Source organism: Pinus tabuliformis, chromosome 1_1 (assembly GCF_031772625.1).
Source record: "Pinus tabuliformis cultivar Carrire ecotype Pingquan chromosome 1_1, CPIR1, whole genome shotgun sequence".
In the NCBI taxonomy this organism is placed as follows: Eukaryota; Viridiplantae; Streptophyta; class Pinopsida; order Pinales; family Pinaceae; genus Pinus; species Pinus tabuliformis.
Genome location: NC_142297.1, coordinates 531,482,516 through 531,621,669, shown reverse-complemented (window position 1 = coordinate 531,621,669; position 139,154 = coordinate 531,482,516). Strand labels below are relative to the sequence as shown.

Here is a 139,154-nt window from a genome sequence, read left to right as displayed (position 1 = left end):
AAAGTTTTTGGCAGCATCACCTCCCCTCACATCCTCTCATACTATGTTCCAGATAAATTGGTGGCTAGGGAGATAGCCTATCAGACAGCTAGTGAGGGAGGAATGATCCATACACTAAAAGAGTCAAAGAATGCCATTTGGCCTGCATTCCCTTATACAGTGCGAAGCATTTGCACTACACGACCTAGAACATGCGTTTAAAGAGGCAGAGAACATGCTATCTCTGCAATTACCCAAATTCCTTGGACAACGGTATGACCCGTTTGGCACAATCAAGAATTTCACCACCATGGTGAAAATAAAAGTATGCACCAATGAGGAGGATGCTTTTGATGATATATTTTTGCAGAGGTGAAAAATATGGCACAACTACTTTTTGACCAAGAATATATGGAAAAGTTTTACAGTTACAGAGAAAGAAGGCTGGCAATGGTCCCATTGGACCAATTGTTAATTGAACCAATAAGGGAGCCTACTCCTAGTGTGACTATAGAAGTTGACTCCAAAGAAAACTCCAAATCTGATTCTGGAGCAGAGTCTCAAGAAAAATCTATCGGTGAATCACGAAATTCATCACAGAATGGCAAAAGCAGAAGCATTGAGGATACAACCCAATCTACACAAAATATAGCTTAACAAGCTTCAGCTAGCAAGAAGGTTGAAATCCCTACTACCTCTGTGCAACCAATAAAACCCACGGTAATTGACTTATAAGAAGAGTGGGATTATTTTACTAGGAGTCTCAATATAGAGGAACATGTGCCAAAGCTACACAACATAAGGCCGTGGTGAAAATGCAAAGAAAGAAAAGAAAATTGGACTCTATAGCTGCTACTACCCCCAAAAACGAATTAATGGATGTTCTATGGAAGGACTCACCTGTTGATCCATCCGCCAACTTAACTAGAATCTCGCATTTTGCAGGCTTATGCTACAACGACCATAGACAAAGCAACAGAAGTCCAAACGTTGCTTAGAGAAAAGGAAAATAAAATAACATCGCTCAAGCAATAGTTACAGCAAGTCAAATCCGACCAGCAGGTAGAGATACAGTTGGCCAAGCTTCAATAGGAATTTGAAAAGATGCAAATAGAACATCGAATTAGCTTAGCCGAGAAGGAAGCACAGGTGCAGGCAATAACTGATCTTCATAAAGACGATCCAAAAATCGATTAGTTTATTACCGAAGCACTCAGACTTAATTCCCAGTTGACACATCAGGTAGAATTACTGTGCCAGAAGATTTCACACTGGAAATCTTATTGTGAAACAAGTGATAAACTGACAAGTCAAGTCATAGAAATGCGACTTGAATATGATGAGATCTTTAAAAAGGTCTCTGATCACATCGCCTGGAAAAATACAGAGGAGGGGAGAAAAGCCGACCTGCCCAAGCTAGAAGAATCACATAAGGAAATTCTATTTGCAAGCTAGGATTCTCGACTAAAAGAAGCAGAAAAGGCAACAACGGACGCGACGGCAGCAGCAAACATTATCGTAGAAAATATCAATGAGAATTTGCATGGTGCCAATCTAGTAGCAGAGTCCATTCTAGGTTCCTTCCAAATGCGAAATAGCTCGAACAACAATGGAAACAGGCAGCGAAGGAAAAAGTAGAAGTGATAAGGCAAACAACTAGGCTAGACTGGGAGGCATATCAGCAACATTTGGTCAAGCCTCACAGCCAATGGATGACCCTGCGATGCCTAACCACTTCTGCCGAGAAAATGGCGCCAGCATTGACCGATGTCGTATTCGATGGACAGTTGAAAGCTGAAGTCGGTCGGCCTACACAGTTGAAGCCTATGGTGGATAGTTGCGATCTGAAGGATCGAATGTAACATAGTTAGTCACCCTATTTACTTTAATTTTAATTTTATTTTTGCATAAATTGAGGCAGGTCATTTAAACCTCCTCAACTATTTTTGTAATAATCTATTATTAGTTTTATAGTTTTAGTATTTAAACCCCTCTCATGCATTTAGAGAGGGGTCCAAAATTTTATTAGAAACTCTCTTCAAAACATGCACTTCTGTCCCTTTGAGGAAGTTCTGGTGAAATATATGGAAAAAGATTTATTTTTATTTGACTTAGCATCTTCTACTGAAATTGCACTTTTGTACTCTTATATGATGTTGAATGGATTGAAGATAGATCAATATTGCTAAAACACATGAGTAGGACATATTATAAATGGTACTTTTATTCGTAATCCATTTTTCTTGTGTATTAAGCAATCATTTTTTTTTTGAATTATTTATGTATGAAAGTCTAAATTTCAATTATCGTTACTGCACTTCTGTATGATGATGATCTTTATTTTATGTTGAATATATGAATACTTCTTTATGCGATATATTTCTCACAATCGTTTCGACTAACTTTTTATACGAAACGATTATTGTTAAAACGGATTCACTTCTAATCGTAATTGAATGATATTTATTACCAATTGTTTTTAGAAATTATTATAGATCGCATACATCAAGTTATCCCGAGTATATTATGATTAGATAGATTTTAGAAATTAGAAGTTAAATGCATTTTTGATTGATTAGTTTAGATTAGATTATCGTTAGCTTAAAATGTTACTCTAAACACATCACACATCACCCAATTTAGCATAAGCATTAAACAAATTGGGAAACTAGTCCCATTATCCCCAGTCGGAGCCACTACTCCAAACAGAAAAGGAGTTGCTTTAAGGTCCGGACCAGGTGTTTTTCCCCCATGTTGAGGCAACGATTTTCGAGGCCCTCAACAGGAGGAAACATTCACATATATCAGGGTTTTTGGGAGCATCACCTCACCTCATGTCCTCCCATACTATGTTCCAGACAAATTGATGGCTAGAGAGATAGCCTATCAAACAGCTAGTGAGGGTGGGCTGAGCAAAGGATTAAAGGAAGCGAAAAAGGCCATTTGGCCTACATTTCTGTTACAGTGTGGAGCATTTGCACTGCACGATCTAGGCCATGCATTCAAAGAAGTAGAGATCATGCAATCTCTAAAATTACCTAAATTCCCAGGAAGGCAGTATGACCCAAATGACACTGCCAAAGACTTCACTACCATGGTAAAAGTGAAGGTATTCAGTCATGAGGAAGACACATTTGATGACATCTTCCTACAGAAAGAGACATTCACAGAGGTGAAGCACATGTCATCACTACTTTTTGACCCAGAAGAGCTTGAATCCTTTCATGAATACAAAGAAAGGAGATTGTTAGAAGTCCCATTGGACCAATTACTGATTGAACCAATAAGGGAGCCAACTCCCAGTGTAAGCCTAGAAGGAAGTTCCAGAGAAAATTCTAAAGATGATTCCCAAGCAGAGTCCCAAGAGAGGTCTACGAGGGAGTCAGAGAAATCAAAGCAACAGTCATAGAATGGGAGAAGCAAAAGAAAGGAGTCAGAAAAGGATACAACCCAATCTACAAAAAAGACAGCTGAGCAAACCTCAGCTAGAAAACAGGCTGAAATTCATTCCACCTCCACCCAGTCAACAAAACCCCCAGTGATTGATTTAGAGAAAGAATGGGAGCATTTTAATAAAAAGCTCCATACAGAGAAACAAGCACCTGAGCCACAGACTCCGCAACACAAAACAACTCAAGAAATTACAATAGAGAAAACTGTAAGTACTCAAGAGGTAGAGCACATTCCTGCCACTCCTACCTCTGAAATTGTTTTGAGAATTGAGGAGATTCCTCCTTTAGATGTGTTCTATAGCCCAACCCACAAAGTTGTTGTCAAAAGGTAGAGAAAAAAGAGGAAGTTGGATGCTACAGCTGCTACTACTCCTGATAATGAACCGATGGATATTGTCTGGAAAGACTCACCCATCGACCCATCTAACAACCTTACTAGACTGTCTCAGTTTGCAGGAGCCTATGCTACAATGACTATTGAAAAAGAAACAGAAGTACAAATGTTGCTAAGAGAAAAGGAAAATAAAATTTGTTGTTGGAACAACAGTTAGAGCAAGAAAAATCTAACCAACAAGCAGAATTGCAAATAGCCAAGCTCCAGCAAGAATTCGAGCAGATGCAAATAAAACATCAAGCCAGTTTAGCAAAAAAGGAAGCGCAGATACAAGCATTAACAGATAAGTATAAGGACAACCCAAATATTGATCAGTTTATAATCAAAGCGCTCAGCCTGAACTCCCAATTAATGCATCAAAAAGAAATTCTATGCGAGAAGGTCTTGCATTTGAGTCTTTATTGCGATACTAGTGACAAGTTAACGAGTCAAGTCGTTGACATGGGACTTGAATATGATGAAGTATTGAAAAGAGTTTCCAACTTCATCACCTGGCAGAATTTAGAGGATGGAAAGAAGGTCGATTTTCCTATATTGGAGGAGTCACATAAAAAAAAATTATTTGCAGACTGGGATTCTTGGCTTAGGTAAGCAAAAAAGGCAACAACGCTCACAGCAGCAGCAACAAACTGTGTTATTGAAAACATCAATGAAAATCTAAACAGTGCAAACCTGGTGGCAAAGTCTGTACCAGGTTTTCTTCCAAATGTCAAACAACTCGAACAATAGTGGAGGCAGGCAACAGGAGAAAAAGAGGAAGCAATTAGGCAAATGACCAGGTTAAACTGGGAAGTGTACTGGCAATATTTAGTTAAACCTTATAGCTAGTGGATGACCCTGCGATGCCTAACCTCTTCCATGCAGAAAATGGTGCCAGCACTGACCGATGTCGTGTTCACTGGGCAGTTGAAATCTGCGATCAACCGACCTACACAGCTCAAACTCATGACGGACATCTGCGATCTCAAAGATCAAATGCAAAGGAGTTAGTCACCATGTTTTAATTTCTATTTTTGTTTTGTTTTGCACAATTTGAGGAAGGTCGTTTAAACCTCCTCAACTATTTTTGTAATAATCTATTATTAGGATTTATAGTTTAGTATTTAAACCCCTCTCATGCATTTAGAGAGGGGTCCAGAAATTTTATCAGAAACAATCTTCAAAACATGCACTTCTATCCCTTTGAGGAAGTTCTGGTGAAATGAATGGAACATGATTTATTTTTATCTTATCTGGCATCTTCTACTGAAATTGCACTTTTGTACTCTTAGATGGTGTTGGATTGATTGGAAGTAGGTCGATATTGCTGAAACACATGAGCAGAACTTATTACAAATGGTACTTTTATCTCGTAATTTTATTTTGTTTACGTATTAAGCAATAATTTTTTCTTCAAACTGTTTATGTATGAAAATTTAAAGCTTGGTTAGCATTATTGCACTTTTGTGTGGTGATGACCTAAATTTTACGCTGAATATATGAATAATTTCTTATGCGATATATCTTTCACAATCGTTTCGGCTAACTATTTATCCGAAAAGATTATTGTTAAAATGATTTAACTTCCTATTGCAGTTGAATGATATTTATTACCAATTCCTTTAAGACATTATTGTAGATTGCATGTTTCAATTTTTTTCCCGGGTATAGTCATAGCTAGATAGTGTTTAAATTAGGATATATGCATGTGATTATTAGTTTAGATTAGATTACTTTTAGCTTAAACATTTCGCCGAACTATCATATATCACCCCATCAGCACTATCATAATTTATATTGGGAAACTGATCCCATTACCCCCAATCGGAGCCACTACTCCAAACAGAAAAAGGAGTTGCCAAACAAAGTTTGGACCGGGTGGTTTTCCCCCAATGTTGTAAGCAATGATTTTCGAGGCTTCATCAGGTGGAAAGTTTATTTATCAACAATTGATTTCCTTAGACCAACTTGTTTCAAAGGTAAGTGTTCGATCTATTTAATGAAATGTTATATAATTCTATTGATTAAGTTTGAATGTTGTTTATGTATGAAGTTGCATACATAGTTGTCGCATGGTTTTACATACTTTTTTAAATTTGGAATTCGTGTAGAGTGTATTTCGTCTGGACATATGTTATGCATTTAAAGTTGGATAGTGATGGGCACATCCAATTTGATTTATTTATGCATATTCAATGGCTACATGTTACCAATATGAAGTAGGGTCTTTTAAATAAACCATCAAACTTTTTAATTTTGAATGTTGATCAAAGCCTTTGACCAACTTTAAGTCCTTTTGTTCATGTTCAAAGTGTTCAAGGATCGTAAACCCTCATATGTTGAAATTTGAAGTATTTACTTTGAATAAGGCTAGCGATCTTTTTTTAATTTTGAATGTTGATCAAAGCCTTTGACCAACTTTAAGTCCTTTTGTTCATGTTCAAAGTGTTCAAGGATCGTAAGCCTCATATGTTGAAATTTGAAGTATTTACTTTGAATAAGGCTAGCGATCTTTGTTTAGAATGGGTTAATTTCTTTATTTAACCAATTGAGAGATACTTTGAAACTGATTGATGAGTTTTCTCAAAGTAGGCTTGATGGTCATGTTCTATTTTTCAAAGCGGCTTGACTTCACATTTTCAAAAGAGGCCCAATGAATAGGGCCAAGCTTTTGAAAGTGTTCACTGGAAAGTTTATTGAAATGACTCAATAACCTATTTCCTTGCATTGGGTAGGTATTTTCGAAGCACCCATCGATCAATCTTTTGAAATGGCCTAATGATCTATTTATTCACATTGTGTGGATCTTTTAAAGAACTTAAGAGATAATATTTCAAAATAGCTTAATGGTCTAATTCCTCACAGTGAGCAAAATTTTGATAACACCCAATAAGCAATCTTTTGAAGTAGCTTGATCACATATTTGCTTGCATTACACAGATAGTATAAATTCCCTTAATGAAATCTTTTAAAATGGTCTAATGATGTATTTCCTTGCATTAGGTAGATCATTCAAAAACACCTATTAGGAAATCATTCAAAATGACATAATGGTCAATTTTCTTGCATCAAAGAAATGTTTGGAGGCATTGAATGGGTGATCCTTATGATTGGCCCAATGGCCTATTTCCTTTATATCGTGTCAAACTCTTGAAAGGGCTAGTTGGGTCAATAATTCAAGAAAATGATTGGTTGTTTTATGCTATTAAGGTGATTCCTTTAAAAGGTCTTAATGGAAACATAAAAAAGGTGTTTGTGCATGGTCTTCTGCCCACATAAAGAGTATTAGTTCAAATGTGAATGAATTCACAACCTTCATAAAGAGTATTAGTTCAAATGTGAATGGATTCACAACCTTCATTGGAAAAAGACAAACATTGCACCCCTCCTCAAGTGTGGTGATAGAGAGATAGTTACATGGCAATTTTGATGTATGCATTGTTATTATGGTGAATAAAATACTAAATTAATTTTTAAGGATGATACTATTATTATTCATTCTGTTAATTACTTGCATCTACCTATTTATAAATTTGAAAATTGTATATATTATTCATTCAACTAATTACTCACAGATTTGAAATTTTGAAATATATATATATATAAAGAATAAGAAACTCAAATATGTATTATGAATTCCGAATATTTAAAATAGAAAATTCGAGGAAAGATACAGGCGTAGGCGACTACCGCTACCCCTACAAGCAATTTTTATAATTCGACGAAAAAATGTAAATGTAATTAACATGACTACGTGAGATTCATGTTGCTGGAGTGTTTCTAAATCCTCCCCTTGTATCTATAACGCATTTAAATTTCTTATTAGAATCGGTAAACATAAGGAGGGGATCGGACTGTGGGAGCACCTGCAGGCCGGAGCACTGGCCTAAGTAGAGACTGTGGAGGCCCATCAGATTCCCCACGCTGTCCGGGAGCACCTGCAGACTGGAGCACCCACCTAAGTCGAGACTCTGGAGGCCCGTCCGCTTCCCCATCGAGGCCGGGAGAGATTGCAGGGTGGGGCACCGGCCCAAGTCAAGACACTGAAGCTCGTCAGCGCCCCCACCGAGTCCGGGAGCGTCTGCAGTCTGGAGCACCCGCCCAAGTCGACACACTGAAGGCTCGTCAGCTCCCCCACCGACCCTCATTCCTTTCCTACTCTTCGGTCTCAGCCTGATTCGGCTCCCCTGACCTGCACAACGGTCATACCACTTTCCTCGCACGCTGCCTCAGGTACCCATTCCCGCCCCCTCGATTTCTCTTCCCGTATTGGCGACCCCTCACCCAACTCCGTCCTCAGCCCTCCCTCACCCAACTCCGTATCCTCCTCCGTTGCTTCCGGTACCCATTCCCACCCCCTCAATCTCTCTTTCCGTGCTGACGGCCCCTCACCCAACTCCGTTTCTACCCTGAATCCCTGTTTTGATCTCTTAAACCCCTCCGCTCCCTCCATCCTGCGTTCATGCCAACCCGTTCCACGAGATCTGGCCAGCCCTCTTCGTGATAGCGTTTCTTCCTTATCTCCCGGTCCAATTAGTAATTTATCTCTACCACATCTCTACCCGTTACCGTTCTCTTTTTAATTGGCTCTTTTAATTTTTTTTTATTTCTCTTTTTTTTCTCTTGGAAAATTGTAATTTTATTAAAAATAACAAAATTTCATTTTGTAGATGCAGAAGTGCGTATGCAACAAGCAGCACAAAAGTCTGCAGTCAAAAACAGAAAAAAACGGGGGAGGAAATATGTCTTTTTTCTTCTCAACTTTTCGCCACTCCCCCACACTCTGTGAGGATGAAAAAAGTACGAGAGAAGAGTCCTCCACGATGCAAGGATTATCCTTGTCTGTATCAGAGTGATCTAGAGAACGCTGTCTTTTAGCTCCGCTAGTATCCTCTATATCTGGTATCTTCTCTAGCAAAGAGTCCATCAATTCCCGTGCTGCAATTTTCTCAGAGTCTGGGGACTTGTGTATCTAATTGTTAGCTATGGGGATGGATGTCGTGGCTTCTTCCCCAATAGGATCATCATCATGTTCAGGTGGAGGGTTCACTGCCTCCTCGTCCTCTGTTTCTTCTTCTAGAATTACTGTGCATTGCCAGCGTCTTGCTTTTTGTGCTTGTTTCTTGTTTCTTCTGTTTTCTCTTTTGACTTGTGGACAGTTATTACGGAGGTGACCGATTTGTTGACAGCCTCGACATCTGAAGGCCGTGTTTTCATAATCTAGTGGCTATTTCCACTGTGTGTTGTTATGGATCAGAATTATGTTGTCAGGTAGCCCTTGACTAAGATCAACCTCCACACAGATTCTGGCAAAAGTATGTATGCATCTAGCAAGTCTTTCCACATCTTGCTTGATGTATTTACCTATTGCATTCCCCATTGTTTCAAAAACTTTGGGAAGCCAGAAGTGTAATGGGAGGTTGTGTAGCCTAACCCATATCGGAATTTTGGAAACCACCATAGAGGAGGGGTCAAAACCCGGAACCAGGGTGTCATGAAGAGTCATGCATTGCCCCAGAACCATGGCCCCTCATGGAGGACATGTTCTTTTTCCTTGACCATGTCGAATTTGACAATAAAAAACCCTTAGAGCACAAATGGATGTCACAGTTTGTTGTCCATGTGGAGAAGATCCATTGTCTTAATGCATCTGTTTTGGGCCAAAAGCCATTCAATCTGCATATGACAACCATGGATGAGAAATCAGTGTAAAAATTGTTTACCTCAGGCAAATCGATTGTCAATATTGGATTTTGCGATCTTTGCTCCACAATATAGGGTCCAAGTATATCTTCTACTGGTGTTGGCTTGTTGGTGGCTTCCCCCTTCCCTTTGACGGCATCCTTAAAAGAACCTGTGCCCTTTGAGCAAGATCCAAAGCTTCCACCTCTCAGTCTCGTGCTTAGTATGATGGTTGAGTCTCGCACAATGCTATAGTGCCGCACTGTATATTTATCCTGTAGAATTTGTCTTGCATATACCAAGCTTAGCAGGTTTGCTGAGATGCCTAAATCTTCTTGTATTTCATCCTTTATATTTTTTATCAGCATCCCTGTCTAGATTTGCTTGCAAATCGTTTTCTCTGACAGGGTTTTGAAGAAAATTTGTGTTTGTTCCTGGCCGGGGTCCTTGATGGCTAGTTTTGTTTTGTTTTTTTTTCCCGGAATCTTCTTCTATTTGGGTCACTGATGCAATAAGGGGTGCAGGCTCACCGAGGTCATTTTTCCCCTGCGCATATAAAATACCCACAGGTCCTGTGTGTATCAGGGAAACCCTGACCACTCGACGAATGGCATTTTTGATGGGGAGGGCCCAATTCTTGTATTTCTTCTCTGCCTTGAAATCATGCTCCCACGTCTATTCCTAGGTGTACAAGGGTGCATCGAAGCGCTTGTACCACGACCCTATGCTCCCGCCCCTTTCTTGTTTGTCGACCTTTCCTTTAAAAATTTCTCTGAGAACGGCAGTTCGGTCTTCCCTCTCCAAAAAGGTTCTCGAAACAACGTCCAAATGAATATAAACCCCATCACAATGATGCACCAGAAGGAACATACATTCATATTTCTCCATGGCTAAGAGGAATCCCACCCGGGGAACCCTAAAAAATAAACTATAGCAAAGGAAAAAACATGGAGAGAGGATTACCCACGCAACAGTGGCCTCTCCATCTCGCTTCGCCCGCAACAATAGATAAAAAACATCCGCATCTATGGGCTCAGATCTTTGAGCATCAAAATGTATGCCATTAACGGTCTTTTGTCTGTCCACCAAGCAAGATGCATCTGTATAATCACGCTCCCCTGTTTCATGTGAAACCCTCGAAACAATATGCCATATTTCCAAAAGAGTCTCTGCCAGAGAAGTCGTTCTATGACCGCTACTACGGTTTTTTTTTGTTGAATATCTTTGAGCCCAAAAGCCCCCTGCCGCCATAGTCTCCAGCAATGGATTGAGCCCAGACGTTCAGGCCGAACTGCAAAGAGTAGAGACGCGAAAACCTAACGAGAGCTAGAGCCATATTTTCCTCCAATTTCACCTTTTATTCCTCTTAAGCAAACTTCGCTTTCTTTTGATAATGGTATTATTAATAATACAGCGTATACTAATAATGCTAATAATAACATTGTAATTATTAATAACAATAATAAGAATGATAAAAGTAATAAGATTAATAATTTAGAAGTAGACAAAAATAATAATATGAATAATAAAAATAATAGAATTGTTAACAATAATAATAATACAGAAGTACCTAATAATAAAAATTATAACAATATAGAAACTATTAATAATAATGATAAGAGTAGTAATAGAATAGGAGGAGTTAATATTAATAATTATAACTTCTATATTAATAATAATGATAACGCAACCCCAAGGGATAGCTCAATTGGTCGAGTTCCCTTTGCTAAAAGTATTTTTCCAGTTGGGAGGTCACGGGGTCAAATCTCCTCGATGCCCTCGGGGTTAGGCCTGTTAAGATTGGCCGACGGGCAGATCCCTTCGGGTGGAACTGCCCCGATATTTTCCTGTGGATGTAGCGACCACTCAGTGATCGTGAACCACAGTTTAAAAAAAAAATGATAAGAGTAATAACAAGAATAATATAGAAGTAGATGAGAATGAAATTATGAATAATAAGAATAAGATTATTCTTATGTGTAGTAAAAAGAATAATAATAATAATTTTGAAGAAAATTATTATAATAATCTTGAAGAAGAAGATTATGATGATGATGGTGGTTAACGTCCGCTGAGACCAAACAATGATCTATCGGACCTAAATAAACAAATTATTTATTTTGATTTAAGATTTTATTCCTATGCTCAAAAAGCTTGGAGAGAAGCCTCCCGAGCTCACTATAATTTTGACATTGTAAAAGGCTAGGAAGGTCAGTATTGTAACAAAGATTGTGAAATTGAGATCTAATGTGGTTGTACGCAGGGCACTCCAAGAGGAAGTGGTTTTCATCCTCGATGCTCCTATTCTCACAAATATGGCAGATCCTTTCCATCCATGGCGTTTTAGGAACTGCCCAGCGACCTGTTTCACTATGGAGCTCATGAGGATTTGTTTTAATCTTTGCTATATTAATTTTCTTCTTTGAGCTAGTTAAAATAGAGAGATATTTTTGATCTTCAAGGGTGGGGCTGATGACCTTCTTATAATAACTTAATTTTCTTTTAGATGCTAAATCTTTCTCACACCACAATTTTTCTTTGAACTTAGAAGTAACAATATCTTTAATGTTATTTATGTTTTGCAATGCATCATTCTCGTTGATCTCCCAATAGGTTAACCAGGCCCTTGTGTCTTTATGCCATCCTCGATTGAGACTTAGGTGGTTTTGGCTGGAATTTAAAGCTAGCTTAGGAAGTCTATGATCGTCTATGTTGTTGAGCTTGTGCTTGTACAACAGAAACCTAAGCATAGCTAGGCTCTCAATAGGGGAAAGACCTGCTTCTATAAGGAGAATAGGATAGGGTGTATTACTTTTAATTTTCAGGTTATAAGTTAAAAAACGCTTTTGGATTTGCTCAATCTTTCTTCATGATTCTCTGGAGATGCTGCAACCCCAAACCTCACAGCCATATAAGATAACAGGAGTGACTAAAGTTTTAAGAGGAACTTCATTTTATCCCACATTACGAGGTTTGTTGTTTTACAATTATTTTCAAGACCAAAATAAGCTTTCCAGCCCCCATTAATCCTTTTCTCAATGCTATGGTTCCAGTTGAGCTTGTGATGGATATCAATTCCTAGGTACTTGTAAGAATACAATTCCTCCAAGTTATTATTGTCATACATAAAATTAGCATAAGTGTCCTTCTTGGATTTGATAATCATAACTTTTGTTTTGTTAGTGTTAACAGTCATACCCATGGTAGAGCAGAAATCCTTAAGAAGCTTGAGTTGCTTATCAAGATCAGAAGGGCACCTTGCCAAAAGAACAATATCGTCAGCATAGAGAAGAAGGATAACAATTATCCCAGCTAAGATCGTGCCATCACATCCTGCTTCCTCTAAATAGCCTTCGAGCTTATCGATGTAAATGCCAAATAGGGTAGGGGAGAGGGGACAACCTTGTTTAACTCTGATATTACACTTAATATCTTTCGACCACCCCTCATTGCTCTTTAGCTTGGCAATTACATTCTCGTATAACCTTATAGCAGCATCGCACAACTCAAGAGGAACCTTTAGCTCTTCTAACCTATTCCAAAGGTTGTATCTAGGAACCGTATCGAAAGCCTTTCTAAAATCCACAAAGCAACAAAATAAATTGGATTTATCCTTACGACATTCCTCCGCAATGATCCTAAGCGTAACAAGGTGGTCTGTTGTTGAGTGATGCCTTCTGAAACCTGCTTGGCCTTTAGCCCGCTTACCTTCACTCTCAAGCCATATGCTTAACTTCTTTTCCAGAATACTACCATACAACTTAACTAAGAGAAGGTTGATCATAATTGTCCGATAATTAGAGGGGTTATTTGTATCCCCACTTTTAAAAATAGGGATAATGAGGCTCTCAGTCCAAGGTTTAGGGAACCCTTGCTTGACTGCTTGATTGAAAAGCTTGTGGATGTGGGGGATGAGGACAGGACCTCCAATTTTTAATATTTCCGCCTGGTAACCTTCGATGTCCTTAGCTTTCCCATTAGCGAGGCGATTAACCCTAAACTTAATGTCTTCTAAAGAGAAAACTTCTTTCGTTGTGAGCAGGGTTTCTAAATTATCTGTGACATTTGGAGATTCATAAAACTTATAATAATAGTAATAATATTAATAATAATAATATTGCTGGTAATATTATGGATAATCTAGTAAATATTAATGATGTTTATCTTCATTTTAATAATAAAGTTGTTAATTTATCTAGTTTTTTTTTCTCTTCCGGTCTTTAAACTTTTAGAGAAGGGATTAAATTTTGCTTTTGTTCTTAGAAAAATTTCGGTAAACAATATTATGTGCAATATTGAATTTGGGATAAAAGACTTACCGGATAATGCTAAAGAGATTATTACGCAAGACTGCATTGTTATTCTTGAGAAAGTTAAACCCCCTAAGAATAACATCAGCAAGGAAGAGTTTGATGCCCTCAAGTCTTTGAACAGGAACCAAGACATTGTTGTTTTGAACGCTGATAAAGGTGGGGCCGTTGTTATCCTGGACAAGGTTGGTTATCGTAAGAAGATATTGGATCACCTTGAGAATCGTGGTTGCTACAGAAAACTTGGCAAGAACCCTTTGAAAAGGATCTCTAGAGCAGTTGCTCTTGCCATAAAATCTAGTAGTTCGGTTGGCTCTTTTAGCCACAAGATTATTGAGAGCAGCCCCATCTCTCCTAGGATCTATGGACTTCCAAAAATCCATAAGAAGCGAGTCCCCCTTAGACCCATTGTCAACACCATAGGTGGGCTAACATATCTTCTAGCTAAATATTTAGCCTTGAAGCTTAAACCCCTTGTTAGCCTCACGGAATCTTTTGTCAAAGACTCCTCATCTTTTGTCAAAGAGTTAAGGGACATAAAATTTGAACCCGAAGATAGTCTGGTTAACTTTGATGTAATATCCCTATACACCAACATCCCTATCAAGGAAGCCATGGATGTCATCTTCCGCCTCACTGATCCCGACACTGCGAGATTAGTTGAGATCTACCTCACTTCAACCTTTGTCTGTTTCGAATGTGAGTTCTATGAACAAGCATGTGGTGTGGCCATGGGGTCCCCCCTATCCCCCATTGTTGCTAACATGTTTATGGAAGACTTTGAATCCAAAGCTTTAGCCTTAGCTATTTTTAAACCTAAGCTTTGGAAAAGATTTGTAGACGACACCTGTGCCATTTGGCAGCACGGTCAGGATCAATTAGATCTCTTCTTTGAGCATCTTAATAATCAATCAAACTCCATAAAGTTCACCATGGAGAAGGAAGTTAATGGATGCCTTCCTTTCCTTGATGTCCTCATTTCTAATAAATACGATGGCTCGTTCTCCCATCAGCTATTTCGGAAGAAAACTCATACCGAGCAGTATCTTCATGCGAGTTCTCATCATTTCCCTGCTCAGAAGTTAGGTGCTCTCTACACTTTAGCTATTCGTGCTCAGAGGGTTTCTGATGGAGATCATTTTCCTAAGGAGAAATCCCATCTCCTAGAGGTTTTCACCAATAATGGTTATAGTAGGCAGCAGGGTCTTAAAGCTTTTCTCAAAGCTAGCGAGAGTCCTAAAGTTAAAAAAGACCCTAATGATCGTATTTCTGGAGTCCACCTCCCCTTCATCTAAGGGGCGACTGACAGGATTACGAGAGTCCTTAAGAAGCATAATATTTTGTCAACCTTTAGACCCCTTAACACCATCAGGGGTTCCCTAAAATCGATAAAAGACCCTGACCCGAAGGATATGAAAGGTTTTTATATCATTCTGTGTTCTTATGGAACATCTTACATTGGTGAAACAAGGAGGTCCATTAATCAAAGGATTAAGGAACACGTGACTGATATTAAGCACAATAGGACTCGCTCTTCAGCCTTAGCAGAGCACGCAAAGAAGACAAAACCTCATATTTGCATTAGGAGGCTAAGGTCATTGCGAAAGTTTCTCATTTCCATCACCGTAAATTTAGGGAAGCCATAGAAATTGAGAAGAGGCCTAGAAATCTTAATAGGGATGATGGTTGGAAGATTAGTAATTGTTGGGTTCTTGCCCCTCTCCTCCTAGTTTCTTTTTCTTCTTCCTGTCAGGATTCCTCTGTGGATCCTCTGTTATCCTCTTTTTTCTATCTTGTCATTCCCATTTCTATTTTTATAGTCTCTTAGTTTCCTTCCCCTTAGGTTAAAGTTTTTCCTGAATTCCGTATATATATATATATATATATATATATATATATATTATTTTTATATTGTTTTAGTTAGAAATATTGGAAATGTGGTTTTTTCCGAAAATCTTCATAAATTAACATGTTATTTATTTTATTTTTTTCTCCTTTCCTCCTAAATTAAATAACAATAATATATAAATTAATTAATTAAAAAATAAATAAATAAATTGTTTATTTGACAACTAAGTTAGTTTTCAATTAGTTATTTGATTTATATATACCTATTAATTCCCTTTGACCATTAGTTTAAATTAAATAATAATAAAATAAAAATAACTAAATTAGTTTTCAGTTAGGTATTTGATTGATAATATACCTTTTGACAACTAAATTAGTTTTTGATTGATAATATACCTTTTGACAACTAAGTTAGTTTTCAATTAGTTATTTGATTGATAATATACCTATTAATTCCCTTTGACCATTAGCTTAAATTAAATTACAATAAAATATGAATAATAAAAAATGTTTATTTGACAACTAAGATATTTTTTAATTAGTTACTCGATTGATAATATACCTATTAATTCCCTTTGACCATTCATTTGAATAGAATATTCAATTAGTTTACTTATACTCTTAATTAAAGAAGAAAATTAAAATAATAATAATAATAATAATAATAAAATTCAAATCAAAGTAATTTAAATATTTTAAATTAATTAAAAGTGGTTTCTCAAATTAATATTCTTTCTCTAGTCTTCCTAACCTAGTCAAATATAGTCGTTTTTATAGTCGTTTCCTTTTAGGTGTTAGAAGGCCCATCTTGTTACACAATAATTTGTCACCATTGGTCACCGTCCCTGTTACCCCTTTCCCGTACTTTGGAGGACTCATTTCGGGACCTGTGAGCAGTGACATAACTTAAAAACACTTGCATTATGCTCCCCTCAGTACAGACTTCATGTGCCCTGAAGACACCTCCTGCAAAATATCCCTGAAAAGTGTCATTTTTCCATTAGCGCGGGTCCACAATGTACTACCCGCGCCAATGAAAGAGATCCTCAAAAGAAGGCGCGCCCATTGGCGCTCTGTCTTAGAGTAACACCCGCGCCAACCAAGTTTGGAAAAGATTTTTAACAAACGCGCGCCCGAATGTTTTTTCCCTTCAAGTCATGAAGTCTTTTGAGGATAAAGCTGATCTTCTAGATGTCGAGACTCATCATCTATCCCTTACATCTATCCACAACGGCTTTTTGGCGATAATGTCAATCCATAATGGGTGTCTTGATTCATCGTATCTTCTTCCCCTTCTCCATCTATAAAAGTCTGTCATCGTGCATTTGACAAGCTAGTTTTTGAGTAGTGGTGATAGTGCTAGTAATGATAACGCTTGTCTTGAGTGATAGTAAGAGTCTTGGAGCATAGGGAGGTTATGCTGCCAGAAGTCTGAGCTGTGTATCCATAAGCAAAGAGAGAGAAAGGTCTATTGCAAGGCATATGTAGCTGCTCGCCCAGCCAGAGGAGAGATTCAACGTCAGAACATTGGTTGTATTTTTCTCTGTTGATTATTCATTAATAAACGACTATCATTATGGTTCCGATCTTATTGTTCATCATGATAATGTTTGATCTATATCTTTTCTGACCGATATATAGTTGTATTTAGTGGATTTTATGCTGGTATTCGCTTCGTTCTTTGCATGTGCAGGTGTCCATTCGCGGAGATCGTGAGGATCGTGACCTGCCGGAGCAAGGGAACGGGAATATCAACTCGTCTACGACATTAGCGTTGGACTCCAGGTTGGTTCTCATAATCCACTTTCAATTTGCAACTAGGAACTTGCATGGTAGCGTTGATTGATTGTTGCTAGACCCATTTTGGGCTAGTGGGATCGCCTCTGTCCGCAGAGGGGATTTACCTCTCCAACAATTTGGCGACTCCACTGGGGAAGCTATTTGTTGTTTGACTCATAAACCTTGGACGGAGCCTGAAGTACAGCCAGGCAGCCTTCGAAACGTTATTGCTTTGCATTAGCGAAGTAGATCAACGCCACTTCAGTCAATCTCCGGTTTGGTTTACGAACCTAACAACTTGGAGTTTGTCTTGCATTTTGGTTTTCTCTTGCTTGCTTGCGTAAATGAGCTTTCTAGGTTGGTTTTAAAGTTGTTTATTGCTGTTTGATCTGTTTGAATACTGTCGACCGGACCCTGGACTGCTTGATTTATTTTTTAAACCAGCAAACTTTATTACCGTGTTTTTCTACCTGACAGTCGCGCCAGTTTGCGCAGGTTGCACAAAAGCAACTTGCGCTAATTCCTTAATAGCGCGAGTTACACGCTGATAGTCGCGCCAGTCCTGTGAACTTTGCCAGTTTGTTTGTTGGAAGCTTTTTAAACTCAGATTTCTGTAGTTTTACATCCTTTTCAGCTACTGGAGTTGTCAGAACTCTGTTTGACTGGTTTGTTACCTTTATCCTTCGGTTGTTTGCCTTTTTCCATCGATCTTATATCCCAGACCTAGAGCATCTAGTGGCTTGGCACTTCGAGCCTTCCGTGGGAGTTTTGGTTCTTTGATTGTCCAGTCAACTCTTTGGTTGTTTTCTGCACTTGTCTAGTGGTTGACAAAACCTTTTATTGTGTGCTTCGAGCAATCCACTTGTTGATCGTTTGGATTTCACTTGACTTCGTTTTGGGCTTAGATTACATAGTTCATTGAGGTCTTTGTGAGGCTTTTTGACAGATTGTCTTGATTTTTCAGACTTGGTTCTACTTGCATTGAGTGAAGTTGTCTGTTTACTTTTGTGATCATCTCTCGAAATTTGTTTAAGTGCATTATGCCATTTTAAAAAGAAAAAAACAAATGATGTTTTTTGCATTACATTAGTTAGTATTTTTTCGTTGTTATTGGCAATTAGTCACTTTTTAAGAAAAGAAAAGAAAAAAAGTTTCATTTATTGCTATTAGCTGCATTAGGATCTTTGTTGATTTCTTGGTGATCATTTTGTTTCTTTGAAAATCTCAACTCTTCTGTAGATAGCATTCATTGAACGAAATGATATATTTTGGCATATAGTTTGCATTTAGGAAATTCTGAGAGATCACATACTGTAGGACCTAAAAACTGAAACATAATTGAAGATAAACTGTAAAATGAACTGAATGAATCTAACAACGCATTGGAACTTAATGCATACATTCTAGAGGTTTAGGCTAGAGATGTGTTCCGGCATCGTTAAACCTAGCCACTATTGTTTCACATTACGGTTGGGTGATTCCTCCTTTTGTGACTCGGTAGTGGTCTAGCACGGATTTGTGCTCGCACGTACCGTCGAGTATATGTGGAAACCCCACTAGGTTATTATCCTTTATCCACAGGAAGCCGTGTCTGCCGCCTTACAAGCCGTAATGCACTGAACACAACATTCGGGAAGATTGATTGTCGTACGGGAAGTCCTTGGTTTTCATCTGATTGCCAAGGTGTATAAGCAGTTTTACGGATTTTTGGGTAAACCTCTTGCCTAGTTCTCCAGAGTAGTCACTTTTGACCCTTTTCGGACTCCTTAAAAGAAAGGTTCACCTGAGCATTTGTCACTTTGGGCTCACTAAATATTCGAAGGAGACTAGAGTCATCTTTTTGTCATTTTCTCGACTCTTAAAACATGAAAAGGTCAAGTTCAGTTCCTGTGTCTTAAAATTTATTCGGCCACGATACACATTACCCGGTTAGATTTTGTTTGCGTTAGTTTGAGTAGGGTCTTGTCTCGTTAGATTCCCTAGGATTTTGTGAAGTTCCATCCTGGCGGAATTACCAATTTCGTCTTCCGAGATACCGGTTGTGAGTGAAACTCTTTCTGTTGTTCCGAGTATACAACCGCTTAATTCTCGTGCTCCAGGCGACGAGACTTACGAGTTTCATTGGAACCCTGTTTGGGAACCTTCTGAGGACGGTATCCCTTTTTGGGAATACACTTCTCCTCGTGTTCCAGCCCCACCATTTTCTTCCGACATGGAGGACATATCCCCTACTTCGACTGACGAATCCGTTGCGACGAGCGGTGAAATTCCCACCGCAACGGAATCTACACTTGTTAGTAGCACTCCTACTACTGGGAGACTACCTCCGGGCTATAAAGCAATAAGCAATGTTATGTCCTCTGGAACTCCCTTCACGAATTCTATTTGGTCACAACTCACTTTTTCCACCACGGAGCCTTTTACTCCACAAAGTCGCAGTACGTCTGTTACCTCAATCACAACCGCTCCAACGGTATGTGTGGCTTCTTCGACTCCTATTTTTAGTCGACCTTCGGCTTCTTTATTCGGAGTCTTTGATCCGACATCAAACGTCCCACCTGAGGGCCCATACGATCAGTATGTACCACATCTTGGTGGGCCTTGGTCGTCTCAACCGATTGTTGAGATTTCAGTTCCGCTGTCAATTGATTGGGGTCCCACCTCTTATCATGGTGGCCAATCATTTGTTAACCCAAACCAACCCAATGTCCAGTATGGTCCAATATCTGGACAAGCTGCTCAACCACTTGGTCAGCCCACCGTCCAGTATAATCAACCTTTTGGGCAAGTCGGTCAGCCTCAAACCCAATTAGGCCAACCAACTGCCCAGCCCACTCAGCCATCTGGTCCGTTAGGACAACCTTCAGCTGTGCAACAACAACTCCACTCCCAGCAGGTACAACCTTCTGGGCAGGTAGGCCAACCTCAGTATCAGCAAGGTCATCCTTCTGGCCAGATAGCCCAACCGACAGGACATCCTTCTGGCATTGCTCAATCTGGTTTTTTGCCCCAAGCTGGACCCCAAACCCCATCCGGTCCTCAAATGCAAGTTGGAGTTCAATCCCAACCAGTCTATCAAACTCAGCCTGTTTCTCAAACCCAGTTTGGAGTCCAGCCACTGTATGGTTACCAACAACCTCAAGGGCAACCTTTGTTTGCCCCATATCAAAATTATCAACAATTGCAGGCGAACCCTTTTCAGAATTATCCGCAACCATATGGCGCTCCTGCAGGACCATTTGGTAATCCATGGAACGCTGGGGGGCAGAACCCAAATCCCTACGGAAAAAACCCTATGGGGCCAAATCCGTCTAGACTGAGTCCTTGGGGGCAACCGCCAGTTGGTTGGAACCCTGGTGCTTCATCCTACCAGCAACCCCAGATGTCCTTCAATCCTCAGTTACCTTTCTTAGCGACTTTAGAATTACCGGATGTGTCCAAACTAACCAATGATCCTATTCTCCATAATCCATATTGGCCTCCGGTTCCAACGAAAATTCCCGGTGACTGTCCAAAATTCGATGGTAAAGCTAATGAAGATCCACAAGCTCATGTCATGACTTATCACCTGTGGTGTTCATCCAATTCATGGCTTGATGATTCAATTCGGCTTCGCCTTTTTCAAAGAACTCTCACTGGCTCTGTAGCTAAGTGGTATATTGAGCTCAATCGCGGATCCTTCTAGGATTTCAACTCGTTGGCTATGGCATTCCTCACTCATTTTCAGTTGCCCATTCGATATGAAATGGGTACACACCTCCTCACATCCTTAAGACAGACAACGGCTACGCATATCTCTGATCACATCCATGAATGGAGACGGCGTAGACGTATGATCAAATTTTGGATTCCCGACCAACTTCTTACCGATTGGTTTACGACTTCGTTCGTTCCTCCAATAGCTCGGGACATTGCCATGGGGGCGTGTGTCACTGAAGAGCAAGCTATCGCGCGCGCTCAGTACCTTGACTTGGTTTATTCTCAGTCAGGTACATTGTATGATTATCTGCTTGACGCCCCGAGACCAGGAACATCCAAAGCCCCGCCAACACCAACTGTTGACGGTATTATTGGTTCTGTTAATTCGTCCTCGAAGAAAAATTTCGCGAACCCTGGGAAGCAAAAATCAAATCTTTCGAATGAACACACTTCTCAGGTGACACCCACTTCGAATATTGCTTCTGAGGTCAATGTCGTCCAGTCCACCACGGCAGACAAAGCCTCGAAAGGAAAGAAAAAAGGGAAAGCGAAGAATAAGCCGGATCAACCTAAACAAGACTCCCCTAAACCTCCACCCGAGGAAGGTGCCAAGCGCAAACCCAAATATCCTTGTCTTATCTGTGATGAAGATCACTATACTAAAGACTGCCCTCGGCGGTCCGAAGTTAGTCGTTTGTTGAAAGGCGCTCCCGGTATTCCTACGGTGCTCAAAGAACCCTTTCCCTAACAACAAACTCAAATGGTGGTTGACCCCTCTCAACCTCCCTCTTCCTTCGGTTCTCAAGTGTTTATGGCTGGGACGATACCTGTCAATATCAGTACTCGAACAAAAGATTATCCGTCATCTGCCGGGAAAGAGCCTGAGGGTCCCCCCAGTGCTCCTCCGTTCAGTTCGGGCCCGCTCCACATCGAGAGACCTAGTACTGAGACGCCTATTCGACCCCCTCCAAAAGGAGTACTCCGGAAATCTTCTTACAACCCAAATGCCCGTGCTACACAGCACTACAATATCATTGAGGACTTAGCTCAGACTCCATCGGCTATGTCCGCTTTAGAAGTTCTCCAAAGTTGCCCTTCTCAGAGGAAGTCCTTGCTATCCGCCATCGGTGGCATAGATCCGGCTGACTCGGATTTAATTACTTTTGACTTGGAAAGCCATACACAGAGACTGCCTCCCCAAATCGCATTCCTCATACAGGTTATTATTGATTCCAAAATGATTCATCGTACAGTCATTGATGAAGGTGCTTCAACTTGCATCATGTCTGTTGCCTGTTGGAAAGCTATTGGATCTCCGACGCTGAGCCAGTCTCCTACAACCTTGGAAGCTTTTGATGGAAGAGCATCCCGTCCTTATGGTATACTCCAACATTTGCCCATCTCTTTGGAAGGGAATACGATCGAAATGGAAGTTGAAGTTGTTGATGCTACTCTTACCTACAACCTCCTTCTCGGACGTAGCTGGATATACGCGATGCAAGCTATAGCTTCATCTTTCTTTCGTATCATTTGTTTCCCTCATTAAGGGAAGATCGTTACTGTAGACCAGCTATCATTCTTCGCTTCCTCTTCTGAAGGCAACATCCCTTTTGTGGAGCATACCTCCAAATCATCTGAGAGTTTGGGTCACGGGCTTTTCAAAGATCCCGCCCTCATGGATGTTTTTCCGCTCCCACATCCTAATGTCGCTTCCATCAATATGATTACTACTTGTTCTGATTCGTGGATCCTCCCTCCCACTGACCAAGTAGATTCTTGGGGCGACCAGATGCCGTTGAGTCCTGCCGAGCTCAACTATATCGAAATCATTGCTGCATCGGCTCCTTCTTCTAAACTTGCTCCTTCGAGCAAGGTTCTCCACTCGTTCGCTCCATCCTCAAGGATTGTAGATGAGACTTCTTCGGACCCTTTAAAAGAAACATTTCCTTCCGACGAAGCCATTATTGAGACTATGTCTCTCGAGGAACCTCCTTGGCATGATTCTCACCATCGTTCCTCGTTTTTACCTGCCCATCAGGATATGCTTACTTGTGTTGAGCGGTTTGCTCCTTGTCTCCCATTTCCAATCCTTCAAACACCTATCCAAGTTTATCAAGTGTCCTCTGAAGGAAATATGGCGAACATTACGCAAACCCAGCCCATCGACATCTCTGTGAAACCAGGGATTGTCAAACATCTTCACATTGGAGTCACTTGTACTCCGGAGGAGATTCAACTTTATTCCAATCTTTTTCGCGAATTTCGTGACGTCTTTGCATGGTCCTATGAAGAAATGCCCGACATTGATCCTAGCATAGTGGTGCATGAGATAATCACGTACCTAGGTGCCAAGCCTGTTCGTCAACGTTTACGCCCTGTACACCCCCGAAAGGCTGCAGCGATTAAGGCCGAAGTAGAGAAGCTTCTTAAAGCCGATTTTATTTATCCTATCCCGCTCACAGATTGGGTTTCCAATATCGTACCTGTGACTAAAAAACAGGGTACAATTCGTGTTTGTGTCGATTATCGTGATATTAATCGGGCATGTCCTAAAGATAATTTCCCCACACCATTCATTGATCAAATTATTGACGAGTGTGCCGGAAGCGAAATGTACTCTTTTATGGACGGTTTTTCTGGATATAACCAGATCAATATTGCTCCCGCTGATCAACACAAGACCGCCTTTATCTGTCCATGGGGCACTTTTGCCTATAAGAAGCTCCCTTTCGGTCTCAAAAATGCCGGTGCTACCTTCCAACGTGCAATGTCCTATGCTTTTCATGACATTCGACACATTGTACAGCCATACCTGGATGATCTTCCAGCTCATTCAGCTAAACGTCAGGACCACCCTACTCACCTTCGCGAGATCTTTCTTCGTTGTCGACACTACCGAATTAGACTTAATCCTCACAAGTGTGTCTTCTGCGTTGAATCCGGCCGACTTCTCGGGTTTGTCGTCTCCCGAGAGGGCATCCGTTTGGATCCCCTCAAAGTCGAGGCTATAGTGAATCTTCCTCCCCCTGCTTCTTTACACCAATTGCAAAGCTTGCAGTGTAAAGCAAATTTTCTACGACGTTTCGTTCCAAACTATGCCGAGGTGGCTAAAGGTTTCACATGATTACTAAAGCGAGATGTCCCTTTTCATTGGGATACCATTGCTCAGGAATCTTTTGAGCGTCTCAAGGGTCTACTTGTTATTGCTCCATTGCTCCGTCCTCCGAACTATCATCGTGACTACACCCTGTATTTGGCTGCCGCCGACACCACTATCGGCATGGTTCTCGTTCAAACTGACGATGATGACACTGAGCATGTTATATATTATCTCAGCCGCAATCTTTTAGATACGGAAACTCGATATGCTTATGTCAAGAAGTTGGATTTGGTCGTCATTTGTGTTGTCCAACGCTTCCGTCATTATATTCTGTTGCACACTACTACCGTGATTTCTAATTGCAACCCCATGACGTATATTTTGTCACGCCAGTTGCTGGGGGGCAAGTACTCAAAGTGGATTGTCATCCTCCAAGAGTTCGACTTGGAATTTACCACTGCCAAGTCCAAGAAATCACTTGTTTTTGCTGAGTTAATTTGCTCTTTGCCATCTTCTTCCCCGCCCTCTCATACAGAGGATCAAATTCCGGATGAGACTTTATTTCTCATCAGCACCCTTGATCCCTGGTACGGAGATATCATTATATATCTGCAAACATCCTCCTTTCGCCCTAGCATGTCCAAAGACGCTCGGCGAAGGATTCGTCATCAGTCTCAACCATACCGTATCATTGGGGATACACTATATCGCCTCGGCGCCGACTCTGTTCACCGCCATTGTCTGACTCTCGAGGAAGCTGAGCGTGTCTTGAATGACTGCCACTCTGGTGCCTGTGGTGGTCACATGTCCGGATATGCTACTGCCCAAAAAATCCTCCGTGCTGGCTACTTTTGGCCCTCTATCTTTAAGGATTACATTCTTGTCGTCCGTTCTTGTCATGAGTGCCAGATATACCAGCGGAAGATGCGAGCGCCTCCTGCTCCATTGCACCCTGTTGTTACCTTCGGCCCTTTTGCAAAATGGGGCATTGATTATATGACATGTAACCCTCGCTCGGCCGGGGGGCATGGGTTTATTATCGTTGCCGTCGATTACTTTACTAAATGGGCCGAGGCGATGCCTACATTAACTGAAGACGGTCACACAGCGGCGCAATTTTTATTCAACCATGTTATTTCGCGATTCGGCGTCCCTCAAGCCATCGTCACTGATCACGGGAAGCATTTCCGTAATCATATGATGACGGAACTAACAACCCAGCTAGGCTTATAGCACGATAGTTCGACTCCATACTACCCTCAGTCCAATGGCCAAGTTGAAGCTATCAATAAGATTTTGGTTACAATGCTTCAGCGTACCGTTGGCATGCATAAGTCTAACTGGCATTTAATGTTGTTCCCTGCCTTGTGGGCCTACCGAACCTCCGTGAAGGATGCCACTGGTTTTACTCCATTTCAACTAGTCTATGGACTAGAGGCTACCCTTCCAATCGAGTGCGAAATCCCTTCATTAAAATTGGTTGTTGAGCTACTTCCTAACACTACTCCATTAGAAGAACGCCTTCTTTACCTGGAACGGCTAGATGAGACTCGTCGCCTAGCCTCTTTGGCCATCGAAACACAGAAGAAACGAGTCAAGACTCACTTCGATCAGACTGTACATCCACGTTCTTTTGTTGCGGGAGATTTAGTCCTGCTATACGATCAGGCAAATGATAAGCTGGGAGTAGGAAATATCGAGCCTATGTGGCTAGGCCCTTACATTGTCAAGAAAGTTTTGCAAAAAGGGGCCTACGAGTTAATTGATTATGAAGGGAACCCTCTCGGAAAGCCCCGAAACGGGCTGTACTTGAAAAAGTACTATGCATGATGCTTGTACACTTTATTTTGTACATACATGTACTTTAGCAGGTGTGTTGTGTGTATGTGTGTCAGTTTTAAAGGCGTGACTGCCGCTTATTGTGTCTTTCGCTTCTTGTGCAGATGTCTGTTGCACCTTATGTTGGTTTCGCTGATGGTGCCTACCGCAGTACTCGCAACTTGTCCTCTGCAGCGTGGGTGATCTATGATCCTCATGGCGAGCTGATAGATTTTCAAGGTGTGTGTTTGGGTCGTACCACTAACAATGTCGCCGAATATTGTGCTGTAATCGAGCTACTTGCTGAAGCAATTAATCTCGGCATTCGTGCATTGGTAGTGAACCTCGACTTTCAACTTGTCGTCCACCAGCTCAACGGGCAATATTCCGTCAGAGACCATCGCATTCTAAGGTTGTATTTACGTGTGAGATTGTTAGAAAGGAATTTTGATTTTATCACATATCAGCATATTCCACGACAATTAAACACATTATCTGATGCATTGGCTAATCATGTATTAGATAGACATTTGCGTAATTTGTAAACAAAGCATTATACAAGCAAGCACATGAAAGCACAATAATAAACCATAGGCATATGTATATATATACGTGTGTGTCATAATGTTTGCACCCTGCGCGTTACATAATCCAAAAAATAATGCATGTTCATCCTGATAGATCCTGGGACGACATGTCCCTCAAAAATATGCATGAAAAAGCCTAGAGGTCTAGTTGTGGTGGTGCTCATGATAGCATGTCACCGCACGCACCAATCGTCTCAACAAACGATGGATACGAGACAGAACTCCTACTGTATGTCTTTGGTATTCAAAGGGCACGTCCGCCAGCCTAGCATAGCCCGGAATCCCTTAGGTAAGACCCTCGAGATTCTGCACCAACAGCTCCTCCCCCCGGGCACCCCTTGCCTACTTAGGGTCGGCTGCAGGTTGATCTCTACGAGCTATAGGAGAGACGCCGGCTGGTTGCTATGGGCCTAAATCTGCATGTACATATGACTGTTATCAGAAATGTATTAACAAAAAAAATAAAAATACATAAAACATCAAAAAATGAAGAAATCATACCCAGCTCCTCTTCCCATTCCTCTTCCTCTGGCAGTGGGAGGTCTGGGTCTCCCATGAAGTTAGTTCCCGCGTATGGCCAATCCTCCACTACGATCAGCTGACGACGGAGCCAGATGAAGAACTCGGGCCGCCAAGACATCTGCTGGCCCCCTCCTCCTCTGGGCATCAATGCTGCCCAGCGTGCCATCCTAGGCTCCCGTGGCAATGGATCAACCACTACAACTCCCTGCATCTGAAAGAGGGGTAATCGTTCCAAGAAGAATGACACCACTATCGAGCCATACCCGAACTGTTTCACTTCTCCCCGCTTACACTTGGTAAGCTGCCTTTTGATGTTCATGGTCACCGTTGTAGCCCAGTCAAAGATGGTGGGGCTAAGGCACTTTGTCGCTAATAACAGATGATTCTTGCTTGCCTCATGGGGCGCCTGTACCCCAGCTGCACGCGTGATGGTGAACAATATCACCTTCAGAGCCAAATCCTGGATGGTGGCAATATCCACCTTAGCACTGTTTCTCCCAAATTGTGCCTCTGGACAAACTCGATCCTTCACCTCACCCATCTTCTCTCTAGAAGGCCTGCTTCCGGTCAAAATAGGGCTCGCCCCTCTCCGTGATAGCCCAGTGATGAAATACACGTCAGAGACATCCAGCTCTAAGGTTTGGTCCCGTAAACAAAATACTTGGTCATCCACATCCCAAGCATCTACTATGAACTGCAATAACTCAGGTTGAGCTCGCAGATAAGGCGTGAGGAAAAACTTCTTGAGTCCACAATCCCTCAGAGCATTCATGCATCCCTCATCCTCGATGGCCAAGGCATCTACAACATCATGTTCACGTTCTTTCCATTCCACCACCATTTTTTCTTGTTTCCTGCACCCACAAGGATGAATAAACCATTACTAGAACACTGGCAAGCTTACAAACCGAGCAAATTTAAAAAATAATGGTAAAATTTAGGGTAAAATTTAGTCCGCGCAGTTGGCGCGACTGTTTCTAAAACAGTCGCGCCAATGGTGCGGCACCTTTGGGTAAATAACCCCATTGGCGCAGATCCGTGCCGGATACCCGCGCCAATGGGGTGCGGCTCTAAATTTCAAATTCCTCCTTGTGGAGGCTCAATCAGCGAACAAAATGCATAAAAAAGGAATGGAAATAAAGCCAAAGGAAGCGCCTCTTACCTGGAACTGACGAAATCTCGAATGGCTGCACGGATCGGCTACAATCACCAACTGAAGTTTGCTCCCAAACGGACCACCACTACTATTCAAGAGGTAAAAAGTAAAAAGTAATTCTATTTTTACATTTTCACCATATTTATAGACTTTTTGAATCATTTTTAGGTTTAAAAAGTTATTTTTTGGATATTTTAATATATTTGTGGTCGAAAATGGGTTTTACGATTGCTTCTTGTACAGTGACAGGTCTTTTACGCAACTTCGAGGGTGAAATGAGTTATATTTTATACTTTTTCGGACTCTGTAAATACACGAAAAAGTCACTATGGAGTTATCTTTCAGCTCTTTTCTGACTCGCTAAACATGAAAAGATCGCCGAGTTATCCCTCTTGACTCGTTAAACGTAAATAAGAGGCGGTCGTTTTAAGTTCTTTTTGTTGACCATTAAAACATAAAAATATTACCGGGTTTTTGTCGTTTCAAACTCGTTAATGGTTACGAAACGACGTGGTTTTGATTGCTTTTTTACTTTTACAGGTCGAAATCACTACTTATGAAAAGTACTCCTCGATCGTAATGATCGGGCGGTTCTTTCGAGCATTGTGTTATACTTTTTCGGGCTCGAGAGACACAACTTTATGAAAAAGGACACCCTGGAGTTTCCTTTTCTGCTGTCTTTTCAAACTCTCTAAACATGAAAAGACGCCGAGTTCTTCCTTTGTTAGACTCGTTAAAACCTGATGACATCGGATTCTGTCGAAATGACACACCACAAGCATATGCTATCCCCATCAAGCTTGTTAAAAATAATTGGGGTACTCGCCAGAAATGGCGGGGGAAAAAATGGAACCATAATTATTGTCGTGTCGGCAGTATGTCGCTCTTGAACATGGCACTTGTCTGCTTTCGTGTCTGGGTGGGGATATCTCATCTCATTTTTCACTTGCCTCCGTGGATTTGGGTAATCCTATTTGACCTCTCATCTACTCATTGCCTCGTCACCATGACCCCTGATCCATTGATGTCAAATACTGCCAATTCCACTGTCGTGCCGCCGATATGTTCAAGAGAAGTTGACCTCTGCAGAAAAACAACCTCCCTCTGATAGCTCACATAATCCTGATTCACAACATTATCTCTCTGTCTCGTGTCGATGATGTGGGAAACATTATGGCCCACCTTCGATCAAGGTCACTTCCTGTCGACTTCAGCTCATTATCCAGGAAGCTGATCTAGAGACTCCCTTCTGGTGCCTTGGAGCCTGCATGCCTCAATGGCAGGTTCTTCGTGTTCGACGTGAGGTTTTCATCATTGGCCTCCGATCGAATGATTCTACGGGTGTTCGACGCCAGATCACTAATTCGGACGCCGTAGATTGTACCTATAGTACCTTGAGGGCCATTGTCATTATTGGTGGTGCCTCTCGCGTCTGTTAACAGTTTTCATTATTGACTGGTAATCATACGATGTTCATGCATGTTCGACTTCAGCTCATATATTCACATGCTTGAACTTGTACTTTTGTTCGGGTCGAGATGGAGCGCAAGACCCTAAATTTTGTCTGTTATAATCCAGCCGTGATTCTTGTTACATGACTCATTCACTGGATGGCTACGACCATACCTGAGTCTATTCATTGATCCTAACCAGATGGCTGCACCCATACTATGGATCTAGATTATTATGTACTCTCTCATGGATGGCTGCGACCATACCACATACATCATGTACTTGAGCTATCAGTTGTATCTCTCGATGTAGATTCTCCGCGGCAGCTACATGTGTTCTTGTAAAGCATTTCACCCCTCTCTCTCTCTCGGGCCTCATGCTTTAGGGGGCATCTGTTACACAGTAATTTGTCACCATTGGTCACCGTCCCTGTTACCCCTTTCCCGTACTTTGGAGGACTCATTGCGGGACCTGTGAGCAGTGACATAACTTAAAAACACTTGCATTATGTTCCCCTCAGTACAGACTTCATGTGCCCTGAAGACACCTCCTGCAAAATATCCCTGAAAAGTGCCCTTTTTCCATTAGCGCGGGTCCACAATGTACTACGCGCGCCAATGAAGGAGATCCTCAAAAGAAGGCGCGCCCATTGGCGCACTGCCTTAGAGTAACACCTGCACCAACCAAGTTTGGAAAAGATTTTCAACAAACGCGCGCCCAGATGTTTTTTCCCTTCAATTCATGAAGTCTTTTGAGGATAAAGCTGATCTTCTAGATGTCGAGACTCATCATCTATCCCTTACATCTATCCACAACGGCTTTTTGGAGATAATGTCAATCCATAATGGGTGTCTTGATTCATCGTATCGTCTTCCCCTTCTCCATCTATAAAAGTCTGTCCTCATGCATTTGACAAGCTAGTTTTTGAGTAGTGGTGATAGTGCTAGTAATGATAACGCTTGTCTTGAGTGATAGTAAGAGTCTTGGAGCATAGGGAGGTTATGCTGCCAGAAGTCTGAGCTGTGTATCCATAAGCAAAGAGAGAGAAAGGTCTATTGCAAGGCATATGTAGCTGCTCGCCCAGCCAGAGGAGAGATTCAACGTCAGAACATTGGTTGTATTTTTCTCTGTTGATTATTCATTAATAAACGACTATCATTATGGTTCCGATCTTATTGTTCATCATGATAATGTTTGATCTATATCTTTTCTGACCGATATATAGTTGTATTTAGTGGATTTTATGCTGGTATTCGCTTCGTTCTTTTCATGTGCAGGTGTCCATTTGCGGAGATCGTGAGGATCGTGACCTGCCGGAGCAAGGGAACGGGAGTATCAACTCGTCTACGACATTAGCGTTGGACTCCAGGTTGGTTCTCATAATCCACTTTCAATTTGCAACTAGGAACTTGCATGGTAGCGTTGATTGATTGTTGCTAGACCCATTTTGGGCTAGTGGGATCGCCTTTGTCCGCAGAGGGGATTTACCTCTCCATCACATCTCCCTATTTAACTTACAACTATGATCTAATTCTTCATCTTGTCCCAATGATGAACCACACAGGTTGGTTCGAAACACGTCGACCAAATTCTTGATGTGATTTCTTCCGAAAATGTTTCTATTACTCAGGTTAAAAATGTATTTTAAATAAAATTTTATATTAGTTAATATTATTTTTAATAATAATATTTTAATCTCATATAGGACAATGGCACATTTTTAATGGATAAATAATATTAATTTTGAAATTTTATAAACTAAATAAATTAATTGTAAATTTCATATTGAAATTAGATGTGAATCTCAAATTGTCTCTACCATTGTCTTGGGTTTTACTCATATTCATATAAATTAATTGAGCATCTCATACTCAAAATAATTGTGAACCTCGTATTGAAATTAGTTGTGAATATCAAATGATTGCTACCATTATCTTGGCTTTTACTTCTATATAAAGATTTCTTTGATTGGAATAACACACATTCTCTCCTTTTTACAACAAATCCATTTGTCTATTTTAGGAAGATTTAATCCTTAAGTTCATTGCTAGGAAATGTTTTCTTCCTTAAGTTCATTGTTAAGAAATGCTTTCTTCACATCTATTTTGTTTTCTTCCGAGTCATCCGCAACTATTAGCGCTAAAAACAACTCTTCTAAACCATCAACAATTATTAGCACTAAAAATAACATAATAGAGGTATCCTTGGCCAGTAGATATAATGTCTCGTCATAATCATCTACCTTCTCTTGAAAGTATTAGTGTGCTATCAAATAAGCTCTATAATGCTCCGCATAAATATTTGCATTATACGTCCTCTTGAATTCCCATTCGAATCCAATTTCCCACCTTCATTTAAGAAAATCTTGTAATGGTGATGTTCCAAGGCCTTCATTCTTCCTCCATGGTTTTCTTCTTATGAAGGGGCCCATCACCATTAAGAGCCTCTTTGGTATTGCTTTAGCTCATCAACCATGAAAGATAAAATAACTAAAATATTTTGGCTCATACTCATATATGTTAGTGTACTTTTGGTCATGTAGAGTCCTCCTCAAACATTTCCCTTAATTAAGTTATTTATGTTTAAGGTGAATTTTTTCTTAAAATACCACTGAAATATTATTTTTACACTAATTTCCAACGAGCTCAAATGCTCAATGTTGGGCAGCATCTATAATTTGGAACACTTGTTCAAGTAAAGATTTCGGAGGTTTGTTATGTTCCTAATGGACTCTCGGAGCGCCCACAGAGTAGAGCACCCTCACAGTTTGAGTCTGTGGAGGCCAGTTAGGTTTCCAACAAATTCTGCAGAGTGGAGCACCACTATAATTCGATACTACGAAGGTTCAATGTATTTGTGAAAAATAGCAAGCCAGACACCGTTGCGAAAGTAAGTCAAGCTATGCATTTCAAATTTTTGAAAGATAATAATGCAGATTTTTGAAAATTCCATACTATGCCCCCTCCCATATTTCTTGTCAATTTTTTAAAAATTTTGGCGTGCCTGGCTGAGTTTGAAATAATATGGGAAGGTGACATTCAATGCAGGTCTAATACCCTACATATAGTTAGGGCATTAACTTCGAGTCTCACTTACTCAGAAAGATTAAGTGATCAAAAAAATGGTGACGAAGTTACATGCATGCTCATGGTAGCCATGCAGTAATCCATGTGCTTCGTCCTTATGGAGAAATGTAGAGGATGTACTTAGGGGCATTAAATAACACACAACATTGGAAATAGATGTAGATAGTACTAGTATAGGACATAGCTCTAACATTTCTAATTGTTGGACTTTATATTTTGACTATTCGAAAACGTAGGAGGGGTCTGGAGCTGGTTGTGTTTTAGTTGACCCGAAGCGGAGAAAATATATGATCTCTTTCCAATTGGAATTTGAGTGCACCAACAACATCACAGAATACAAAGCACTCATATTGGATTTGAAGAAAGTCATCGACCTCAAAGTTCAAGTACCCAAAGCAATAAGTGACTCTGAGATCATCGTATGGAAGATACATAATATGATACACTATGTGTCACCTAATCTTAAAGGTTATCAACAAGAGGTATGTCAATTAATTTCGCAATTTCAAGCTTTCAATATTGTTTATGTTCCTAAGATTTGTATTGTCGTTGCTGATGCATTAGAAAATTATGTTGTCAGGTTGTCACCGCTAAGGGATGTATTTTCTATAGAAATTATTTATAAGCCATCTGTACCCAATAATATCACCAACTTTCATGTTTTTAATGATGACCAGCAAATACTAGACTTCACGGTGAACATTAATGTATTTAAGGATGCATCCATTGATAAGGACAAGCACGATAAAGCACTGAGGATGCAGCACACACGAGCAAAGAGAACCCCATGCCCACAGGTGTGGTGTCACTTGAAAAGTTGTATGATTTGCAAAATCGCTTTAACGGACCGGTGAACATGACTCATAGTTCAACTATGTTACATGAAAAGATTATTCTTAGTATGGAACAAGATCTGAAGTATGTCAATCTCGGTACTTGCTGCACACATCAGGAGAAGCAAGTTTTATACGCCTTTTTAAGAAGTACCAGGATGTTTTTGCATGGACATATGATGATCTCAAAACTTATGACATGCGAATTATGCGAAGTTTTAAGCATTGTTGCACTAGTTTCATCACTATCATCGCATGAGGAAAGTATGGTGTTCATGTGTTCTAGGTGGTCTGTGATGTGTCATCATGTATTCTAAGTGTGGATCAAACCAATTCTTATCACTATTCACCTCAGTTTCACTCATCCCACACGTGTCGGATCTGAATAACTTCCCAACCGAGCAACTTGACATCACCCAGCCCTCCTAAACAGTGCGCTGCACAATCTTACTCCTCAAGCCTTAACCTTGCCTCTTAGCATTGCGTAATGTGCATTCCCTACCTCCCAGAACTTCACACTACGTAGTCATAGTGCTCAGTCCCGACCCTTGAGCTCCAAAACTACGCAATCCTTGCTCTCAACCAGTATCTTCTGCACACTGTGCAATCTCAAGCATCAAGCCTCAGCCTTGAGCCCTTGAACTGTGCAACTACGTAGTACTTTATAAATTGTATTGATTTTTTTTCAAAATGAAATAATACATTCCATTCCCAAAAGAAAGGGGTACTTAGTGTTTTTTCCCATAATGTTCCCTATATTTCTAACTATTGTCCTTAAACCATATATCCTAAATCTACATGTATCTCCAATTGTTGTCCTTAAACCATCTATCCTAAATCTATATTACTTAACAAATGTGTCCCAAAAACTTAAATGACCACTTAATCAGCGAAGGTGATCTTCTCTATCAAGGTAAACACTTTTGATTTATACATTTTGTTTTCAATTTCCTTTTGAGACCTACCTGGGTTATAAGACCTTCCCTGGCATAATCTAAATTGAACATCCAGTTAAAAAAAAAAAAAAAATTGGTTGAAAACTTTAACCTTTTTTCTCTCAAAGATGTGGATTCTATATCTCAACGGTTTTCTTATGAAACCTTCTATCTTCACTTTAATTTAATGGGAAATAATATATCCAAAGAAACTTATAGCCATTTATGTCTCTACTTTTATTTCTAATGGGTTATAGATTGGAGAGCTTAGGAAGAAGTGTCTTTTATCTTTTGTAGTTTGTATCACAGGTACCCAGCTTATGGTATCCATTAAATCTTTGCATGTCCCATGTTCTCGGTACTTTTAAGAGATTTGACTATCGATATTGGACTTGATTTTTGATATTTATTCTCTTTATATATTTCAAATATGAATGTTAAATTTCCTTTAGAATTGCGAGATATTGAGCATGACTATTTTCAAATTGATACTAGATCTTGAACACTATTATTTTGAAATTGATGCATTTCCATTTGAAAGGGTATTAACATGGAGCTAAATCCTGAAAGGAAGATGCTGAAAGAATAAAATTATAATTTTCATATTAAAAAAAAAGGGAAATCCAATTTCTAAATTTCAACTTTTATTGGTAACTTCGTGCCATGGTATAAACCCTTGGAGCACAAATGGATGTCACAGTTTGTTGTCCATGTGGAGAAGATCCATTGTCTTAATGCATCTGTTTTGGGCCAAAAGCCATTCAATCTGCATATGACAGCCATGGATGAGAAATCAGTGTAAAAATTGTTTACCTCAGGCAAATCGATTGTCAATACTGGAGTCTGCGATCTTTGCTCCACAATATAGGGTCCAAGTATATCTTCTATTGGTGTTGGCTTGTTGGTGGCTTCCCCCTTCCCTTTGACGGCATCCTTGAAAGAACCTGTGCCCTTTGAGCAAGATCCAAAGCTTCCACCTCTCAGCCTCGTGCTTAGTATGATGGTTGAGTCTCGCACATTGCTATAGTGCCGCACTGTATATTTATCCTGTAGAATTTGTCCTGCATATACCAAGCTTAGCAGGTTTGCTGAGATGCCTAAATCTTCTTGTATTTCATCCTTTATATTTTTTTTCAGCATCCCTGTCTAGATTTTCTTGCAAATCGTTTTCTCTGACAGGGTTCTGATGAAAATTTGTGTTTGTTCCTGGCCGGGGTCCTTGATGGCTAGTTTTGTTTTGTTTTTTTTCCCGGAATCTTCTGCTATTTGGGTCACTGATGCAATATGGGGTGCAGGCTCACCGAGGTCATTTTTCCCCTGCTCATATAAAATACCCACAGGTCGTGTGTGTATCAGGGAAACCCTGACCACTCGACGAATGGCATTTTTGATGGGGAGGGCCCGAGTCTTGTATTTCTTCTCTGCCTTGAAATCATGCTCCCACGTCTGTTCGGAGGTGTACAAGGGTGCATCGAAGCGCTTGTACCACGACCCTATGCTCCCGCCCCTTTCTTGTTTGTCGACCTTTCCTTTAAAAATTTCTCTGAGAACGGCGGTTCGGTCTTCCCTCTCCAAAAAGGTTCTCGAAACAACGTCCAAATGAATATAAACCCCATCACAATGATGCACCAGAAGGAACATACATTCATATTTCTCCATGGCTAAGAGGAATCCCACCCGGGGAACCCTAAAAAATAAACTATAGCAAAGGAAAAAACATGGAGAGAGGATTACCCACGCAACAGTGGCCTCTCCATCTCGCTTCGCCCGCAACAATAGATAAAAAAACATCCGCATCTATGGGCTCATATCTTTGAGCATCAAAATGTATGCCATTAACGATCTTTTGTCTGTCCACCAAGCAAGATGCATCTGTATAATCACGCTCCCCTGTTTCATGTGAAACCCTCGAAACAATATGCCATATTTCCAAAAGAGTTTCTGCTAGAGAAGTCGTTCTATGACCGCTACTACGGTTTTTTTTGTTGAATATCTTTGAGCCCAAAAGCCCCCTGCCGCCATAGTCTCCAGCAGTGGATTGAACCCAGACGTTCAGGCCGAACTGGAAAGAGTAGAGACGCGAAAACCTAACAAGAGCGAGAGCCATATTTTCCTCCAATTTCACCTTTTATTCCTCTTAAGCAAACCTCGCTTTCTTTTGATAATGGTATTATTAATAATACAGCGTATACTAATAACGCTAATAATAACATTGTGATTATTAATAGCAATAATAAGAATGATAAAACTAATAAGATTAATAATTTAGAAGTAGACAAAAATAATAATATGAATAATAAAAATAATAGAATTGTTAACAATAATAATAATACAGAAGTACCTAATAATAAAAATTATAACAATATAGAAACTATTAATAATAATGATAAGAGTAGTAATAGAATAGGAGGAGTTAATATTAATAATTATAACTTCTATATTAATAATAATGATATGACAGCCCCAAGGGATAGCTCAATTGGTCGAGTTTCCGTTGCTAAAAGTACTTTCCCAGTTGGGAGGTCGAGGTTAGGGCTGTTAAGATTGGCCGACGGGCAGATCCATTCGGGTGGAACTACCCCGATATTTTCCTGTGGATGTAGCGACCACTCAGTGATCGTGAACCACAGTTGAAAAAAAAAATGATAAGAGTAATAACAAGAATAATATAGAAGTAGATGAGAATGAAATTATGAATAATAAGAATAAGATTATTCTTATGGGTAGTAAAAAGAATAATAATAATAGTTTTGAAGAAAATTATTATAAAAATCTTGAAGAAGAAGATTATGATGATGATGGTGGTTAACGTCCGCTGAGACCAAACAATGATCTATCGGACCTAAATAAACAGATTATTTATTTTGATTTAAGATTTTATTCCTATGCTTAAAAAGCTTGGAGAGAAGCCTCCCGAGCTCACTATAATTTTGACATTGTAAAAGGCTAGGAAGGTCAGTATTGTAACAAAGATTGTGAATTGAGATCTAATGTGGTTGTACGCAAGGCACTCTAAGAGGAAGTGGTTTTCATCCTCGATGCTCCTATTCTCACAAATATGGCAGATCCTTTCCATCCATGGCGTTTTAGGAACTGCCCAACGACCTGTTTCACTATGGAGCTCATGAGGATTCGTTCTAATCTTTGCTATATTAATTTTCTTCTTTGAGCTAGTTAAAATAGAGAGATACTTTTGATCTTCAAGGGTGGGGTTGATGACCTTCTTATAATAACTTAATTTTCTTTTAGAGCTAGTTAAAATAGAGAGATACTTTTGATCTTCAAGGGTGGGGTTGATGACCTTCTTATAATAACTTAATTTTCTTTTAGACGCTAAATCTTTCTCACACCACAATTTTTCTTTGAACTTAGAAGTAACAATATCTTTAATGTTATTGATGTTTTTAAATGCATCATTCTCGTTGATCTCCCAATAGTTTAACCAGGCCCTTGTGTCTTTATGCCATCCTCGATTGAGCCTTAGGTGGTTTTGGTTGGAATTTAAAGCTAGCTTAGGAAGTCTATGATCATCTATGTTGTTGAGCTTGTGCTTGTAAAACAGAAACCTAAGGATAGCTAGGCTCTCAATAGGGGAAAGACCTGCTTCTATAAGGAGAATAGGATAGGGTGTATTACTTTTAATTTTCAGGTTATAAGTTATAAAACGCTTCTAGATTTGCTCAATCTTTCTTCATGATTCTCTGGAGATGCTGCAACCCCAAACCTCACAGCCATATAAGATAACAGGAGTGACTAAAGTTTCAAAGAGGAACTTATTTTTATCCCACATTACGAGGTTTGTTGTTTTACAATTATTTTCAAGACCAAAATAATCTTTCCAACCCCCATTAATCCTTTTCTCAATGCTATGGTTCCAGTTGAGCTTGTGATGGATATCAATTCCTAGGTACTTGTAAGAATACACTTCCTCCAAGTTATTATTGTCATACATAAAATTAGCATAAGTGTCCTTCTTGGATTTGATAATCATAACTTTTGTTTTGTTAGTGTTAACAGTCATACCCATGGTAGAGCAGAAATCCTTAAGAAGCTTGAGTTGCTTATCAAGATCAGAAGGGCACCTTGCCAAAAGAACAATATCGTCAGCATAGAGAAGAAGGATAACGACTATCCCAGCTAAGATCGTGCCATCACATCCTGCTTCCTCTATATAGCCTTCGAGCTTATCGATGTAAATTCCAAATAGGGTAGGGGAGAGGGGACAACCTTGTTTAACTCCGATATTACACTTAATATCTTTCGACCACCCCTCATTGCTCTTTAGCTTGGGAATTACATTCTCGTATAACCTTATAGCAGCAGCGCTCAACTCAAGAGGAACCTTTAGCTCTTCTAACCTATTCCAAAGGTTTTATCTAGGAACCGTATCGAAAGCCTTTCTAAAATCCACAAAGCAACAAAATAAATTGGATTTATCATTACGACATTCCTCCGCAATGATCCTAAGCGTAACAAGGTGGTATGTTGTTGAGTGATGCCTTCTAAAACCTGCTTGGCCTTTAGCCCACTTACCTTCACTCTCAAGCCATATGCTTAACTTCTTTTCCAGAATACTACCATACAACTTAACTAAGAGAAGGTTGATCATAATTTTCCGATAATTAGAGGGGTTATTTGTATCCCCATTTTTAAAAATAGGGATAATGAGGCTCTCAGTCCAAGGTTTAGGGAACCCTTGCTTGACTGCTTGATTGAAAAGCTTGTGGATGTGGGGGATGAGGACAGGACCTCCAATATTTAAGATTTCCGCCTGGTAACCTTCGATGTCCTTAGCTTTCCCATTAGCGAGGCGTTTAACCCTAAACTTAATGTCTTCTAAAGAGAAAACTTCTTTCGTTGTGAGCAGGGTTTCCAAATTATCCATGACATTTGGAGATTCATAAAGCTTATAATAATAGTAATAATATTAATAATAATAATATTGGTGGTAATATTATGGATAATCTAGTAAATATTAATGATGTTTATCTTCATTTTAATAATAAAGTTGTTAATTTATCTAGTTTTTTTTTCTCTTCCGTTCTTTAAACTTTTAGAGAAGGGATTAAATTTTTCTTTTGTTCTTAGAAAAATTTCGGTAAACAATATTATGTGCAATATTGAATTTGGGATAAAAGACTTACCGGATAATGCTAAAGAGATTATTACGCAAGACTGCATTGTTAGTCTTAAGAAAGTTAAACCCCCTAAGAATAACATCAGCAAGGAAGATTTTGATGCCCTCAAGTCTTTGAACAGGAACCAAGACATTGTTGTTTTGAACGCTGATAAAGGTGGGGCCGTTGTTATCCTGGACAAGGTTGGTTATCGTAAGAAGATATTGGATCACCTTGAGAATCGTGGTTGCTACAGAAAACTTGGCAAGAACCCTTTGAAAAGGATCTCTAGAGCAGTTGCTCTTGCCATAAAATCTAGTAGCTCGGTTGGCTCTTTTAGCCACAAGATTATTGAGAGCAGCCCCATCTCTCATAGGATCTATGGACTTCCAAAAATCCATAAGAAGCGAGTCCCCCTTAGACCCATTGTCAACACCATAGGTGGGCTAACATATCTTCTAGCTAAAGATTTAGCCTTGAAGCTTAAACCCCTTGTTAGCCTCACGGAATCTTTTGTCAAAGACTCCTCATCTTTTGTCAAAGAGTTAAGGGACATAAAATTTGAACCCGAAGATAGTCTGGTTAACTTTGATGTAATATCCCTATACACCAACATCGCTATCAAGGAAGCCATGGATGTCATCTTCCGCCTCACTGATCCCGACACTGCGAGATTAGTTGAGATCTACCTCACTTCAACCTTTGTCTATTTCGAATGTGAGTTGTATGAACAAGCATGTGGTGTGGCCATGGGGTCCCCCCTATCCCCCATTGTTGCTAACATGTTTATGGAAGATTTTGAATCCAAAGCTTTAGCCTTAGCTATTTTTAAACCTAAGCTTTGGAAAAGATTTGTAGACGACACCAGCGCCATTTGGTAGCACGGTCAGGATCAATTAGATCTCTTCTTTGAGCATCTTAATAATCAATCAAACTCCATAAAGTTCACCATTGAGAAGGAAGTTAATGGATGCCTTCCTTTCCTTGATGTCCTCATTTCTAATAAAGACGATGACTTGTTCTCCCATCAGGTATTTCAGAAGAAAACTCACACTGAGCAGTATCTTCATGCCAGTTCTCATCATTTCCCTGCTCAGAAGTTAGGTGTTCTCTACACTTTAGCTATTCGTGCTCAGAGGGTTTCTGATGGAGATCATTTTCCCAAGGAGAAATCCCATCTCCTAGAGGTTTTCACCAATAATGGTTATAGTAGGCAGCAGGGTCTTAAAGCTTTTCTCAAAGCTAGCGAGAGTCCTAAAGTTAAAAAAGACCCTAATGATCGTATTTCTGGAGTCCACCTCCCCTTCATCTAAGGGACGACTGAGAGGATTGCGAGAGTCCTTAAGAAGCATAATATTCTGTCAACCTTTAGACCCCTTAACACCATCAGGGGTTCCCTAAAATCGATAAAAGACCCTGACCCAAAGGATATGAAAGGTTTTTATATCATTCTACGTTCTTATGGAACATCTTACATTGGTGAAACAAGGAGGTCCATTAATCAAAGGATTAAGGAACACGCGACTGATATTAAGCACAATAGGACTCGCTCTTCAGCCTTAGCAGAGCACGCAAAGAAGACAAAACCTCATATTTGCATTAGGAGGCTAAGGTCATTGCGAAAGTTTCTCATTTCCATCACCGTAAATTTAGGCAAGCCATAGAAATTGAGAAGAGGCCTAGAAATCTTAATAGGGATGATGGTTGGAAGATTAGTAATTGTTGGGTTCTTGCCCTCTCCTCCTAGTTTCTTTTTCTTTTTCCTGTTAGGATTCCTCCGTGGATCCTCTGTTATCCTCTTTTTTCTATCTTGTCATTCCCATTTCTGTTTTTATAGTCTCTTAGTTTCCTTCCCCTTAGGTTAAAGTTTTTCCTGTATTCCGTATATATATATATATATATATATATATATATATATATATATATATATTGTTTTAGTTAGAAATATTGGAAATGTGGTTTTTTCCGAAAATCTTCATAAATTAACATGTTATTTATTTTATTTTTTTCTCCTTTCCTCCTAAATTAAATAACAATAATATATAAATTAATTAATTAAAAAATAAATAAATAAATTGTTTATTTGACAACTAAGTTAGTTTTCAATTAGTTATTTGATTGATAATATACCTATTAATTCCCTTTGACCATTAGCTTAAATTAAATTACAATAAAATATAAATAAAATGTGAATAATAAAAAATGTTTATTTGACAACTAAGATATTTTTTAATTAGTTACTCGATTGATAATATACCTTTTAATTCCCTTTGACCATTCATTTGAATAGAATATTCAATTAGTTTACTTATACTCTTAATTAAAGAAGAAAATTAAAATAATAATAATAAAAATAAAGATTCAAATCAAAGTAATTTAAATATTTTAAATTAATTAAAAGTGGTTTCTCAAATTAATATTCTTTCTCTAGTCTTCCTAACCTAGTCAAATATAGTCGTTTCCTTTTTGCTGTTAGAAGGCCCATCTCCCTATTTAACTTACAACTATGATCTAATTCTTCACTTTGTCCTGATGATGAACCACACAGTTTGGTTCGAAACATGTCGACCAAATTCTTCTGATGTGATTTCTTCTGAAAATGTTTCTATTACTCAGGTTAAAAATGTATTTTAAGTAAAATTTTATATTAGTTAATATTATTTTTAATAATAATATTTTAATCTCATATAGGACAATGGCACATTTTTAATGGATAAATAATATTAATTTTGAAATTTTATAAACTAAATAAATTAATTGTAAATTTCATATTGAAATTAGATGTGAATCTCAAATTGTCTCTACCATTGTCTTGGGTTTTACTCATATTCATATAAATTAATTGAGAATCTCATACTCAAAATAATTGTGAACCTCATATTGAAATTAGTTGTGAATATCAAATGATTGCTACCATTATCTTGGGTTTTATTTCTATCCATATAAAGATTTCTTTGATTGGAATAACACACATTCTCTCCTTTTTACAACAAATCCATCTGTCTATTTTAGGAAGATTTAATCCTTAAGTTCATTGCTAGGAAATGTTTTCTTCCTTAAGTTCATTGTTAAGAAATTCTTTCTTCACATCTATTTTGTTTTCTTCCGAGTCATCCGCAACTATTAGCGCTAAAAACAACTCTTCTAAACCATCAACAATTATTAGCACTAAAAATAACATAATAGAGGTATCCTTGGCCACTAGATATAATGTCTCGTCATAATCATCTACCTTCTCTTGAAAGTATTAGTGTGCTATCAAATAAGCTCTATAATGCTTCGCATAAATATTTGCATTATATGTCCTCTTGAATTCCCATTCGAATCCAATTTCCCACCTTCATTTAAGAAAATCTTGTAATGGTGATGTTCCAAGGCCTTCATTCTTCCTCCATGGTTTTCTTCTTATGAAGGGGCCCATCACCATTAAGAGCCTCTTTGTTATTGCTTTAGCTCATCAACCATGAAAGATAAAATAACTAAAATATTTTGGCTCATACTCATATATGTTAGTGTTCTTTTGGTCATGTAGAGTCCTCCTCAAACATTTCCCTTAATTAAGTTATTTATGTTTAAGGTGAGTTTTTTCTTAAAATACCACTGAAATATTATTTTTACACTAATTTCCAACGAGCTCAAATGCTCAATGTTGGGCAGCATCTATAATTTGGAACACTTGTTCAAGTAAAGATTTCGGAGGTTTCTTATGTTCCTAATGGACTCTGGGAGCGCCCACAGAGTAGAGCACCCTCACAGTTTGAGTCTGTGGAGGCCAGTTAGGTTTCCAACAAATTCTGCAGAGTGGAGCACCATTATAATTCGATACTGCGGAGGTTCAATGTATTTGTGAAAAATAGCAAGCCAGACACCGTTGTGAAAGTAAGTCAAGCTACGCATTTCAAATTTTTGAAAGATAATAATGCAGATTTTTGAAAATTCCATACTATGCCCCCTCCCATATTTCTTGTCAATTTTTGAAATTTTCGGCGTGCCTGGCTGAGTTTGAAATAAGATGGGAAGGTGACATTCAATGCAGGTCTAATACCCTACATATAGTTAGGGCATTAACTTCGAGTCTCACTTACTCAGAAAGATTGAGTGATCAGAAAAATGGTGACGAAGTTACATGCATGCTCATGGTAGCCATGCAGTAATCCATGTGCTTCGTCCTTATGGAGAAATGCAGAGGATGTACTTAGGGGAATTAAATAACACACAACATTGGAAATAGATGTAGGTAGTACTAGTATAGGACATAGCTCTAACATTTCTAATTGTTGGACTTTATATTTTGACTGTTCGAAAACGTAGGAGGGCTCTGGAGCTGGTTGTGTTTTAGTTGACCCGAAGCGGAGAAAATATATGATCTCTTTCCAATTGGAATTTGAGTGCACCAACAACATCACAGAATACAAAGCACTCATAGCGGATTTGAAGAAAGTCATCGACCTCAAAGTTCAAGTACTCAAAGCGATAAGTGACTCTGAGATCATCGTATGGAAGATACATAATATGATACACTATGTGTCACCTAATCTTAAAGGTTATCAACAAGAGGTATGTCAATTAATTTCGCAATTTCAAGCTTTCAATATTGTTTATGTTCCTAAGATTTGTATTGTCATTGCTAATGCATTAGAAAATTATGTTGTCAGGTTGTCACCGCTAAGGGATGTATTTTCTATAGAAATTATTTATAAGCCATCTATACCCAATAATATCACCAACTTTCGTGTTTTTAATGATGACCAGCAGATACTAAACTTCATGGTGAACATTAATGTATTTAAGGATGCATCTATTGATAAGGACAAGCACGATAAAGCATTGAGGATGCAGCACACACGAGCAAAGAGAACCCCATGCCCAAAGGTGTGGTGTCACTTGAAAAGTTGTATGACTTGCAAAATCGCTTTAACGGACCGGTGAACATGACTCACAGTTCAACTATGTTACATGAAAAGATTATTCTTAGTATGGAACAAGATTTGAAGTATGTCAATCTCGGTACTTGTTGCACACATCAGGAGATGCAAGTTTTATACGCCTTTTTAAGAAGTACCAGGATGTTTTTGCATGGACATATGATGATCTCAAAACTTATGACATGCGAATTATGCGAAGTTTTAAGCATTGTTGCACTAGTTTCATCATTGTCATCGCATGCGGAAAGTATGGTGTTCATGTGTTCTAGGTGGTCTGTGTTGTGTCATCATGTATCCTAAGTGTGGATCAAACCAATTCTTATCACTATTCACCTCAGTTTCACTCATCCCACACTTGTCGGATCTGAATAACTTCCCAACCGAGCAACTTGACATCACCCAGCCCTCCTAAACAGTGCGCTGCACAATCTTACTCCTCAGGCCTCAACCTTGCCTCTTAGCATTACGTAATGTGCATTCCCTACCTCCCAGAACTTCACACTACTTAGTCATAGTGCTCAGTCCCGACCCTTGAGCTCCAGAACTACGCAATCCTTGCTCTCAACCAGTATCTTCTGCGCACTGTGCAATCTCAAGCATCAAGCCTCAACCTTGAGCCCTTGAACTGTGCAACTATGTAGTACTTTATAAATTGTATTAATTTTTTTTCAAAATGAAATAATACATTCCATTCCCAAAAGAAAGGGGTACTTAGTGTTTTTTCCCATAATGTTCCCTATATTTCTAACTATTGTCCTTAAACCATCTATCCTAAATCTACATGTATCTCCAACTGTTGTCCTTAAACCATCTATCCTAAATCTATATTACTTAACAAATGTGTCCCAAAAACTTAAATGACCACTTAATCAGCGAAGGTGATCTTCTCTATCAAGGTAAACACTTTTGATTTATACATTTTGTTTTCAATTTCCTTTTGAGACCTACCTGGGTTATAAGACCTTCCCTGGCATAATCTAAATTGAACATCCAGTTTAAACAAAAAATTTGGTTGAAAACTTTAACCTTTTTTCTTTCAAAGATGTGGATTCTATATCTCAATGGTTTTCTTATGAAACCTTCTATCTTCATTTTAATTTAATGGGAAATAATATATCCAAAGAAAATTATAGCCATTTATGTCTCTAATTTTATTTCTAATGGGTTATAGATTGGAGAGCTTAGGAGGAAGTGTCTTTTATCTTTTGTAGTTTTTATCGCAGGTACCCAGCTTATGGTATCCATTAAATCTTTGCATGTCCCATGTTCTTGGTACTTTTAAGAGATTTGACTATCAATATTGGACTTGATTTTTGATATATATTCTCTTTATATATTTCAAATATGAATGTTAAATTTCCTTTAGAACTGCGAGATATTGAGCATGACTATTTTCAAATTGATACTAGATCTTGAACACTATTATTTTGAAATTGATGCATTTCCATTTGAAAGGGTATTAACATGGAGCTAAATCCTTAAAGGAAGATGCTAAAAGAATAAAATTATAATTTTCATATTAAAAAAAAAGGGAAATCCAATTTCTAAATTTCAAGTTTTATTGGTAACTTCGTGCCATGGTATAAAGGCTAACTTAAACACCCCACGTTCAGATGGTTTTTTTTTCTACAAGGACCCTTTTTTTCCTATCATTTTTTGTTGGAATTCAATCGTGTAATTTGACCACAACAATATTGCATTTTCATCCATTCCCAAGTATGACTAGAAAATTTTCTAGCCTCCAAATTAACCTAGAATATCAAAATTGTAATCCCAATAACCACTTGTTCAAATTTAATGTTTTTTTATTAGTCAAATTCTGACAAGGACTAGCTAGCATGGGCGTTTAATATAGCATGTGAGAACAACAATATTGTAGTTTCATCCATTCCCGGGTATGACTAGAAATTTTTCTAGCCTCCAAATTAACCCAGAATATCAAAATTGCAATCCCAATAACCAATTGTTCAATGAACATGTTTTTTTATTAGTCAAATTATGACAAGGATAGGGTGTTTTAGCTAGCATGTTGACGACACCCTTTCAGAGACTATGTTAATGTTTCCAATATTTTGGACCCTTTCAGTACCTATTTCCAACAGTTTCCAATTACCGATTTCTAGTAAAGGGATGGATTGGGATTATCAAAACATTCATATACATCCAATAAATACCTCAGAATTTGCGATGAGAAAGTGGATATCAATTAAGCATGAAGTTATATTTGAGCACTGAGCTTTGCTAGTTCAAAATAAAAGAAAAATAAAATAAAATTTAGACAATCACAACTTAGAAGTCTCATGCTCAATTTATAAAGAGATACTATGTGATAGGCAGCATTGGAAAACAATGAATTCAAGGATTTCGTAGAGGAATCCATGTAATTGAATAAACAAACCCTAGTTGCACAACCTCCAAGCAAATCAAGCATGTTTTATAGATAAATAAATGATAAGCACATATTACAAGTCAAATGACTAGGATTTAAACTCTTGAGATTTACCTAGACAATGATTGGCGTCAAATGCAGTAACGATGAAGGGCTCGTCTGAATCATCAATAAGCAGAGACTCTCTTATTTCCAATTCGACAAGCATTCCCTCATCTAGCTATGAAACAAAGAATATGATCCCTGTGAGGAAATATACATTCCATGAATATATATATCTATATATATATATATATATATATATATAAGCGTCAGTTCCCATGTTGTTCATGCCTGTTGCTCGGCCTTTAATAACAGTATTTCAATTCAATTCCCAATTCAATTCACTATCTGGTTTGGAACCTTGAGGCTCATTCTACAAGGCCTTTTTCTCTGTTACAACAAACCACTCATCTCATCCTTTCTAGGTTGTGCCTTGCATTTAAGAAAATGGAAAGTTGACCATGGTTGTCTCTGATTCTGATACTGATGGTTGCGATGGTCGTGGGATTCACAGAGGCCAAAGAAATGATTTATGATGTGATGAAGAAGAATGGCCTTCCCGAGGGGCTGCTCCTTATGGGGTGAAATCTTATACCCTGAACAATAACGGTTAACTGGAGGTTTACCTAGAGAAGCCCTTTTATGCCAAGTTCAAGAATTAAGTCTACTTTAAGAGAATGATAATAGGGAATCTTAGCTATGGGTGGGAGAATGGGTAGTGTGGAGAAGTAGGAGTTCTTCCTCTAGTTCCTTGTTTATATATATGTATCATCGTCAGACTATATATATATCATATATATAAATATAAATATTGGGAATCAATGATGATGGCTAACAATGTTTTTAGTGAGAGAGGTACAGTTGACTGGGTACAAGCATGCGCTTCCATGCCCCAAGTTACAGGCAAGCCATATTTACCATGCTATAAGATATTTAATACCCCTAAGAGTACATTTGGTCTCTGCATGGTCAGCCTAAAGTACACCTTTTCATCCGCGGATCATCATGCGTGAGCATGAGCATGGGGCAAGCAATATTGAGCATTTAATACACCACGATGTGACATTGTAGAGATATCATACATATCATGGCATATGTTAGGTCCCTATAATACTAGTGATTCCCCTATTACTATTGTCATTTTAGCCCTTATTGTTATTGTTGTGCCCCTATTGTCCCCATATTGTTATTATTGTGACCCATAGAAGCCAACTATTGTTATTTTTGTGCCCTTATATTATTATTGTTATGTCGGCTTGATTATATTATGACCCCTTAGACTACTATATATAGAAATGAGGTTTTGTCATTTCTATCATCCAAGAATTGTTCATTTGTGTAATGTAAAAGAGGTTTCCCCTCGAAGACGCTGATTTTGAAGTCGTTGATCTATCTTTTCTTATATTTTGTGAGTTGGTTGCGTAACATTTGGTATCAAAGCTTGAATTCTAGGGTTTCACTGCTCCAAACAGGTCATCGTGGAATTTTCGCTATAACTTGTTTTCTACAACGTTTCAAAAGCTGAAATTAAAAACAATTAAGCAGAAATATCGATGAATCTCATGTCCAAATTTCAGATCTTTCCTCGCTATATTTTAGGAGATATGATTCAAGGAAGTTAGGCTTTTTGCAGACTCCCGAATTATATCTCAAACAGGTGACCTAGGGAAAATCATCATAACTTTCTCTCTGAGCATCATATTGAAATTTCATAAAAAGGTACAGAAAGAGAACAGACTGTAGTTTTATGTGTATCTGTTTCAGATTTGAAGGTCGAAACAGTGTCACGTAGAACTTCGTACAAGTTCACTCTACTGAACCAGTCTATAATCAGGTCATCGTGGGCGATTTGGCATAACTCTTTCTTTGAGAATCTAATATTGATCAGACTTATGGGGTTGGAACGAGGACGCAAAGGGTTACCATAATACGAAATTTCAAACCTAGGAGATCTACAATTACAAAGATACAATAGATTCAATATCGAGCTCCTACAAATCCAAAAAAGGTGTGTAGTCTTTTTAAACTTTTGCATAAGTTTGGTTTGAAAAATTAGTTTGAAGGAATTCAAAGGACATACTGAAGCACAATTATCATTAATTGATGCCCCGAAGAAAGAAAATGGAAACACCTAGTAAGAAACCTAAAATCTCTAGCATGACTCATGAAGAAAAGCCGGAAGAAATGCAACATGATATATCAAAATTACGAGACCAAGTGCAATGAATTTCACTCTCACAAAAAGTAACAAAAGATAAGATGGATGGTTTAAAGAAAGGCGTGGAAGCTAAGATGAATGTCGTGGAATCTAAGATGGATGGCATGGAAGCCAATATAGAAGAAAAACTTAAAGGCAACATGGAAGATTTGAAGAAATATTTGACAAAGTTGCTACAAGAAATGCTTACTAATGGTGAAAGGGTAGTAAAGGAAACTCATGATGAGAACAAAAGAAATGCTAATCATGATTTTATAGACTCTAACATTGGATTGAAGACCCACCATGTCCAAATATTGATATGAGGAAGTTTGATAGCAAGGATCTCGTAACATGGATACTACAGATGGAACAATATTTTGATCTCCATAAGGTGCAAAACACACAAAAGGTATGCATTGCAACTTTATATTTGGAACCCAATCAGTTTGTATGGTATCGATGGCTTTGCTCTCGTAAACAAATTGTCACTTGGGAAATTTTTACGAAAGAAATGATAGCACATTATGAGGATACAAAAAGAAACACCTTTTTTAGCCAATTGATAAATCTCAAACAAAAGGGTTCAATGATGGAGGGTAAAAGATATTCCAGAGGAGCATAGGATTGATGTGTTCATAGGGACTGTAAAGGATAACATCCAACACGAGGTTAGCCTTTGGGAACTTGATTCATTGGAGAAGGCATTCAGGTTAGCAAGAAAAATGGAAAGCAAAATTATCGCAACAAGGAAGCCTACCACTCACAACTATAAAGATGGAAGTGTTGTTTCCCCTAGCCTTTCATAACCTACAAGGCTGACACCACAACAATTAGAAGAAAAAAAGAGAAAAAGGGCTTTGTTACAGTTGTGATAGCAAATACATTAAAGGTCATAAGTGTGCTGAGAAGAAATTATTTTACATAGATTGTGAAGAGGAGGAAGAAAAGGAACGAGAAACGTCAAAAGAAGAGGATATACACCAGGAACAAACCCTAGAGAAAGAAGAAATGAATCCGACCATATCTTGTAATCCATTGGCTGGAATTATTACTCCTCTAATGATCAAGATAGAAGGACATATCAAGAAGAAAAAGGTAATAGTGTTGATTGATTCAGGCAATACCCATAATTTTATTCATTGTAAGATATCCAAGGAATTGAATTGCTTCCTATATCCAACACCATAGTGTCAAGTGATGGTTGCAAGTGGAGGAACCATAAATTTCTCTGGAAAGTACCATAATATCAAGCTATCCATGGGAGAATATGTATTGAATAGCCCAATGCTTTCAATTCCAATGGGTGGTGTTGATGTTGTACTAGGAGTCCAATGGCTACAATATTTGGGTACGATAGCTTTTAATTTTCAAGAACTTTTCATGAATTTTTTTCAGAAGGAAAGGAAGTTGAATTAAGGGGTATCACAAGGAAACCGAGAAAGATAATCAGATCTAATGGAATGACAAAGCTTCTAAAGAAAGAACAACAAGGCATAATTGCACAATTATGTTCGCTAGAGGTTCCCACATTGAAATCATCTATTTCTCCAGATCTCCAAAAATTCTTGGACAATCATTCCAAGGTATTTGAGACTCCCAAAGGCCTCCCACCTATTCGTGATCATGATCATGTTATTCATTTGATTCCAGGAAGTGTTCCTCCAAACATCAGGCCTTATAGATATCCCTATACCCAAAAGAGTGAAATTGAACGTATGGTTGCAGAAATGTTAGAGGCTGGTATAATTCAACCTAGTCAAAGTTATTTCTCTACTCTAGTAGTATTGGTGCACAAGAAGGATGGATCATGGCGCATGTGTCCGGATAATAGGGAGCTCAACAAGCTCACTATTAATGATAAATTTCCCATTCCTGTATTGATGAATTATTGGATGAATTGCATGGATCAATTTACTTCACCAAGTTGGATCTTCATTTAGGATATCATCAAACCATAATGAAGGCTGAAGACATTCTGAAAACAACATTTGGAACTCATGAGGGTCATTATGAATTTTTGGTCATGCCTTTTGGCCTTACCAATGCACCTTCTATTTCAAGGTTTGATGAGTTCCATTTTCAAACCCTTCCTTAGAAAATTTGTGTTAGTATTTTTTGATGATATACTAATCTACAACAAGTCTTGGAAGGATCATGTTCAACATGTTGACAGGACGCTCAAACTATTGGAGGAGAAACAATTATATGCAAAAAGCTCCAAATTTTTCTTTGGAGTACAAGAAGTGGGATATCTAGGTCATATTGTATCTCATGAAGGTATTACAGTAAACCCTACAAAAATTAAAGCCATTAAGGAATGGAAAATCCCCACATCCATAAAGCATATGCGAGGATTGCTCGGGTTGACAGGGTATTATCACAAGTTTGTTAAGAATTACAGGAGAATAGTAGCACCTCTAACAATATTATTGAAGAAAGATGCATTTTCATGGACTCTAGAAGCAATGAAGGCCTTTGAACATCTTAAAGAGGCAATGTGCCAAGCACCTGCCTTAGCTATGTCGGACTTCACAAAAACCTTTATTGTGGAATGTGATGCGGCCTCAGGAAATGGAATTAGTGTTGTTTTAATGCAAGAAGAAAGACCCATTTCTTTTGAAAGTCGTCCAATCAAAGGAAAGTATTTACACAAAGCTATTTATGAGAAGGAAATGTTGGCAATACTACATTCACTTAAGAAACGGAGACCCTACCTAATGGGAAGACACTTCAAGGTAAAAACGGATCATGATAGTCTTAAATACTTTTTAGAACAAAGATTATCTTCAGAAGAGCAGCAAAAATGGGTCACGAAGATGTTGGCTTATGACTTTGAAATCATCTACAAAAAAGGGAAGCAAAATAATGTGGCAGATGCACTCTCAAGAAAGGATGAGGATGTGGAAGAATTGCTTTACACCATTTCTATTATCCAACTAGATTAGATAAATGAAGCAAGGGATGAATGGAAGAATGACAAAGAAGTGTGGGAACTCATTCAAAAGTTACAACAAGTTCCTCGTACAGTTGATACATTTAGTTGGAAAAATGATTCGTTATGGTACAAAGATCGCTTATACCTATGTAAGAATTCCCAACTCAAACAAAATATTCTTATGGAATTGCACACCTCTCCCTTAGGAGGGCACTCGGGATTTTTAAAAACTTACCACAGGGTTAAGAAGGATTTTTTTTGGGATGGCCTTAAATCTGATATTCAAAAGTTTGTGGTGGAATGTTTGGTTTTCCAACAAAATAAAGTTGAAACAATTAAGACCCCAGGTATATTACAACCTTTATCCATTCCAAGCCAACGTGGGGAGGAGGTTTCAATGGATTTTGTCACAAGTTTACCCAAGTCCAAAGGAAACAGTGTCATCATGGTGGTAGTTGACAGACTTACCAAGTATGCACACTTTTGTGCATTATCTCATCCATTTAAATCCTATACAATTTCTATTGCATTTATGGAAACAATTCAAAAGCTACATGGAAACCCAAAGATTATTGTAAGCAATAGAGATCCCATTTTCACTGGAAATTTTTGGACAGAATTGTTTTCTAGTATTGGTACTCAATTAGCTCATAGCTCATCTTATCATCCTTAATCTAATGGACAAACTGAGATACTAAACAAATGTTTGGAAGGATATCTTTGTTTCTTTGTATCTAATAAATAGACACAATGGATAAAATGATTGCCTCTGGCTGAATGGTGGTATAACACTTCCTTCCATACTGCAGCAAAAATGACCCCATTTATGGCACTTTATGGATATCATCCATCGTCGATCACATCATATTTAAGAGAAAATTCTAAAGTTCAGGCAATGGAAGATCACATCGAGCATCAACAACAAGTACTCCAACTCTTAAAGGATAACCTCACTTTGGCACAGAATAGAATGAAACAACATGCAAATCAACATCGCACTGAAAGAAGTTTTGATGTAGGTGACTGGGTATTTATACGGCTACAATCATATAAACAAATTTCCCTCGAGCAAGCTAAGAAGGATGATAAATTATCACCAAAGTATTATGGTCTGTATAAGGTGTTGCAAAACATTGGTACTATGGAATACAAATTGGAGCTTCATGATGCTTCCCAAGTGCACCCAGTTTTCCATGTTTCATGCTTAAAGAAGGTTACAGGTGACAAGATCCCAGTTCAAACAATATTGCCAGAACTTGATGAGGAAGTAAAAATCATATTGGAACCTGAAGCAGTCACAGAAACAAGAACTCGATGGCTACGAAATCGATCAATTTCGGAGTATCTCATCAAGTGGAAGAACTTACCCACCGAAGATTCCACATGGGAGGATGAGAATTTTATACAGAAGCATCCAGAACTCAAGCTTTGAGGACAACATTTTTTTGAATGAGAGGGGCATGTTAGGTCCCTATAATACTAGTGATTCCCCCATTACTATTGTCATTTTAGCCCTTATTGTTATTGTTTTGCCCCCATTGTCCCCATATTGTTATTATTGTGCCCCATAGAAGCCCACTATTGTTATTTTTGTGCCCTTATATTATTATTGTAATGTCGACTTGATTATATTGTGACCCCTTCGACTCCTATATATAGAAAGGAGGTTTTGTCATTTCTATCATCCAAGAATTGTTCATTTGTGTAATGTAAAGGACATTTTCCCCTCGAAGAGGTTGATTTTGAAGTTGTTGATCTATATTTTCTTCTATTTTGTGAGATGGTTGCATAACAACATATGATTATTATAGTTTCTGGCAGCTTATTAAAATTGGCAACTAGGGCCAAACTCCATGTGGGTCATATTATTCATGGTTGATAATATTTTTATTAGATTCCTCTCGTCGAGAGGTATAGGATTGATCTAAAGATCATCTGATTCCAATAAGTATTTATGGAGATGAATTTATTTTGATTATGGAATAATTATCAAGCCGACCAGCAAATCATGTAGGCTCAGAAGCCCAACAGACGCACATATTCATCATCAACATTTGTATATAAATATAGGAGGTCTTTTCCTCATTTGGACACTCACACTCATCACATCTCTCTCTCTCTCTTGCGCAGAAAAGAGGCTCTTCTCCTACTGCGCAGAAAGAGACTCTTCTCTCACACGTGTGGAAGGAAGACGCAGAATTTAGGGTTGCAACTGCAGATTGGAAGTTTGACCAACGTTGACCATCAGACTCTCTCTCAGAACTGTGATGTAGGTGGAACTGACTCTCCTCAGAAGGCCGCATTTTTTGGTGAAGGAATCAAGCCGATCCGACGGTCGGTTTGCAATATATTGTCTGCCCTAGTTTAGAATTGATCTAGGGTTTGCTGCTGCTGATGTAAATCAGATTTATGTACTATTTCTCTCTACTAAATTTTTGAAGATAAAGGAAGATTTGATCAAAGGGTTTACCCATATTGGGGTTTGTCCCTGGCTATCCGCCACATCTTGTGTCTCTTGTCTTGGCTTGTTTTTATGTCGATCGTTTAATGTTCTATCTGCACTTTACTAAATGTACATGTGATTGCTAATTTGTGGATAATAATAAGAAAAATAAGTAAACTTCTCTAAGCATAGAACATACCATAAATTAACTTGGTATCAGAGTTGAGGTGAAGACAAAGCCCAAGCAAGAGCAAGAGCAGTCACCAAAGAGAAGATTGGCAAAGTTGTCCTAAAAGAACTATGGGGTCCTCAACACTTTTTCCTACCGAAGACAAGCTCTGTGAAAAGTCTGACTATCACGGATGGAAGATGTCTCTCGATCTAACCTTAGAAGATCAAGGAGTGTTGGACCATGTGAGAGGCAATATTGTTGAGCCTCCATCAAATGCACCCGTTGTTGCAAGGAACAAATGGAAAACCGGTGAAGTCAAAACAAAGAAGATCATCCGGGACTCTATTGACAAGCGCTTGGTGGCCTACATCTCTGACATGAACACCTCCAAGGAAATCTACGATAGACCGGTGAGTTTATTTAAAGTTAATGATGCAAATCAAGTTTTGTTTCTTAGAAATAAGCTGAAGGAAATTAAAAAAGGAAAATATGAGAGCATGCAAGCATATTTCTTAAGAATCACTTAGATCAAGAACGATCGCCTTTCTATTGGAGAAATTATTACTGGTAGGGAAATGGCACTCTCAACCCTTGGAGGATTACCATCCGAATGGTACGTGTTCAGGACTACTCTTCTAAACAATAACATAATTCCTGGTTTCGAGGAATTAATGGCAAGATGCATTCAAGAAGAAACAAGGACAGAAGAGAAAGAAATGCCCATGCCTAAAGGTCCTCCTGCTACATTTTCTTCTCATGCTACGAAAAGAAATAATTCCGGGACTAAATCAAAAAGAAAGGTTGGACCCAAGGGTGGAACAAAAGGACAATGTTACATTTGCGATAAAGCAGGTCACTATGCAAGGGAGTGCCCTGATAAAAGGGACTCAAACCGGGACGATGATCAAAATCCCTCTCATGGCAATCAAAGGAATGGAAAATCTAATAACGGAGGTAAAAGGAGTGCTGGAAATCAAGGAAGAGGACAACCATTCAAGAAGGCTAGAAATTCCAGGTATGAACCTAACGCTGTTGACAATAAGCAGGATGATTAATATCTACCAGCTGTTCTATCTACCTCTGCTCCTTCGGACTCGCTGGGAATTTGGCTTATTGATAGTGGTGCCTCAAGGCACTTCACTGGTTACAAAGAAGTTCTCCATAATTTGATAGAGAAAGAAACTAACCTGGAAATTGTCCTTGGAAATAATATGAAATATCCTGTGAAAGGTGTAGGCAATGTCTCTCTTAAATTGAATCAAGGTAATACAATCCACTTACCGGATGTATTATATGTACCTGACCTCAAAAAGAACCTGATGTCCATCTCAGCAATGGAAGACAAAGGCTACAAGGTGACCTTCAGCGATGGCAAGGTACGTGTAAGGAAAAACAATGTTAAAGATGCCTTCACTCTTGGGTTTTGAGTTGATTCATTATATCAGGTCGATGGAAGTCCGCTAGGTGTCATGTCTTGTGACACATCTCTTCAGTCTGAACTTTCGCATCGGAGGTTTGCCCACCTTCATTATAAAGCTCTACCTGATGTAAGACAAATGGTGATAGGGATGCCCGAATTCCGAGTAGAGAAAGAAGGTGCATGTCTGGGATGTGCCGAAGGAAATCTCAAAAGAGGACCATTCCCCTCAAGCCAAAGCAAGACCTCCGATATATTACAGTTGGTTCACTCAGACATATCTAGTATGATGCATGTGAACTCCTTGTGAGGATATTCATATTACCTCACTTTTACAGATGACTATTCTCGAAAGACTTGGATATACTTCTTGAAAAAGAAGGATGAAGTGTTCTCTTGGTTTTGACACTTCAAAGCCTTGATCGAGAATCAAACCTAAAAGAAGATCAAGACCTTAAGGACTTATAATGGGATTGAATATGAATCTAACGAGTTTCATGACTTTTGCAAAGAGGTTGGCATTAAGAGGGAGACTACTACACCACATACTCCTGAACAGAATGGTGTGGCGGAAAGGAAGAACAGTATGATTGTGGAAGTTGTCCATGCCATGCTCCATGATCAAAGACTTCCAAAGTTTCTATGTGTTGAAGCTGCAAACACCGTCGTATATGTACAAAACCGATGCCCTCATCAAGCACTGGGTTCTAAGTCTCTTGAAGAAATGTTCACCAGTAAGAAACCTGACGTATCTCATTTTAGAAGTTTTGGAATCCCTGTATATTTTAATGTACCGAATGAGAAAATGAATAAATTGGGTGCATATGGAAAGAAAGGAATCTTCATGGGCTATGGTGAAAATACTAAGGGATATAGAATCTATGTAGCCGGTCAAAGGGAAGTCGTGATTAATCATGATGTCACCTTTGACGAAGATATGGCTCTTAGCAAGGTGAACAATCTTCCTACTTTAAGGAGCTCTCAAGAAGCTGACACTAGGGAACCAAAAGAAAAAGGTGATGAAACAATGCCTGATGTGGATGAATTCATGGATCCTATTGATCCACCTGAGCCTTCCTCTTCTAGGAAGAGGCCCTCTTGGCTTAGGGGGCTACTCGATGATGCTAAAGGACACACTACACCCCGAGGAACCTTTTGTGAAAGTAAGAAACCTAACAGGTATCAGGGATACCTGACCATCATGAGCACGATCATACAAAATGAGCCTTCATCATTCTCAGATGTCGTCAAGCATCAAGTATGGAAGGATGCTATGACCAAAGAATATGAGTCTATTATGAAGAATGATGTCTGGGAAGTAGTTCCCAGACCCCAGGACAAGACAGTTGTCACTTCTAAATGGCTTTACAAGATAAAGCATGCAGCTGATGGAAGTACGGAAATGTATCAAGCTCATTTTTTCACTCGTGGTTTCTCCCAGAAGGAAGGTAGAGACTATGACGAGATATTTGCACATGTTGCTAGATATACCACCATCCGCTCGATCATAACCCTTGCGGCTTCACAAGGATGGAACCTACATCAGATGGATGTCAAGACCGCGTTCTTGCATGGTTCGATCAAAGAAAAGGTTTACGTGGAGCAACCCGAAGGATTTGAGATTTATGATCGAAAATCTCATGTGTGCAAGTTGAGGAAGGCACTTTATGGGCTGAAGCAAGCACCCTGAGCATGGTATGAGAGGATCGATAGCTACTTGATGAAGCTGGGATTCACTAGGAGTGAAGCCGATCCTAACCTTTACTTTAAGGTTGAAGATGACAAACCTCTCATACTGGTGTTGTATGTTGACGACCTCTTCCTAACAGGTGCAGACCCTCTCATTCACAAATGTAAGAGGGAGTTGGCTTCTAAATTTGAAATGAAGGACCTAGGACTGATGCACTATTTCCTAGGACTTGAAGTCTGGCAGAAGCCAAGGGAAATTTTCCTATCTCAAGGAAAATATGTGGTGAAGATATTGAAAAGATTCGGTATGGTGGACTGCAAGCCCATAACTACCCCAATGGAGCTTGACTTCAAGAAGTTAAGCGGTAGTGCTGCTGGACCTGTTTTACGGAATGCCACCGAGTATCGTCAACTCGTCGGAGCATTAATGTTCTTAGTGAACTCCCGTCCAGACATATGCTTTGCAGTCAACACGTTGAGTCAACATATGGTTGAACCTCACCACATACATTGGATTTGTGCCAAGAATCTGTTGAGATATCTTCGTGGCACAACTACATATGGGTTAAGATACACTGTCGGGGATGTGAGACTACTTGGATACATTGATGCTGATTGGGCAGGCAGTGTGGTGGACCGTAAGAGCACTTCAGGGTGTTGTTTCTCCTTGGGATCTGCTTCGATATCCTGGATGAGCAGGAAGCAGAAGTCGGTGGCTTTGAGCACCACCGAGGCAGAGTATATTGCTGCTAGCATGGCCACCTGTGAGGCAGTCTAGTTGCTAAAGCTCTTTAGTGAGTTGTTTGGATTTACATTTGATACCACCGTGATCCTATGTGACAACCAGAGTGGGATTCATTTATCAGAGAATCTTGTATTTCATGATTGCTCCAAGCATATTGATATCAGGTACCACTATATTCGAGATATGGTGCAGCGGGGAGCTATAAGGCTCCAACATATCGACACAGATGAACAGGTCGCCAACATTCTGACAAAGCCCCTAGGGAAGGTCAAATTCCTGACTTTCCGAGAACGACTTGGTGTTGTTCAAAGACCCTCTGATGAGGGTCCTGTATGATGCATTGAGCTCTGGGAGCTCCGAGGGGGCGCGGGGTACTTCTTGGAGCGACATATGACCATAGGGTGACTCACCATCCCCTGGTGGTGCACGTGTACAAGGTAAAAGAATCAAAACTTTCCCTGTGACACCCCATGGTGACAGTGTAGCAGGATGATTAGTTCTCCTGTGAGGTCTGGATGATGTGTTCTCCATGACAGTTGTGTAGCAGGATGATTAGTTCTCCTCTAAGGTCTGGATGATGTGTTCTCCATGACAATTGTGTAGCAGGATGATTAGTTCTCCTGTGAGGTCTGGATGATGTGTTCTCCATGACGATTGTGTAGCAAGATGATTAGTTCTCCTATGAGGCCTGGATGATGTGTTCTCCATGGCGATTGTGGACAAGATGATTCGCTCTCTTGTGGGACAGGATGATTCGCTCTCCTATGGATAGGATTGATTAGTTCTCCTGTCGAGGCATCCTACCCATGCAGTCTGGGACTCATGGGAAGTACCTCTCATCTGATCAATGAGCAGGGAAATGAGGATAGGGACCATAATATTACCAATGGACGCATCATTGTATCTACCGTACTCCCTATGCTAGGGTGACCTTCATTGATCTGGGATCAATGATACTGGTTTGGGACCAGTGGTAGGAGTTGTACCCACTATGACACTGACTTCGTGTTGGTTTAGGATTGGTCTGGGACTAGTGGTACACTCTCTGAGACTGACTTTGAGTCAGTGGAGGATGGTATGATACATCCTCGATCATTTCTTCTTCTTCATAATTTGGACAAAGCAGAGTAAAGAAAAACAGAGTAGAGTAGATAAGGGCAGAAAAAAACAGAGAGTAGGAAGAATAGAGCAGAGCAGAGCAGGGGTCAAGCTATACAGGGCAATGCATTTGATGGATGAATAGTATCAACCGATAGACGGATTGCAGATGGAGTTCTCCCTAGTTGAGAGGGAGTGTTAAAATTGGAAACTAGGGCCAAACTCCCTGTGGGTCATCTTATTCATGGCTGATAATATTTTTATTAGATTCCTCTCGTCGAGAGGTGTAGGATTGATCTAAAGATCATCTAATTCCAATAAGTATTTATGGAGATTATTTTGATTATGGAATAATTATCAAGCCGACCAGCAACTCATGTAGGCTTAGAAGCCCAACAGACGCACCTATTCATCATCAACATTTGGATATAAATACAGGAGGTATCTTCTTCATTTGGACACTCACACTCATCACATCTCTCTCTCTCTCTCTCCTGCGCAGAAAAGAGGCTCTTCTCCTACTGCGCAAAAAGAGACTCTTCTCTCACACGTGTGGAAGGAAAACGCAGAATTTAGGGCTGCAACTGCAGATCGAAATTTTGACCATCATTGACCATCAGACTCTCTCTCAGAACTACATTGTAGGTGGAACTAACTCTCCTCAAAAGGCCGCATTTTTTGGTGAAGGAATCAATCCCATCTGACGGTCGGTTTGCAAGATATTATTTGCCCTAGTTTAGGGTTGATCTAGGGTTTGTTGCTGCTGATGTAAATCAAATTTATGTACTATTTGCCTTTGCTGAATTATTGAAGATAAAGGAAGATTTGATCAAAGGGTTTCCCCATATTGGGGTTTGTACCTGGCTAGCCGCCACATCTTGTGTCTCTTGTCTTCGCTTGTTTTCTTGTCGATCGTTTAATGTTCTATCTACACTTTACTAAATGTACATGTGATTGCTAATCTGTGGATAATAATAAGAAAAAGAAGTAAACTGCTCTAAGCATAGAACATACCATAAATTAACTTGGTATCATAGCTGAGGTGAAGACAAAGCCTGAGCAAGAGCAAGAGCAATCACCGAAGAGAAGATTGGCAAGGCTATCCTAAAAGAATTATGGGGTGCTCAACACTTTTCCCTGCTGAAGACAAGCTCCGTGAGAAGTCTGACTATCACGGATGGAAGATGTCTCTCAATCTAACCTTAGAAGATCAAGGAGTGTTGGACCATGTGAGAGGCAATATTGTTGAGCCTCCATCAAATGCACCCGCTGCTGCAAGGAACAAATGGAAAACCGGTGAAGTCAAAACAAAGAAGATCATCCAGGACTCTATCAACAAGCACTTGGTGGCCTACATCTCCGACCTGAACACCTCCAAGGAAATCTACGATAGACTGGTGAGTTTATTTAAATTTAATGATGCAAATCAAGTTTTGTTTCTTAGAAATACGCCGAAGGAAATTAAAAAGGGCAAAGATGAGAGCATGCAAGCATATTTCTTAAGAATCACCGAGATTAAGAATGATCTCCTATCTATTGGAGAAATTATTACTGATAGGGAAATGGCACTCTCAACCCTTGGAGGATTACCATCCGAATGGTACGTGTTCAGGACTATTCTTCTAAACAATAACGTAATTCATGGTTTCGAGGAATTAATGGCAAGATGCATTCAAGAAGAAACGAGGATAGAAGAGCAAGAAATGCCCATGCCTAAAGGTCCTCCTATTGCTTTTTCTTCTCGTGTTAAGAAAAGAAATAATTCTGGGACTAAATCAAAAAGAAAGGTTGGACCTAAGGGTGGAAGAAAATGACAATGCTACATTTGTGATAAAGTAGGTCACTATGCAAGGGAGTGCCCTGATAGAAGGGACTCACACCGGGACGATGATCAAAATCCCTCTCATGGCAATCAAAGGAATGGAAAATCTAATAACACAGGTAAAAGGAGTGCTCGAAATCAAGGAAGAGGACAACCATTCAATAAGGCTAGAAATTCTAGGTATGAATCTAACATTGTTGACAATAAGCAGGATGAATATTATCTACCAACTGCTCTATCTACCTCTGCTCCTTCGGACTCGCTGGGAGTTTGGCTTATTGATAGTGGTGCCTCAAGGCACTTCAATGGTCAGTCATTTGCCTTCGACTTGACCACCACCACTACACGCCACCACCAAACCATGCACTCATTTGAATTTGGAAACTTGTCGAAACAAGAACTTGAACCATGACCACTCATATATTCTAAGTTGGTTTAAAATTTGAAATTGAAACCATGCACCATTTCGAAGAATTCAGCGGTACATTTCCATTCACGAAAGTTGAAGCTTCAGTCCAAGATGCCTTCGCCGAGCACATCGGGGGCCTGCCAAGCATCGTCGAGCAGGACATGCAGTTGAAGCTTTCTTTCTCCTTGGCTCTCGACATGGTACTACAAAACATACACGTTGGAAGCTGCCAAACCAAGGTTTTGGATGAATTTTTCACCGTCAACTTGGGGGATCTTTACACCGAAGAATACAAAGACATCATTGTTGAGCTAAAAATCTCATCCATCAAATATCGTTGAGCTAAAATTCTCCTTCATGGAAACTCACACAGATGACAGATCATAGTGTAGCAGGTCAGTAGCAAAGAATTGATAATCAAACTACAAAGAATGAAGAAAGAAAAGTATATACGCAGGTTCACTATATACCAAGTCGTGTACACAAGCAGTTTCACTATATACCAAGTCGCATATATACGCAGGTTCGCTATATACCAAGTAGTGTATACACACAGGTTATACATGCAAGTTCACTACATACAAAGGCATGTATACACACGAGATTGCTGATCAAAATTCGCATATGCGTATACACGCACTTTCATGCACAAAAAAGCGTGTACATGTGGGAAAGCTTATTTTTGGGTCTGTGGTATTTATACCTATGGTTTTGGACCTTGGTATTGCATCCCAAGTGTTGAACCCAGGTAATGGGTCCCTAGTATTGGTTCTAAATGGTTTTGGACCATGGCATTGAGTAAGGCCTAAGACTATAAAAAGAGAAGAAGAACATTAGGCAAGGGTATTCATAAAGTCCTGAATATCTGATAATGTATGAGATCTAGTATGCAGGTTATGGGTTCATGATGCTTTGCTTGATCTGAGCTAAGGAGGAATCTCAACAGTTGTTGGAGAACAAGATCTAAGGATAGATCAGGATCTAATGGTTTGGAATGAATCATCTCTATATAGTTTGATCATGCTTGTTCTAGATCTGTATACTGACGTATGTAATGTTCTGATCTAGGTATAACTTAAGATTGAAATAGTTGCAAAACATGAATGAATATTTGCAGATGTATACGCTGGTTGACTTTGATAAAAGCGCGTACATACGCAGGTTAGATACATCTAAGTAGCGTATACAATATGAACTATGATGTTTGAAGTTACAGGTGGTTCTGGTTGATGCAAAGTCTGAGTTCTAGTGACTGTTTACTGGTGTCAGTATTCTTCATATTCAGTTTGGTTGATTGTGTTTAGCTTCAGTGTTGATGGATGAGATCTATAATGGATCAAGATCATAATGACTTATCTTTATGTGATCTAATGGACTAGATCTGGTTGCTAACACATGTATTATCCTTGTATATGTAATGATCTGGGTATGTTTGAAGTCAGGAAGTGTAGCAAAGTTATCAGTAAGTAATGTTGACATATATGCTGATTCACTTTAGTGAAGTTGCGTATACACGCTAGTTCGGCTCTTACAAGTAGCATATGCATGTTTTCTAATGATACAGTCGGTTGTGAATATTGTTGCAGAGTTCTGTGTTCTGGTGATTGCAGTTTGTTGACTGGGTTTCAGTGATTCAGTATTGGGTGATTCAGAGATTGATGATGCTAGTGTTGATTGATTTTGTGCTTCAATGATATTGATGGGTCTAGTATGAAAATTGGATGAAACATGACCTTTCAGATTATGGTGTTGTGCTTCAGGAGAATCCAGTCTGAAAATTTATGAAACGTGGTACCTGGAGGATGAAAGAGAAGATTGTAGCCTTCTGTAAGTTGGCACCTACATAATAGTACATCAGCTAGTACAAGAGCTAAGGGGGTGGTAGCTCCCTTCCAGTAGCAGCTGGAAAACAAGTGAAGGTTGGAGCATTCAGTAGGCTGACACCTATGTACTAGTACATCGGCTAGCACAAGAGCTAAGGGGGTTGTAGCTCCCTTCCAGGAGAAACTGAAGAACGAGAGAAGGTTGTAGCCTTCTGCAGGTAGAAGCCTGTGTACTGGTATAAGACTGCACTAGTACAGAAATATTGTAAAAAGAAGTTTCTTATTTAAAGAAGATAGAGATGACTTGCAAAAGGTGGTTTTCACCCACATTGGGTTTCCACCTTACATCATGGTGTTCATGTGTGCTTCTAGTGTGTGATGATCTGTTCTGTTTTGCTACACCTGTTTACTGTTCATATGGTTAATAAAAGTTCTAATGCACTAACTAAAGATCAACATTTAATGGATTAACTGAATCATAAGTTTACTGGATATACGCTAGTTGCATTAGACATAGTTGCGTGTACACGCAGGTTCCCTTCACTGAAGTAGCGTATATGAATCTGAGTATGGAAATTAAAAAGTTATATTGATTTGATAATATTGATTCACCCCCCCCCCCCCCTCTAAGTATTATTTCCAACAATTTGATGGTGGATTGTTTAGTTAATATATTAACTATTTAATATCAAAACAAAGGGTAAAGGAGTAATTACCAAAAAGGTGTGATTATCAATTGTCTTGCAAGGTGTAAATATAGAGTATAAAATTAATAAATTAGAAAAAAACCTGCAAATGACAGGTGACTAGCTTCCGTAGTACTCAACTCATGTATAAGCCTACTCCTCGGTTAGGCTTGATGTGGACAGTATATGTTTAAAACCTCAAGTCAAACCGAATATCTTGATTTGTCGTCTCCTACAAGCCAAAGCAAAACTTCTTGCAGTGCAAGCCAAATCAAAACTTCTTGCAAGGTTTCTTTAACCGAAAAAACATGCGATAGCATATCATTCAACAACTTCTCTGTTTTGTAGCAAATCCACCACCGGATTTTCGTCGACATTTTGAGTACTTTAGCACAATGAAATGACAAAAAACTAGTACTATCAAGTTGATTTTGACAAACGATTTGGAATCATTACCTACAATGGAGTATTAATATTATGGGTAAGAACACTCTACAAAGGTGCAATTATAATAATCTATCGAACATCAATAGGGTTGGCTATTGTCTCCCATTCAACACACATCATAAGAAAATGTTAATGTATTATGGTATCAAAATTTCGAAATGAAACTATGTCATGTATGACTTGAACAAATTGCTTCAAATCTGCAACATGGCTAGTTACATTGCTTTGAGTATAGGATGGCATCATGATAGGCATATACCGAAGGTGGCATGGCTTAGCACAGAGAATGTAGATAATTACCTCACGTAGAGCTTGGCCCCTAGGCCAAAAACATCAAACGTGTCCACAACCTCTCCATGGTCATAACATCTACAAAGCCCAAATTCTTCTTTACCAAACACAAAAATATATATTGTAATCCATCTCAACTCATAGAGAACTCATTTTTGAAAGCTCGAATCACACTTTTAATAAACAAAATGAATTTGTAGCATCATAACCTAGAACCATATATTATTAGTCTTTGTGAGCATTTTGAAAACAAACTATGCTAGGTAGATATCTGCTTTACCAATCTGAACATATACAGTGTTCTTTTGGTGCTTCCTATTGTGTAGAGATGTTATTGTCTAATATCTAATACTTACTTTTTATGTAAAGTTCATAGCTTTACTAATAATGGTCAATGTCACGTGTATTTTTTTACTAAGCAGCATGCACAAGCTACTATGTAACACTTATTAACTATTGAAATGTGTATTGATGATTCATTTTCCAATTATTGTTTCTCTTTTGGTTGATACTTTATGGCAATTTGAATTGGTAATTTAATGTAAGAAGTGACTTAACATTGTTTTTCTTTAAATTAATTTACAAGGCATTTGAAACAATAACTTATAATATGGAGTATTTTAAGACTGCATCCATTTACCACTCATCCAAAATCTCATAAGGGTTTTTTCATTAATTTTACAAAACATCAATTTTTTTCTTACATATAAATTATATAATACAGTGCCTAAGTTTTGTTTTGTTTCTTTCCTCTGGTATAAAGTTCTGTATTATTTTTAACAATATCTTAATACATATCAGTTTCTTTTTCTTTCCCTCATGTATAATAACCAGCCTAGATCTATCTAAAATCTCATGGGATCTGCCTCTCCTTTGAATATTTGGATGGAGAGTGGCTCAGACATCAATCCTAATAGCAGATGATAACCCCAAGGGACTCAACTAGTTTTGAACTTGCAACATATGGCATCCCATCAGCAACATGCCTTGGGTAGATGATTCGGCAAATTGAGCCAATCCTTATGCTAAATGAAGTTGGCAGAGTTATATTAACAATTTCCAAAAAACTGCTTTGCTTCCTTCTGGTTTCTAGTTTCACATATATATATTTTTTTCTACATTTAGCATATCTAAAAGATTCTTGGGCACTCCCACATTGTCCCTGAGGATTGCACTAGATGTACTATCTTAATCCCACTGACCTACCTTTGCAGTTCTTTGTTGGACATATATAAAATTAGCTCATCTTATATATCCTTTCTTTTGTCAGGGTAGAAAGGAAAAATACAGTGTTTTTTTGTCCAAAGAAATTTTCCTTTCTTCATTTGTCGAGGTCAAAAGGAAAAAAATAGTGTGTAGGAGCTGGAAAATAATATATTATCCTTCAAAGACTATTAAAAGGTTTGAAACCTAAACGAATACCTGACAACAATATATAAATGTAAATTTAAGTTTACTCAAGTAAATGTTGTTGTGGTTATTCAGTTTTACAAACTAAAATACACTTAACAAAACTATTGTAACGGAGTCTAATTCATATATGTTCCCACAGATGAGGAGGTTGTATTGTAAGCCTGAATGCAATTACTCTGCTGAAGAATAAAACTTAATTGTCTTGCCCCTGAATATTTCCTTGACATGTTGTCAGGGTTTTACTACATAAATCCTGTGTATTAATCTATATAATTTTGTGTGGGACTTTATTGTGAATAATCTAATTTGCAGACTCTGAACAACATACCTGAGCTATTCACAACTCCTGGGGTTATGTGGTGAAATAGTTTATATCTTTTATAATTACGTGACCTCCTTGCCCCACAACATGCAGCATTTAACAATCAAAAAATTGTCTGTCTCCCAGAAATTGAACTGATTTACTTCCTCTGTTGCAGGTGACTGAACAACATGTCTAGAAATGGTCCTTGTCAAGGTCATTATCACCGACAGAGATATTTTGACAAAGGAAATTTGACACTGCACGCAATCTACAATCACAAACAAATAAGGGATGGATTAAAAATAAACTTCCTATTTCCCACAGCCAAAGTGATGATCAAAGATTTTAGTCGATATTTTCAATACAGCATAACAACACTAAACATTGATAAATCATAAACAAAAAGAGGCATACCTTCATTGCAAGTTCCTGATCGATGTTGCAACGATACCTAGCAGCACCTTCTAGGGGACAGCTTGTTCCTTTATACAAAAGATTGATATTACAAAGAGTTGAGAGCTGCATAAGAGCATCAGCCATAGGCCCCAAACCATTTTCATCAGCTGCAGATATATTGTCAGATTGTAGATTTTCCAATTCTTCATCTGCCACTGCTGTGATGCATTGGAAGATTGCAAGCAGCCTCTCTAGAGGGAAACTCCCTGGACCTTTAAGGAACTTTTCTTGCTCCTCATGTTCCTTTCTCTCTGTGGATTTTACACTCCTATTCACAAACCAACAAAAGAGAGTATACAATAATTACTCCCAAAGTGATGCTTGGGATTGCATAATTATATGGAGGAAACGTTAACTTCTTGCTGCCATGAAATGGGAAAGAGGGCATAGTATTCAGATGAGCTGGAACTTCTAGATAAAAGAAATCAGATCCTTCCTTATGTGAAATCAACTAAATTTATTTTTAAGAATCTAATGAAAAGAAAAGAAAAAAAAAAGGAGAAAAACAAAGGGTCAAAGGAACTAAAGTTCTTACTTTTTCCTTCGCTTACGATTATCTAATCCCCCAGACGAATCAAACAACATGGCATCAAGAGTCGCAGGGTTCCTTGATGCAATGAAGGCAGAGATGAGCAAGTACTTGCCACAAACAGAAAGATGAAAATCTAGATCTTCATGTATTTCATCAAAACCTCGTCTTCTTGTCATGATTTTCCTTCTAACCTTGTCTCCAGAAGTAGGGACATTGAATATTTGGTTCAAGGCCGGTGCAATGTGTGGCTCAAGATAAGAAAACAGCCTCCGCTTTCCGTTTTCATCGGGAACCACAGCTTCTTTGCTAATCGGTTCAGAGTATTTTTGAAACAAAGGTTCCAATGCTGTAGAGAGTTCTGTAACTCGCCTGCAAGCTCTACTGAAGGGCTTCAAAATAGCACTGTTCAATATCAGAAACAAAAAGAAAACAAGTTTAAATCAAGCAGCAACATATTTCATTGAAACTTTTAAAAACTTCGAAAGCCCCTTAACTTGACAGCAAAGAGAACCGTGGCAAGGTTCGGACACCTGAGATCAGAGAAGCCCAACTTTCTTGCTGCTGGGTGGATCTTCCCATACAAAATAAGCAAGTGTATAGTGTGCAGAAGTGACAGAACTTTCAGCAAACCAAACTAATAAGTTTAGCAGCTTCAATACGATTTGCGATTTCCAGAGTGTGGTGTTCAGATGACAAATCTAGGCAATCAAGAAGACAATCTGGGGAGAACTGTTCTGCCGTTATGTAACGGTAGATGATATCCCCAAGACTGCTTTTTCCATTCTGAAATAGAGCAAACAGAAAAGCTCAGACATTATCCAGGCATTGATATCAGCAGTGTGCATTTGACAGACAATAGAGACCACATGCTTACCTTTGGAAGAGCTTCCAAATAAATTTCAGGAACCTCCATCTCAGACAAGACATTGCTGTTAATTGCCATGGCAGCTTTAAGAATCTGATTCGTACACTCTCGTTGATGATGTAAACGCTTCCTTGCATTATCAGAGAGACCACATGGAGGAACACGAGGAATAGGTAACCACCATTTTTCTTCTTGACGTTGAGGAGGGCGCTGAAGTGGACCACAGCCATCTGTATCTGGTACTAATATCCCCTGTTCCACATACCAAAACTCGGTATCCCTGAAACTCTCCAAAGCATCCTGCAAACCAATATCATGGAAATTTGAAATGCTATGCACAAATATTCAGCAACAGATTATATATTTGAAATCATAAAAGATGCACAATATCAGGATCAAGTGGAGGAAAGTAATAAACCATACAAGCAGCATTGTATCAAGCTTACGCAAGGCTGGAAGATTGATCTGCACATCTGATCGAGGCCTACTTACCATAACCTGAAACAAGACCAATATCTACTTGTTTGTAAGAAACGAGTACATTATCTGTAGAGAATTGCTTACCATAACCTGAAACAAGAACAAAAACAATTTCTACTTGTTCGTAAGAAACAAGTGCATTCTCTGTAGAGAATTGCCTAGGTTAAATTTTAAAGTTTGAATACCATGACACCATTTATGTGCAAGTAAAAAATATTTAAATAGTAGATTTATCAAGCTCCTACCTCTAAGCTACTACCATCTGGAAAGTTCTGGAAAGCTGGGATGAGTTCAACAATGTAATCACTAACGGATAGTAGCCACTCCATCTCTTCGCCACATTGATTTCTTCTCCTGCACCAGAGGTTCCAATCTCCAAAGCTGTCCAAAAACAGTAGCTGCCACAAGAGATCCCCATGTTAGGAGTTAGTATCTTGAAATTAAGTGAAAATTTATGTCTTAAGATTAAGTAAAAAATTGTGTCTTAAGACTTGCATAAAATCCTGTGTGATTCCAGAACAGAATTAAAAATGTTATACCTGAGAGGTTTGTAATAGCATTAGATATTGCCAGGGCTGTACATACTCCTTTACCACCACCTGACATGTCTTCACCCAGCAACAACTTTGAAAATCTTTCTTTCATCATTTCAACTTCTGCAAACATAAAGCAGTAGACTCATTAAGGCAAACAAGTTTACTTGCCTGAAATTAGACATACCATCAGGCCAAACAATATCCAGTAACTCATTTGTCACCAAAAATTCAGTGCCTCTGGTTGGTATAGAAAATGGTCAAAATAAAGGGACAGCAGTTCATGGTTAAGCGGTCAAAGCAACCAGACAGCTAAAATTCCACACAAGACATATCAATACTATCCAAATACACCTCAAAGTGACAAACTTGAAAACGTATTGTCCATCCCAAGGGACTTGATGAGCAAAGGTGAAGAGTTAATATTTACCAACCAAATAAAAATATAAAATGAGCCAATCTTTGATGAAAAACTGACCACACAGCATACGGAGTAAAGACATAATTAAAACTTAGAGCAAATCTCCGAGACACGTAATTTTCTCGAACGTTTAACTAAAGCCAATATTTTAATTTCCCATTCTTAAATGGATGCCCACTTTAAGTCATTCATTCTTTCTGAAGCGCCAAAATGTACTTGCAAAAGCCTAGATTACTAATGAGAATCGTCGTGGAAAGATACAGAGATTTTTTTTCTTTATTTTCAATTTTTTTTTTTAAGAAAACATATAGAGACTTATCTAGACTGGGTTTAGAATTAGAAAAAATTCCAGGAGTAATGAGGTCACCTCATCAAGCACATATAGATGCTCTTGATACTATAATATTTAGCCAAAATAGATGCAGGCTTCTGAGCTTATATGCTGAAGAAACCAAAATTGTACCTGATAAATCTGTCTCCCGCTTCTCTCTTTTCTCCTCCCATATTACAGACTCCTGGCCACCTGCTATTGCCAGAGGAATTGTGGATACTTCGCAACTTGTGGGTTTTGTGCTTCCTATAGGCCATCCCAATGGTGATGATCCTGCAGAACTGGTTGGAATATCGTCTCCATGACCGTGAGAGTAATGCATTTCTCCTGTACCAAGGCTTAATGTCTCTGAGCCCGTGCCATCACCAGAAGCGTCTACGCTCACAGTAGAGCTTCCGCAATCAACACTCTCTCGTGCAGATCGATCTTCAGAGGCAACGCTGTCCATTGCAGCTCCCTGGACGCCTAGAGAATGCACACATAGACCTCTAGACCAAGAAACCAGACCTACAATTTGACCAAAGAAACAAGGTCACAAACCCTCAGAAGCAAATTCCTGCCAAAAACCTAAGCCAACGAAATAGCACAAAACTACATGCATGTAGTGACATTTGAATCAATATCTGCATAAAGTACCATAAGTTTAGATATCCCGAATTAGGAAGCAGTAGCTATTGTATTCTTCATTCGCCGCTTATATCACAAAATTTGGCAGGGGATATATACAAAATATCTTAATATCGGAAACATAAATCCCATGCTTCTCTGAAGCACAGATATTGACAAAGAAATCTTATATACTGCTATTGCTCAAATTACACATCTAATATTCTCGTGAGTACAACATGGGGCCTGAACTCGAGATGCAGAAATCAGAAAAGAAAAAGAATGCTATCACTTTAGCATACATTTTGAGAATATATACCATATGCCTGTGCTACTAAAAATTCCAAGATTCTTCCCACAAAGTAGTCAGAGGTATTAAATATTCTGGTTGAAATAAAGATTTTGGTATAAATGCGAAACAGCTGACGAGAAAAGTCGCAATATTAGCAATACCAAGAGCAGTGAAACATACCGAACGAAGAACAGCACTTGATAGCATCACTCTTGAATTGGTTGCTGGCAGAGCTCAAGATCCCTTCCCACAACGGATTTTTGTGAAGGAAACGAGAAGCCTCATCATTATTGCCGCTGTTATAAACACTAACATCAACAGACTTGCGAGGAAAAGCTTCGTTAGTTTTTAGAAAACAGCCCTGGCAAGTAAGGCTTTTAAGCAGCCTCGATAGGCAGTAATTGATCAAAGAATGCCGGTTAAAAAAAGTCCTGCACCTCACCACGGAGCAACTTACTGGAACTTCCTCTGTTTCATCGTCTTCTTGCAAATGAAGAGTTCTATCCATAAGCCTAAGGATTTACCAAGGCTTCATCGGTCTCATTTTGTTAGCATCTAGCTTACAAAATGAGCTCAAAAGAAGGCTTAATGGCGTTCAAGATTCACAGAAGTTGCCAAAAACTGCTTAAACAGGGCATAGTTCCTCGACTCTAGCCTCGTATTCTTTCAAGCCGCCATTTTGTTTCGAACAGTAGAGGTATCCAGCCGGTTAAATACCCTGGCCAAAGAAACAGGTTCAGACATCGAATATGCTAAATAAAAGCTTCTTCTTTTTCTGTGCGACGAATCGAACTTTAGCATGCAGTTTAAGGGCTATAATGCAGGACATAAAAGATATTGAAAACTTAGATTTACATAAATGCGTCGATCTCTCGATTTACAGCACAGGAAAGTGAAACAGTATTGCAACGAATATTTTCGGTTCAAAGACCAGGGAATTGAAATTTACAGCAATGCCTGGAATCTTCTCACTTTACAGCACAGAAAACTGAAAATTTTATCATTTCTGACAAGCATGTACTAGCCTGCAAAAGTTAGAACAACGATGGAAACAATTTCAGAAAACAAAGAAGCTCTTTTCTTTCAAAATTTAGCTAAAATTTGATCACTCTTTCCCTCTCTTATAACTAACGCCGAGCCCAATGTCAAATAACTTGACGCCGAGCAGATTTTCTCCAAATTTTCAAAAATGACCGTTTTCCTCAACCGTTGGTTTAGTAAAGTCCTAAAAAACTCAGTCAACATAAGAGTTTTTTTCTCAGCTTTTAATGTACTCACCTCTTAACAGTGGCGTCGGCAAAGTCGGCGTTCTGAAGCATATTTTGGGGGACATTTCTGACGTTTTCTTAAGATCGCTATACCGTCGTTCTCTTTACATCGCCATTCCATCCAATAACATAGGGACTTCTGAATCCTGACGCTTCTGCTCATTCAGGCCTGTATTCGCTTGCTTCTCAAGGCTGCATGCCATTTTGTGTCTGCGTACTAAAATATGACTGGAGGGTATTCAGTTTGAAAACTTTGTACGAATATACGTATAGACGTGGCGTATGTACATAGGATGGTCAGTTGGGCGTATGAAAATCGATAGTGGAGGAATTGTACGAATAAAGGATTTGTTGAGAGTATGTAACTAACATTAATAATGAAAAATCCAAAAAATCAAAAACAATTTATTATAGCAGTTGTCTATAAGAGACTTTTTGAAAGTCTTTCCGGTGGGTTTTTCGGTCAAAATTCGGCAGCAATTTATTGGAATCACAAGTTTGATAGCTAGTTTCTGCACAATCAAAGCGTCCCAGGGGTTTTTCAGGGCGCTGAATCAAAATTTACAGTTAAAAAACCATTTTCACTGTAAAAAATCAAGATTTAACCTCAATTTCCTCCGCCGGATTCCGTCACCGGAATCTCCAAAAAATCGATAACTCCCTTATTATAGGTCTTGCAATGCATTGCTCGTAGCGAAAGTGATCATGACACACTAAAGCCCAGAGTCAACATTCGTCGAACAAATAGCCCATGCCATAAAAAATATGATACGTAAGATATACATGAAATATTAAAATAATTTTAATTTTCATATAAAATAAATATTTAACCAAATAAAGCCTTTACATTAAAATATAACCCTTCAATTTGATCCCTTTAAATGGCATAAAACTCCTAAATTTTAAAATTGAAAATCAAAATAGTTCGTTATAAAAAAATGGCGAGCGTCCATAACTTATTCGAGTCCGTTATGAAATGATTATTTTAATGGCGTCTCAGCCTTTTCCCGCCATTTTTGGGTTTCTCTGACCATATCAGTGTAACTCTGAAGCGGCCTGGCTGGGAGGGAAAACCTTAGTTATCTGAGATGAGGCATCTATTTCTGTCTCGACTCTGGATCTTAGCGACCAAAGTCTGTCATTAAGTCTGTTGGCGTAACCTTACATGCATTTTGTAGAAATCAAAGTAGGTGTAACGTAGTGAGGATGCACAGGTAAGAAGGAAAGGGTTTACCAGGACCAGACAGAGCTCGAAGACTCTACAGGACCAGGCAGAGAAGCAGCTCGAAGACTCTACAGGACCAGGCAGAGAAGCAGCTGATGATGAGGCAGCAGAATCCGGTCAGACATGGGGCTATAAGATTCATTCCAGAAAACCAAGGGACTGATTGAAGGGCCCAAACAATTCGTTGGATCCTTTTTCATTATCAACTAATACACAACCAGCCTATACGGATTGTACATGTATACAGACAACACCAGCACACAGAAAAATATCAGCTCAAGCTGTAGACATTATTTGCAATCATTTGATAAATAGGTATTGTCATCTTTGCAGCGAAATGGATCCAACTTTAGACCACCATTCTAATCCTAAAACCCCCACAAAACCCCGTCTCAATTCACTGCAGCAACCCAACACAGATGCTTCAACCCCATCAAGGCGGATCACCAGGCGCACAGCAGCCAACAATGCAGGAAATCCCTCTTCATCAGTCAAGCAAGTAAACGATACCATATTAAATTCTTATTCCTCTCCACTGGAATCCGTTGAAATTCGCGACGAACCCCAAAAAATAATGAACAGAGAAGAGCTTTTGAAATGCCTCTGCAATGCATTTCCCGGGCGACAAACACAGATTAAAGAGCTCATATCGCTCGTTGGGGGTCCAAGGGATTTTATGACCCCATTGCTTGTTTATGGGGGCCCTTCCACTGGCAAAACCAGTGTAGTTTTAGATATATTTAAGCGTTTGAACCGCCCTTTTGCCTATGCGAGCTGTAGATCTTGTTTTAGCCCTCGTCTGCTGTTTGAATCCATTCTGAACCAGCTGATATCCCACAGAAGAACGAAAGCTAATAACTATAGCAGTGCGAAGCGCTGCGAGAAAATTGCAGATTTTGTTGTGTATTTGAAAGAAGCCTGTATTCAGGCCATTGAGAAAAAATATGAAAAGAAATTGGTAGGTGGGTCTATAGAATCTCGGAAAGATGGGGAACCAGGGTTTACGGGCTCTCCTCCCAGGGATTCCCAAAAAATCCCAGATAAAGGGCTGAAGGAATCAGTGTTTAAGGGATCTCCCCACGAGGATACCCAAATAAGTCCAGAGAAAGGGTTTCAGGAATCAGGGTTTAAGGGCTCCCCTCGCAAGAATACCCAAAAAAGTCCAGAAAAGGGGCTTAAGGGTTCCTCCAAAAAAAATACAGGAAGGGGGCTTCAGGCTTCTGGTTGCGTTGATCCTTCACAGAAAGACAAAGGGAAGAGCGACAATGATTCTTTTACTAAAGAAGTCAGGAGATTGGATTTTCCAGAGGTGGTGTACTTGATATTCGACAATATTGAACTTCTGCATGAGTGGAACAATGGTTTCAACCTCATCTCGGCATTGTTCAAGCTATCTGATTTGACAAGAATGCCCAATTTGGGTTTGATTTTTATCAACAATATCACTCCAGATTCCTTCTATTCCCATACTGGTGCTCTGGAGCCATTGACAGTCTACTTTCGGGACTATACTGATGATGAGTTGTATCAAATCCTTATCAAAGGGCAGCCTAATACTGAGCTGTATGCGTCATTTCTCAAGTAAGTACCTGTGCCTACTTTTTCTTCAAATATGCTTATAGATTTCTGTTCATGAAACAATAATGCTCAAATCTTATTAGAAAAACACGTGGCAAATTTGGGTTCATGTGTCTACTATTTCTCTGCGTCTATAGGAGTATGTCGCAATGTGTAAATCTTGTTGATTGGCTCCTGTCAATGAGGTTATTAGTTTGGTTTGCTGAAAGTTCTGTCACTTCTGCACACTATACACTTGCTTATTTTGTATGGGAAGATCCACCCAGCAGCAAGAAAGTTGGGCTTCTCTGATCTCAGGTGTCCAAACCTTGCCACGGTTCTCTTTGCTGTTCAAGTTAAGGGGCTTTCGAAGTTTTTAAAAGTTTCAATGAAATATGTGGCTGCTTGATTTAAACTTGTTTTCTTTTTGTTTCTGATATTGAACAGTGCTATTTTGAAGCCCTTCAGTAGAGCTTGCAGGCGAGTTACAGAACTCTCTACAGCATTGGAACCTTTGTTTCAAAAATACTGTGAACCGATTAGCAAAGAAGCTCTGGTTCCCGATGAAAACGGAAAGCGGAGGCTGTTTTCTTATCTTGAGCCACACATTGCACCGGCCTTGAACCAAATATTCAATGTCCCTACTTCTGGAGACAAGGTTAGAAGGAAAATCATGACAAGAAGACAAGGTTTTGATGAAATACATGAAGATCTAGATTTTCATCTTTCTGTTTGTGGCAAGTACTTGCTCATCTCTGCCTTCATTGCATCAAGGAACCCTGCGACTCTTGATGCCACGTTGTTTGATTCGTCTGGGGGATTAGATAATCGTAAGCGAAGGAAAAAGTAAGAACTTTAGTTCCTTTGATCCTTTGTTTTTCTCCTTTTTCTTTTCTTTTCTTTTCATTAGATTCTTAAAAATAAATTTAGTTGATTTCACATAAGGAAGGATCTGATTTCTTTTATCTAGAAGTTCCAGCTCATCTGAATACTATGCCCTCTTTCCCATTTCATGGTAGCAAGAAGTTAACGTTTCCTCCATATAATTATGCAATCCCAAGCATCACTTTGGGAGTAATTATTGTATACTCTCTTTTGTTGGTTTGGAATAGGAGTGTAAAATCCACAGAGAGAAAGGAACATGAGGAGCAAGAAAAGTTCCTTAAAGGTCCAGGGAGTTTCCCTCTAGAGAGGCTGCTTGCAATCTTCCAATGCATCACAACAGTGGCAGATGAAGAATTGGAAAATCTACAATCTGACAATATATCTGCAGCTGATGAAAATGGTTTGGGGCCTATGGCTGATGCTCTTATGCAGCTCTCAACTCTTTGTAATATCAATCTTTTGTATAAAGGAACAAGCTGTCCCCTAGAAGGTGCTGCTAGGTATCGTTGCAACATCGATCAGGAACTTGCAATGAAGGTATGCCTCTTTTTGTTTATGATTTATCAATGTTTAGTGTTGTTATGCTGTATTGAAAATATCGACTAAAATCTTTGATCATCACTTTGGCTGTGGGAAATAGGAAGTTTATTTTTAATCCAATCCTTATTTGTTTGTGATTGTAGATTGCGTGCAGTGTCAAATTTCCTTTGTCAAAATATCTCTATCGGTGATAATGACCTTGACAAGGACCATTTCTAGACGTGTTGTTCAGTCACCTGCAACAGAGGAAGTAAATCAGTTCAATTTGTGGGAGACAGACAATTTATTGATTGTTAAATGCTGTATGTTGTGGGGCAAGGAGGTCACGTAATTATAAAAGATATAAACTATTTCACCACATAACCCCAGGAGTTGTGAATAGCTCAGGTATGTTGTTCAGAGTCTGCAAATTAGATTATTCACAATAAAGTCCCACACAAAATTATATAGATTAATACACAGGATTTATGTAGTAAAACCCTGACAATATGTCAAGGAAATATTCAGGGGCAAGACAATTAAGTTTTATTCTTCAGCAGAGTAATTGCATTCAGGCTTACAATACAACCTCCTCATCTGTGGGAACATATATGAATTAGACTCCGTTACAATAGTTTTGTTAAGTGTATTTTAGTTTGTAAAACTGAATAACCACAACAACATTTACTTGAGTAAAGTTAAATTTACATTTATATATTGTTGTCAGGTATTCGTTTAGGTTTCAAACCTTTTAATAGTCTTTGAAGGATAATATATTATTTTCCAGCTCCTACACACTATTTTTTTCCTTTTGACCTCGACAAATGAAGAAAGGAAAATTTGTTTGGACACTATTCTCACATTGACTTCAAGCATTCGATGCCAAACAAATTGATTAGATCCAGATCAAGGTCAAATGCTATCATTTAACAATCATCAATGTCTGAGATGTGTGGGAATAATATGCCAAAGATACCTGTTCCAAATTGCAGTCTAGCTATGGAAGCTGAGTTGTTATGTGCAGAGACTTCAACTGAAGTGAAGACTTGAAAACTCTTGTGTACCAGAGACAATTAAAAATATAGTGCCATTTTTCTCTTCTACAGATATAAAACAGGAAAATTTTGTGGGTGGATTAAGTAAAATGGAAACTATTGCAGGATGCCCATCATTAATAAAATTATGTCATGATAAGAAAATGTATCTTATGGAGGCAAACAATATACCAGAAATGTCCAAGCCAGGTGATGTTATTCTGGGGGATGTTGGCATTGAACAGGAGCTTTACAAATCAGCCTTTGGTGAGATCAAAGATGATGTGAATGAAACTAATGGAGAGTTTCTCATGGTTGTTTCAAGTGCTAAAGAAAAGAATGAAGAGAGAGATCGATCTAGTATATCTCCTGCCATTGATCTAATTGCAAAGTCAAAAGAGAAATGCTTTTCAAAAACAGTAGAGAATGTAGCTGAGGGTTTGGAGGTGGATGTGCCTTTGGGATCCAGATGTCATGTTAACTCAAGTACTGACATGGATAACTTCCCTTTTTTTTATAAAGGATGATAAAAGGGACTATGTAGGTAATTCCAAGCAAGATTTTGTGGTCCTAGACTGTGTTGTTGCAGACAGTTTTGAGGATGACCAGTGTTCCAATGATGTTGTCCAAAAGAATTCATCTCATCTTAGTGCATTAGTGAGCTGCAAAATGCCTGTCTATGAAGTACGGCCTTTGTATGAGACAGATCCTCCCTGTGCTACAAATGCTGAGGTAGATCTATAAACTCTGGTCAAATATTCCATAAGTTTAAAAGAGGTATAATTATGTCTACTACTTATGATATTGTGGTTAGTGGAGACGTAGTAAACTCTGTTACAGCCTTTCCTTGAGAAGTGGGGCTGTGTTCTTTCAACATGTTTGTTATATATGGGAAATGGAAACAATGAACTGGATCTGTTTTTGTTTCTGTTTTTTGTTTCTTTGTTTTTTTTTTTTTTTTACAATATGCAAAAAAAGTGGCTTATTACATAAATGGAATTGTAGTTTGTTATGATAAAATTCTAGGCATTCTAGCTTTCAGAATGAGTCTGCTCACATGTTTCAACAGTTAATTAATTGCAACGATTCTTGATTACAGAAAAATATTTGAGAATAAAGAGTAGTTTAGATTCAGAGATATATGATGTCAAAAGAAATCCCACATTGGTGCATCCTTCGGATTACAAGGGCATATAACTATTAACAACATTGGAACTTGGCTGTCTCAAGTTTGTGAAGTGCACCATCAAAATTAACAGAAAACTCATTGTACCAGAGAAAGACCTTGAGCCTCTGGTCATGACCTTAGTAGTATTCTGTGTGATGTAATATGTACATGAACAAGAAATATCCCTTGGGGGGAGTTTCTAGACAGAAACTGAAACATAAACACCCAAGTTCTCCTGCACCTATGGGCGTTTAAACTTTAAAGTCTAAAGTGGTGTATGCCAAAGTACCTTATCAGGATATGGTTCTTCATGTTACTGAGAGCATTGAATGATTATTTGGATCACCAGAAATCACTGATCTAGTGACATTATCTCATGGTAGACATTCTGGAATATTTGCTTGGTGACCAATAGTTGTACTCATCTTACTATTGATCTTGTGGTTTGTTCATTTGTCATCACACACCAAAAGGGAAGAAATGCACAATAGAAAAGAACAAGACCACTACTCGATGCCAATGCATGCAATGAATGTGGATATAGAAAGTTTTGAATCTTGTAAAATTGTTTACTCAGCCCCACTGTTCTAATCAGTATCTAATGGCACTAACCCTAACCATCATTGTAATATTTTTATTTTAATTGTTTCCTTTCTCATTGTTAGATATCTAGGAACTTGTAGGACCAAGTCTAAGCTTTACTTCATTGGGTTTATGAGCTTTTACTTATTTTTCTCCTGTCAACATCATTTTGGCCTTCTTCCTTTTTTGTTACATAAATTGAACTTTTGATAAAACTGATGAACTAATTCCTGAGGAGACTATCGAATGAACTTGTCTCCAATGTTATATTGGCACATCGAAACGTACTTAAGATTCATGAACCCAGATTGAAGGCTTTTCTTACGAGCAACATGCAAAAAAAATGGTTTCCTCTGTCTAGTTCATCCTCTTCAACAAAGCACAATAAAAGGAGCCCCTAAAACTTTGTTGATGACTTGAATGGGATGTTAGTGGAATTTGAATCATGTGACAAAAAATGGCAGTCATTTGATGCGTGTGGACAAAGAGAAGGGTTGATGGCGAATGAGGAGAAATACCTTCACTGTAAGTGTCAGTTATTAAAATACAACATTGCTAAGTCAATTAATTAATGAAAGCCAGTGCTTCGCATTCGTTCAGTTTTCTTGTTTCCATGTAAAGGATTGTATGGTAGATGATGAGGTCTTTGTCAAGGCTTCCATACTCCAGTTTCACTATTGGTAAAACATCAAGAAGATTTTACTGTTTGACAACTTCAAAGAAAGTTAAAGGCAAGTTCATTATGCCTAATTTACATGAATTCTAGTGGGGTCAAGGATGGCAGAATGAAAACACACACTTGAATCTCAGAGATATAAGAAGAAAGAATTCCTAAAACAACACCCATTCAGATGTAATAATTTCCATGAATAAAGCAAATTCGACCACTACACAAATGTTGGCTCCTCTGATATCAGCAAAAGAGGATGAATTTCAAATGGTAACCAAAAGCCCAAATAAAATATGGCAATGCTCAGCTACATCTCAACCCCAAAATGAGCAAAAACTAGGTCCAAGCTAGAATCAATTGACAACTTCCAACACTGTTCAAGATGAGTAAGCCCACAGAAGCTTCCCTCCCTTGACCGGAGAGGAAACTCAAGTAGAAAATGAACAACTAGTGAATTCAGTGGAAATTGAAATAGCCTAACAAGCACAATCTGTCACTCCAAGAAAAGCATCTCAGAGGCACCCATCAGAGGTGTTGGAATGAAAATCCATTTAAACACTGAAAGAGGTTCAACAAATTTCTCCCTCCATCGATAACATGGTTGTAAAAGGACGACATGAATAGTTCCTATCAGAGATTATATACACTTCTTGACCTTTCCCAATGGCCTGCCATGACATACCATCTGAGGCTACAGATGGGATTTAGGAGAAACCCTCCAACACACAATTTTCTGATATCCATATACAGGACCCTGACTTTTTCATACAGCAAGGACAACCTTTTGATTTTATTACTGAAGGTCAAGATCAAAAGTTGCATCGAGTTGGCTTAAACTGGCAGTCCAATGAAGGTTTCCAAGAGCATGTCTTGCGCCAAAGATCTTTATTTTCCACACACTTATGATTTGGAGAGGAGACAGTCACATGGCGACTCTCTTCATCAAAGGGAGTGTATTTCGGGTTATTTGATTTCAAGGCAGGTATTCAAAAATAGTAGAAATAAAGATTTGACTGTGAATGGTGTTGGATCAACTTATATGGTGCATAAGTCAGCATCTGAGATAAAGGTAGACTAGTAGTATACATTCAGGAACAATTATTGAGGAGCTATGTTATTCCTCAAAAACAATGAGCTGCAACTGTCTCTACAAGACTCTGATTCACTTGTGCAATTCTCACAAGATGACATTGACAGTTTGGAATTCAAAGAAGCCAAGAAAAACAAACAACAGAGTTCTAAAGGTAGAGGGGTAGTTAAAGTGACCGTTGTTTCCCTTCAGGTGCATCTTCAGGAAATTCTGAATTGAGTCAAACTTGATAGACATTGAAGCATAGAAGTTCCAAGGTGCAAGAGTTGTCATCATGGAGTACAACTCTTAATTGAGGGGTATCAGTACATGTAGCAGATGTGAATAATCAGTCAAACAGATTGCTTTTATTGCTGGGATATCAAGTGCAGGCAAGAATTATATACAATGGTGCCAAATATTCAGAGGAAAAGCTGCAAAAGATTAAGCTGATGATACAAAGCAACCTGTACCTATACCTTAGTATCATGCCTGGGACTCGTAAGTGTTTTGAGGAGGAGAGTTTGACAGGAAGAGATCACACTGCACAGGATCGACCTACCTCATCAGGGCAGAGTGAACAAGAAGCTGTTGTTCAAAGTATTTCTTCCATCAACCTGAGATTGAAGGTTTTTTTTTTTTGACTGGCTTCTGAAAATTGTGGTGATGGTATCAGACATGGGCAAAGGATATCCCAATCCATGTAAAACATGGGGTAGATCATTTACTTCCCAAATATTTCCTCAAAATTTATGCATACCAGGAGGTACACATGCTCTGAAACCAGAAGGAAGCAAAGCAGTTTTTTGGAAATTGTTAATATAACTCTGCCAACTTCGTTTAGCGTAAGGATTGGCTCAATTTGCCGAATCATCTACCCAAGGCATGTTGCTGATGGGATGCCATATGTTGCAAGTTCAAAACTAGTTGAGTCCCTTGGGGTTATCATCTGCTATTAGGATTGATGTCTGAGCCACTCTCCATCCAAATATTCAAAGGAGAGGCAGATCCCATGAGATTTTAGATAGATCTAGGCTGGTTATTATACATGAGGGAAAGAAAATGAAACTGATATGTATTAAGATATTGTTAAAAATAATACAGAACTTTATACCAGAGGAAAGAAACAAAACAAAACTTAGGCACTGTATTATATAATTTATATGTAAGAAAAAAATTGATGTTTTGTAAAATTAATGAAAAAAACCCTTATGAGATTTTGGATGAGTGGTAAATGGATGCAGTCTTAAAATACTCCATATTATAAGTTATTGTTTCAAATGCCTTGTAAATTAATTTAAAGAAAAACAATGTTAAGTCACTTCTTACATTAAATTACCAATTCAAATTGCCATAAAGTATCAACCAAAAGAGAAACAATAATTGGAAAATGAATCATCAATACACATTTCAATAGTTAATAAGTGTTACATAGTAGCTTGTGCATGCTGCTTAGTAAAAAAATACACGTGACATTGACCATTATTAGTAAAGCTATGAACTTTACATAAAAAGTAAGTATTAGATATTAGACAATAACATCTCTACACAATAGGAAGCACCAAAAGAACATTGTATATGTTCAGATTGGTAAAGCAGATATCTACCTAGCATAGTTTGTTTTCAAAATGCTCACAAATACTAATAATATATGGTTCTAGGTTATGATGCTACAAATTCATTTTGTTTATTAAAAGTGTGATTCGAGCTTTCAAAAATGAGTTCTCTATGAGCTGAGATGGATTACAATATATATTTTTGTGTTTGGTAAAGAAGAATTTGGGCTTTGTAGATGTTATGACCATGGAGAGGTTGTGGACACGTTTGATGTTTTTGGCCTAGGGGCCAAGCTCTACGTGAGGTAATTATCTACATTCTCTGTGCTAAGCCATACCACCTTCGGTATATGCCTATCATGATGCCATCCTATACTCAAAGCAATGTAACTAGCCATGTTGCAGATTTGAAGCAATTTGTTCAAGTCATACATGACATAGTTTCATTTCGAAATTTTGATACCATAATACATTAACATTTTCTTATGATGCGTGTTGAATGGGAGACAATAGCCAACCCTATTGATGTTCGATAGATTATTATAATTGCACCTTTGTAGAGTGTTCTTACCCATAATTGCATCTTTGTAGAGTGTTTTTGCAAGAACATTTTTGGTTTCTGGCAAATTTAAAGGTTGCGTATTATCTATTCAAGTTTTAATGTGATTTTTTGGAAGTTTTCCGGTGGGTTTTTCCAATCTAATTTGTTTAAAATCTAGAACAAATTTAGTGAAATAACAAGTTTGATGAGTAACCCTTACACAATCCTAGGGATTTTTTGCTGAATCCATATTTACGATCAAAAAACCAATTTAAATATCGCAAATCAAGATTTCACCTCAAAATTTTCCACCAAATACCAGTATTTGAAAATCCAAAAAATCACATAAAAACAACTTATTATATGCCTTGCAATGCATTGCTCGTAGCGAAAGTGGTCATGACACACTAAAGTCGAGAGTCAACATTCGTCGAACAAATAGCCCATGCCATAGAAAATATGATGCGTAAGATATACATGAAATATTAAAATAATTTTAATTTTCATATAAAATAAATATTTAACCAAATAAAGCCTTTACATTAAAATATAACCCTTCAATTTGATCCCTTTAAATGGCATAAAACTCCTAAATTTTAAAATTGAAAATCAAAATAGTTCGTTATAAAAAAATGGCAAGCGTCCATAAGTTATTCGAGTCCGTTATGAAATGCTTATTTTAATGGCGTCTGAGCCTTTTCCCGCCATTTTTGGGTTTCTCTGACCATATCAGTGTAACTCTGAAGCGGTCGGGCTGGGAGGGAAAACCTTAGTTATTTGATATGAGGCATCTATTTCTGTCTCGACTCTGGATCTTAGCGACCATAGTCTGTCGGTGCGATTGATTAAGTCTGTTGGCGTAACGTTACATGCATTTTGCAGAAATCAAAGTAGGTGTAACGTAGTGAGGATGCACAGGTAAGAAGGAAAGGGTTTACCAGGACCAGACAGAGCTCGAAGACTCTACAGGACCAGGCAGAGAAGCAGCTGATGATGAGGCAGCAGAATTCGGTCAGACATGGGGCTATAAGATTCATTCCAGAAAACCAAGGCACTGATTGAAGGGCCCAAACAATTCGCTGGATCCTTTTTTCATTATCAACTAATACACAACCAGCCTATACGGATTGTACATGTATACAGACAACACCAGCACACAGAAAATATCAGCTCAAGCTGTAGACATTATTTGCAATCTTTTGATAAATAGGCATTGTAATCTTTGCAGCGAAATGGATCCAACTTTAGACCACCATTCTAATCCTAAAACACCCACAAAACCTCGTCTCAATTCACTGCAGCAACCCAACACAGATGCTTCAACCCCATCAAGGCGGATCACCAGGCGCACAGCAGCCAACAATGCAGGAAATCCCTCTTCATCAGTCAGGCAAGTAAACGATACCATATTAAATTCTTATTCCTCTCCACTGGAATCCGTTGAAATTCGCGACGAACCCCAAAAAATAATGAACAGAGAAGAGCTTTTGAAATGCCTCTGCAATGGATTTCTCGGGCGACAAACACAGATTAAAGAGCTCATATCGCTCGTTGGGGGTCCAAGGGATTTTATGACCCCATTGCTTGTTTATGGGGGCCCTTCGACTGGCAAAACCAGTGTAGTTTTAGATATATTTAAGCGTTTGAACCGCCCTTTTGCCTATGCGAGCTGTAGATCTTGTTTTAGCCCTCGTCTGCTGTTTGAATCCATTCTGAACCAGCTGATATCCCACAGAAGAACGAAAGCTAACAACTATAGCAGTGCGAAGCGTTGCGAGAAAATTGCAGATTTTGTTGTGTATTTGAAAGAAGCATGTATTCAGGCCAATGAGAAAAAATATGAAAAGAAATTGGTAGGTAGGTCTATAGAATCTCGGAAAGATGGGGAACCAGGGTTTACGGGCTCTCCTCCCAGGGATTCCCAAAAAATCCCAGATAAAGGGCTGTGTATAGGCGACTTGGTATATAGTGAAACTGCATGTGTACATGACTTGGTATATAGTGAACTTGTGTGTATACACTACTTGGTATATAGCGAACTTGCATATATACGCGACTTGGTATATAGTGAAATTGCATGTGTACACAACTTGGTATATAGTGAACCTGCGTATATACTTTTCTTTCTTCATTCTTTGTAGTCTGATCATCAATCCTTTGCTACTGACCTGCTACATTATGATCTGTCATCTGTGTGAGTTGCCATCAAGGACAACACTTGTATCATAATTCCAACAAAAATGATAATGCATGAGCATCCAATTTATGACATGAAAAGCTTAGTTCTCCAGAATTAGTCGAAGTAATAACCACGCACCAGTATACCATAACAAAAGTACAACTGGTGGAAAGTGAGCTACTACTTGTCGCTTAGTATAAATATAGCTAAATGAAAGTAAAAAAAGTAAAGACATGTTGATTGTGCTGGACCCGCCAACATTTAGGGGATCTCCTCGGTATGAAGTCCCAACTAGAATTCACACTGTTTGGTGTAGGAGTCTCGTCCAATAATTGTCTGGTTGCCATTATCTTAAAGGTTTGCCTTAGCTCTTGCTTGTCAGCACATGAGAGTGGTTTTCTTTGTCTTCGAACAACGAGGTTCATGTGCTTGGTGAGTGCTTAGTGTTACTTGTGTCAAGCTTCTTTCACCACAAAGGGAGAGGGTGGGAGTGAGTCTCAAGTCGAAAGGGAATAGTCCCAACTCTGTTAGAGACACACAACACAACAGGACATGCACAGCTTCCAGCAGAGTAGTCCACACGGATGCAGCAGTCACAAACACACAGTGAATGGATAGCATGTACAAAACTTAGTGGAATAGTCCACACGAGTGTGACGGTCGTTATAAAAAGTTTATGAGAATGGTTCTGTCGAGTGTCTCGGGGAATAGTCCACATAGGCGAGACAACATTAACAACTTATACAACACATTTTCAAAAGCATATGTATTAGAACAACCAAAATAGTTCAACTGTCTTAATATAGATTGAAACAACATGCATTACAAGTGTCCAAAGAATAGTCTTACAAATGAATACAATCCATGTGTGAAAACGTGCTAGCTTGTTATCATGCTTTTGAATTAAGCAAATGTTCCAAGACACATTGGTAGACCATTACATCACTAACCCCGCTAGCAGGGCGTTCGAGCCACTGCTTGCTCCTCAAAGAAAAGACTGTAGACTCTCAAGGCTATATGGGAGGAGCCAAAGTGAAAAGTGTTTTGCATGTACAAATGAGGGGTATATATACCCAAGGGTGAAACCGACCCTTGTGACTGTTCGACTTCCCTCATGATTGTTTGACTTACATGACTCTTCAACTTTACATGTGAGTTTCTTAGACTTCCACGTTACATTACATTGATTACAACAATATGGCCCACAATAGTGATGTGGCCGAGATGACTCATGACATGACTCGACACGACAAAGCTGGTATGTTCATGCTAGTGGTGGTGTCCATGTCGAGCTGCAGTGCTGTTGAGTGATACATGTGCTTTTAGTGTATCATAGCTTCACCTTCGCATGGCAAGGTGTGCAGAGTCTTCGATGGTCTTGGAGTTCGCTTGATGTTGCACATGCATGTCTCTCCTTCGCTTGTACTTGGCATGCTCCATGTGTTCATTTGTTCACGAACAAGTCTCCTAGCATGCGCTCCTTGTTCATCCTGTTTGTCGTTACGCCATGTCTCATCCATGTACCTGTATATGCAATCACTCATGACGAGACAACATCAAATTCAAAAATCTCTTAGTCTACCATGATGCATTATCTTTCGTTTTCGGGTGCAAGTGACTGGGAGAGAGGACAAGGCTCTGAAACTGTGCAAAGAACATTTTAGGTTGGGATGCGGGCTCTAGGCATTGTCAAGGAAAATTGTGCAGAGGTCACTGGGAGGCTGAGATGGGCAGTGTGGATCAACAATGACTGTCTATAGGCTCTGGTTCGGCTGAAGGGCAGATCTGCTCAATTTTTCCAGGGAGGCAGTGCAGGCAATAAGGAGGACACTAGTAGTGAAAACTACGCGGATTCTCTGGGGAGGCTGGTAGCGAGCTGCGAGCGCTTGGTGGCCAAAACTATGCAGAGTTGGGAGGCTGCCCTGCAAGACATATCTGCACAGTTTCTGGGCTGAGTGGGGTTTCGGACAACTCATGAAAATTGCGCAGTTTTTAGGAGGAGTAGTAGGTTGGCTGACAAAACTGTGCAAAGTTCGAGGACAATGCAGTGATAGACAACTAGTGCCTGTCCTTCATGTCTGTGCAATTTCTTCAGTCAATGGAGGCATGCATGTTGGCAGCTTCTAAGCAATTTTTTGGAGGAGTGAAGCCACGGGTCACTGCTTGGTTAAACTTTCCATTTGACCAGTGGGAAGCTTGATAGATTTGCTTGCAAGTAGCACAAATTGAGATGGCTTGCTGAGCAACTTCTGCGCTGTTCTGGGTGATAGTTAGTCGGGTCGACTCTAGGATTACGTAGTGCAGAGAACCTGGGAGGAAGCCTCAAGCTCTATGCAATTCTGGGCAGCAGTACTTGATCACTAAGGGTTGAGATTGCGCAGTGCAGCTCAATGGAGGTCTTGTTGTTTGGGGGTGGTCCAATCGACAGAGTTTCAACAAAATGACTAAGTGTGTGAGCGAGTGAACTTGTGCATGCATGACCTTGCGAACACATTCAACATGACTCAATGACAAGACACCTTGAACCATCAAGACAACATACACTCAATGTGACTGAACGAGGCGTGCGAGCGACAAGCACGACACTTGAGATAGATCGTTGAATGATCGCGATGACACTTGCGCGACATTGCATACAACTTCATGTGTGAGTGCGACAGATGTTTACGTAGTGAATACAAGTTATACACACGAAGACAGTCGTGAACATAACCAGAACACGACTGCAAGTATGACTTTTTGACCAACATGCTAAAAGATGTTCGGTGAATGGTCAAGCGAAGAGGGTGCAAAGATTCAACGAGCTCACGGGATGAGCTTGAGTGCTTGCAAACATCAAGGAAAAACCCAAGGAAGGCTCCGAAATTGGATGCAGGCCAAAATTTTGGAGGGTGTTGCAGCTGCTACAACAAGACATAAAGATTTGATGGCACACTGCACTAGCTAAAGCAAACCATCACATAATAAGACAGGAAGAGAGGAAACAATACTAAAAATTGATGTTTATGACCTTCATTGCCATTGCCATGCATACCATTGTATGCTTGCTTGTTTTGCTACTAATGTTTTCACTTAGATTGGTTGTTCATCTGAATTAACAAAGTCATAATCTCTCTATTTGGATCTAGAATCTTACCTTTTCCCTTGTGCTTTCCTTTGCTTATAGGTATTTATCTTTAGTTTATTATGCTTTAGTAGGAATTACATAAAGAATTGGATCACAATCAAGAACATTGTTACATGTGCTTTTCCTACTACAACCACTATACAATCAACCCTATCTTCTCATGTTGTTATTGGTGATGCTAGTAGCGATGTGGTATACTTTTGTTGATCGTATTCGATCTTTTCATGATGTTATTGGTGATGCTAGCAACAAATTGGTATACTTTTATTGCTCATATTGGATATGAGTATACTAGATAAATAATGAACTCTGTCTATTAGTGATGAAAATCAAAATTATGGTCACAAAGATCATTAAGTGGACTAGGAGGTTATACATCTTGATTTTTGATTCCATTTATGGGAACTTTACCATGGACATCACTAATTGGTATTCAACCTACCAAAGAATTTGCATTAGACTCTATACCATAAACATGTGAATTAGAAGTAGTTTTAGTGATAGCTCCTATGAAAACTAAATTTTAATTGGCTAAAAAATCGTATTTCTTAACCATAAAAAAGATTCACAATTCAAAAAATGTAAAAATAAAAGTTTACATTTAAAAAAAAATAAGTATGATAAATCAACTTATATTGAGAAACGAGTTGTCTTTAGTGCAACTTTTTGGAAACTTTTTAGGTGGGTTTTTCCAGTTTAATTTCTCTAAAATCCGACAGGAATTTATTGAAATCACAAGCTTGATGAGCAACCCCTACACAATCGAAGTGCCTTAGGGGTTTTTCATGGTGCTGAATCCATATATGCAATCAAAAAACCTGTTTAAATAACACAAATCAAGATTTCATCTCAATTTTTTTTGCTTGATTTTGGAATTGGTGAGTCCAAAAAGTCGCACTAAAGACAACTCCATTGATAAATAATACTAACTAAAATTAGCTAGCTTTATTATTAGTTAAAAATATATTTTATTAATTTTTAAAAATTAAATTATATTAAAGTTTACTTCTCTTAATATTAATCATAATTTAATTATTATATCTTTCTGTTAGTATGTGAATTTTGTTCAAAATTAAATAGAGATTTGGAAATTTGAAGTTTCGAGTTTAAATAGTATAATTTGAATCTAATGCTTAAAACAATAAAATTAATAAATTAGAACACTTGTTATGGTTTTAGTTTACATATAGTACTCCAAAATCCACTATATATTATTTGGCATATGTAGTAATTGTAATTGTACCTTTGAGGAAAAATAAATCAAAATGACATTCCCTAAATCATTAAGAATTAGTACACAACGATTGACATTTGAGCAAAAATAAATCAAAACATCATTTTTCATTATCCATTATCCATTGACCTTTGAAATTATTCTTTGTCAACATTAATGGGTATTGTTTATACTAATATGATTTGTTTACTATGAAACATTTTTCATATTTTTAATCATTATTTTGATTAGACAAAATTAGTGAGAATGTTCTAGATCAAATCTATAGTGTTGAGAAATCAATGCTTATAGGAATTAGGGTTTGATTCTTCTTTCTTGATAATTACTTGTGAGTTATATTGGCTTCTTTTATTTCTTTATTAGATTATCTTTCATCAAACAATTACCAAATTAAATGTATATGAAGACCACAAGAACAAGAGACACAAGATGTAGGCACGCAGCCAGGGAAAAACCCAGTCCAACTCTTCCACTAGTAGATTCAAATCAAGATGAGACAATCCAAGACTCTTTTGACCTAGACAAAGACCTCCTCCAATCACCAAGCCAACCCTTCCTTCCAATAGATGATCCCTGTCAAAGTCCCCAAGTGACAACTTCCTAGTAGCAATAACAATCTAGAATTTCGCCCCCTAGGAATAGATTCCCCCCCCCCCAGCTACAAAATTTTGGACTTGCAGTAGACTCAAAGTTTCGACCCCAGCAACTGCCTATAAACTTCCCATGTGTGAGAGATAGATAGCCCAAAAACTCGAATTAGGTCTTCCCAACTTCTTTCGTCTTTCTCTAGCTACTTCGCTCTCTTTTTTGTGTCTCTTCCTTGAAGATCGAACTTGTTGAATGAGTGAGACAAATAGGTCGAACTACCTCTCTATATCCCTTTTTGCTGGGTTGAATTGCCTTAATGTAGGCCGACTTCATGGGGACAGGGCTGCCTTGGTGTGGAGGTGACAAATAATCTTTTTGACTCAAAAATAATTATGTTTACATAAAGCCTAAGAAGGGTCTAATAAAAATGGAAATGACTCTATTGACTCAATATAAATCCTAGAAGCCTTCAATGGAGGATTTGACCTAGAAAACATTGATCCAAGCATGAAACCCATGCTTTAATAAGTCATTTTATTTAATAATAAAATTTCTCATGATAAGTAAAGCTATGAAGACAGACACTAGTTACATTCTTCAACACTCGTTAACTAGGGAGGTATTTTTAATTACATACATATAAAAGTACATGGAAGATCTCAAAATGATATGAACTACGAAGAGTTCTAGCACACTTAGTGCTCCATATTAGATACCCGACCAAAGTATTCTAATTGGGTGGGACTAAGGTGGACTCAAGCTTTAGCCACTCTAGGTATCATTAGGATTTTAAGCTCTACCACCAACCCAGGGATCTAGGTGCATATCCAAGGTCAGAGCTCCATGACCAACGCCACCCTCCCTACTTCGGGATCTAGACATCAACGCATAGGCTGACCATATGACCAAGAGTATCTTGCCATAAGATGCTTCATTTCTCCCTGTCAACTAACTCTGTAACATTAACTAATCTAAGCATGCTTCTAAAATATTCAAACTTCTTATTCAGAAGAGATTTCATTAGCACATCAACTATGTGTTCATCTATCAGAATATATTGTAGCTTTATGACCCTATCTTGTACGAAACTCCTAATGTAGTGGTATTGGTTGTTGATATGCTTTGTCCTTGCATGGAATTCAAGGTCTTCAGACATCTTGATGCTACTTTTATTATCACAATTTATCACTGTAGGATCCAAAGGCTTTTAAAACAAATATGACAAGGGTTTTCTTAACCAAACAACTTCCTTTTCTACTTCACATGCAACAACATATTCTGCTTCGACAATACTTAACGCAACAATATCTAGTTTTCTACTCATCCATGAAATCATTGCAGATCCAAAACTGAAACATCCACTGGTAGTGCTCCTTCCACCAGTGCCACTGGCACCCCAATCAAAATTAGTAAAACTTGTCAACCTGACTTCCCTTCCATCATACTTTAGGCAGTGATATATTGTGCCATGTAGGTATCTCAAGATATGCTTGGCAACTATCCAATCGTCATGATGAGGCTCCAATTGAAATTGACTAATTTTTTTTACAGCAAAACATATAACGGGTTTGGTATTCACCAAGTACATCAGAGAGCCCACCAACTTACACTATCTAGTACGATCGACGAGACTAGAGTCAGAGCTTCTCAACTTCTTGAGATTTGTGACCACGGGAGTAGTCATAGTCTTGACATTTGAGTAAAAATAAATCAAAAAAATTTATTTTTCATTATCCACTGGTTGACCTTTGAAATTATTCCTTGTTAACACTGATGTGTATTGTTTATATTAACATGATTTGTTCACTGTGAAACGTTCTTCATATTTTTAATCATTATTTTGATCAGACAAATTTAATGAGAAGGTTATAGATCAAATCCATAGTGTTGATAAATCAATGCTTATAAGAATTATGGTTTGATTCCTCTTTCTTGATAATTACTTGTGAGTTATATTGGCTTCTTTTACTTCTTTATTAGATTATATTTCATCAAGAAATTACCAAATTAAATGTATATAAAGACCACAAGAACAAGAGACAAAAGATGTAGGCACGTAGCCAGGGTAAATCCCCTCTAAGGGGAAAACCCAGTCCAACTCTTCCACTAGTAGATTCAAAGCAAGATGAGACAACCCAATACTCTTTTGACCTAGACAAATACCTCCTCCAGTAACCAAGCCAACCATTCCTTCCAATAGATGATCTTTGTCAAAGTATCCAAGTGATAGCTTCCCAGTAGCAACAACAATCTAGAATTTTGGCCCCCCAACTACAAAATTTCGGACCTGCAGTATATTGACACCTAATCATCAGGATTGGGTGAATGTAATTAATGTAAATAAATAATAAGAAATATGAACAATCATCGGGAGATGAAGTGAATAATATCTCCCTCATGTATATAATAAAAACGAACCTGAAGGAATAAAATACAAATTGATTTGGTGGAGTTACTGCCTGGCTTGACATGGTATCAAAGCCAACTCCCGAAATTAGTCTTTATGTAACTCCTAGTGTCTGAGTGTCAGTTTTCTGCCTATATTCTGCCTGGTTGCCTAAAACCTGCTCCAGGCAATGTCATATATGTTTTTCTGGTATTGTATGTGTTTTTAGGTATGTGCCCTCTGTCATATGCGTTTTTTCAAGTGAATGCTAAACACTAAAGTGTATGGTATCATTTCCAAATGAATGTTGGGTCTAGTGTGTGAAACGTTGTCTTATACGTTGATGCTCTTGGTATCATTTTCATTTTCTCAGGGTCTGGTATGTGAAACTTTGTCATATGCGCTGGAATAGTCACATTGTGTATAACTCCTGCGTGAATGACAACCCTGTGCTTGAAGAAGGCCAGAGTGGCGCAGCGGAAACATGGTGGCACTGCTCCGATACGGCCCTCCTCCATACCTCGGCCTGACACTGTTAATTTCCGCGTCGCTTGCATACTCCCACTGAGTTTTTTGATTTCGATGATTTTGAGGTCGATAATTTGGTACCCCAGCCTGCGAGTTTTGAACCGATGAAAATCATACATAAATGAAAAAGGTATAATTCCTTTGAGTCCGACACTAGCAACGTGTCTATTGATATATCCCATATCTCGTGGGTTACAGAAGTGAAAACCCCTGAAATATCTTCTGTACTAAAATCTGTAGCCAACTCTGATCAATATACTTTTGCTGATATATCATGTTGTTGGTTAACGCTGTTGTAGAAGAAGAAATGATGGGTTTCTGCTGTTAATCACAATAGGAGATATTCTATACATTTATGTTGGTTCTTAAGCATGGAATTCCGTGTAAGACTTTCTTGAACGCTATCTTGCACAGGAGAAATTTCAAAGAAGTTAAGGTTATGCTGAAGAATTCCAATTGACTTCTGTAGACTGTCTCATTTGTGGAATTGCTTATACAAGTCTCATTAATTTATGTAGATTCCTTTCACAACATAGGCAATAATTGCGAAGATGCCATGAATGAAAATAATTTGTTCACATATATCTTTGATATTTTTTTTGAGTTTGGATTGAGATAGCTTTGAAGATAAATTATTCTGCATACCTCTGTCTCCATATATCATATATCAGAATCAATTTTTAGCAACATAAGTTTTTTTCTCCACAAAAGCACATTTTTTGCTAGTAGAAGTATTTTTACAACACTTAGATTTTACAATGCATTCAATCATATGCATTGTGGGAATAGTTCTCACTGGCAAGGAGAACTATCCTGAGTGGTCCAGGATGATAAAACACACCCTCATTTTCAATGAGTTGTGGAAAGGAGTGTGCATTGGAAATGGAGACAAAGAGCCAGAACAACCTAACTCAGACAAAGAACTCGCCATTTGGGAAAATAAGAACAACAAAGGCTATGCATTAATCGTAGCATCTGTAAATGAAGAGGTGAGTCACCATATTTCACCATTTTCAACTGCTTTCAAAGCCTTACAAACGCTGAAAGAACTCTATGACTCACATTCTGCACTTGAAGTTGTTCAACTCATGATTAAACTCTTCACTCTTGAATTGAAAAATAATGATCCTCTTGCCCTTGCATCCGAAGTAAAATCTATAGCGCATGATATCAAATCCACTAAGGTTGAATTGGATATTCCTCTTATCTCTTTTCTCAAGCCACTTTATCCTATTTACTCTAATTATCTTGAGTCATTGCAAGCAAATGGAAATCTCAAAGATATTTGTTGTGTGTGGAGCATGATTGTTCAAAGGTCTTTGTTTCAGTCGGATGTATACCCCAGGAGGTCTTGTACACCCCTCCACGCGGGGGGGTGCGGGGGGGACTTGTCCCCCCCCCCGCGGGGGTCCGGGGGGGCCGATCCCCCCCGGCTGGGGGGTCTGGGGGCAGCGCCCCCGAAGCTAAAAACAGCTGTAAGATTGCCTTGTAAAAGTATAGTAATTTCTATTCAATCTGAGCCGTTCATTAGGCAGATGATCTGACAGTAGAACTTATGTTTAGTTTAGGGTTTTTTGCCCTAGAAGGCAACCCCTCTTTTTGTATGAGGGTATTGTATTTGAGGCTGTGAGATAGATGTGTATTCTGTGAGCAAGAAACAGAGAGGTGAGGCTGTGAGAGAAAACAAAGGATATTACAGCGGATTTGTTGTAGGTTGTGTCTCTTCATTTTTGCTGGATAATAGAAAGGAATGATTGGTTGTTCGAGGTGGACGTAGCCCAAACTGGGTGAACCACGTATATCTGTGTCTCTCTTTTTTTTTGTGTTTTCTCTGTTTATATTTCTGCAATATTTTATGTGTTCCATTGCTCCGTAATATATAATTTCTAACAACTGGTATCAGAGCCGAAGGTCTATTTGGCTGATAAACTCGCAGGAAAGAAGGGTTCCTGGTTTGAGTGGGAGCAATGGCGGAAGATGGTAAGTTTAGGGTCGAGAAATTTAATGGCCAAAACTTCTCGCTGTGGAAGATGCAGATGGAAGATTATCTGTATCAGAAAGATCTATACGTACCATTGGGCGGAAAAATAAAGATGCCGACGGGTACGAAAGACGAAGAATGGAACCTTCTCGATAGAAAGGCACTCTGAACAATACGGTTGTGCCTTGCTGCGTCAGTCGCCTTCAACATTTCGAAGGAAACCACAACATCGGGTTTGATGGAGGCGTTGTCGAGACTATATGAAAAACCCTCGGCCTCAAACAAGGTATTTCTTATGAAAGAGTTATTTAATATGAAGATGTCGGAAGGTGGATCTATTGCAGACCATTTAAATGATTTTAATACAGTTACAAGTCAGTTAAGTTCTGTGGGGGTAAACTTTGATGATGAAATTAGAGCTCTGTTATTCTTGTGCTCGTTACCAGAAAGTTGGAATGGTTTGGTAATGGCCATTAGTAACTCCGTTTCTGGATCTAGTACTTTAAAGTTTGATGATGTTGTCGGTGCTATCCTTAGCGAGGAAACGTGACGGAAAAGCTCCGGTGAGACATCGGGAAATGCTTTGAGTGCGGAGTCTAGAGGAAGAAAAATGGAAAGAGGAAAGAGCTCAGGATATCGCAGTAAATCAAGAAAAGGCAGATCCAAGTCCAGATCGGGGATAGTGTGCTGGAAATGTGGAAAGAAAGGACACCTAAAGAAAGACTGTAGATCTCGGAAGGGAAAAGAAGGAGATGCACAACAAGAAAACAATCATGAAGCAAATGTGATAGGTGAGGTGTTACAAGATGCTTTGATTCTTTCTTTCGAAAATATTACTGATTCCTGGGTGGTAGATTCAGGGGCCTCATTCCATGCCACACCTGATAAGAAATACTTTCATGACTACGTTCAAGGAGATTTTGGACAAGTTCGTCTGGGTGATTATAAACCTTGTAAAATTGTTGGAATGGGTAAGGTTCTTGTAAAACAACAGAATGGAAACCAATGGCTACTAAAGGAGGTAAGGCATGTTCCAGATCTAAAGAAAAATCTGATTTCAACAGGGCAGTTAGGCAGTGAAGGTTGTGTGACAACTTTCACAGATAAAGCTTGGAAGGTCACCAAAGGAGCCCTGGTAATAGCAAAAGGCGAAAAGGTTGGTACATTGTATTTATGCAATGGTATTTCTAACTCTGTTAATGATTTGACTTCCAAAGGAGCAGATGCAGCATTATGGCATCACAGGCTCGGACACATGAGTGAAAAAGGGATGAAGATTCTTCACTCAAGGAATTTATTGCCAGGTTTGAAGAATGTTGATTTGGACTTCTGTGAGAACTCCATTTATGGAAAACAGAAGAGAGTCAGATTTCTCAGAGTTGGGTCAGATTTCTCAGAGTTGGGAAAGAAAAGAAGAACGAAAAATTAGAGCTTGTGCATACAGATGTATGGGGACCTGCTCAGGTATCATCTCTCGGTGGCTCTCGTTATTATGTTACCTTTATTGATGATGCAACTAGAAAAACTTGGATTTATTGTATTAAGAATAAATCTGATGTATTTGATACTTTCAAGAAATGGAAAGCTTTGGTTGAGATTGAGACAGGAAAGAAATTGAAGTGTCTTAGATCACACAATGGACGTGAATATTGCAACAAAGAGTTTGATAGGTACTATTCAGAGCATGGAATTCACAGAGAGAAGACAGTTCCAAGAACACCACAAGAAAATGGTGTGTCAGAAAGGATGAACAGAACAATCATGGAGCGTGCAAGGTGCATGAGATTGCATGCAGGATTTCCTTTACAGTTTTGGGCAGATGCTGTAGATACTGCTGTTTATCTAATAAACAGAGGGCCTTCAATTTCCTTGGATGGTGGTGTTCCAGAGGAAGCATGGACAGTTAAAAAGGTAAACTACTCTTTTTTAAAGCCTTTTGGTTGTGAGGCCTTTGTCCATATTGATAAAGAAAATAGAACAAAGCTTGAGGCAAAGTCAAAGAAATGTACCTTTATTGGATATGGTGTTAATGATTTTGGTTATCGCTTATATGATTATGAAAATCAAAAAATCATTAGGAGCAGAGATGTAATATTCAATGAAAAGGTCTTGTATAAGAATCAGTTGCAGGAAAAGAAACAAGAAAAAGAAAACAAGGAATACACAGTTCTTGATGAAATCACTGAAAAAGTAAAGGTGCCCGAAAATAATAATAATCAACAACCACAACAACAGCAACCACCATAGCAACAACAGGCACCCCAAACACCTGAAAGTGGTGTTAAAAGATCTACCAGGATAAGTAGACCCCCTGAACGATACTCTCCTTCATTATACTATTTATTGTTGACTGATTCTGGTGAACCCGAATGTTTTGAGAAGCAATGCAGGTTGAAAGCAGGAAGAAGTGGGAGGTAGCCATGGAAGAAGAGATGGACTCCTTAATGCATAACCAGACTAGGGATTTAGTCAGGTTGCCTGCAGGAAAGACTACATTGAAGAATAAATGGGTTTACAGGCTGAAGGAAGAAGATGGAGGAAAACAAAGGTACAAAGCTAGACTTGTGGTGAAGGGGTTTGCACAGAAGAAAGGTATTGATTTTGATGAAATATTTTCTCCTGTTGTTAAAATGACTTCAATCAGAACTATTTTAAGTCTTGTAGGAGCTGAAGATTTGCATCTTGAGCAGTTAGATGTAAAGACAACCTTTCTCCATGGGGATTTGGAGGAAGAGATATATATGTAGCAACCACAAGGATATGAGGTGAAAGGGAACGAGAAACTTGTGTGCAGGTTGAAGAAAATCTTGTATCGCTTAAAACAGGCTCCAAGGCAGTGGTATCTAAAATTTGACAAGTTTATGTCTGAACAAGGTTATACTAGATATCACTCTGATCATTGTGTTTATCTGAAAAAGAAAAATGATGGAAGCTATATTATATTGTTATTGTATGTAGATGACATGCTTGTTGCAGGATCTAACATGCAGGAAATAAATGTGCTCAAAAGAAAATTGGCAAATTCATTTGCAATGAAGGATTTGGGAGCTGCAAAACAAATCCTTGGTATGAGAATAACGAGAGACAGGAAAAACCATAAATTAACATTGTCTCAGAATGAGTACATACAAAAGGTGTTGAAAAGGTTTAACATGCAAAATGCAAAACCAGTTAGTACACCTTTTGCTAGCCATTTCAAACTTAGCAAGGAAATGTGCCCAAAGACTCAAGAAGACATGGATTATATGTCTAAAGTTCCATATGCATCAACAGTTGGAAGCTTAGTGTATGCAATGGTCTGCACAAGGCCTGATATTGCACATGCAGTGGGAGTTGTAAGCAGGTACATGAACAATCCAGGAAAGAAACATTGGATGGCAGTGAAATGGATTCTCAGATATTTGAAAGGTACCACAAATAGCATTATGTTTTGGTGGTTCAAACATATCCCTACAAGGATATGTTGATGCAGATATGGCAGGTGACAGAGATAACAGGAGGAGCACTACAGGATATGTATTCACTGTTGGTGGAACAACTGTCAGTTGGGTTTCAAAAATCCAAAGTGTTGTTGCACTTTCAACAACAGAAGCAGAGTATGTTGCTGCTACAGAGGCTAGTAAAGAAATGATTTGGTTACAAAGGTTTATGGGTGAATTGGGTAAGAAGCATGATATGGGCACGTTATACAGTGATAGTCAAAGTGCCATTCATCTTGCAAAGAACTCAGCATTTCATTCCAGGACTAAACACATACAGCTCAAGTACCATTTCATACGATCAGTGTTGGAAGATGGAGAGTTGAAGCTGGAAAAGATACACACTAGCCAGAACCCTGCAGATATGCTAACAAAAGTTGTAACCAGGGAGAAACTGAGAACATGCTCAGTTTCAATTGGTCTTCAAGGATGACGATGAAGATGAAAAATAGCCAGGTCCAAAGAGGAGTCATTGTCCAGCAAATGAAGCAGCAGTGGAGTTGCTACAATCATTCTCCAAGTGGGAGATTGTTGTGTGTGGAGCATGATTGTTCAAAGGTCTTTGTTTCAGCCGGATGTATACCCCAGGAAGTCTTGTACACCCCTCCACGCGGGGGGGTGCGGGGGGGACTTGTCCCCCCCCCCCTGCAGGGGTTCGGGGGGGCCGATCCCCCTCGGCTGGGGGGTCCGGGGGCCAGCGGTCCCCCGGCAGGGGCTCGGGAGCAGCGCCCCCGAAGCTAAAAACAACTGTAAGATTGCCTTGTAAAAGTATAGTAATTTCTAGTCAATCTGGGCTGTTCATTAGGCGGATGATCTGACGGTAAAACTTATGTTTAGTTTAGGGTTTTTTGCCCTAGAAGGCAACCCCTTTTTTTGTATGAGGGTATTGTATTTGAGGCTGTGAGATAGATGTGTATTCTATGAGCAAGAAACAGAGAGGTGAGACTGTGAGAGAAAACAAAGGATATTACAATGGATTTGTTGTAGGTTGTGTCTCTTCATTTTTGTTGGATAATAGAAAGGAAGGACTGGCTGTTCGAGGTGGAAGTAGCCCAAACTGGATGAACCAGGTATATTTGTTTCTCTCTTGTTTTGTGTGTTTTATGTGTTTATATTTCTGCAATATTTTATGTGTTCCATTGCTCCGTAATATATAATTTCTAACAATATTACCTTTGACTCTCTTGTGAAAAAATTTGCTGAAAGAGAGAGCTTTTGGAAAGAAGACAACCCCTGAATCTTCTGAAGAGGCTATGTGCCTTGCTCATAAAGAAAAGAATCATGCTCAAGATTCTTCCAGAGGAAGAGGTGGTCGAAGAGGAAGAGGAAGATATTTCAGAGGCAGGGGGGCAAACAATCTCAAGGAGAAAAGGCAGATTTGCACTGCATACGCTGCAAAAGAAATGGATCACATGATGCCTCTACATGCAAAATACCTTGGGACAAAATTGAGAAGAAAAGAAATCAACCCAAAGGTAAAACTAATGACATAGAAAAAGGTAAAGCACCTAAATTTGCTCATTTTATGGTGGCACAATGTAATATTGGAGTAAATGAAGATTTATTTAATGCTTCACTTACTTCTTCGGAAAATGATTGGTTGCTTGATTCAGGAGAAACTTGCCACATGACTCATAGAAAATATTTTTTGAAGAATTTACTGACAATGTTGATGGAGCAGTATACTTTGTAGACCAATAAAAAATCAAGCCATCAAGGCTTGGCACAATCAAGGTTAAATTGCCTAGTCTTCCAGACTTTCTTCTGCATCATGTTCTATATCTCCCATAGCTAAAGAGAAACTTGCTTTCCTTGCTCCACATCCGCCAGAAAGGTCACTCCATTCATATGTTTGATGGAAAGATTGAGGTGATAAAAGCATTTGACCACTCACTTGTCATGAGGGGAATAGAAGAAGAAAGGCTTCGCAAGCTACAAGGTACCTCTGCTCGTGCACAACATTTCTCATACAATTCTCATTATGAAGAAGGTACTCTTCCATCAAGCTTATTATGGCATGCTAGATTTGGATATTTGAACTATGACAACCTCCACTTGTTGAAGAAAAATGGTGTTGCTGGTTTGCCTACAATTCCTAGGATATTTAAGTAATGTGATGCTTGCATTCTAGGAAAGCATAGCAAATAGTCTTTTCATGATTAACATTCAAGAGCACATAGAAAACTTGAACTCATTTATTCAAATTTATGTGGTCTAATGGCTATTCCTTCTGCAAATGGAAGTAAATATATGATGACATTTATTGATAACTACACCAGAATGTGTTGGGTTTATTTATTGAAGAACAAATTTGATGCTTTTCAAACATTCAAGAACTTTCATAAATGGATTGAAAATAATGCACAATCTCATATTGGGTTTATTCGCACTGATAATGGAAAAGAATACACATCAAATGAATTTGAAAACTATCTTTGCCAACATGGGATCAAACATCAAACAAATATGTCGTATAATCCCCAACAGAATGGTGTAGCTGAAAGAATGAATAGGACAATCTTAAATATGGTACGCTCCATGCTCTTCTTCAAAAATGTAAAAATAATGTTTTGGGCTGATGTTGTTCTATGTGCTGCATATATAAAGAATAGACGTCCATCTAATGCTATTAGAAACAAGACTCCATATGAAATGTGGTATGGGCACATTCCTTCGGTAAAGCAGCTCAGGGTCTTTGGTTCCACCTGTTATGCATTGATACCAAAGGTACATAGAAATAAACTTGGTGCAAGAAGTCATAAATGTATCTTCCTGGGGTATTCGAACACCTCCAAAGCATGCCGTCTCTATGATGAAGTTAATAAAAAGTTTGTTGTATCTAGAGATGTAATTTTTCTTGAATCATCCAAAACTGACAATGTTGTTGAGCGGCAACTTGATCGCTTGGATAGATTCGAAAATGCAAAATCATTTCAAGAATTTGATAATCAGATTCCACATCTTGAAGGGGGGATTCCTATACTAGATCAACATGTGGAATCTTCTTCTGAAGAACCCTCTCCCCCGCATGAAACTCCAACAACGGATGATGTTTTAAGTGATGTGATTGATAGAATTGGGAGACTCAATATTGATTCAATCCCAACTCAATCAACGGAGTAGCCTGGACCATCTGAGAAAAGTCCTCCAAAGTGGCTGATAAAGACACTTGAAAGTGTTCATCCCGATGAGGTTGGAAAGAGAAATTCAAACTAACAAAATGGAGGTGATGTAGATGTCTCTAATTCACCTGTTGATATGGATGTTTCTTATGATTGTGAATTGAATTTGTCTACAGATTTTGAACCAACTTCTTTCAAAGAAGCTGCCTTTTATGATGAATGGAAAGAAGCAATGAAAAAGGAGTATGATGCCCTCATAAAGAATGGCACTTGGAAGCTGGTTGATCCTCCATTAGGAACCAAATTAATTGGTTGCAAGTGGGTCTACAAGAACAGGTATAAAGCTGATGGCTCACTTGACAAGCACAAATCCAGACTTGTGGAAAAATGTTTTGCACAGAAGGAAGGGGTTGATTATGAGGAGACTTTTGCCCCCACAACAAAATGGGCTACCATCTAGACACTCTTTGCCCTAGCAGCTCAGAACAGTTGGAAAGTCCATCAAATGGATGTAAAAACTGCTTTCTTGAATGGAGATCTAAAAGAGAATGTTTTCATGTCCCAGACTGAAGGATTTGCTAGGAAAGGACATGAACATAAAGTATGCAAACTTGTGAAGTCCTTGTATGGCACCACGAGCTTGGTATGAAAAACTAACTGAGCATCTTTTGAAACTCAATTTCAAACATTATGATCTTGATGATGAAACTTTATCTGTCAAGAAAGTTGGCAAAACAGTTGTATATCTTGTGGTATATGTAGATGATCTTTTGATGACAGGGAACAATGAAAGCTACATTGCATCCATAAAGAATGAATTGGGGAAAATTTTTGAAATGACTGATTTGGGCTATGTTCATTACTATCTTGGTATTGAAGTAACTCAACATCCAAAGTCCATATTTCTTTCTCAAAAGAAGTACATTGGAGATCTGTTGAACAAATTTGGCATAACAGAATGCAATCCTCTTACTACTCCAATGGAACAAAACTTAAAGCTCACATCTATTGAAGGAAAAGAATTTGAGGAGGCAACAAAGTATATATAGCTTGTAGGAAGTCTCAACTACCTAACTATTACCAGACCAGACATTTCATTTGTTGTTGGAATCCTCTCCAGGTTTATGCAAAAGACTTGTGAGGGACATTGGTCTGCTGGAAAAAGAGTTCTAAGGTACTTGAAGGGAACTCAAGACTTTGGAATCAAGTATACACAGGTGGAAGAATTCAACTTGATTGGATACTCTGATTCAGACTTCGATGGAGACAAAGAAACTGGGGTATCTACTTCAAGATATGCTATGAGTCTTGGATCAGGAGCTGTCTCCTGGAGATCACGCAAACAACCAGTTCTAGCATATTCCACAACAAAAGCAGAATACGTGGCAGCAGCTGAAACAACAAAAGAAATTGTGTGGCTCAAGAAAATTCTTGAATATTTGCAGGTAAAACAAGTACAATCAACTCCACTCATGATTGGCAATACCTCTGCAATAAAGTTGGCCAAGAACCCAAAGTTCCATGATAAAATGAAGCACATCAATACTAAATATCATCTGATTCGACATCATGTTGAGGCCAAAACAATCCATCTCCATCATTGTTCCACTAATGAGCAAATTAGAGACATCTTCACCAAAGTGCTTGGAAGAGAAAAGCTTGAACGATTTAGAATGATGCTTGGACTCACCAACATCCCTTCAGATTAAGGGGGGAATGTTGAGACCTAATCATCAGGATTGGGTGAATGTAACTAATGTAAATAAATAATAAGAAATATGAAAAGTCATCGGGAGATGAAGTGAACAATCTCTCCCTCATGTATACAATAAAGACCAACCTAAAGGAATAAAATACAAATTGATTTGGTGGAGTTACTGCCTGGAATGACACAGTAGACTCAAAATTTTGGCCTAGCAACTGCCCAGAAACTTCACACGTGTGAGAGATAGATAGCCCATAAACTTGAATTAGGTCTTCCCAGATTCTTTCGTCTTTATCTAGCTACTTAGCTCTCTTTTTTGCTTCTCTTCCTTGAAGATCGAACTTGTTGAATGAGTGAGACAAATAGGTCAAACTTCCTCTCTATATCGTCGTTTTTTTGGGTCGAATTGCCTTAATGTAGGTCGACTTCATGAGGATAGTGTTAAGAAATTTACTGCATAACATAAATAATTACTGGGAGGAATAAATATAAAAATAACCAGCAACAACCATAAACACAAATGTTTATCTCGGAAAACCCCAAATCCGGGGAAAAACCCAACCTAATAAGATCTCATTAGCATTGGCCAAAACTCTGACCAATTGAGCCTTCACCGCTCACCTCTAAGTCTTGCATTACAATGACGTCCTTCTAGCCTTTTATAAGCTCCATTACATATAATACCATGGGTAGAATACTATGAGTGCACAATACCATGTGCCCCAAAACCATCACTGTTTCACCTGGTCAACTTTGACTCTATATTGAGTCAAGTTTACCTAACAATTCCCCCCTTAAACTTGACTAGGGTTCCTTAAATAACTCCAGCCAATCCTGTTAAGTGAGACAATCCCGCTCACTCTAGCTCTTACCCCCCTCAGAGTTTTTACCCGGGGTATTGTTAATCGGACATCCCCCTTATCACCTAGGTCTAACCCAGACTTTACCGGTGATCACCGAGGGGTACACATGCCTTACCAGGTCTTACAGTAGTATGCCCATTTACATGCAATAATTTTGACTTCATTAATTTTTTTTTGGCTGTTGCAATTCTGATCCATCCTCTCTCAATTTGATTTGCTCAAAAACTTCTATCAAACCGCTCCAACTGCGAGCTCGAGAACCTCGTAGATTCTAGCACCGGTGGCCTCACGTAGCAGAAAATGAACAATTTTCGAAGCCGCATGAACAATTTTCTTCTATTGACCTGCATACAGCCCACACCTATTCCATCTTTCAACACGACATAGAGCACACAAGAAATATCCCTTATCGATTCCCTACGAAAAAAGCTCCGAACAAAATTAGCCGTTATGGTGCTATCTTCCGCACATTCTCCTCGAGGTTCTTCCGCGTACAATTGTTCCACCATTATTTTCCAGACCCAGATCTGAAAAAAAACTACATTGATCTCATCAGGCACTATAAACCCCTGGCATCAAAGAATCCCTTTGAAGCCAATATCTGGCTTTGATACTAGTTGTTAAGAAATTTACTGCATAACATAAATAATTACTAAGAGGAATAAATATAAAAACAATTAGCAACAACCATAAACACATAAACGCAAATGTTTATCCAGGAAAACCCCAAATCCGGGGAAAAACCCAACCTAATAAGATCTTATTAGCATTGGCCAAAACTCTGGCCAATCTGACCAAGTGAGTCTTCACCGCTCACCTCCAAGTCTTGCATTACAATGAAGTCCTTCCAACCTTTTATAAGCTCCATTACATATAATACCACGGGTAGAATACTATGAGTGCACAATACCATGTGCCCCAAAACCATCACTGTTTAACCTGGTCAATTTTGACTCTATCCTGAGTCAATTTTACCTAACAATTCCCCCCCCTAAAACTTGACTTGGGGTTCCTTAACTAACTCCAGCCAAACTTGTTAAGTGAGACAATCCTGCTCACTCTAGCTCTTTTGAATATACAATTCTTGAGTGATCTCCTCCTCTCCACGCCTTGGGTTTTTGGAAAAGGAGTGAGACACCAAGAAAAACATATGCTAGACATGAAGTTGCCACTATGATGCCCTAACTGTTGTAATTCCATAGCCGCAGCCATAGGCTTATGAGGATGCACACAGAGACCTTGTACGTTGTTAATGGAGACCATTAATAGGCAGATTAGGGAATATGCTAATGTTGTACATTGATATGAAGATCTGGGAATATGTTGTTCCTTACACCCAAGTTTGTCTCGTGTTAAATCTGCTTTATTGTCATATGGAATAGCTGCAGCCATTATATGATGATCATGAGGAGAACGCAATACATAAAGGTATAATATGCATATGGGAATGAACCACGCAGTCATATGTTACGCTAGTCAATACGTTGGGCAGCAGCTCATAGAAATGAATACACACATCTAGGGTTACGTAGGGCATAAGATATATGCGCTAGACATGAAGTTGTTCATGGTTACACGTAGTCTAGGGTTTCACAGGGCACAAGATTAATATGCAGGTCATAAAGATCCATCCTCCACCTAGCCGCAGTAAGGGTAGGAACTTATACGCACAGCATGAAGACAAGACAGTCTACGTGATGCCATCCAGAATCATTACATGCTTCAACGTGAGGACATATGGATTCAACATAGTTAATGAAGAGTCCTTGATCGCAACAATAGCTACATATTCTCAATCAATATACATACGGTGTCACTCACTCTAAATATATATACACGCAGTCAAATGTAGCCACAGTCTACACAGTCATCGTAATGCTCTCAATCTTTTATACGTAGGGCAGAGAAACCATACAGGCTGGAAATTATGCAGGCTATGATGGATGAAAAAGGATATCAATATATATATATGTGCTCCTGCTAAGCTTAGCAGTAATGTCTCAGCATCAATTTAAGGATGAGCTTCTCAATCATTGTCACAACAGTGATCTCTCAATTATCACTACAGTTTATATATAGTGTTTATGTAACATGATGAAACTGTCATTATAATAATGAAGCCCTAAATGAAGTTATCTAACAAAGAGCATAGTGAAGGAATAAATAGATATCATCATTGGAAAGGTGTTGTTATAACAACTTCAAAAGGTACAGCCAGCATGATCTCAGTAAAGGTACAACAATGGTGCAACTGTGATGAATGATGCAACGGGCAACATCATGATAAGTGTGATCATGAGCAGCATGATGGTGCTACACAGTAAGGTGCAGCAAATGGACGAGATGCAACATGATGATAGGTGAAGGAGTCACCTTGAGAATTAGTTGAAGTAGAATGTCTTCAACTGATCTCATCATTATACGAAATGATCTATGCTAGATCTAGATAAGTCAAAGTGTTGACTTTTGTTGTAAATGTACTCTCTCTCTCTCTTTCTCTGCTGAACTTTGAAGATAAAAGAAGATTTGATCAAAGGGTTTCCCCACACATTGTGGGGTTTGTCCTTGGCTCGCGCCATATCTTGTGTCCTCTTGTCTTGGCTTGTCTTCTGCATTTTATATTTATGTTCTATCTGTAGTTTATCTTAATGTTGATGTGATTGCTAACTATGAAAATTTAAATAAATTGCTCTAGCATAGAACATACTTAAGGCCAACTTGGTGTGGAGGTGACTCAAGATTTATCCACTCTAGGTATCATCAAGATTTTAAGCTCTACCGACAACCCATGGATCTAAGTGCGTATCCAAGGTCAGAGCTCCATGACCAATGCCACCCTCCCTACTTCGCAATCTAGACATCAACACATAGGTTGACTAGATGTCCTCCCAAGCATCTTGCCATAAGATGCTTCATCTCTCCCTATAAACTAAATTTGTAACATCAACCAATCTAAGCATGCTTCTAAAATATTCAAACTTCTTATTCGGAAGAGATTTCGTTAGCACATCAGCTATGTGTTCATCTGTCAGAGTATATTGTAGCTTTATGACCCCAACTTGTACCAAACTCCTAATGTAGTGGTATTGGTTGTTGATATGCTTCGTCCTTGCATGGAATATAGGGTCTTCAGACATCTTGATGCTACTTTTATTATCACAGTTTATCACTGTAGGATCCAGAGTCTTTTCAAACAAATCCGATAATAGTTTTCTTAACCAGACAACTTCCTTTCCTACTTCACATGAAACAACATATTCTTCTTCGACACCACTTAACGCAACAAGATCTTGTTTTCTACTCATACATGAAATCATTGCAGATCCAAAACTAAAACATCCACCGGTAGTGCTCCTTTCATTAGTCTCACTACCACCCCAATCAGAATCGGTAAAACTTGTTAACTTGACTTCCTTTCCATCATACTTTAGGCAGTGATATATTGTGCCATGTAGGTATCTCAAGATATGCTTGGCAACTATCCAATGGTCATGACGAGGCTCCAACTAAATTGAATAAATGATTTTACAGTAAAACATATATTGGGTCTCGTATTCACCAAGTACATCAAAGAGCCCACTAACTTACAATAGCTAGTAGGATCGACGAGACTGGAGTTGGAGCTTCTCAATTTCTTGAGATTTGTGACCATGGGAGTAGTCATAGGCTTGGAATCCATCATACCAAACTTTTGTAACTTCTTGATTATGTATCTACCTTGACCATGATAAACCTCACTGAGTTTTTGCCAAACTTCCAAGCCCAAGTAATAGTGCATGAGTCCCAGATATTTCATTCGAATTCTGTTGCCAACATTTTCTTGCATTCTTGCATTATGTGCTCCACACTTGTAATAAAAAAATCATCCACATATAGTAGTATAATGACTGGTTCATTCTTCACCACCTTGATGTAGAGGTTTGCATTGATATAACTTTTGACGAACCCAATTCTTAAGAGATATGAATCCATCCTTGCATACAATGCCCTAAGAGCTTGCTTCAAGCCATATAGGATTTCTTAAGTTTGCAAACATGTGTATATCTACTATTTATTTCAAATCCTTCTGTTTTTCAATGTATACTTCTTCATCAATGGTTCCATTTAGAAAAGTTGTTTTGACATCCATTTGATGGATATTCCATGCCATAGTAGTAGCTAGTGAAATCAAATATCTTATAGTAGTATACCTAGTAGTGAGGGCAAAGGTTTGTTCATCGTCTATTCCTTCCTTTTGTGAGAAACCTCTTGCGACAAATCTAGCTTTGTATTTGTCTACTTCCATCAACAACATGTTCGATTTTGTAAATCCATTTGGAGGTGACAACTGATTTTTCACTTGGTCTAGGAATAATTTCCCAAACCCCATTCTTCATGATAGATTGATAGTCTTCCTGCATGGCCTTCTTCCATCCTTCTTGATGAAAAACTTCTTCAAAGGTAGTTGGTTATGCTTCTATTAATTTTGTCATGTATGTTCCATATCCTGCATATCTCTTCGGTCTTTTTCTTTCTCTAAAAGATCCTTTAGTTGCTCCTTGTCCTTCGACATCATCAAGTGTAGCTTTTAACCAATTTTGCCTCTTGTTTCTTTCGGGAATGCTTATAAGTTGAATTGGCTCACTTGGTCCCTTCTTATTCTTTTTCTTGGTTTGTAGGTGCATTGCCATGATTCTCTTCTTCTTCAAATAGCGGTACACCTTTTTCATTAGATTCGATTGGTATATCCTTGGATCTTTTGTAGGCATGATTTTCATCAAATATAACATTCCTGCTAACTTCAATTTTCCTTCCTTCCTTGATGTAGATTCTATAAACCTTTGACGAAAGGATATATATAACAAAGATTCCTTTTATTCTTGTAGAGTCCAACTTCTTTCACTTGTATTTTGGAGAAATTTTACTTCAATTTCTTTATGAGCGCAATATCAGTTTCAGTTTTGCAATCACATAAACATGTAAGTAAAACACTGATAGAACATAAACATAAACAGTAGAAGACAAGCCAAGACAAGAGGACATAAGATGTGGGACCATCCATAGACAAACCCTAATGTGGGGAAACCCTTTATCAAATATTCTTTTAGTCTTCAATAGTTCAGTAGAGAGAGAGAGTACAATTTACAAATTCTGATAATTTATGACACCAACAAAAGAGCCCTAACCAGAAAATTCAAAGTTGGTCAATAGGGAAGGTTTGACCCTCAAATATTCGGTCAACTTCGGCCTCCAAACAACAAGATGAAACAACCTTCAAAACAATCAAATTCAACCCAATCAAATTTTGGTCAAATAGTCAACCTGCTGTCAGTCCTAACCACAATCAATGCTAGTCAAGCAATACAGATAACCTCGATTTCTATGCCCAGAAATGTAGCCTGCCCAAACAGAAATAACCCTAAAAAAAACATAATCAAACATGGCAATGCTTGCTGGTCAACGCTAGTCAAAACACTTCCTGAAATTTGGTCAACGCCCAAAACAAAAAATGATTGTCCTTTCCTTCACGTGTGGAGAGAGAAGATACCCAGAAATCCGTACTCAATCAAATGAGGAGAGAGAGATGTGTGAAGATGAGTGATGCCCAAATTAGGATGAGGCATCATGTACTTATAGGCAAGCATTGAGGATGAATAGACGTGACTGTTGGGATTTTGAGCCTACATGAGTTTGCTGGCCGACCTTGGCAATTTGTCCATAATCAAAATAAATTCATAACTTCATTCGTACATTTCAAAATTGGATGATCTTTAGATCAATTCTACACCTCTCAGAGAGAGTAATCTAAGAAAAATATCAGCTATCATAAATAAGATCACCCATGTGGAGTTTGGCCCAGTTGCCAATTTTAACACTCCCTCTCAACTATGGAGAACTCCACCTGCTAATCCATCTACCAATCTGTACTATCTCTGCCATCCATGCATTGTTCTGCTCTGCTATGCTGAACTATGAAGAAGAATAAGTGATCGAGAATGTATCATACCATTCTCTACTAACCCGAAGTCAGTCCCAATCAAAAGAGAGTGTCTCATACCACTCTTACTGACCCAAAGTCCGTTCCAATCAAAAGAGAGTGTCACATACCACTCTTACTGACCCAAAGTCAGTTCCAATCAAAAGAGAGTGTCTCATACCACTCTTATTGATCCGAAGTCAGTTCCCATTGATCCCAGATCCATATAAGACATCCTAGCATAGGGAGTACAGTAGTACACAATGCATCCATCAATAATACTATGGTCCCTATCCTCATTTCCCTACTCATTGGCCAGATGAGAGGTACTTCACATGAGTCCCAAACTACATGGTTAGGATGTCTCGGCAGGAGAAGGATGAATCACTCGTCTTGCTCACATGTCACCAAGGGGTATCACAGGGGAAGGATGAACCGCTCACCCTGTACACAACAAACCACTAGGGGAAGGCTGAAACACTCACCCTATGGTTTCTCATCTCTCCAAAAATTACCCCAAGCCCCCCGAAGCTCCCAAACCTCAATGTCCATCTCATACATGACCCTCATAAAAGGGTCTCTCCATGACTCCAAGTCGTTCTCGGAAGGCCAAGAATTTGACCTTCCCCAGGGGCTTTGTGAGAATATCGACGACCTGCTCATCAATCCCAATGTGATGGAGCCTTATTTCTCCTCGTTTTACCATATCCCAGATAAAGTGGTACCTGATCATGAAACACAAGATTATCTGATAATCGGATCCCAGTTTGGTTTTCGCAAAGAATCACGGTGGTATCCAACACATGCCAAAACAGATCAATTAAGAGCTTATTCAACTAGACAATTTCACAAGAGGCCATGCTAGTAACTATGTATTCGGCCTTGGCAGTATTCAAGGAAACCGATTTATGCTTCCTACTCATCCAGGATATCGAAGAAGAACCCAAAGAAAAACAACATGAAAAAGTGCTCTTACGATCCACCACACTGCTAGGCCAATCAACATCAAGATAACCATGTAGCTTCGCATTTCTGACAGTGTCTCTCAGTCCATTAGTGAATGTGCCCCAAAAATATCTCAGAATATTCTTGTTGGCAATCCAATGTATATGATGAGGCTCAACCATGTATTGGCTCAATGTGTTAACTGCAAAACATATTTCCGGATGAGAGTTCACCAAGAACATCAGTGCTCCTATGATTTGACGATACTCAGAAGAATTTCCCAATTTAGGTCCAACAACACTGCCACATAACTTCTTAAATTTAAGTTCCATTGGAGTAGCCACAGGCTTGCAGTCCACCATCCCAAATCTTTCCAATATCTTCACAACATATTTTCCTTGAGAGAGGAAAATTTCGCTTGGATTTTTCTGGACCTCCAACCCTAGGAATTAGTGCATCGGTCCTAGGTCCTTCAACTCAAATTTAGAAGCCAACTCCTTCTTACATTTGTGAATGATATGGTTTGTACTTTTCAGAAAGAGGTTGTCCACATAAAGTACCATAATGAGAGGTTTATCACTTTCAACCTTAAAGTAAAGGTTCAGATCGATTTCACTTCTAATGAATACTAACTTCATCAAATAGCTATCGATCCTCTCATACCAAGCCCGGGGTGCTTGCTTCAATCCATTGAGAGATTTCTTCAACTTGCATACATCATATTCTCAATCATATACTACAAACCCCTTGGGTTGTTCCACATATACTTCCTCTTTGATTGAACCATGTAAGAAGGTGGTCTTGACATCCATCTATTGTAGGTTCCATCCTTGCGAGGCAACAAGGACTATGATCAAGCATATGGTGGTGTATTAGGAAACAGGTGCAAATATCTCATCGTAATATACACCTTCCTTTTGAGATAAGACTAAAGCAACAAAGCGAGCCTTGAACTTTTTTGCACTTCCATAAGCTCCATGCTTGATTTTGTAGAGCCACTTAGAAATGAAAACCGATTTTTCCTAGGGTCTAGGGACCACATCCCAGACTCCATTCTTCATAATTGACTCGTATTATTCATTCATAGCATCCTTCCATACTTGTTTCTTCACGACTTCTTCGAATGATGAAGGCTCACTTTGAATGATAGTGCTCATGGTGGTTAAATATCCTTGATACCTGTTCGGTTTCTTGCTTTCACTGAAAGTCCCCCTTGGTGCAATGTGCCTCTCAACATCTTCAAGAATCTCCCTAAGACATGAGGGTGTCCTCATGGAGGAGGAAGGCTCATGAGGGAGTGGATCAATAGGATCCATAAGTTCATCAACATCAGGGATCGTTTTGTCCTCTTTTTCACCCTGATTTCCAGTGTCAGCTTCTTTGTCCTTCCTTAGGATAGGAAGGTTGTTGATCTTTCTGAGGGCCATATCTTTGTCGAAGGTGACATCATGACTTATCTCAAATTCCTTTTGACCAACCACATGAATTATATATCCCTTAGAATTTTCACTATAGCCCACAAATATTCCTTTCTTCCCAGATGCACCCAATTTGTTTCTTTTCTCTTTCGGCACATGAAAATATACGAGGCTTCCAAAAATTATAAAATGAGAGACATCGGGTTTCTTACCATTGAAAATTTATTCAGGACTCTTGGAGTCCAATGCTTAATGAGGGCATCATTTTTGAACATACATGATGTGTGACTTCAACCTATAGAAACTTCATAAGGCCTTGAATATGAAGCATGGCACGAATAACTTCTACAATAGAGCGATTCTTCCTTTGAACCACACCATTATGCTATGGAGAGTATGGCGTTGTAGTCTCCCTCTTAATGCCAGATTCTCTGTAATAATCTTGGAATTCATTGGATTCTAACTTCGGCATACCTATCACCATCTGTCTCAGAACGTGTAGGGCCTTATAATGAAGATGGGCGAACCTACAATTCCATATTTCATATTGTAGATATGTGTTGCAAGACATGGCTCCTAATGGAATTTCTCCAACTTGATACAAAATTCTTATGTCTAACATTGATACAAACTGTCAACCTTGAACCCAAGAGTAAAAGCATCCTTGGAATTTCTTTTCCAAACACGCACCTTTCCATTGATAAAAACCACCTTGAATCCTTTATCTTCCATTGTTGAAATGGGCACTAGGTTCTTCTTGAGATCGGGTACATATAATACTTCTTGCAAATGAATAGTGTTATATTGGTTCAATTGAAGGGTAAGATTCCATACTCCCTTAATAGGATAGGTGGCATTGTCTCCAAGGATGATCTCTAAGTTTGTCTCCTTTCCTGTCGAATAGAGAGGGCTTCCTTATATTCGGTGATGTGCCTTGAGGCACCAACATCAATCATCCAATTTCCCAAAGTGTCCAGAGAAGAGGCGATGGAGAGGGCCGATATAAGATAGTACTCTTTTTACTTATTGTTAACAACATTGGATTCATCATACTTGGAGTTCCTTGATTTCTTAGAGGGTTGACCATTTCCTTGATATCCCACATTCCTTTTTCCTTTGCCATTAGACCTGCCACTCCTTTGATCGTTGTTGTTGAAGTTGCCCTTGGAATTGTTATGATAGTCATCATCTTGAGGTGTATCCCTTATATTAGGACACTCCCTTGCAAAGTGGCCAAATTTATTGCAAACAAAGAATATTCCCTTCTTTCCATTTTTGAATCCCGTTCTTCCTTGACTCTGCTTCTTTGAACCTACATTGTTCTTCCTCTTGACATGAGAGAAGAATGTAGTGGGGCTTCTTCTATCAGAAGACATTTCTTACTCCATCATTCTTGTTTCTTCTTGAATGCATCTTGACATCAATTCTTCAAACCCTGGAATTCGATCATTGTTGAGTATAGTGGTTCTAAATACATACCACTCAGGTGGGAGTCCTCCAAGGGTGGTGAGAGTAATCTCCCTGTTGGGAATGAATTCTCTAATCGAGAGTAGATCATTCTTGATCTCAGTAATCCTCAAGAAATAGGATTGTATGTCCTCATCCTTGCCCTTCTTAATACCCTTCAACTTATTCTTGTGAAAGAGAATTTGATTAGCATTACTAACCTTGAACATGTTGACCAACCTATCGTATATCTCCTTAAAGGTCTTCAATTCTGAGATATAGGCCACCAGATGCTTGTCAATGGAATCCCTGATAATCTTATTTTCTTTGAATTTAGCCTTATTGTACTTGGTATTCGTAGTAGCCGGTGCATTTGAAGGAGGCTTAGGGGTTTTACTATGCACATAATCTATCACTTCCTTCTCTTCCAAGGTCAGATCAAGAGACATCTTCCATCCATGATAGTCAGATTTATCATGGAGCTTGTCTTAAGCCGGGAAGTAGGATGAGGAACCCATCGAGTCTTTTGTCCTTGTCCAAATGTCTTTGGTGATTTCTCTTTCACTCTTGCTTCGGCTTTGTTTTCACCTCATCTCTAATACCATGTTAATTTTAGGCAACAATGGTATGTTCCATGCTTTAGAGCAATTTTACTTCAATTTCTTTATGAGCCCAATACCAATTTCAGTTTAGCAATCACATAGACATGTACATAAAATGCTGATAGAACATAAATGTAAACCGTAGAAGACAAGCCAAGACAAGAGGACACAAGATGTGACACCAGCCAGGGACAGACCCTAATGTGGGGAAACCCTTGATCAAATCTTCTTTTAGTCTTCAATAGTTCAGCAGAGAGAGATAATACAATTTACAAATTCTGATAATTTATGACATTAGCAAAAAAGCCCTAACCAAAAAATTCAACGCTGGTCAACATGGAAGATTTGACCCTCAAATATTTGGTCAACTTCAGTCAACTTTGGCCTTCAAAAAACAAGATGAAACAACCCTCACAATAGTCAAATTTAGCCCAGTCAAAGTTTGGTCAAATAGTCATCCTGCGGTCAACCCTAACCATAGTCAACGTTGGTCAAACAATATAGATAGCCTCGATTTCCCTCGATTTCTATGCCCAGAAATGCATCCTACCAAAATAGAAATAACCCTCACCAAAACATAGTCAAACAGGTCAACGCTAGTCAAAACATTTCCTGAAATTCAATGAATGCCCAAAACAAAAAATGACTGTCCTTTCCTTTGCATGTGTGGAGAGAGAAGCTACCCAGAAATTCATACTCAATCAAATGAGGAGAGAGAGAGATGTGTGAAGATGAGTGATGTCCAAATGAGGATGAGACATCATGTATTTATAGGCAAGCGTCGAGGATGAATAGACGTGACTATTGGGCTTATGAGCCTACATGAGTTCACTGGCTGACCTTGAAAATTTGTCCATAATCAAAATAAATTCATAACTTTATTTGTACATGTTAGAATTGGATGATGTTTAGATCAATCCTACACCTCTTGGAGAGAAGAATCCAAGAAAAATGTTAGCTATCATAAATACGATGACCCATTGGCCCTAGTTGCCAATTTTAACAAAATCAGAATCAATAATTATGAGAAGCTGGATGGTATGGCCAAAATATCTTTGTTGGGTGATTTGGATAACTAATAATCAAGTTATACTTAATAACATTCACCCCAATCCAGTCGTTTGAGTTGTTAATGAGCAACAATTTCTTTTTGAAACAATTACAACATGGGGATATGATCTGAAGGAGCTTAATGACCTGTCTCTGGGTGAATGGGATTGGCTCAATCTTAGACAACCTTGAAATCGGGCTGGAAGCTTCATATTCAAGAATATTGTGCCCAAACCACATAGAATAAGAATGGATATTGATGAATTTCAGAATTGGAGAAGAAATAAGAATCAATATTCTCTCTTCTTTGATGGAGATTTGAAAGGTAACCTTTGTGGGGAAGGAGCGGGAGGGGTTATTTTCCACCTCGATGAAAAAAGGGAGATTTAGTATGCTTGGGGATTGGGGATTTTAACCAACAACTAGGCTGAGTTTTTAGCATTGTGGCAAGGGATACATTTAGTAATAGCAAAGGGAATTTGACATTTGTTGGCCTTTAGAGACTCGAGGGTAGTAATCCAAAAGGTGTGCAAGCTCAAAGAAGCCTCTGATCCAATTCAAATTTGATGGAGCTTCGAAAGGTAACCTTGGGGAGGAAGGAGTGGGAGGGGTTATTTTCCACCTCGATGAAAAAAGGGAGATTTACTATGCTTGGGGATTGGGGATTTTAACCAACAACTAGGCTGAGTTTTTAGCATTGTGGCAGGAGCTAAATTTAGTAATAGCAAATGAAATTTGACATTTATTGGTCTTCGGAGACTCGAGGGTAATAATTCAAAAGGTGCACAAGATCAAAGAAGCCTCTGATCCAATTCAAGCACCTGCCCTTCACAGAATAAGCCTTCAACTGGAAAAATTGGAAAGCATTGATATTTTTCATGTTAAAAGGAATCTTAACATAGCGACATAATCATTAGCAAACAAGGGTGCATGTCTGGAACAAGGTATGATGATGGTGGAGAAGGGGGGGCTTTTAATAAACCATCGCCATGATAGACTATATAGTAGCTCATATTCTAAAATTATAAAAAAGAATGATAAGTGGATTAAAAGGATGGGATGTTTGGAATCTCTTTGAAAAACACTATCTCGAACTTTAAATAAATCTCGTAGTTCTCAATTTATTATGGTGACCTCTAACTTATGTTTAAGTTGGTGATAATGAGCACACCTGGCTAAATCACATTATGCAAGAGATGTTGGTAGATATACCGAGGATGATCGTTCTAGTTATTAAATTCGGAAGGATGCTTAGAATTAGCATCCCTTCTGTCTCAGTGCAACAAACACGCTCACATTCATTTGTTTTAATTGAGAAGGTCTCATCTTGTAGAGATAATATGAGGGAAATGTATCTCAATGTCTGACATATGATCGATTAGAAATGTTGCATTCAAAGAAATTTGGAGAATGTCAATTCAGGAAGAGAAACTGAGCATAGTTATAAACAAGCTATTGGTTGGTAAGAGACCTCAAGGAATTAGGTCTAGTGCTTATTATAGTTTGGAAAAGAAGTTGACTACGGAGTGAAGTAATCAATGGAGCACCAATTAGGGGATGGGCATGAGGACTCCTATCATCTAGCCCAATTGATAGTTTTAGTAGATTTCATAATGATATAATCTCCAATCATGGAGAAATGTTACTAAATGTCACGAGTGCATTTCACTCTACTTTCCTAGAAGCATAATTTCATAGACACCAAAATGGAGAAATTACAGGTAGTTGTGGATAGGCTGAATATGAAGATGGGTTATTTGGATATCACATCATACTTAGAGGTAAATGGAAAGAATTCTGAAGTTTCTGACGAGCTCATGAAGCACTAAGATCAAATGGCAGAACTGCGGGAGGAGGCAGACCCTAAGGAAATGAAAGCTTGAACTCTTCTCACTTTTAGATTGGCCTTGAGCATGCTAGAATAGATGTAAATCTTGACACTATAGGAAATGTTATAGGTTAGGTTTTCTTTATAGTCTAAATAATTTTTGCAAACATATAGTTATATTAGGAGTTTTTTGGAGGTTATATGAGAGAATTCAATGTTGTTGTAAAGCATGTAACTAGGAAGAAATATGATACAATTATTTTTTGAATATTTTGAAGTATGTAGAAGATTTTTTGGGGTTCAACCACGTTAAGTAAGTGTAAAAATTTCTGTTTTCCCACCTCGGTTTTCAGTTTCTCCTTATTTCTCCCATGTAGTTAAATGCCCATTCCCATAACCATACATTTAACAGACTGAAAAAAATAAATATTGCTGAAAACACAAATTCTGGAAATTTTTCAAAATGCTGGAAATTGCAGAATTAAAAATCAGCAATCAAAAACGGCCATTAAAACACATTAAAACACTGATATTTTTGGTCAACTTGACCCTGGAAAAACCCCCTACAACTCTTGGGGAAAACCAGTTTGAGAGCTCTTCTTTATTTCTGAAAATTGCCTTTTTACAGTGAGAATTATTCAGCAAAAATCAGCAAACAAATTTACAACTTATCTCCTTTCCCGTGCCTCACAGCAATCTGGAAATTACAGCAAACAGGACAGCAATAAATGTTGTACGGCCTATGTTTTGTGTGCAGAAAAATCAGCAAACTGCTCCTCGATTTTTGTGCAAAAATATGCCTTTCACTATGTGCTGAATCAACTGTACAAATCTGCTCAACTGCTGCCTTGGAATGTGTGCCAAGCTGTTGTCTCCTTCTCCTCCCTGCTCAGAAATCTCTCTTGCTCTCTTGCTCTCCTTCTCCCAATCTGCTCATGAAAGAATGAATGACCTTTTCCTCCTTTAATATAACTCCAAGTGACTTTTGGGTGATCCAAGTGACTTTTGGGTGATCTCTAAATCCAATGGCTGAAATAGATTTAGATCAATGGTTGAGATTAAATGCTCATTTAAATCTCACTTTCTATTTTTTAATTCACCCCACTTTAATAAAGACCCACTTAGTCATTTATTTCCAAAGTCACTTTTCCTTTCTAATTTTTCATTGACTTTATAAAAGTCACTTTAAAATTAGACTTAATAACTTTATCACTTAAAGTCACTTTTAAATTAGATTTAACTTTATAAAATTATAAAGTCACTTTAGGAGAAAAATTAAATTCTTTTGGACACTTTTCCCTAGGCCAAAGATCAAAGCCTAAGGGAACCACCTGTCCTCCGGTACTAAATTTCAACACTCCCTCTTACCGAGGAAGGTGTTCCTCACCACACCCATCTTGTCTCTGAAGTAGACATGCTTGCCCCGTGGTAAGGCTTTGGTAAGGATATCTGCAACCTGCTCATCAGTGGAAATATACTCAAGCTTCACAGCTCCCTTCTGAACATAGTCTCTGATGAAATGATATCTGATCCCGATATGCTTTGACCTATCATGAAATACTGGATTCTCCGTGAGTTTAATGCAACTCTGATTATCACAGTAAATCACTGAAGGTCTCAACGGCTGACCAAATAAGCCAAACAACATCTTGCGAAGCCAGATAGCCTCACAACTAGCTAGACTGGCTGCCATATACTCTGCTTCCGCTGAACTCAGTGCTACTGACTGCTGCTTCCGGCTGAACCATGACACTACTGCTGAACCCAACTCAAAACAACACCCTGAAGTGCTCTTCCTATCAGAAGCACAACCTGCCCAATCAGAATCAGTGTATCCTGCCAATCTCACTCCATCTCCCTGCCTGTAGTCCAGACCATAATCCACTGTCCCCTGCAAGTACTGCAAAATGTGTTTTGCAGCCACCCAGTGAACCTTCCTAGGCTCACACATAAACTGACTCATCGTGTTGACTGCAAAACAGATATCTGGTCTAGTGTTGACCAAATACATCAAGGAACCAATCAGCTGCCTGTACAATGTGGGATCCACCAACTCGGAATCCGAAGCATGAAGCTTCTTCCAGTTGGTGATCATCGGTGTCGACATGGGTCTACAATCCTCCATGTGGAATCTACTAAGGATGTCCACAATATACTTCCCCTGCCCCAAGAAGAAATGCCCCTCCTCCTGCCACACCTCCAAACCCAAAAAGTAATGCATCAAGCCGATGTCCTTCATCTCAAACTCCGCCGCAAGATCTCTCTTGCAGTGCTCTACGAGTCTCTCTGCACCTGTAATGATCAAGTCATCCACATACAGCACCAGAATGAGTGGCTCCTCACCAATCACAATAAAGTAAAGGTTCGGATCTGCCTCACTCTTTGTGAAACCCATCCCCTGCAAGTATGCATCTATCCTGGAGTACCAAGCTCTGGGAGCTTGCTTCAGGCCATAAAGGGCCTTCTTCAATCTGCACACATGGGACTCCTTCCCATGCACCTCAAAGCCCTGTGGCTGCTCAATGTACACCTCCTCTTGTATGAAGCCATTGAGAAATGCGGTCTTCACATCCATCTGGTGGATCTTCCAACCCATCTCTGCTGCTATCGATATAATGGAGCGGATCGAAGTATATCGAGCCACGGGAGCGAAGGTCTCCTCATAATCAACTCCCTCTACCTGGGAGAACCCTCTAGCCACAAACCTCGCTTTGAATTTCTCAATGCTGCCATCTGCAGCATGCTTTACCTTGTAAAGCCATCTGGAAGTAACCACGGATTTGCCCTCAGGCCTAGGCACCACCTCCCAAACATCATTCTTCATGATAGAAGAATACTCCTCCTGCATGGCCTCTCTCCAGACCTGCTGGCTAGCTGCCTCCTCATAGCTAGAAGGCTCAGAGTCAAGGATGCTGGTAATCATCGCCATATAACTACAAAACCTCTCAGGTGGTCTACTCTCTCTGACCGGCCTCTTCGGCTCAGCAACAGATGTGGCATCTCTCAAGGTGTCCTGAAGCCACTTGGGCTTCCTCTTCCCTGAGCATGCTTCTCCCATAGGAGAATGAAACTCCTCCTCCTCATCACCATCAGTAGCCTGAACTCCTGACTGTCTGTCTGCTTTCCTCCTGCCTGCACCTGAACCTGTAGAAGCTGAGGTACCGTGTGAACTGTCCATCAGTGGACTCCCTAGTGAACTGCTCTGCATGCTGCCCGGAGCACCACCCCTCTGGCTCGGCGAGCCACTGCTCACTGACGGACCTGACATCCTCATAGATGTACCTCCGAATCCTCCTGATCCCTGCCCACTGGATCCTTGCGACTGACTCAACTGCTGTTGAGGGTCTGGCTGATCCAGATACTCTAATTCCCGTGACCTCCTAAAGGCCCTGTCCTCCTCGAACTTCACATCCCGTCTGACAACAACTCTCCTCTGTGCAGGAATGTAAATCCGAAAGGCCTTTGAGGTCTCACTGTAGCCCACAAAGATACCCTTCTCTGCGGTGGGCTCTAGTTTGGTCCTCTTATCCTTGGGTATATAGGAGTATGTAATGCATCCAAAGATATGAAGATGACCAAGATCAGGCTTCTTCCCAGAGAAAGCCTCCTCCGGAGTCATGTGCCCCAAGGCACGATGCGGACTCCTGTTCTGCAAGTAAACAGCTGTGTTGCAGGCCTCTGCCCACAAGAACAATGGCAACCCCTGATCATGTAACATGGATTTGGCAGCCTCTATGATGGATCTGTTCTTCCTCTCCGCAACCCCGTTCTGCTGGGGGTTGTAAGGAACAGTGAACTCCCTCCTAATGCCTGCCTCCGCACAATAGTCAACAAACTCTCCAAGGGTGTACTCTCCTCCATTGTCCGACCTCAGGGACTTGATCTTCCGACCTGTCTGTGTCTCCACAAGAGCTCTGAACTCCTGAAACCGCTTGAAGACCTCACTCTTGGTCTTCAAGAAATAAATCCAGGTCCTCCTGGAGTGATCATCAATGAATAAAACATAGTACTCATATCCACTCAAGGAAACATGAGACATCCGACCGCTCACATCGGAATGAATCAAATCAAGTATCCCCGTCGCTCTGCTGTCACTGCTGGGAAAAGGGGATTTGGCAAACTTGCCCATCGCACAACCTCTGCAAGTATCAAAGTGATCAGTACTGAAATCTGGCACACCTGTAGTGATCTCCCGCAATGTCCTCAAGGCTCCATGATACATGTGTCCCATCCTGCGGTGCCAAATCTCACACAGCTCAGAACTGCTAGCTCTGCTGTCGGTACTACTGCTCAATGCCAAAAGGGGCTGAAATGCAAACTTGTACACCTTTGCATGGCGTACACCTATCACTCTAGCTGAATCAGCTGGAGTGCCCCTGGGATACATCAACACATGTCCTCCCCTGAACAGTGCCTCATATCCTCTGTCCTCCAAAGCTGAGACGGATATGAGGTTCTTCCTCATCCCTGGCACATAAAGAACCTCTGACACCTTCAAGGGAGGTTTGGACTCCCTCTGAAATGTCACTGTCCCCACCCCGACTGCTTTAACAACTCTGTCATCACCAAGTACTACCTCAATATCAGTGCCACTCTCTGAAAGCTCTGAGAAGTACTCACGGACTCCTGTCATATGACGTGAAGCCCCACTGTCCACATACCACATACCTGAAGATGCTCCGCTAATCGAGGGAAAAGCATGCTCCCTCTGAACCTGTGTGGCAGGTGATCCTGCACTAGAGGACTCACACATAGTGAACGCAAACTCCTGGTCAAAACGACCTGCAAAGTCCTCAATCTCTGCTGAAGCTGCCACGTCCTGGTTCTTCCCCTTCTTCTTCTTCTTCTCCGGACACACAACTGCATAGTGTCCCATCTTTTGACAATTCCAACACTTCACCTTGGAATAGTCCTTCTGTGTGTTCCCCCGTTTACCTTTACCTTTGCCTTTGCCCCCACCACCGCTTGTGGAAGCCTGCTTCTTCCCTTTGCCTTTCTTGCCTCCTGCCACCAGTGCTACGTCCTCATCCTGCTCAACTGGCTTGGCTGCCCCAAGCTGTCCTTTCCTGATCTCTGTCTGAATACAATCATCCCAAAACCTCTCCCATGTGGGAAGGGTCTCACGTGCACAAACCCCATCAGCAAAGTTCAACCATGAACGGGGGAGGCCATTCACTGCAATCCGCACCAACTCAGTGGATGGAATGGCCTCTCCAATCGCTGCCAACTCATCTCTCACATTGGTAATCTTTGTGAGATATCCGGCTGCACTATCATTACCCATCTTAATGTTCTTCAGCTTCTCCTTCATGACCATCTTCCGGTTCTCATTGGTACTCTGGTAGAGATTGGACAATGCTGTCCACATCTCATGGGCATTGCTCTTTCCTCTCACATGAGGAATGCAATGGTCTTTGATTCCGTCTAGAATCAGCCTCTTACCCTTATTGTTCTTCTTTTTATACTCAGCCAACTGAGTAACATCAGTGGGCACAACAACAGGGTTCTGTGCGGTATGCACCATGATATCCCAGACTTCTGCCTCCTCAAAGATACTCTGCATTCTCTCCTTCCAAACGCTGTAATTTATATGCCCATCCAGCCTATCCTCCACCCTCAATCCCAATGACATCCTACTGTCCTAAAACTGAAAAATAGCACTGTTGTAGTAAAGATAAAACTGTTGTTTATGAAAAAATCAGCTTGCTGGAATTTTCTGAGTGAAAAATCAGCAACTGTAATTTTTCCTTTTTGCTGTCCCAAACTGCCCTTCAGCACTCAAGCTCCGATACCATGTAAAAATTTCTGTTTTCCCACCCCGGTTTTCAGTTTCTCCTTATTTCTCCCATGTAGTTAAATGCCCATTCCCATAACCATACATTTAACAGACTGAAAAAAATAAATATTGCTGAAAACACAAATTCTGGAAATTCTTCAAAATGCTGGAAATTGCAGAATTAAAAATCAGCAATCAAAAATGGCCATTAAAACACATTAAAACACTGATATTTTTGGTCAACTTGACCCTGGAAAAACCCCCTACAACTCTTGGGGAAAACCAGTTTGAGAGCTCTTCTTTATTTCTGAAAATTGCCTTTTTACAGTGAGAATTATTCAGCAAAAATCAGCAAACAATTTTACAACTTATCTCCTTTCCCGTGCCTCACAGCAATCTGGAAATTACAGCAAAAAGGACAGCAATAAATGTTGTACGGCCTCTGTTTTGTGTGCAGAAAAATCAGCAAACTGCTCCTCGATTTTTGTGCAAAAATCTGCCTTTCACTATGTGCTGAATCAGCTGTACAAATCTGCTCAACTGCTGCCTTGGAATGTGTGCCAAGCTGTTGTCTCCTTCTCCTCCCTGCTCAGAAATCTCTCTTGCTCTCTTGCTCTCCTTCTCCCAATCTGCTCATGAAAGAATGAATGACCTTTTCCTCCTTTAATATAACTCCAAATGACTTTTGGGTGATCCAAGTGACTTTTGGGTGATCTCTAAATCCAATGGCTGAAATAGATTTAGATCAATGGTTGAGATTAAATGCTCATTTAAATCTCACTTTCTATTTTTTAATTCACCCCACTTTAATAAAGACCCACTTAGTCATTTATTTCCAAAGTCACTTTTCCTTTCTAATTTTTCATTGACTTTATAAAAGTCACTTTAAAATTAGACTTAATAACTTTATCACTTAAAGTCACTTTTAAATTAGATTTAACTTTATAAAATTATAAAGTCACTTTAGGAGAAAAATTAAATTCTTTTGGACACTTTTCCCTAGGCCAAAGATCAAAGCCTAAGGGAACCACCTGTCCTCCGGTACCAAATTTCAACAGTAAGTCATTCCAAAAACGATATCTAATATAATGCAATGCGTAAACCCCCTAATACTTAAATTCAAAAAGAGTGAAGGGATCTCTACTTGAATGGTTCATGAGGCACAATACTTTCCAAGGTTTTGCAAATGGGGTAGCAAGCTAAGTGGGTTTGATTGTGGGGAAAACTCCACAGTTAAGCACGCTTGAGCCAGAGGCGATCTAGGATGGGTGACCTCCTGGGAAGTCTTGGTTACCGGGTGCAAGCCCCAGAAGTGATGATTGACTCTATGTGATTCATTTTACTAGTTTCATTCCCACTTCTACACCCCTGTGAGAATCACCCGATGCAATGAGTGCTAAGTGAACTATTCAAAAATCATGAGAAATTAGTCAATTACGACTGCCTCTCATGGAAATGGTCATAGGTGAATGACTTACTTAACACACTTGAATCCCAAAATGATATCTAATATAATGCACTACGTAAACCCCCTAATACTTAAATTCAAAAAGAGTGAAGGGATCTCTACTTGAATGGTTCATGAGGCACAATACTTGCTAAGGTTTTGCAAATGGGGTAGCAAGCTAAGTGGGCTTGATTGTGGGGAAAAATCCACAGTTAAGCCGCTTGAGCCAGAGGCAATCTGGGATGGGTGACCTCCTGGGAAGTCTTGGTTACCGGGTGCAAGCCCCGGAAGTGATGGTTGACGCTATGTGATTCATTTCACTAGTTTCAATCCAACTTCTTCACCTCTGTAAGCATCACCTGATGCAATGAGTGTTAAGTGAACTATTCAAAAATCATGAGAAATTAGTCAGTTATAACTACCTCTCATGGAAATGGTCATACGTGAATGACTTACTTAACGTAGTTGAATCCCAAAATGATATCTAATATAATGCACTGCGTAAACCCCCTAATACTTAAATCAAAAAGAGTGAAGGGATCTCTACTTGAATGGTTCATGAGACACAATACTTGCTAAGGTTTTGCAAATGGGGTTGCAAGCTAAGTGGGCTTGATTGTGGGGAAAACTCCATAGTTAAGCGCGCTTGAGCTAGAGGTTATCAGGGATGGGTGACCTCCTGGAAAGTCCTGGTTACCTGGTGCAAGCCCTGGAAGTGATGATTGAAGCTATGTGATTCATTTCACTAGTTCCAATCCCACTTCTTCACCCCTGTGAGCATCACCTGATGCAATGAGTACTAAGTGAACTATTCAAAAATCGTGAGAAATTAGTCAGTTACGACCACCTCTCATGGAAATGGTCATACTTGAATGACTTACTTAACACAGTTGAATCCCAACATGATATCCAATATAATGCATTGAGTAAACCCCACAATAGTTAAAGATTTTTTTTTCAATATGTAAATGGTTCCGAATTTCAACCAGATAAATCATTTTCATAGAAAAATTATAATTATCTCTTTTAAAAAAATATTTTAAGAAAAACAAGGTTTAATATTATTATCCTTATATCTTAAGCACATGCACCCAAATACGAAGAAAAATAAGCACATGCAAATGTAATGCAATAAAAATAATGAGAATCCCTTTAGTACACAGTAAAAAAAAATGAAGCACGAGGTCTCAACTTTTAAGTTATACCGCAGTTAAACATAATTTTCTAAGCCTACTAATAAGTAGAATATGGGTGCAAAATATTGAGACAAGAATGCTAACTAGGCTAGCCCATAAAGGGCAGGAACTATGCCATAAGTTACAATATGTAATAGAGAAGATAGACTAATGTTGCAACTTGATGGGATTGAACCTAAGGCATTAAGTTTGCACAAAGTAACAGTTAATAATGCAAGATAGAAATGTAGGGAAAGATATATCGATATATCCAAGATTGAATCACATACCTTACAATTCCATAAAGATTGGCATAGAAAAACCAAAGAAAATGTTTTCAAATTCCTATATACATGATGAAAAGAAAATAGAAGTTAATAAATCCAATATAAGCTTCGGATACAAACTTGTGCTCTCTATAAATACAAAAATTTAAAAACAAAATAAATAAAATATGGTACAGGGAACTTTGCAACATTGTGGCTTATGTGTTGTACTTATCAAATATAGCCCATTGCAAGGCTTATGCCAAGGATTATTTTCACATTGAACTCATAAGCCCCTATCAAAAACACGTGACTCATTGGTAAAAAGGCCATGACAAACAGGTTCAAACTTCCATGCTCCTATGCTAAGAATGAACTTGATCCAAATCAATTTCAAACCAAACTCGAGGACTAACACATTTCACACATTGTTTATAAATATCATGAGCTATTTTAGCTTCTTGATGATAATCATCAAGACATGGTAAATACGTGAGACCTTTAACCTCACTATCGATATTAAGTGAAGATTCAATGGTTAAATATGAAAAAGGTATCTCAAACACACTCTAATTAAGGTTTAACATTTCACTTGATTCCCATGAAAATGCATCTTGAAATCTTCGAAAGGATCACTATAAAGTTTGAATTTTCTAAGGAGAAAAAAATTCTGATTAAGGTGTGATCAAAAGGGATAAACTCTAGGGATATGTTAAGAGGTAGATTATTCAATATGTTCACGGTTTCTCTACACCAACACATCATGTGTTAGAGTCGGACATTGGTACCTCTTAATATCCTTATATGAAACAATGGCTCTTGTTCCAAACTCTAATCACTCTAGTTTAGGAAGAGAAAAATGATCTATGATGCATATCTTCACATGGTCTATCATAACCATGGCTTTGAGAATAACCTCATCTAAAGGAAACTTAATATCCAAGAAATCATATGAACTAGGAGGGTTGATGGCCTAAATGAGTGAAGTGAACTAATTATATTTCATATAATGATGGAGATTTTAATCAACATTGATTGTTTCCACTTGGATTGTTGGATAGGCACTCTTTACCATGCTTAACAATATACTTACTCCTAATGACTCTACCTTCGAAGGTTGAGGCACTACCCAAGGATCCTAATTGACAAAAAACATCTTGGATGAAGCCAAATTAGAAGCTGAGGAAGAACCTTGTGATTCAAATTGTACAAGAGATCATACATATAGGAGAAAAGTTTGAAGAATTGAATAGTGGAGGCAATGTGAATGCATCCATCAAATATGAATTTTTAAACATGACAACACTAATACTATCATAAGAACCCATGGAACCACCAAGAATGGAATATATGTATTGACATTAGTCATGGAATTTGTCATATAGTAATCCAACTAATCAATAGTAATTGCTTTTCCTTCATGAGGAAAGTGGAGAAATTTAAATATTGAATACACAAACACCATCATCACATAGAACCAATTACACCCTAGTAAAATATTGGATTTTACAGGGGCATGTTGTGCCTTACAACAACCCCCCATTTCATAACATTTTTATTCACAAACAATTAACATATGAAATGGGTCCCTTTTAAAAAATTTAATTGGCATTAATGAATTTGTTCGAAAAAGGTATGATAATCAAATGAATGTGTGAATGAAAGCCTTTTTGAATAAATATCAAGCAATTTTTGGTTAGTGCGAAAAAGCAATCGCAAGATCGCATGTCGCAATAACAAGAGAAACACATTTAAATATCACCTTGGTCCTTGCCGATGCGATATCGCTATCGGCGATCGGCGGTATTCAATGCACACACAAAAAGAGCACATATCTTACACCCCGATGCGACGTGATATCGGCGATCGGCTATTGGCGCTGCCTCTTGTGGAAAAACGCCTTAAGTTATAAGCCCCGACCCGATGCGATATCGCTATCGGTAGTCGGCGGAATCCCATACACTTTCATAAGACGCTCAGATCTTTACCCCGATGCGATGTGATATCGCGATCGGAAGTCGGCAAATCATTTGATAAACATCTAGTAATGTGTTCACGCGCTAATCCGATGCGATGTCGCAATCGGCATTCGCCAAGACCTCTCCCAAACGATAGTATCACTCACACCCCCGATGCGATGCGATGACGCTTAACGATGATCAGAGTTCCTAAAAGGTGATTGCTTCAAGCTTTAAAGTTATATTTAAATCCGGTTGATAAAAGCACAGATTTCAAAATGCCGTTAAATGCAGGGATAAGGTAATGCATGCGTATTTACAACTTTGCCCCTTCGATTTAACGAACACTTGCGATTAGACCTTTAACATATCTGTTGCACGCTTTAAGGGTTCATTCAGCCTAATAACGATGTAATGGTCATTTATGGAGCTGCAGGCCGTAAAATCACCATCATTGCATCTGCGGTGTCTTCTCAAATCATTAGATCCGCAGCCACTTTTAGAATTAATCTTGCCACGCTTCAAGTAATATATCTTTCCCGTTATGGATTGTCATTGTTATTTCCTTGTTACGATTTCTCTTGCATTTGTGTAGAATTCAGCTGTCGAGAGAAGCCTGAACATGATGGGGAAGAAATTCAAGAAGGCTGCGGGTTCTACTGCAACACCTGTCGCAGGTCAAGCTGCTACAGTTTCGAAGAAAGGCCTAATCTCAGATACTACATGCACTGGTCTTCCTAGCACTACATGGCAGGGTACATATAATCTGTTAGAGGCCGAGCAACCGGCAAAGACAGTGATTGAGGCTAGTGTGGATGAACAAAGGAAGTCCGAGGCAACTCTCAAAGACTTGGCCGACTCCTTTTTGCACAGAATAGCAGCCAGAGAGCAGGTCCTACCTTACACTGATGTGGTACGCTGGGCAATTGAGGAAATTACCCTCACTAATAGAACTTTTCATACAAGGGATGGAAGGATTTTCGGGTCGTTCAAGCCTGATGACCTGAGGCGAATGTATCATTTGCCTGAACCGGAGCTAGTCTATAACAGAGCCTTCGTGGAGAAGTTCACGAACGAGAATGAATCACCATCCGAACCCCTCCGAGATTGGAGGCAGAACCCAGCCAAACACAAGCATGAAAGTTCGGGTAAGTACTCCAATGATTCTTTGGCTTCTCCCTATTGCTATGCTGGAATTATGATGTGTAGATTGTGGGGATTACATGACTCCGCTAATATCCATATTGACATGGTTCCCCTAATGGAAGCGGCTGTCAATAGTACAATTATGGATTGGGCCACTATTCTGTCTGATAAGTTGGTCACAGCTGTTCGTGAATTTAGAGCCAAAACCAGAGTCACCGAAAGGAAAATCCCACCATTTTATTACTCTGCTTACATTATGGATACCCTGTTTTTTAATTCTGAGTTTCCTGTCCTCGGTTGGAGATGGACCACCCATGATCCAACACCCATTCATTTGTACCATCGGAAATTGTGGAAGTCCTCTTACAAGGACCATTTGTATCAAATTTGCAATGGTTTCATGGTGCCCATTCACTATTCTATTTTCGACAGACCCATCCCAAGAATTTCCTATGAAGCTTCTTTTGACTTACCAGTCATAGCGCATTGGTTCGGGGAAGAGCATTTCACCTATATTAGAGTTTTTGGAAGCAAAGCTAGGCCGCACGTTCTCCTTTTATACATCCCAGACAAATTGTTAGCCCGGGAAATCTGCTACCAGATTATGTCCGAGAGTGTCACACAAACTCTCAAAGATGAGAAGAAGAGAGGATGGCCCTCTTTTCCTTTAAGAATTGGAGTTTATACGCTACATAATTACAAGCATGCAGAAAAAGAAGCAACAAAACTCCAAATGATATCCCTGGCCACTATCCCAAACAGACTCTATGATCCGAACAAGACTGCTTTCATTGCCCTGGAACAGGCCAAACTGTCAAAGATTGTCCATCAAGAGGATGAGTTTGATGACTTGTTCGCAGGTGCCGATTCAATAAGCCAAACCAAACAGCTTGCTGCAATGAGATATGAAGATGTGGCGTTAACTGAGTTTAATAAACTTAGAGAGCAGAGGTTGCAAACTCTGCCTCTAGATTTATTATCCACAACCCCAACATCTTCCTCAAGCGAGCCTGGTCGGCAGCAGATACGTCCACCTCCTGTTACAATTAAAGAGCATGATAAACAACAGGAGGAAAGGCATAACAAGCTGCAGGCAGAGAGGCATAAAAAGGAGCAGATAGAAAGGCAGCAAAAGGCACAAAAGGATCAAGAGCAAAGAAAGCAGAAAGAGATAGAGGAACAGAGGAAGAAGGAAGAAGAAGAGAAAGCAAAGAAAGAACTGGAAGATAGGCAGAAAAGGGAATTGGAGGAGCAGCAGCGGAAATCACAGGAGGAGCAGCAGCGGAAGGCACTTGAAGAACAACAGAGGGCATAACAAGAAAAAGAACGGAGCAAAGCCCACACAGAGCAACATGAGCAAACCTCCACCGATCCTGAATTGATTAAAGAATGGAACCAATTCGATTCCATTATCAGTGGTAAGGAAGCCTCCAAAGACTCAGACACCTCTAAAACAAGCAATCCTCCCGATACTACTTCTTCTCAGGTTCTAAAAGGAACCAGCGGCCCACCCATTTCACAGGATGTCGAGGTAATCACTCAAGACCCGTCCGATCAAATTGATCTTCAGGTGGAAGAAATTCCTCCCCTAGATATTTTCTACAGCCCAAAGCATAGAGCCGTTGTTAGGCGCTCTAGGAAAAGACGAAGGCTTGATCAACCTTCTATTTCTCCTGAGCAAACAGTCATGGGCAATGTGGTCTGGAAGGGGGAATTGGACCCCTCCGATGATCTAACTAAGCTGTCGCAATTTGCGGGAGCTTATTCGGCAACAACTATTGACAAAGCATCAGAGGTAAGTCTTATGTTGAAGACTAAGGACCATGAAATTTATGCATTACAGGCAGAAGTAATTGAGGCGAAAAACAAGGCAGCACAGTTAGAAGAGCAGTTGCTGGCTCAACAACAAGAAAACAATTTGTTAACCCAGCGGCTGCAAATTGAAAAACAGAGGATAGAGCAAAGTGAGGTTTAGAAGGCAAAAGAATTATCGGAGGCATTGTCACAGTTGAAAGCGTCAAATGAGCTGATGATGAAATCTAAAGATGAGCAAATAGCTCAGTTATCGGCACAGCTCGAAGGTATCAAGGACGCCCAGAGTGTTAACGATTTCAGAGCAGAGGCAACTCGAATAAATGGCGCATTAATATCTCAGATCAGACTCTTGTGCCGACAACTTACTGACGCTGAGTCATTATGTGAAACATCCACAGTAAGCCAGAAATGAGCTAGATCAGGCCGAAGACACCATATCCGAATATCTTGAGTGGCAAGATTCTGAAGAAGGGAAAGCGGCAAATTTACCCCGAATCTATGAAACGTACAAGGACATACTCTTCATGGAATGGAACACCCAGGTAATGAAAGCAGAAAGGGCGGCCTCAAGATGTAAAATGATTGCCAGCAACATGATCAATCTAGTCAACGACACACTCTATTTGGAAAACATGATCTCCCAATGCACACCTGGAAGCATAACAACAGCAAACATGCTGGAGCAGAGAAATTATCCTGATCTGGAGAAACAAGGACGGTTAATCGTTGGAGTAAATACTTTAACCTCCGACGCATACTGGCTCTTTCTGATTAAACCACACTCTCAAAGGTCGGCTCTTAACTGTTTAACAGATGCCCTCCGATACCTGATTTCCGACATCCAGGATGCCACATATGATGCCCAGCTAACTTCGCGTCTCAACACTCCACCAGAAGTAGAGCCAATGCCGGCGATATGTCAGCGAAAGAGTAAAGGCAAAGAGACCACCGAATGAAGCATCGCCGCCGACTGCCAGATCGCCAGAAAAGAAGATGATATTTGTTAATGCCAATTTAGTAGCTTTTCAGTTTTTTTTTAGATATTTAGATATTTAGATTAGCATAGTATTTATAGACCCTATCATTGTTTTGGAGAGGGTCGTAAAATTTTGTAAAAGACTTAAAGGCTGAAGTTTGCACTATTGTGCTTCAGTCTATATTCTTTTGTGAAACTCGACCGATGGTTCTTAATTTTGATTAGAAAGCTGTTTTATGCAATTGTGCACTACTGTCTCTTGTTTGGAATGCTTTCTGGTTTGAAGGAAGGACTGCGACATAGTGATTAATATACTGGATTGATCAAACAGCGTACATGGTACTATTATCTGTATCTGTGTTCTTTCCTATTATATGAATTGTTGTGTTATTATCTTTGCTATTGTTGAATACATGTATGCAATATAACAGCAAATTTTCATTTCATATCACTATTGAATGTTTTGTGATTTGTTATCTCTTTTACTCATGCGTGTAGCAATGATATAAATGACTAAGTGTAGTAATTCGCTATCATCGCTCTGCATAACTAATTATGCAGAGCAATCTTAAATGGTTTAAACATCTATGCTTTAGTGTTAGAGTCATCTATATGCCTGCCATAAAGCACAGATTATCAAACGTTACACTCTACAAATTGATAAGTCCCGGGATTATATTATAGTTATTATATTTCTCTTATAGTTTAGTTGTTCGCTTATTACCACCCTATATCGTAAGCCATTCATCCATCCCGTTTACTTATAATTCTTGGGAAACTGGTCCCATTATCCCCAGTCAGAGCCACTATCCCAAACGGAAAAGGAGCTGCACTAAGGTCCGGACCGGGTGGTTTCCCCGATGTTGTTACAACGATTTTCGGGGCATCAACAGGGCATTGATTACTTTAACTTTGATTGGAAATTCTTTGGAAACCTATATCAGGAGGAAAGGTGGTACTGATTCCATGGAGCTTAAATGTATGGGTATCAAATGCTTTCAACATGGCATTCGAATGGACAAGTTCTAGAGAACCTACAACTCTCCAACATGATAAAGATGTAATGCAAGTTGAAGCTTCTTCATCATCAATGCATCTGAAGATGTTTGTTCCATGCAAAGATACTTGGATCTAGAAAGTTATATTGTAGGGAAGAATATGCCAATTCTAGTCAATGTTAAATGTAATTATATGAGTGTTTAAGGGATCAACTCCACCAATTGTGGTCAATAATTATCGTTGTTGCATTGGTTAGCTTTGAAGGACCTATAAGGTAGACATAGCATAAGATTCATCCAAATTCTCAATGATACTATAATTTTGAATGTATTTGGTATTGGAGTTTTCAATATATTTTCATAAAACATTGTTAGGTGGGTGAAGCACTATATCTGTGAAAATTTCAAGTCTGAAATCCTATTGCAACAACTGGTATTATTCCTTCTAATTGTTAATTAAATTAGCAGTTTATTGCTATCACAACAATGAAATAAACACACCGCAACCTTCAAAAATAAAACAATAGAAAGTAATAGTGTTGTAAATTGAGAAATAAGTTATCACACACACATAAAAACTTGACACAATTATTTTTGGACGAATGCCCCAGAAAAATCCAACTGGGAAAATCGGTGCAATAGCTGAGGGTTTTATATTATTATGCAACAGTGAAATTTTGAGTACAATCTATGGATTCCCAACTAGCAATCCAAATAACAAAATTATTTGGCTGAAATATCTGTGAGGCAAATACCTCAACAACACGCCTAATCTTTCTCCGACAATTGACAAAATTGGCCAGTGGTACAACCTGTGCGTGAGCCTATGCGTAGTGCTTGTGTAGACCCCAACTCGTTAAGCTCAAAATTGCAAGGAAAAATGACGTCTTGGATGAATCTTCCTCTATGAGAAATTCGCTTAGCCTCTTGGAGAACTTTTGAACCAACAACTACTAAATTTCTCTCTCCTTCAGCAAAATCGATCTCCCTTTGAAGATTTCTACACAACTCCATTGGGAAATATGTCCCTTCTACTGCTGAATATATAGATCTATAAAAACTTTCCTGCTGACTCACTATCCTTGCCCCTCTCTGTCTCTGCTTCCTTCTCTGGCTCAAACTCTTCTGGCTGTTACCTCTGGAAAATCGAACTCTCTAAGGAAATCGATCTATGTGTGTGTGTTCTCCATCTACCCATTGAATTCTTCTTATAATATTTTGTTGGGACTCCAATGACCCATATTAAAACTTAATCAAGGGCTAATATAATATCATAGTCGATCCATGTGAGTTCATACATTATTTTCACCTTATCACAATTAATTATGATTGATTAACTAGATTTCCTAAGTTTAGACATGAAATATTAAAAAAATAGGCTAATAAACTAATTGAGGCACTTCTAGGTAGATTTTCCAGAAATGGTTTCTGGGTTATGGAGAACTCCAATGTTTTAGCCTCTCCATTTTGATACTAGAATACCTCCGTTGCTACAAAAAATAACAATATCAAAGGATAGCTTCTCTATTTATTGAGGGCTACCACCCTGAGATGAGATGGATCCTTATCAATATGACCACTCTCAAAACTCTTGTAACTATGAGCTTTGGTCTCATTGTTGACGAGTCATTGATCACACATGTATATATTTATAATCATGGCATTTCCCATTTGCAAGGGATTTCCTTTTGTTCCTTGTTATGGTGGTGGAAGATTTGTGCAACCATTTGTTGCTATTGCAAGGGAAAATGATTCATTAGGATGATGGGTTGCTATTATGCTCCTTGTTAGGATAAGTATTGATGAATTTGATCCATATAAAGGAAACTAGTGAGTGAGATGGTCTTTGTTACAAATATTGCATGGAAAATCCAATTTCTTCTTCTCTTTAGTCCCTTCTACATTAGCATTTTAATTAGGTGTAGTTCCTTGCTCGTGATTAGGATTTTCCTTCTTGTTCTTTTTTATACCCCTAGGTTGATGTGAATTCTTTAGATTTGAGGATTTTTCCAAATGAACATTAGATATTGGGTAGGGATTGAGTCATTATGTGATCTTGATGTAGTCAAATTTGTAGTAGAAAATATGGTCAATTAACCCATTTGACATGTCAATTGGCCAACAAAATCATGGGAAATGGAGGAAAACACACCATCAACATGTGGTCCTAGGGTAGGTTTGGGTGGATGTGTTGACATCCTCATAACATGTAGGATAAAATCATATAATGTGCCATACTAATAATAAATCAAATATAGCTGCTAATCATGCAAAATCACTTATTCCTTTATTAAAGCTCCCGACATAGCTGCATGCTTATCAATTTAAGGCAACACTGACTTCACAAACCATTCAACTAGAAAATGATCCAAAATTTTGGCTCTGATGAGTCTACACCACCTTCTCCATTCATGAATGTGATCAAAGTTGTGAGTGGTGGTACTATGATGTAAAGATGTCAAAAGTTCAGTTTTGGTTTCATATCATATATAAATTTGGAAATGTGTCAAAAATGAATCTGCTAAAGATGAAAAATTCACTACATGACCCACTCACTAATTCAACACACTATTTTTTAGCACTCCCTATCAAGGATCTGAGTGAAATATGCAACCTAGCATTATCATCCACCAATGAGTTAGATGAACACCATAGGTGGAAGACCATGACATGTGTGGAATAATCTTCTCCATCCCTTCGATCAAACTCCGATATGTATGATGGTAATTTTGTGGGTATATCCAATCACAGGGGTTGATATTTAATGTGATCATTTATTAATCAGGATATACATAGTAGATTCAAAGTCACCAAGAAAGATAAATTTGTAATGGAAAACATATTTTGGTGGATTAATGATGGACATTAAGGTCTTGATGGAATCATAGACCCCCCATATTATAATCCCCTGGGACATTAATTCCCCCATCAATAGTAGCATTGTTTACTAATCCAAGCCCAAGCTTGAATTTCCATCCAAAAGGAAAACCAACATTAGGAATAACTTAACTACCTATGGGTATAGTAGAAATCAACTGGGATCCACTTCTAGTAATAAAAGTAAGGCTTTGTCCCCTGCCAAAAATAAATGGACATACACATTAATGGATTAACAATAGGTAAACTAAAGATTAATAAACTCATGGAAGGAAGAGATGAGATTGGCATCATACCCCAAATAGAAAATCTAAGGCATAATCATGGCAGTAGCTATCACATTAATTGGTGGAATGGAGGTGGCCATTGTGACTCCTCTAATAACATTGGGGGATGTGGGAATATTCCACTCAATATTAGATGACTCAGTAATACCTCATATTAGGTGAGAACTACTAAAAAATGAAAAGGATCACCAAAATAAGGTTCACCCAACTTAATAGCAAAAGGGTTTAAAGGCTATATCCAAGAAGGGTTGAAATTGGTTAGAACATTTTTGTCAATGAATTCAATCTCCAATTTTTTAGTCTCAATTGAATCTAATGTGTGAGTTTCAGCTTCTTCTTTGTTTGTGTTATCCTATGTGGATAACTAATGCCTCTTTATGGCTAGAAATACCTTTATTTATGAAGGGAATCATCACAAGGAGGTTGGTTAGTTATGGTGAAAGATGTGCTTTAACAAAATCAAAATAACAACCTAAAGCCAACTAGGCATAATTACATGCAGAACACACCCTAGCTAATATATAAGCTCCACAAGTAAGAAATTGCTGGTCAAATGGGCCTTTTGACAACAAACCTAGGATGATAAGTGCTTAAGACCAAATAACAAAGGTGCAAGAGACAATTATAATAATCTTCATGTAGAAATAACCTAAGGTGCAAGTTCCCTTATGAAGATGAGCACCTTCTAGGAGAATTGAAAATGGAGATTATGGATTTTCCTTAAGTACCACAAGTACCCACTTGTAGTGACTTATTTGATGCCCTAGGAAAAGCCACTAAGTTTACCACTTCACAATCGATAACTAGGGGAAATAGTTGTGGATCAAAACTGTGCATATGGGCAAGGTACCAAATATGCAAAAGGATGCAATTTCATTTTTGTTTGTTTGATGAATTCTATCTATAAAAAGGAACAACAATTTCTTTTTCACAATTTGAAACAACCATGTAGTAATCACACTCAAATGATTACCGAACCAAACTCCTTAAGAAATTTCAAATCCTAATCAAGTCAATTTCACAATGCAACATTCATGAAAAATCACAAATGCCTAATTTTTATTATTATTAGGAGAGGGAATTCTTCTAAACTTCACTTTTTATTTAAATGAATTGAGGAATGAAAAACATAACCTGATTTAAAAGATGTGATACACTTATTTTTTTACCCATTCATGATTCAAACAATAAAAAACAATTCAGATCATTATAAGGATAACAAATTCAATGTGGCCTCTTTCAACACTCACAATTCAAATGCACCAAATAATGTAGTATCAAAGATCCACAAGCTGATTACTTTCATCTACTCCTTTAATTATTGGATTATTGTTATTAGATCTTGATATTCTTCATTTCCTTGATTTAGATTCTCAAATAAGAATTTTGGTATCTTAAAATCTTTTGATTTACTTATTTATCATTTTCATGCTTTACTTCTTTCTTGTATACTTAATTCATCTAGATCACATGAGGATGAGGGTTGGGATAAGGAGTATCAACCATATCAAATTCAAGTGTCCTTACTTAGTGAAGGGGAACAACGAGGGAAATTATTTTTAGAGCTAGTTTCCTCAATAAGTGCCACATTAGGGGTGCCACTCTCTAATTGGGTTGTGAATCATGGTTGATCAAAGGAGGTTCCTCATTGATTAGTTAATGTTCTTCTTTTACACCACTGCATCATGTATATTTTTGTTGGGATTTATGTGATCATCCATTCTTAGGGATATTGGTGCAATATGGTAGCAATATGCCTTATCTAATAGCATTCCTTACGTTGGAAGGAGACTTTTTCATTGTCCAACTTTTGGGTCCATGTGTATGTTTGGTGACTAAGTTGATTTTTTCTAGAAACTTTTTGTTAAATTCCATATCTACACAAATGCAGACATGGGTGGTGATGCATTGATATGCAATCTTCTCACTTTTGAAGTAAAATTTACTAAGAGCATTACTGAGATCTATAAGTGAAATATAACCCCAAAAGTGAAGAGGAAGATTAAGACCTTGACCCAACCCAAATTCATGGAAAGAGAATCGAAAGCTAGATTGAAAGATGGAATCTAGACCTATGTGTCTATATTAGAGTTTCCTAGAACCAAGGACTAGAGTTGAGGATCTAGTCTTGATCCTGTGTTAGGTCAAAATCCATAATGAAGAAGCCTTTAGGATAATGGTAGATGAAGGCTTCTTCTTTGATTTTCAGACCATTTTTATTGGAGAAATGACCTAATCTATAATGTCCTTCATTATAGTAATGTACAGAGTAGATGCCCCTTGAACCATATGATACCTTTGGAGATGAGATCCATCAGGTAGGTCATTTTTCACCCTCTTTGTACAAATCACCATCAATAACTAAGAGTGAGGCCCTGCCAATTGTAGAAGAAGCTTCTTCCTACTAAGAAGAGGCACTAATGATTGA

At 38.8% G+C, this 139,154-nt stretch overlaps 3 protein-coding genes and 1 pseudogene across 5 annotated transcripts; 2 read left to right on the top strand and 2 right to left on the bottom strand.

Moving 5' to 3' along the window:
- Positions 1–39,721: 39,721 nt before the first annotated feature.
- LOC149214129 (uncharacterized) lies at positions 39,722–40,609 on the top strand. The gene has a single exon (XM_089389303.1). It carries the CDS (start codon positions 39,722–39,724, stop codon positions 40,607–40,609), a length of 888 nt encoding a protein of 295 aa, XP_089245429.1.
- A 26,302-nt stretch (positions 40,610–66,911) lies between these two features.
- Positions 66,912–68,391, bottom strand: LOC149214128 (origin of replication complex subunit 5-like). Its single transcript, XM_089392199.1, has 3 exons — positions 67,970–68,391; positions 67,393–67,702; positions 66,912–67,246 (listed from the first exon to the last, which is right to left on the bottom strand). The coding sequence occupies exons 1-3, from the start codon at positions 68,140–68,142 to the stop codon at positions 67,199–67,201; spliced, it is 531 nt and encodes a 176-aa protein (XP_089248325.1). The 5' UTR covers positions 68,143–68,391; the 3' UTR covers positions 66,912–67,198.
- LOC149214127 (rop guanine nucleotide exchange factor 7-like) lies at positions 68,311–72,690 on the bottom strand (annotated as a pseudogene). The gene is made up of 9 exons (XR_016250894.1): positions 72,444–72,690; positions 71,675–72,212; positions 70,729–71,103; positions 69,851–69,967; positions 69,557–69,709; positions 69,255–69,329; positions 68,841–69,131; positions 68,497–68,749; positions 68,311–68,368 (listed from the first exon to the last, which is right to left on the bottom strand). The product of XR_016250894.1 is annotated as a rop guanine nucleotide exchange factor 7-like (transcript).
- A 1,619-nt stretch (positions 72,691–74,309) lies between these two features.
- On the top strand, positions 74,310–77,888 carry LOC149214126 (origin of replication complex subunit 5-like). 2 transcript variants are annotated; one of them, XM_089392198.1, is made up of 4 exons: positions 74,310–75,568; positions 76,013–76,390; positions 76,657–76,966; positions 77,113–77,888. In XM_089392198.1, exons 1-4 carry the CDS (start codon positions 74,325–74,327, stop codon positions 77,158–77,160), a joined length of 1,980 nt encoding a protein of 659 aa, XP_089248324.1. In that variant the 5' UTR covers positions 74,310–74,324; the 3' UTR covers positions 77,161–77,888. The 2 variants fall into 2 exon arrangements, with proteins under 2 accessions (XP_089248324.1, XP_089248322.1); XM_089392196.1 differs by having other exon boundaries at positions 75,992–76,390.
- The last annotated feature ends 61,266 nt before the right edge of the window (positions 77,889–139,154 follow it).

Excerpts from the sequence above, each read along its gene's own strand:
- LOC149214129 (XM_089389303.1), top strand. The coding sequence starts at position 39,722 with ATGTGCAATATTGAATTTGGGATAAAAGACTTACCGGATAATGCTAAA.
- LOC149214128 (XM_089392199.1), bottom strand. The coding sequence starts at position 68,142 with ATGACAAGAAGACGAGGTTTTGATGAAATACATGAAGATCTAGATTTT. Across the intron at positions 67,703-67,969 it reads AATCGTAAGCGAAGGAAAAA|GAGTGTAAAATCCACAGAGA; the intron begins GTAAGAACTTTA and ends GTTTGTGAATAG. Across the intron at positions 67,247-67,392 it reads ATCAGGAACTTGCAATGAAG|ATTGCGTGCAGTGTCAAATT; the intron begins GTATGCCTCTTT and ends TTGTGATTGTAG.
- LOC149214126 (XM_089392196.1), top strand. The coding sequence starts at position 74,325 with ATGGATCCAACTTTAGACCACCATTCTAATCCTAAAACCCCCACAAAA. Across the intron at positions 75,569-75,991 it reads CTGTATGCGTCATTTCTCAA|TGCTATTTTGAAGCCCTTCA; the intron begins GTAAGTACCTGT and ends GATATTGAACAG. Across the intron at positions 76,967-77,112 it reads ATCAGGAACTTGCAATGAAG|ATTGCGTGCAGTGTCAAATT; the intron begins GTATGCCTCTTT and ends TTGTGATTGTAG.